The 132,711-nt window shown below is 35.5% G+C and overlaps 6 protein-coding genes across 8 annotated transcripts; 4 read left to right on the top strand and 2 right to left on the bottom strand.

The window, feature by feature from the left end:
• The first annotated feature begins 5,236 nt into the window (after positions 1 to 5,236).
• LOC136810058 (DNA ligase 3-like) lies at positions 5,237 to 18,182 on the top strand. The gene is made up of 22 exons (XM_067066630.1): positions 5,237 to 5,436; positions 5,676 to 5,782; positions 6,143 to 6,190; positions 6,327 to 6,413; positions 6,662 to 6,741; positions 7,176 to 7,253; positions 7,911 to 8,169; positions 8,591 to 8,656; positions 9,044 to 9,112; positions 9,436 to 9,578; positions 10,320 to 10,407; positions 10,627 to 10,704; positions 11,893 to 11,928; positions 12,203 to 12,290; positions 12,868 to 13,010; positions 14,208 to 14,282; positions 14,536 to 14,713; positions 15,165 to 15,400; positions 16,670 to 16,801; positions 17,236 to 17,321; positions 17,661 to 17,727; positions 17,981 to 18,182. Exons 1-22 carry the CDS (start codon positions 5,304 to 5,306, stop codon positions 18,092 to 18,094), a joined length of 2,391 nt encoding a protein of 796 aa, XP_066922731.1. The 5' UTR covers positions 5,237 to 5,303; the 3' UTR covers positions 18,095 to 18,182.
• Positions 18,183 to 21,029: 2,847 nt separating this feature from the next.
• Positions 21,030 to 23,281, bottom strand: LOC136810056 (uncharacterized). The gene is made up of 2 exons (XM_067066627.1): positions 22,791 to 23,281; positions 21,030 to 22,057 (listed from the first exon to the last, which is right to left on the bottom strand). The coding sequence occupies exons 1-2, from the start codon at positions 23,233 to 23,235 to the stop codon at positions 21,111 to 21,113; spliced, it is 1,392 nt and encodes a 463-aa protein (XP_066922728.1). The 5' UTR covers positions 23,236 to 23,281; the 3' UTR covers positions 21,030 to 21,110.
• A 6,037-nt stretch (positions 23,282 to 29,318) lies between these two features.
• LOC136810057 (uncharacterized) lies at positions 29,319 to 57,406 on the top strand. Its single transcript, XM_067066628.1, has 7 exons — positions 29,319 to 29,415; positions 53,902 to 54,005; positions 54,312 to 54,405; positions 55,196 to 55,476; positions 55,689 to 55,723; positions 55,980 to 56,160; positions 56,743 to 57,406. Exons 2-7 carry the CDS (start codon positions 53,948 to 53,950, stop codon positions 57,225 to 57,227), a joined length of 1,134 nt encoding a protein of 377 aa, XP_066922729.1. The 5' UTR covers positions 29,319 to 29,415; positions 53,902 to 53,947; the 3' UTR covers positions 57,228 to 57,406.
• LOC136810076 (craniofacial development protein 2-like) lies at positions 36,050 to 36,673 on the top strand. Its single transcript, XM_067066643.1, has one exon. The coding sequence runs from the start codon at positions 36,050 to 36,052 to the stop codon at positions 36,671 to 36,673; it is 624 nt and encodes a 207-aa protein (XP_066922744.1).
• A 20,798-nt stretch (positions 57,407 to 78,204) lies between the features above and the next one.
• LOC136810074 (uncharacterized) lies at positions 78,205 to 80,640 on the top strand. Its single transcript, XM_067066642.1, has 4 exons — positions 78,205 to 78,673; positions 79,446 to 79,574; positions 79,862 to 80,009; positions 80,289 to 80,640. Exons 1-4 carry the CDS (start codon positions 78,205 to 78,207, stop codon positions 80,638 to 80,640), a joined length of 1,098 nt encoding a protein of 365 aa, XP_066922743.1.
• Positions 80,641 to 80,854: 214 nt separating this feature from the next.
• LOC136810054 (1-phosphatidylinositol 3-phosphate 5-kinase-like) lies at positions 80,855 to 128,345 on the bottom strand. 3 transcript variants are annotated; one of them, XM_067066624.1, is made up of 52 exons: positions 128,248 to 128,345; positions 119,256 to 119,629; positions 118,325 to 118,507; positions 117,525 to 117,711; positions 116,874 to 117,070; positions 116,237 to 116,511; positions 115,923 to 116,034; positions 115,208 to 115,432; positions 114,382 to 114,468; positions 113,971 to 114,031; positions 113,323 to 113,426; positions 112,370 to 112,553; positions 111,954 to 112,071; positions 111,150 to 111,264; positions 108,180 to 108,374; positions 107,441 to 107,746; positions 106,538 to 107,075; positions 105,617 to 105,736; positions 105,114 to 105,230; positions 104,418 to 104,536; positions 103,800 to 103,972; positions 103,417 to 103,588; positions 102,795 to 102,973; positions 102,126 to 102,236; positions 101,322 to 101,439; positions 100,596 to 100,769; positions 99,901 to 100,136; positions 99,309 to 99,399; positions 98,408 to 98,568; positions 97,736 to 97,920; positions 96,987 to 97,118; positions 96,512 to 96,663; positions 94,687 to 94,854; positions 94,184 to 94,415; positions 93,417 to 93,676; positions 92,631 to 92,966; positions 91,387 to 91,540; positions 90,222 to 90,260; positions 88,468 to 88,515; positions 88,099 to 88,192; positions 87,806 to 87,901; positions 86,988 to 87,167; positions 86,681 to 86,766; positions 86,229 to 86,393; positions 85,516 to 85,575; positions 85,146 to 85,242; positions 84,617 to 84,696; positions 84,107 to 84,210; positions 83,566 to 83,694; positions 83,152 to 83,239; positions 82,621 to 82,782; positions 80,855 to 82,028 (listed from the first exon to the last, which is right to left on the bottom strand). In XM_067066624.1, exons 2-52 carry the CDS (start codon positions 119,481 to 119,483, stop codon positions 81,835 to 81,837), a joined length of 8,127 nt encoding a protein of 2,708 aa, XP_066922725.1. In that variant the 5' UTR covers positions 119,484 to 119,629; positions 128,248 to 128,345; the 3' UTR covers positions 80,855 to 81,834. The 3 variants fall into 3 exon arrangements, with proteins under 3 accessions (XP_066922725.1, XP_066922726.1, XP_066922727.1); XM_067066625.1 differs by lacking the exon at positions 90,222 to 90,260; XM_067066626.1 differs by lacking the exon at positions 114,382 to 114,468.
• Between the last annotated feature and the right edge of the window lie 4,366 nt (positions 128,346 to 132,711).

The following is a 132,711-nucleotide window of genomic DNA, read 5'->3' as shown; positions in this document are numbered from 1 at the left end:
ATAGTTTTGCATTCCGCCAGCCAAACTCGATGAAATTCAGTACACAATCTCATTTGCTTATTATTTACATCTTGGAAGTGGTAAGATGGCGCAGATGTCTCTGGTTGGTGAAAAGTACAGGTTTTTTGGTTTTTAGTATCCTAATTAGGATGTTGATTGCTATTTTGGATACTTTTTTGTATCCAATTTTTAAGATACTCTCCTAAGTAGGACTCTAGGAGAGATTGCCGAAGGTATCCTAGTTTGCACTTGTTCTTGACTGATTGAATGTTTGATTAATACCGTAAGTTGGTCTAATCTCGACATCCGTCTTCTAATTTCAACACCCTTCTTTAGAGATAGGAATAATATGAAAGTCGGAATCGGTGATTGAAAAAAGATTTATCCTCCCTTACCACTAAGCAAATAAAATAATTTCGACCTTTTTTTAATTTTTCAGCTCTAGAAAAGGGTGTTGAATTTAGAGGAGGGATGTTGACATTAGACCAAGTTACGGTACTCGTCTAGGTCATTGAATTAGGCAGTTTCTGTTATAGTCCAATTCCCCTGTACGGACAACATGGATTTTCTGTAACGATTTACTTTTGAAAAACCTTTCAAAAAAATTTCCGCAGCTAACACTCAAGAATTACATATGACCATAGACATATGATAGTGAGAAAGACACACAAGGAAGCTCGGGTTGCCATGGTTTCCTATTGTTTTTCGAGAATAATATGTCCCTAAGCGAAGCTCATTCTCTTTTGCGCATAAACAACATTTTATATGCATAAATTATGCCATTTGGGTTTTTCTTAGAGAGTGCGGGTTTTCCTAAGTAATCAAATAGCAAATAATATGTCCATCTGTCAAGGGTTTCCTCTGTTTTCACTGGGAGAAAGAATTAGGAGTTTTCACTGATTACAAGAGGAGATATTCATACTTGAATATAAAACTTCAGTTTTCGAGGTATTTCGTATTCTCCAGCACATATCTTCTTAACTACAAAGGGCTACAAAAAGGCTATAGGATATATTGTTAACAATGATAAAAGGTACCTTCCCTCCAAATTTTAATGTTTAGCCATTTGGCTATCCAAAGTTACAGTATTTTTCGTCAGTAATTTTTTTCTTTATTTTTTTTGCATAATTAGTGATATTTTGTGAATGCAACTTTTTTTATCAATCAATCTACTGTAGCAGGCTTGTAGCCTTTTTTGTTAACATGGAAATTAAGTAAGTAATTGGGAGGTTTTAATCCATAAAATTAAATGTTCTGAATACACTTTGTAATTAAACATAAAATTGCAAATCAATGAGTTACGGGTAAAACCAAGTAAAACCATCGAGAACAAACTTAAAACCTTTGCTTCATAAATTCAATTTTGCAAGAGTTTTTTGGAAGTTTTCTATATGTTATGCTTCCTGATTTTTACCATAAATCGACAAAAAGCCTTCTGTTTGACTGAAATATTTCTCTACAAACACAAAAATAACAAATTCATGGAAGAAAATTTATTAATACTTTCACGCATAATTATCTCCCCTTTCGCAAAACAATGGTATGGTTATGTCACATTTCTTATCAATCAAAATTTTAACAAAAGAGAAAGAATTTTTGTATGAATGTACCACCAGTTCAACATGGACGGCTAGAACAAAAGAAAATAGCCATTGTGAGTCTTTCTCACTATCATATGTCTATGATATGACCGCCTGTTTATAAATAATGAGGAAAATCCATATCCTGGATTTTCCGAAACCTTTTTCAAATTTCTCAGGATTTCCAAGTGAAAAAAAAATTCCAAAAACACCGTCATCCAGGAGGCCAGTAATGGTTTTTCTGGAACTGCCCATTTATATTCAATATTGCTGCCGCAATCCCAGTCCAGACACTAGGGACTAGTAAATCACGTCTCAATCAGCTTTTACTCATTTACTGTCTGACAGTTTTAAAAAGCTAAAGTTCTGCTATTTGTATGTGTTCAAGATTTCTATTTCTATTTCTATTCAATAATTCAGAGGGTACATACCGACATACGTACAATTTCCTGAATGTAAAATAAAATGGTAATAAAATAAAATCTATCTAAATATAATAAAATCTAGAATTTAATAAAAAGGCAACCACTTTGGATTAAGAGGTAAATTGAATATTGCAGAAAAAAGAACTTAGATTACTGAGGAATTTAATTTAATTGGTTACCAAAAAGAGCTACATGGCTGTATTGACAAGATCTTCCACACTTATAAATAAAATAGAAAAGAAGAAGAAAGTGAGTAAAACAATTACCAAGGCAGATAAATATGAGGTCCAAGTATCTTTTTCTGTCTGTCTGTTTGCTTGTTTTTGAAATTTTTGGTGAGCGAGGACCGAGCATTGAGTTTGTCTAAGAGGAGTCTGGGTGAGGGTACGCGAAAAAAATAATCACGTGATTTACAGAGTTCTCGGAAAAGCAAACATGATGACGTAATTTACAATATGGTAGCTTAAGAGATGGAGATGGGATGTCGAGCAGTCGGCTTCGAGTGTCCAAGAGAAGCTCTGATTTCTTTCAGCATACTGATAAGTGCTGAGCACGACTGAAAAAAAATAAAATCAGCTGATTGTACAAAAAAAATGGAAAAGAAAGAAAATAGGCATGCTGCTCTTTGCCTTGTCGATTCTTGTCAAATCAGCAGTATGAAATCTTATTTATATTCTATCAGAGCATGTAGAAGTTTGCAAAACACTCATTCCTGACTGGTCCATCAATCCAATCATCAATCATCAATCATATCCAATTATCTGCATCGGACCAAGGCAAGTTACAAGTAAGGCAGGTTACCAGGTAGCTAAGTTGATTTTTTTAGTAGTACCACTTTTTTTTTTTTGCAGACAGTCCAGAACACAGTAGCATTTAACACAAATAACCAGGGATACCGTGAAGTTGGGTAACTTGCATCAGTGGAGGGAAACACGACCCTGCTACTCCCGCCCTGCTGCGTACGTCGACGATGCGCGCCCCGCCGACGCACCGCCAGACAGTCCGTTGTGTTTGTCCAGTGCTAAAAAGTATCCCTCAGCCACACACCGAAAACCTTTTGTCCAGTGTTAGTTCCGGTGTTAATTTTTGGTACTTCTGGAGGATTAAAGTTTGTTTCAAAAATAATGTACACCGCCGCCGGACGCAAGTCCGGTGTTGAGATTGTCCAGTGTTAAAATCCTTTAGTATCCTCATCCAACACCAGACTTTGCGTGTCCTGCAGTTAGTCACACTAGGAAATCAAGCTTTTGCAAAAAAAACAACAAAAATAGAAATAGCCTATCCAGCGGTGCACAGATAGATCTACAGTTCATGGGTGTGTAAGATAAAAACAGCAATTATTGCTCTATTCGACAATTATTGCCGAAAAAGGCAATTTTTTCAACGATGAAATGCTGAATCAGCAAAATGTGTTGTCCTTATTAGGGCAAAGATGTCAGAGAACACCTCTAAAATTGAAAATTGCATCGAGAAAAAGGTTTTTCGGATTTTTAAAAGTGATTTTTTCAATTTTTCGTTGCTCAATAACATGAAAAGTCATAAAATAGTATGTAAAAAGATCCTGCATTGATGCGGAAACACGGCTATAGAACGAGATAACAAAACCCCCGTTGTAAGTTTGTTTACATATGACTCGATTTTGCTATCTGCATTTCCAACAAAAATCAGAACCACATTCATAAAAAATTACTTTTGCGTCTTTTTTTACCATTTTTGCCTAGACGATATGTGACTCCCCAAGCGATTTTAAGTACATGAAAAGCCGATCAGCCCAAAAAAGACCGTACTTTCTTTTACCGGTCTATGACCGGCTTTTTGCCCACTTAGGCCGTTCAGGCCATATTAAAGGCCGATGAAAGTCCGCTACAGAAAGCGGCTTATTAAAGCGGCCTTAGCGGCTTTATAAATCAGCGAAGTTACTAGTTTGCTGTTTTTGCTGGCCCCTTTTATTCTGTTTTCGTTTGCGGGCTTTATTGTCTGGTGTCTTTATTTTTTTGGACCTACCCCGGTGGGGTGGAGGTCCTATAAATTAACCCATGTTCGTTAGTTAGTTAGTTAGTTAGTTAGTTAGTTAGTTAGTTAGTTAGTTAGTTAGTTAGTTAGTTAGTTAGTTAGTTAGTTACCAGCTTTTCTCGAGATTGGCTCATTAGTTTTTTCAGATTTTTGGCACAAAGGTGCATGACCATAAACCCTCGAATGTGACGGAGCCCGATTTTCGAAAAAACAATCTTTCGGGCAAATTTGGGCCAAAAAACGGCTTAAAAACGGGTTTTTTGGACTTTGTGAAAAATTGGATCATTAATTAGTTAAAAGATGGCTCAAGCAGATTTTTTCAAAAAAAATTTTTTGGCTCAAAAATCGCATTTTTATCTATAAGAAACCACCTTTAATAAGAATACATCAATGTTCTTAGCCATATTATTATTATTATTATTTTATTATTAGTTTTTTTAAGATGAACATGTCACCTTAGAGCGCGATGGTTTGAGTTTTCTGTAAACACTTATTATTTTTTTGGCTGAAAAACAAATCTTTATCTATAAGAATCACTATTTATGAGCATAGATCAATGTTATTAGCCAAATTATTTTTTTATTATTACTTTTTCTAACAGAAGAAAATGTCACGGTAGAGCGCTTAAGCTGTGCATCTTTCTGATAGTGAATAGCTTTTTTATTTCTTTTTCAAAAATCTTTTTCAATAGTGTTGATAGTTTCTCTCAATAGATATGCTTTTATTTTCTTTATTTTTTTGTATTTTGACCAGTTATGTCTTATGTGTTTCATTGTTTCAATGTTCACTGATTAGTTTGATAACCAGGTAGGTCCATAAAAGTATCGCTTGTATTGACTGTTGAGAATGTCAAGAATATTATTGACGTTCGAATGCTGCCTTGTTAGGAGATTTTATAGTTGAATTTTTTTTGTTTTATTTTTATGCCTCCTGACCTACCCTCTTTTTTGGGTAGCTTGGACCATAAAAACAAATTAAATTGACCTCGCCTTAAAGGTTTTAAATATAAATATTGTGTTGTATAAACAGTGCTTCAACCTTTATTTTTTTCCTGTTCACAAAGAAAACAGAGATTGATGGAATTGTATGGATATAATGGGTCTCGCTTATTAAAATATAGATATACAGATATAAGATTATTGTGAACATTAGTCCAGCTTTTAAAGGATGGCCTAGGCTATGATCTCCTTTGGACAATACCATCAACTATGGTTTGATTAAGTTAATTGACTTTATTCTATTAAACAAACAAACAGTATTTATAGCAAAAAGAATTGTGTTTGTCATGGCACAAAAACTTACAACTGATGCATTCTCAAGTTTCTGGAAATTGTGCAAAAGATTATCAAATGAAAGCAGTTACAAGTTGAAGACATCTTTAATTAAAGAATATATCACAAAGAAATCTGATAACTCAGGTAACGCAATAATTATCCAAGTAAAGGAATTTCTTTTAAATTTATCCTTTATTTTTGGTATTCATTATGTACGTAACTTGAAAAAACACAGATCAAAATCACAGGATATATATGTAAACTTTGATGTATGAGACATCTGTAATTTTATATCATTTATTTTAGTATGACCTAAGACGTTACTAGTGTTATATAAAAGTAAATGATTTTAAAAATTGATATTTATTTTAAAACTACCTTAGGAAAGTATCAAGGCAACCTTTACTTGTTGGCCAAATTTCTGCTACCTGGAAAAGAAAAGAGAATCTATAATGTAAAAGACAAACAGTTGCTGAAATATTTCAGCCAGGTTTGTTAAAATATTTTTATCGCCGATCCAAAAAATATCTGCAATCTGATTGGTTAAAAAGAGTACAATATATCTTGTATTTTACATGTACAAAATATAAATTGATGAACAGATGTTGTTGCATTGTAGCGGTAGAAGCAATCTAACGTCACTTTGCTACAAAAGTGCCCTGTGCTTTTTTCCAACACAAAAGTGCAACGTTGTCGGATAACTATTATATATTTTTTAGATTTATCAGAATTAATTAAGAGCATTTTCTAAATAGATTTGGCAAATATTATATAAGATGGTGAATATTTTTCAATAACTTTTTAAAGACCCTCACAATTTTATGATTGTAATCCTGTTTTCTATACCTAGATTTTCAAAACAGATTTAAAGTCAATGACAGAACATCTTGAAAAACAGGTTTGTTTGTTATTCCAGCTTTAATTTTGTATTAATTTCTGTATTTTACCAACATTGTGGTATGGTCGTGCTGAGATTTTCTATTATTTATTTTTTATCTATTTATTTACTTTCTTTTTTTGTTTTTTTATTTCAGGGAGTTGTTTCAGATACTGTGATGGATTTCTTTAGTAAAAGCCATACAGTGAAGCCGCTAAGCAAATCCAATTTAACCTTGATTGAGGTTTGATTAGATTTCATATTTTCATTATTTCAACTTAACTCTAAAAGTGTTTGTTGTTTTGTTTCTTGACTTCACTTGTTTTATTCTGATTATCGGTTACTACCGTTCTATTTCATCTTTTTGCTTATCATCGTTATTGTCTTGTCTCAAAGAATATTTGAAATTTCAACAAAACAAGGCTCTTTGTAAAGCTGCTTGCTCATCAAGTATGAGATTCCATGCTCTTGCTCTTTCTTTGTTTTTTGTAGGTTGATGAGGATTTAGAAAGTCTATCAAAAGAAACCAAAGAAGATGCCCAAACGGCAATCCTGAAGAAAATCAGTAAAAAGTAAATACAGTAAACTCTTGCGTATACGAACTTTTATTATTCGAATCTTTCTTTCTTTCTTTAATTCGAACCTGTTTCCAGTTCCCGTCAAGAAGAAACCCTCTTAAAATACTTTCTATAGTTTGTATCTCTCTGTAATTCGAACAAATAAGTTGAGTTTGCATCAAATCCTGAGAAATCTTTACAAATATCATAGGCCATTTTCAGAGTCTTCCGCAAAACCTGTTATTGGTCCAAAATTTTGGAGAATTTTGCATCTGACTAACAGAAATTAGATTTGAAAGTTCATTCGGTACTCATTCCCTACAATTTACTAAGAGTAATGATTTTTACCGATTCTATCATTTTTATAACCTTATTCAAATAATATAAATAATAAAAAACACAATAATTAAGTTATTATATTTCTTCATTTCTTCTGCTTTAATTTCAAGGTGTACAACAGATGACTTATGCTACATTGTTCGATTGATCAAGCATGATTTGAGAACAAACTGTGGGGCTAAACACTTGTAAGGATTTTGACATAAATTTGAACTTCAAAAAACAACTTTAGTGTGTATTTCATTACAACATTGTATAATGAAATACTTTTAGGGCTTTTATATATATATTTGAAGTTCACCGTTTAACAGTACTAAGTTCTTGATAGTTTCTGGCCCGTGTTTGGTGCAATGTAATACTAGTGAGTTCTGTTTAGCACAAAAATACTTCAGATGGTGATAAAAGCATGTAATTTGAAGTCAAGTATAAAACATGCCTCGAAAATCTTCCTATCAAAAGTTATGAAGGTTGAAAGTTTTGTGATGGCGTCATCATAAGCCTTTCCAGGCAACCTAAAAACCCTGTAATAACAGAACTAGTTGACCAAATTTGGTGTTTTATACATGAATCCATATCATACCTCAATTTTCATCGGCATTACATGTTTTTTCGCTGGAACCATCAGATTTTAAATATTTTCAAAAAAAATAATTTTTGCCCAGCCACCTGATGACGTCATCTGGCAGGTGGCCAGGTGACAAAATTTGGTGTTACTGTTTAAAATCTGTGCCAAATTTCATGCTTTTATCACCATTTGAAGTATTCTTACGTTTTTATGTGCTAACAGACCTCACTATACGTCCTTGTATCATTTAGATTTAATTAAAATTTTGCGTTTCCCATAGCTTGGATGCTTTAGATGAAAATGCATATGAAGCTTGGCAAGCCTCTTCTGATTTAAAGCAAGTCATTGAAAAATGGCAAGCAAATAAAGATGAATCGTCCATGATCCCTGGTTTGAAGAAAACCATCAGTATCAAAGCTACACTGATGACACCAGTCAAACCAATGTTAGCTGAAGCATGCAAATCAATCGAACAAGCATTTAAGAAATGTCCCAATGGAATGTACTCTGAAATCAAGTATGATGGGGAAAGAGTACAAGTAAATTTGTTTTTCCTTTTCATTTTAACTTCACTGTCCTTGAAATAATGCAATAATTTCCAATAATGGACTTTTCCAGAAAAAAATTGAATATGGGGGGTGAAGGACTTTTTTTTTTAATTTACCCCCCGGACATTATGACTTTTGACTCCCCCCTCCGGACAGCAGGTTTTACCCCCTAGACAAGCATTAGTTGACCTCCTGGACATTCATGATTACCCCCAAACAGAGCAAGTTTACCCCCCGGACAAGGTAAATTTTGTATATTTTTCACTACCAGGGGGGGTAGTATATCCTCCACCCCTTATGTACGAACATTTTCTGAAAGAGCCAAATCAGTACTATGTAACAAATGAAGCAAGAAAATGATGTAAGCATCAGTGTGAGTGTTTTGAATTTTTGTTATCTTTCTTTACCGTAGATTCATAAAGATGGTGAGAAATTCCAATACTTCAGTCGAAGTTTGAAGCCTGTTCAACCTCACAAAGTTTGTGTTTTTCTTGTTTACAATATTTGTAATCTCACATTTTGGTCCAATCTGTTTTTTCACTTCAGTGAAGTTATTAAAGTATCCAGGGAAGGGAAACAAGAAAATGAAACAGTAAATTTCCAAACCTGTGTTCAGCTTTCTTTCAGTTTCTAAGAATGAAATCCCGCAGCTTGGTCTACCATCTTTCAATCCAAATAAAACGTTTTCACGGCACCGAAAGAAGTAAATATTCGAATGTTATGACGCGGGAAAATATACACATCAGCTGTGGCATGCCTGCAATTCAAACAGCATTCTGAATAACTCCTTATTCATCCTTGTTTATTCCAGGTTTATTTCCTTTGCATTTTAACATAATCTCTCTTGTTTTTATTTCTATGCCAGATTGCAGAGGTTAAAGATTTCATTCCCAAGGCATGCCCACAAGGAGACAGTTTGATTCTGGATGGAGAGGTTTTGGCTTTTTGACATTATTATTTCTATTTTTTGTTTTTATTTTCATTTATGCTCTTCTCCTGAAAAAGAGCCCAGATTTTTCATGCAGATATATAATATGCTTCACATAAGCTTCAGTCAGAAAATACTGGGAATGTGTCTTCTGAGTATTAATGGATTTCTTTGTCTGAGTGTAAACTTTTCATATCAAAATAGATCAAAGTTGCAGACATTTTCATACACTACAGGATGGATATATAAATCAAATTTGTTTAAAAATAAAAATAGAATAAATCAATAAAAATTCTTCCTGTAATAATTGTGATGGATTATTTTTTAAGGTACTTCTCATGGATTCAAACACCAACCAACCCTTACCGTTTGGTACACTTGGAATTCACAAGAAAGCCAAATTCAAAGATGCAACAGTGTGTTATGTCATTTTCGATATACTTCAATTTAATGATGAAAATCTAATGAAAAGGTTGGTCTACAATCATGGTCAAAATATATTGAGATTTTAGTGTATTTTAACGTTTTTCAGAATTTAAAGCTCGGGCGAGAATTGCTATTTTAGCACTTTTACTTTCTTTCATTGAATATTTTGATTTTGGAGGGGTTTGGAGCAAATTTGAGCTTTTAAATCCTGAGATCCTTAGATCCTAAGCCTTAATTCTCATGTTAAAACTCAACTTTACAACTGTAGTTTAACGGGATTAAAAATCATTTGTGGTGTTTAAAATTTTGCAGGGAAATCCCCTTTGTCTCAAATATTTTGTCTATGATTGTAGCATTCTATAATATCAGATAAAGAAATTGTTTAAACCCTAAAACTCGTTTTTTTTGTTGATGTTTTCAAGACTCTTTGAAAGACTGTATTTTTCCCAATTTTCAGCCAAAAATTTCAAATTACAAGAATTTATGACCATTTGAGGATGTCGAGTTGGTATTTCGTAATTTTAGGACCCCTTACGAGACTTTAATGCTAACTCATGGTTTATTGTACCCCTTTTAGAGATATTCGAATATGTAAAAAAGAAACCTAATTGCTCGGACATAGCCGACACCAAGTTTGCCTTATTTTTACCCTCTGGATTTAGTAATTCCATCTTATTATAAATTGAAGTGAGATATTAAGTTTCACTTTAAAATATATATATTCCTTTTTTTTCGGGCACATTGTATTTGCCAATGTGTTTATCTTAAATTTTCATTTCATTTCCAGATCAGTTCAAGAGCGAAGAAAAATTCTTCAGGATAATGTGACAGAAATTCCCGGGAGAATTGTACACTCAGAAATGAAAGTTGTAACAGTAAGTAATTTGAACGTTACACTTCTTAATGATATTTTATTGGCCTGACTGTATAGTTGTATACGTTTTCTTGATATTCAATCCATTCCAAATTTGTTTATTCCCGTGCTTTTAATTTTGTTTTTTTGTAAGAACACAAAATTTCTTTTCTTCACAACGTTGGATATTTTTCAGACGTTATTATATTCTTGATTAACTTTTGACATTCTTTATTTGTAGAAAAAGCAAGAGTTGCAATCAATGTTGAAGAAATGTTTTGCGCAAAACTTGGAAGGGTTGGTCTTGAAAGATATAAAAGTAATAATTGATACGCTTTTTGTTTGAACAGTTGAATAAAAAGGGGATTGGGTATTAGAAAGTTTCGATTTAGAATTAAAATGGTCGTCCTACGAACCTTTCCTTTCATTTGAAATCACGGTGTGATGGTAGTCTAAGAGCAAGATCAAGAAAACAAGCAACATGCTGAATGGTCCTACCTGATGATGAAAGCTAGATAATAAGGCAATAAGGAGAAAAATTAAAAGAATCAGTCAGACGATATAGCGTTTTGCGAAAATGCATAAAACATTTTTATCATTGATTGTTGATGGGGGAAGAGGGAAGGGGAGTAAAATCAATTTTATTGAAAATTGAAACATGCTTGATGGTGGGCGTTGCTATTAATAATGTTTTTGAATGAAAAAACAACCAATTGTAAGGAAAAAGTCCAATGAAAATCTAAAAAAACGGCGATTTCCGGCATATTTCAGGCCTTTTTCGCCGGAAAGATTTTTTTCTCAAAAATCGAACTCGGCCATGTTTTGAGCATTGTTAATACGCATCTTTGAGCAAAAAATCAGAAAAAACTAATGATGAAATCTCGAGAAAATGCCGAAAAACCAGTGTTTCCAGCATATTTCCGGCATTTTCGGCCGGTAATGAATTTTTTTCAAAAATCGGGCTCCGTCACAATTTAGGTATTGACATTTTGCATCAGTGTGCAAAATTTCATGAAAAAATATAAAGTACAGCTCAAGAAATTCAAGAAATACTGTTTTTCCGGCGAAAATCGGCTGTCCGTCCGCCGGCGATTTTTAGAAAAGTTCCGGCTTCAAAAATCAATTTTATTGAAAATTGAAACATGTTTGATGGTGGGCATTGCTATTGATAATGTTTTTGAATGAAAAAACAACCAATTATATGGAAAAAGTCCAATGAAAATCCAGAAAAACGGCGATTTCCGGCATATTTCCGGCATTTTCGGCCGGAAATTTTTTTTTTTTTTTCGAAAATCGGGCTCCGTCACATTTTGGGCATTGCCATTTCGCATCATTGTGCAAAAAAATAGAAAAAACTAATGAGCCGATCCCGAGAAAAGCTGGCAACAGACGAACGGACGGACGGACGGACGGACAAGGGTTAATTTAAAGGACTACCTTAAGGTAGGTCCAAAAATTACAAATGAACTAGAACCATATCGAAACATTTTCTTCCTTGTTTTTTTAGGGAAAGTATGAACCAGGAAAGAGACATTGGCTAAAGGTAAAATATTATTATAATAACAATGGAAGTTGTTTTTACCTAATTTTTGTATGGAAAAAAGTATTCAATATACTCATTATGTGTATCCTATTTTCTGATAGCATGAGGAGAAAAGTCCTTACAAATTTTCGAATGACACCGGGTACCCCTGGCTCAGTGCCCGCTGTAACTTTTTCCAACAGTGGAAAAGAAAATTCTGTGAATTCATTAAGTGAATGGAGAATCGGCTGTATTTGATTGGTCCGTCCAACATACCTTACATCTTCATTTGCAGGTTAAGAAGGACTATTTACAAAAAGGTGCGATGGCAGATACAGCAGATCTGGTGGTCCTTGGTGCCTATATTGGTACTGGAAACAAAGGTGTGTCTAATGATCTGAAGTTTGTAGTCTTATCACCCGTTCAGTTTAGACAAGAAAAGTCTTTCAGAAATTCTGTATTAAATTTGAAATTGAAGAAGGGGGAGTTTAGTTGTTTTAAAGAGAAAGAATCTAAAGGTCACGCTTGTGATTTCTTTTCTTTTTTAACTCCAACCTTTTGCTTTATCTTTATCAAGTAATGTGAGATGTTGAAAAATCAGTCCAGGAAATTGTCTAAGACCTTGTTCACGCGTTACTGTTCCGTTTCGCTCCGATATGATTTTCGTTACGGATCGTGTGTTGCGGAACGTTTCGGAGCAAGAAAACGGAGCAGTTCCGTTCCAATGAAAAAAGTGGAGCGAAACCGTTTTGATCTGTTTTGCTTTGTAGCGTCTTCTTTTTTGGCGCTTTGAATTTTGACGTTCACCACACTTGTTTCGGAACCGTTTCGTCTCGGAACGGAACGGAACCGTAACGTCTGAACATGGTCTAATAGAGAATGCAGTAATGATAGTCTTCTTGTAGATTCTTCAGTTTTGGCGACTATATATTTCTTATGACTGCGAATCATTTTTTACAGGTGGTTTGATGTCAGTGTTTTTGATGGGTTGCTATGACGAATCGCGTGGGATCTGGGTCACAGTTACGAAATGTGGAAACGGTCATGATGATGACACGTTGAAAAAATTACAGAAACAATTGAAGATGCAGAAAATTAGCAAGGTAATACTTCGAAATATTTTATTTTGGTTTATTCACAGTATATGAAACTAAAATAGCTAAGTTTATATTATAACTGCATTTGTAGAAGCCATTAAAACTCTGATTGTCTTCATAGCCTTTAGTGAGTGCTTTCCTTGGTAGTTAGTGATATAAACGCTTTTCTACGCTTATCAATTTGTAACATCCTCAAAATAAAAGTGAAGACAAAAAACAAAATTTTGTTCATCCTTGACGTTTCGATACTTCTTGTATCATGATCACAAGCAAATGTTAGCTTACAAGCAAAAACGTGTTAATAAATCAAAATTTCAAAATCACATCTAGCAATTATAGGTCATAAAATTTACATAATTGAACGCATACATATACTTATTCAAAAAAGCTCTAGAGGATAAGAAGATACCGTTTTATTTAAATCAGGTTTCAAATCCCTAATGATTAAAGATTCTTTTATATAAAGCTCTTCATCAGTTTTTCCTTTTTCGTAAACTTTCATGGTAAATTATCTGATGTTCTTCATAAGCAGCTAATTTCGTTATTAGCTGAGACCTACCCACAAGTTGACCTAAAGATCGTTTTCCGCACTACGTTTCGACTCTCAAATCTGTTTACTTTCAAAGATAAAATACCTCTAAGGTTACGTTCATTTGTTGTGTACGGAGTGCACTGTACAGATTGCGAGTCATACTATATTGGGAAAACAAAACGACATATTGCGACACGGTACAAGGAGCATCGAAATATTGAAAGACCAACTGCTGTAACGAGACATCTTTTTAGAACTGGGCACGACGTGTCCCTAGAGAACATGAAAGTTTACGAAAAAGGAAAAACTGATGAAGAGCTTTATATAAAAGAATCTTTAATCATTAGGGATTTGAAACCTGATTTAAATAAAACGGTATCTTCTTATCCTCTAGAGCTTTTTTGAATAAGTATATGTATGCGTTCAATTATGTAAATTTTATGACCTATAATTGCTAGATGTGATTTTGAAATTTTGATTTATTAACACGTTTTTGCTTGTAAGCTAACATTTGCTTGTGATCATGATACAAGAAGTATCGAAACGTCAAGGATGAACAAAATTTTGTTTTTTGTCTTCACTTTTATTTTGAGAATAATCTAGCCCAGAAGAAAATTTTTTCAAATTTGTAACATGCTACAATACGTGTGGAATATTTTTTTCCTATTTAGGATTTCTCGAAAGTTCCAATGTGGCTTGATGTTGATCGTGGATTGGTTCCTGATTACGTCATCGCTGATCCAAAGGTAACTTTTAGAAAATGAAAATCAAAGAATATTCTTTCCTTTATTTTTTGATGAGTAAAAGATCTTCGGAACTTACCCTAAGGTTTTAAATAGTAGGGGGGGGGGGTCCGAACAAAAGTGGGTCCGAAATTGAATTTTACCTCCAAAAATCCCAAAATAATCTTTCCTCGTAAGAATTTTTAGTTTAGAAAAACTTTACTAAAAGATACCTCTAATTTATTATAACTGTCTGAAAATTTTTTTTTCTTCTCAGAATTCTCAAATTTGGGAGATCACAGGTGCAGAGTTCAGTCAATCAAGCACACACACAGCTGATGGGATATCCATTCGCTTCCCAAGAGTGACTCGTATTCGAAACGATAAAGACTGGAAGACAGCTACTTCTTTGAAAAGGTTGAAAGTCCTTTACAAAGAGTCGAAAGAAACGACTGGTGAGTGAACAAGTTCAACTCTTTCGAAATGGAATGAATGAATGAATGAATGAATGAATGAATGAATGAATGAATGAATGAATGAACGAGTGAACGAATGAATGAATGAATGAATGAATGAATGAATGAATGAATGAATGAATGAATGAATGAATGGCTGTTCTTACGTACAATGTTTGAAACAACGCCATTTCCCCTCATGAAAGTAGATTTTGTGTAGATTTGTTCATCTTTTTCAAAGAAGAATTATTTTAAGTGTTAGGCAGCCAGTAAACTTCTTGTGCTAGTGTGTGCAACTCAAATATTTATTCAAAAAGGTTACCATTTTAAAAAGAAAATCAGTGTTGGTTATCCTTTTAAAAGAGAGCGTTTCCTAGTTTTTAAATGATAAATGTCAAAAATTCTTTTAGATCTTGAGATTGTAATAATTATCCGAAATTCCTTTACTCAGATGTAGAGATGCCATCAACTTCAACAAACACAACAAAAGCGAAAACTGAGAAAAAATCACCCAAGAAAATCAAAGAAGAAGATCAGACCTCCCCCGCAAAGAAAGAAAAGAAACTAAAAAGGAAAAGTGAAGAGTCAACTTCTACATTGAAAAACGAAGTAGAAGAAGATTCATCGAAAAAGAAGAAGAAGAAAGACGATGATGATGATAACGATGGAACGACAACAAAACAAAAGGTTTTCTTACTCAACTATAAACCAAACTGAATAAGGAGGACCAGGGGGGTACATGTTCAGTGTAGTGACCCATATAGTGACGCATATCAAGAATAGGTGATGGTAGCCACTACAGGGTATTAAAAAGGTGGTATGAGGATTGAAATGTGTGGTGATAGCTGCTACTACACGTTACTAAAAGGGTGGTATAGGGATTTATATATGGGCGGTGATATCTACTACAAGGTACTAAAGGGTGGTATAAGGACTCAAATTGGTGGTAATAGCTACTACATGGTAGTAAAAGGAGTGGTCCCCTAAAAAAAATCTCAGAAAAAACTAGTACCATATACTAAAACAGGGTGGTGGTCCCAGATTTTTTTTAAATTACCGAAAATCAGGTTATTCCCCCATGGGCTACTACACTGAACATGTAACACCCCCCCCCCCTGGGAGGACTGCATGCTTTTGTGAAACCAAATTTTAATACCATGTTTTGTCTTCTACAGAATGATTCATGATATCAATGTACTCTCGCCCTATACAATTCATTTAATATTAGGAGGTGCTCTCGCGAGGACAAGGGAAACTGTCTCTCTGATAACAATAAATTTGTATTTGGGATCGAAACTGGAACCCTACGTTGGAAGAAGGGGAGAGCCTTTTGTTTTGGGCATAGCATTCAGGGGACAAGCATAAACTGACACTAGATGTATTTAGCGACAAATCCGTTGTTGACTTCTTTAATAATAAAAGTATAACCATTAGAGATTGAAAAATGTATTCGAATACAATGTTTTTGTCTTCGAGATCATTGAACGAACAATCGACTTAGAATGTCCACAGCTTCCTTATACAAGAAACATCTCTCGTTCCTCGTTCCCGTACAAAACCAAAATGTCTACATTCTTCCTCGATACGATCGTTAAGCTTTGCAATCTCTTCAATCTTCAATCTTGCAATCTTCAATGCCAGCCCAAACATAGAAGTGTTTTAAATTCATTCGCTAAGCATCATATAATTAAATGCTGAATAAGATGGCTATAATGTTGGTTACTATAGCAATAGTTATAAAATGGCAGATCATAAATAAATCCACCATGACAGTGCACTTCTCTTCTTCTTCTTCTTCTTCAAGAAATGAGATTCAACCATTTTAAAGAAACAACAATCACTAATGGTTTAACTCACAAAGAATGTTCTTTTCTTTGGAATTTTGATCTGAAAACCCTTAAGACACCTTCGTGATATAGTATGCCATGAATATCACATTTTTTCTGTTATCTTCAGAAAGCATGTACTTTTGGTGAGAAATGTTATCGTACGAAAAACGGAGAACATATGAAAGAATATTCACATGAAAAGAACGAAGTCGAAAATGAAAAGGATCAGAAAATGAAGGAAACTACAGATAAAGACAAGGTATTACAATACTGAAGATCAATGCTTGATCGACCTCTTATCTTAAATAAATTCCAAAGATGATAAATTCGAAGATGGCTTTCCTACTCAAAAATGAGGCGAAAACGTTTAAAGTATGTCGATACATGCATAGAGTCGTGGCCTGTTGCGAGGTAGTAGAGCCGATCTTTTAAAGACAAGGTGTGCCAGAATTTTTTCCATTACAAAAACTTTGCCGGCTACGTTCTTTTCTTTCTCCACAAATACAGGTTTTTAACCAAAATTGGAAAATTTTACCCTAATATTTTTCATTAGTAAGGAGGTGCCTGAATCTCTACTTTTTCAATTTGCCTCCCCCGGTCTTGATCAAGCCACCAAGCGACTACTTGTGGTGCGCACGTACAGTTTATAGTTTGTAGTTCAAACCTTTCAGATGACTTCTGTTCCTTTCATAGGAGCTGTGCAATGTTTTCACCGACATGTGCTTTACAATACACAAAGATGTCCCGAAGAAGAAGAAAATCAAACGTTTTATCATCGCGTAAGTCGTTTATACACCAAACAAGATGACAAACTACCAGTTTTCCATGCCCGTCTCTTGCCAAAAGCCAGTATTTCCCGCTATCGGTGAAATCACTATGGAGAAAAAAAGCTTTGATGATTTTAACCATTGGAAAGAAAGTATCAAAGTTTTCAATCTTATAAAAAAGATGAATATTGAAGTTTAAAGTTAATCAAATTTCTGTAAAGTTCACTGTATCAGTATATAATTTCTTCGTTTCTCACCGTATCATTGATGTTCATCATACGTTTGTGTATTACTAGGTCTTGAATCATGCATGCTTTTATGTAATCATTTATTTTCTTCTCTTTTCTCCAGATATGATGGTGATGTGGTTGATGACGTAGAAGATAGTGACGTCACTCACATCATTACTGAAACTCATGTAAGTTATAATTTCACTCAAAAAAACTGATCGTGATCGTGTACATGAAAATAATATTCAAATTTTCACAAATGTTTTACAAGGTTTTTCTTAGGTCATAATCCTGTTACATAATGTTTGAAGAAAGTTTCATATACATTCTCTTGTAAATTTCAGATGCAAAACCATTTTTTAAGCCCGTGTTTGAGCTATATTACGTTAAGTTATATTACGCTTATTATATATTTCTAATTTTGTATGTTTTTTTTTCTAGATTACTGAAGCCAAGGCAACTACAATACAAGTTCAACCGGAATGGGTTTGGATATGTGTGAAAGCAAAGAAGTTATTCAAAATTGACCCCTTTCTTCTTGTCACTGCTTCATGAAAGATGTATTGAATTTTTATCATTTTCATTTTTTTAATCGGTACTGTTCAGTATTTTAGAAATATTTACCCTTCTCTACCATGACATATGTTAGCAGTTAAGTAAGTGTTTATACAGTATATGGCCCCCAAAACGGCGACGGCCCCCAAAACGGAGGTTTTGCCTTAATGAGCCATGTTTGTACTTTAGAACCTGAGAAAGCTTAAGGTTCAATCCTAACACATTTCTCTTAAGTCCGAAAAAAGAAAAATACCAAAATGTCATTTTTGACATGGCTATTTTTCTTCTTCCTTTTTTTTTAAATAGTTTCGAAAATCCCTTTTTTGGACTAAAACCGTCAAAAATCAAACAAGATTGGAAATTAACCCCTAAAAACTCGGTAACTCTGGAAAGTATAAACATATACCAACATAATGTATATCCACGTGAATTGAATTCCAGCCTCTAAATTAATTCAGAAATTATAAACCAACTTGCAGGTCATCCCAAAAATCGTAAGGGCTTATGAGATGATTTTGGATGTCCGAATTTCAGGAAAATCCTAAAAATCGTATCATTATGCGGTATAAATTTAGAAATATATTCAAAACATAATATGAGGAAGGAATTTGTGTTGTATGTATTTTGTCAGTGTTTCGTTTGTACAACAATTTTTTATAGCAGTGTATGAACGGTCACTTTCTTAACCTGTTTGGTTTAAATTTTTGTATGGAATTTTTTTATGATCTACTTTTTGTTTATTTATTGCGAAGATTATTATAATAAAATGTAATTTATACAAATTATCGAATATTCGATCATAGTATTTTCATCATTTTCAAATTTAAAAAATGTGACGACAACACTATTAATCAATCTATAGTGTATTGTAGTGTCTAGGATTGGGTTATTGCTCAGTATTGTAAATTATAAAAATGAAGAAATTACTGGATCGTATAGATTGAATTTAAATTTATTGTATTCTTTGTTTTATCCAAGGTAAATTTTTTAAGAAATATGCAACAAAACCATTAGCTTATTAACGTGAATATATTTGTAGGCAATGAATTACAATTACATCACAAAATATAGTTTACATGAAAATGAGAAATAGTTTACAAAAGCTATCAAACTTTTGAATAAATTCAAAGGAAGCCATCATTGCGGACATAAACCGACAAGGGAATTTTTCTTCCTGATTAAGTTCTGAAGGTGGGGAAGATTTTGTAACGCCCAAGGGTAAAGTTTGACCCAATTCTTACAACCTTTTAGTACAAGGTTTGCTTGTACCAGACGACCACGGCTTTTTCCTCGACACAGAGTGATCAAAAAATCGCGTGTTGGGATAGAGATAGGCAAGTACAAGAGCAGTTGATTTGGAAGGTCGACGCACTAAATGCTCCTTTTGAGCTTTAGCGAGGGCCAAGAAATAGAAATATTACATGATCATTTACTATCAGGACCCTTTTATCAGAGAAAGGCTTTGTGGCAGCGGACGGTGGTCTTTCCTATACGCTGATCCGAGTTTTCACGAAAGCTAGATTATGGGTGTACTTATTACAATCATGGTCGTAATATTTGAGAAAAAAGGAGAATTCCCACGAAATCTTATAGCCACAAACGATTTGGAAACGCTCTAACTTAGGTTGGAAGGGTAGAGTTAGGATCTGAGGACCCAAAAGTTCAAAAATGGTCCAATAAGGTTCATAATATAGCCTGGGAGATGGCCCAAAATCGACTTTCTCACCCGAACTCCAAATTTCGAAAAACGATTGTATCTCTTTATCGACCGTTTCAGCAAATTTTTGAGCTCACAAAACCCTGGACTAAGCTATCTGTCATATATTTTGAAAAAAGTGAAAAGGGTTCCCACCAATAAGTTGGTCGCAGTGCTTTTAACTTTGTCTGACAATAAACGGCGCTAAATCACAAATGTTGAAATTCAAGCAAATCTAGCGCTTTCGGTGCATTTATACCCATATCGAGCATTATTGTATCGAGATTGTCTCCAAGCTTTACAGTAAAGCTCAGTGGTTATGAGATACGACACTTCACATTTTCTCTTGCTATCCCAGGCCCTATCCGTAAAGAATCCCATTGAAGATTATTTTATGTTTTTGTTCTATTTTTACAGAAAATAAATGAAGAATTAATAAAAGAAAAATTACAAAAATGAAAAATAAAACTAAAGAAAGTCGGAATTGCGAAAGAAAATGGTCAACCATTACGGAAAGCTGGTAATTGCTGAAGATTGCCACAACGATTCAAAAGAGGTTCAATGAAGGTAACAATGACCTTGATTAGCAGTATACGTTTTTTATAAGAACATCCGAAAGAATTTTTAAGCCTTCGGATGTTCTTAATCCTTCTGAGTTTTAAGCCTAATAGTTCACTTAAAATGTCCCTATTTTTTACAAGTGAAGTATTTATAAATTTGGTGTTTAAGACTCTGCGAAAATGGTCTTGATATTTTAGCAATCAAAGTCTGATGTTCTTATATAATTCGTGCTTATAAAAAACACGCATGCGTTGTGTAAGTTTTGTAGCATAATCTTTTCGTTGGCACTCGTTTACCACTACATGTATAGAAATAAATTTTTATTTCAACTGGTGATTGATTGTCTAAATAAGGCATGAAACAGCTAGTACCGGGCTCTTCCAGAAAAAAATTAAATATGGGGTTGGAGGATATAACATTTTTTGGAAATTTACCCCCCCCCCTCCATTATAAAATAATCTTTACACCTATTTTATACTCTATACTATACAATAATCTGTAATAACCACGACAAGCGCCTCGAAGACTTTTTGGTTTGTTCTAAGGTACAGTTGGAGTCTACATAGCTTGAACACGCACGGGAAACGCAAATGTTTTGGTGTTACGGAAATCTCGAGTTATAGAGACTAGTTTGTAAGGCATCGTTAACTGAAGGGACCAGCAAACTTGTTTGAATTAAGGAGGTATTCTCTTAACAGAGGTACGAGTTATGGAGACACCACTGTATCAGCATCCAATATATTTGATTCTGTTCATCCATCACAAAGTTTCACTCGAACAGTATCTAACAAAAAAAGTTTTGCTTCTTATCAAAAACACAATCGCTAAAACCAAACACGAAACTGACATAATTGGGTATGCAATATAACTCACATCATAGATGAAAGTCGCCGTAAAATAACCTATACAGCACGCTATCTTTCCAGTAACTTGACGAACACCCATAATCGAGCATCTAGAATGTGGTGGAACAACGAGCGCTAAAGCGATTGAAGCGAACATCAAAACGCTGTATCCAGTAACTATATTAGAGGACAGTGCAGCCATGATTAGCACAGACCTCATAACTTGTTGCTGAATAGGATAACTTGACAACAAAGTCATGATTGTCATGGTGATACTGTTGCCAACGCTACAGAAAATTAGGAAACAATAAGTGTCCTTAGTTCCATTGAATTGCTGGACGTACTTCAAAATTGCCAAAGCGATGACGATAGTGCCTATGGTTAAGATACTGAAATATTCGATTGTCCAGACGAACTTCTCCACCACAACTACGGCTACTATCAGCTCTGTCTGTGTGTAAATAAACTGGATCAAAACGACAGTTACCAGTATCAAATTTATATCAAAGTTGGTAAAAATCTCTTTCAAGCTGATGAGCTCTTCTTTGCTTTCGGTGGATTCAGCTTCCTTTGAATTTTGATCTTCCTGATTTTCCATTTTGAGATAAAGTTGATATCCTTCATCTCTGGTTAAGTTGCTCAACATAAAATAAGCCATTGCTTGATAGACCAAAACACAAACAGCCATAAAGACACCCACAAAATTATATTGGTTGAATTCTAATCCAAATAATTTGAAATGGACCCATCTGAAGAGAATTGGCGATACAGGAGCAATGGCGTGACATATTATAGTATACATTTGCATTGATTTCATATGATATGACAATTCTTTGGAGCTGTATGTCCGAGATAATTCACCTATGATAACAAAATAATGAATATTGCTGTTTGAACATTATATTACAATACAGTGTGTCCTAAATAAGTGGAAAAATTCTCTGTTCGATCAATAGATATTCAATTCCCAAGATGATTAAACAGGTTTTTGAGAATGAATTGTCAAGTGTACAAATCATAAAATTTGGCATAAATAATGGGGATTTCACTCTATATCAAAATTTGTCCGCCTTTTTTGGACACACTGTGTATTTAGATACATTTTTGAAGTCTATATGTTTGAGATTGTATGTTCATCAATGACGAAATTCATAGGCGTAGCGAGATACCCTGCAAAATTTATGGATGAGAGCGGTTTTTACGACACATTATTGTTTTTGGTTTATCAAAAGATAGTGAATATGTCATAAACGTCTGCACTCCCTCGTAAGTTTTGCAGGGTATCTCGCTTTGCCTATGGAAATGACGAGTATTACTGGATGGAGCATATTCCAATTATTATAATGACATTAACATCCTTTTTTTGGAAGTAACTTCTTTGGAAATGTTAACAGATATAATGTTGGGATATCCACTTCTAAAGCTCACACTCCGAAAATCCAGATTTTCAAAGTCGTAGGATCTTTTTTATCTCTGAGAATGGGATTGTAGTGTAGTTTTTTCCAGCGGAGCCCCTTCCTCCCACCGGCTCTTTGATGCAGGATTGTAGAGTTCGTTATGGTTCCGACCTTGGAGTTAAACTGTATCATCTTACCTTGGTATGTGCCATCAATTCCCTCAGCAATTCCACAAATAAATCGACCAAGTATTGGTAGCCAGCTCACAAAGGGTAAAACGTAGATAACGTTCCCCGCGAAATTGAAACAAGCCACGCATAAGGCGGCTCCACGTAAATTACGCGAACGGTCGACGTATCTTACAAGCCACGAAGAGGAGATAACAGGGGAGACGAAGAGTGCTCCAATGGCTGCGGAGTAATACAATTTCGGATTACTTACACGAATGATGTATTGGAAATAGTACAAAGCGGATATTGAAATGGCAGAATATTCGAAACCATATAAACATTTACAAACAGTATAAACGTATAAGTTGTAGCGACGTTTTTGATACCATTTCTTTAGAATCTTATCCTCGCTGTCCGTTAATTGGGCATCGTATTTGTTTTTATCGTCCGGTTGTACATTGCTTTCTTCCATATTTTGATCGTATTTAAATAGTTCTATTTATACTGAGACGATTAGTTTGTCTGAGACGAGCAATTTAGAAAATGAGCATTATGGAGGAGAGTACTTTCCATTCATGTTTCAATATATAAATTAGGATCTCCTCCACAGATGACATTTTACAAACTTCTCGTCCCAGACAATTTTTCCGTCTCAGTGTAAATGGAACTAATGTCTGACATTTTAAATCCAATATTACATCTTTATACTTTATACTTATTAACCATGAAACTATGTTGGTTTTCCAAATCCTTACTATTATTGGCTCTAACGCAAACCACGAGAAATCATCTTATTCATTTCATATATTGCAAATCAAGCATCTGTCTGTTTTTACTTTCTATATAACTTTGTTTGATATATGTATTGCACTAACTGACTTGGTTGTTCGTTCGTGTAATTAATATAGCTAGAGTGATAAAAAGACGCCTGATAAGATTGTGTATGAAAGCAATTAACATTGCAAGGAAATTTAATTGTTTTAGGTAATTGGGAGGTAATAAGGTTAGTACTAAAGTTTGCTTTGTTTGACCTTCAGAAAACGCTGTCCGATTAGAATGTATTTAATCTAAAGAGTGCTATTAAAATCACTGATTTACTGTTATTCTCGGTCAGTAAAGGATATATACAAATTGGAAACTAACAACCGCCTCCACTACATTCCATTATAAATTATTTTTAATTTTTCAAAGAAACAGAAAAATTTACTTTGTGGTGAAAAGCCTACCTAGCCTCCTTTCGTGTCCAATATCTTTCGACTGAATTGTTTTTATTGAAGAAAAAAATTCACAACTGAAATGGGCAAAGATTGAAGTTTCTCTAGTCCAAAAATGGTGGTTATAGCATTGCTAGATAAAAAGCTGATTTTTTTTTTCGTTTTTCATCTTCGTGTTTGAAAATTTTAGAAAAATTCTATACGCATAATATTCCACTCCGGTTGCCTTTCCAAAAAGTATACTAGCAAGTAGCTGTCGCTATGAATGCCCCGCCAACGCATTCATAATCGAGAATGAACGAAAGTTTAAAGGCCGCATCCCACCAGATCGTTTTATTGAAACGCCATCCAAAAAACGCACAGCTAGATATTTCTATTCGCTGAGCGCTTGTCTCGTTCCTTTGAAACCATTATACGCAGCACAATATCGAAGATATTTTTACACACGAAAAAGCAAACACAAAATCCAAATATTTTTCTTCTCTCTGATTGGCTGATAAAAAAAGAAACGAGGTGTACAGCTTGGCGCATACAGTAAAATATCTTGATATCCCTTGTTTACTTTGTAGGAACTAATTACTGAAAGTTATATGGCTGTCTATCAAGAGTTATAATTTGATTCTTATAAAGTAGATGCTTACAGGAAAAATAAACATGCTCGTATTGTGCACTAAAAGTATATGGCTGTCTATCAAGAATTATTGATTTGATTCTAATAAAGTAGATGCTTACAAGAAAAATAAACATGCTCATATTGTGCGCTGTCCCTTGTTTACTTTGTAAGAACTAATTACCGAAAGGTATATTAGGCAGATATTCGACAAGAAAAATCGGATATCGAAAATTATTCAGTCGAGCTTGATGATATTCGACGAAGCGAAGCTGAGTCGAATATCATTAAAGCAAGACTGAATAATTTCGATATCCAATTTTTCACGTTGAATATATGGTTTATCGTACACAAATTAGAAGAAAAGCATTTAAATGTTCTATTTCATTCGGTCTTTCTCTCTTTTAATGACATTTTTCGAACGTTTTACTATCTTAGGCTATCTTATAAGGATGTCAATTTCATTTTTTGGACCTACCCCGGTGGGCTGTAGGTCCTATAAATTAACCTCTGTTCGTTCGTCCGTTCGTCCGTTCGTTCGTCCGTTCGTTACTAGCTTTTCTCGGGATTGGCTCATTAGTTTTTCCTAATTTTTGGCACAAAGATGCAAAATGGTAATGCCCAAAATGTGACGGAGCCCGATTTTCGAAAAAAATTCATTTCCGGCCGAAAATGCCGGAAATATGCCGGAAAAACCGGTTTTTTGGCATTTTCTCGAGATTTCATCATTAGTTTTTTCTGATTTTTTGCACAAAGATGCGTTTAGCAATGCCTAAAACATGGATTAGTCGATTTTTGAGAAAAATTCTATTCCGGCTGAAAATGCCGGAAATATCCCGGAAATCGCCGTTTTTTGCAGATTTTCATGGACTTTTTCCTTATTTTCGTTGTTTTTCACACAAAAAAATTATTGTAGCAATGCGCACCATCAAGCATGGTTTAATTGTCAATAAAAGTGATTTTTGAAGCCGGAACTTTCTAAAAATCGCCGGAACAGCCTATTTTCGCCGGAAAAACGGTATTTCTTGAATTTCTCGAGCTGTACTTTATATTTTTTCATGAAATTTTGCACACTGATGCAAAAATGGCAATACCTAAAATATGACAGAGCCTGATTTTCAATTAACGTACTTTTCCGGCCGAAAATGCCGGAAATATGCCGGAAAAAAAAACCGGTTTTTTGGCATTTCTCGAGATTTCATCATAGTTTTTTCTGATTTTTTGCACAAAGATGCGTATTAACAATGTCTAAAAACATGGCCTAGTCCGATTTTTGAGAAAAATTCTATTCCGGCTGAAAATGCCGGAAATATCCCGGAAATCGCCGTTTTTGCAGATTTTCATCGGACTTTTTTCCTTAATTTCGTTGTTTTTTCACACAAAAACATTATTGATAGCATGCCACCATCATCAGCATGGTTTAATTGTCAATAGAAGTGATTTTGGCCGGAACTTTCTAAAAATCGCCGGAACTTTATTTTCGCCGGAAAAAACGTTATTTCTTGAATTTCTCGAGCTTACTTTATATTTTTTCATGAAATTTTGCACACTGATGCAAAATGACAATACCTAAAATGTGATGGAGCCCGATTTTCGAAAAATATTTTTTCCCGGCCGAAAATGCCAGAAATATGCCGGAAAACCTTTTTTTTTTTACATTTTCTCGAATTTTCATCTTTAGCTTTTTCTGATTTTTGCAGAAAGATGCGTATTTGCAATACTCAAACATGCCGAGTTCATTTTTGAGAAAAATTTTTTCCGGTTGAAAATGCCGGAAATCGCCGTCTTTGCAGATTTTCATTATATGTTTTCCTTGTATTTCTATGTTCTTCACACAAAAACATTATTGATAACAATGCTCACCATCAAGCATGATTCAATTGTCAATAAAACTGATTTTTGCGACCAGAACTTTCTATTAATTTTTCCCTACAACCCTTCCCTCTCCCCCCATCAACAATCAATGATGAATTTATTGCGTTATGCATTTTCGCTAAACGATATATTTTCTGACTGATTTTTTTCTCCTCGCATTGCTATCTAACTTTCATCATCAGGTAGGTCCATTCAGCATCTAGCTTGTTTTCTCTTTAACTCTTTAATTACAAAACGTTCGAATTTCCTTTCTCTTTAAAAAGACCTTTCTGTTTATCTGTTTTTATATATGTGACATTTAAATAATTATTTGATCAATAAACTATATCTTTATGGTCGCTGCTACAAAGGAGATATTTTGCTTTCGGATATCTAAAAATATTCGACAGTACGTTTTGCCTAGAGGCGGACGATAACAAGAGTTATTGACGAATCTTATAAAGCAATAGTTGCGCGTGAACATTTTTTAACCGCGGCGGCCCGCTCAGAATCGGAAGAAACATCAACATCATGAAACCCGTATTACTTACTAATTTTTTCGATTTTAGTAGGGGCGGTTATTCGAGGGGGCGTTTAAAAGAAGGGGGCGTTTGTTGAATTATTTTAGTCTAAAGTCGAATATTTAGAGCAAATATACCCTTTAATTGTTTTAGTTCTTTGTCAGGATTTTAGTGCAAAATTTCTTTGGTTCAACGATTAAAATTACATCGAAAGCCCTGGTTACAAGAAATGACTAAAATCTTCCTTTTCAAACACAATCTACACTGGTATTGAAGTATTAAAGTCACAAGTTTCTAATAAACCCCATCCCCTAGAGGGGGCGTTTGTTAAATAATTTTCCTTTTAGGAGGGGCGTTTATTCGAAGGGAGTGTTTAAAAGAAGGGGGCGTTTATTCGAAGTAATACGGTATTTTTCTGGCGAACAAGCCCGCTACGTGAAGTAACAAAAGCCCCTGCGGGGCAAAAATCGCTATCTAATTCGAAATCTATCAAAAGTAATACGCAATTGAAAATTTACTGCCAGCTAATTTGAAATTTACTTTAGTGATTTAAATAAATAATAAATAATAATGCTATACAAGTTCGCAGGCAACCGTGCGAGCACATCGGCCTCTATGAACTGCTCTTTGTTCGGTTTACAATTTTCTTAAGATAGAGTTTTTTCCTAGGGCTCCCCCTGACTTTGAATTTAAAGTTTGCGTCCTTTAGTGAAGTATTCATTTCTTGGGCTTTCACACACCCCTCTTTGATTGATTTCCTTTCACTTTTCGTAAGATCTTCTGTCACCCGGAAGGGCAATCTTACTCCTTTAGTGATTGCTCTTAACACTGTATTTTTGTCTTCTTCGTTTGCAAATCGGACTTATATTAGTCGATAGCGTTTTTCATCTTCCTTTTCCTTCGAAAATTTTCCGATTCTTTGAGTTTCTTCAATCTTTATATTCCTTAAGCGTAGTTTCAAAGGTAAGACTTTTTCATTTAGATATTCTTCGTCGTAGATTTTGGTTGACTCCTCTGAATCTTCAGTGGATTCGTTAACACCATAAAGAATTAGATTGCATGCCGTGGATTGAATCTGTCGTTCCTCCTGTTTTTCCCTTCGAAGTACGTTTTCTATGTTCTTCTCGATTTGCCTCGACGCGACTGCTGCGTAGCTTTGTGATCTATTTTCTCCTTTCTTCTCAATGATGTCTTCCATCTTCTTTTCGATCGTTGCCATTCTGGTCTCAAAGCTATCCTTTATTTCGCTGATCATTGTATTAACGTCTTTGGACTTAAGTTGAGTGATTTCTACGTCCTGTGCTTTCATTATATTTTCGCAAGCTTTTATCTCCTTTCGGAATCCTGAAACTGAACATATTTACATCTTTTAACAACACTTTAGGGTACAGTATCTTGGCATTCGATTTTCAAAAAATTTCTAGTCGGTCCCAACCATGGTGGGGCCTGTTTTTCCCTTTTCCATTCATATCAAGGATATATCTAATTATATCCACTAAATATTTTCCTCATTATGCCTACCCTGAGTATCAGAGGTTGAGCTTTCAAAGAATATATCAACCTCTGAAGACCAATAATAGAAACTCTATCGCGCATGTGTCAATCTAATCACAGTAGAAAGAATCAAAGATAAAGAGCAAATATTACCATAATAATGTCTAGCAGACTGTATCAGTATGCAGTTTACTATTTACGAATTCCCTAGAAACCTCCAAGTGTAATTTGAATTAGTTTCTTTCAAAAGAAATCTTTTACATGATTCCCAAATGTATAACAGTAATTAATAAACTATTAATTATGGAAATGTTAATTTAATTGAACCGAACTAATAGACAGACTTTATGTTATGATTCTCTATCACTGACTCTTTTTAAAAAGTATTCATGACATTTTTGAGTTGTGTTTTCAACGATGGGAATAAAAATATCAACTTTGAACTTCATCCAAGATCTTGGATGGTCGTTATGGTTACTTTTCTCTGCGTTAATTGCGCGCTGAATAGAATTTGGATTGGTCGGCACAGCGTCAATACATGATATCGGCCTGTGTTTTTCACGGTACATTATGCCTACTAGGCAAATGAATTAGTAAAAGTTTTGAAACTGGTGGGTAAGGGCGCCACTTTGGAAAATTGGGGGCGCCATTTAAAAAAAATTGACTTTGGCCCCTCCAGAAAGATTTTCCCACAACGCCACTGGCAGCCAGCCCGTTTTTGTTAAAAATTGGAAATGTTCAGCTTGGGGTTCAGCTTTAAAACATGTATAGTCTAATGATGGCATGTTTTCAGCTAACAAATTGTGTTGTTTTTAACATATTCTAACTTTTTTTACAGAAAAAGAATAAAATGAAGCTATAAAATTTATGATTATACCCCGCGAAAGACGAAGAATGTATCGAGACGAATTATTTTCAAAGTTGAAAACTGAAAACTGACATCCATGCGATAAAAAAAGGTAAGGTTTTTTTCTTCTGACTGACTGACTGACTGTAGAATAGTTAGGCTCTAACGTAGCCCGGGGTTCAGTTAAAGGTTTTGTTTTTAAATAAGAGTGATATAGTTTGCTTACTCATCAATTTTAATATATAAGCTTTTTAACATGTGCTTGACACGGATGTGGAGCAAGATTGGTCAGAAAGAGGAAAATAAATTTTTTTTTTGCTTATATCAGCATAATATAACAATATCAAAACACTGTCCCGACATGAAATATATGTCCGATATGAAACGGAAACACTTATGTAAAAATAAAACCTTTAAAGCTTTTTTTATTGACTGGATGGCGCGATTAAGTGGCCCGGTAGTATATGGTACTATGATTTACAGTCTGCCAGATTTTAGTTGTTTTTGGAAGGTAAAAACAGTTTCCCGGGGGGGTACTAGGTTTACGAGGTGAATGTCCGAGCCGAAAATCGAAAATCAACCCTTTGAGAGACAAAATTTTGGTGATTTTGGGACCCTTTGAGAGACTTTTTCCTAAATTTTGGTCCATTTTTTCCAAATTTTGGTTTGATTTTCACCAAATTTTGGTCAAAATTTTTGGAAATCGTGACCCTTTGAGAGAGAAATTTTAGATTTTCGTGATTTTGGGACCCTTTCAGGGACTAACTTTTGAATTTGTACCCCTTTGAGAGACTTTTGAGGAATGAGAAAAGGTACCCTTATGGCTCGCACATACCCGGCACCCATTTTGCCTAAGTACCCCCCCCCCCCCGGAACAGTATGAAGCAATGTTTTTTAGAATAAGGGATGGTTGTTTCTCATTTTTGATTATATCTTTCGACTCCAAGTAGTTTTATTGTTATTTGGATTTTTAACATTTCTCTCAAAATGGCAACCTCGGCAAACGCTCCTAGTCTACTTCACTGGAGAGAAGACTTGGAACAGAGACTTAGCTTCTCATCAAGAAGGAGGAATTTTAAGATGAGATGAGTTTTGCTATATCACACAGTCATTTGCTGTTAATTGATTGAATAGAAATGAAACAATATTTCATCATTTTCCAAATTTCAATCCAGGAATCTAGGAAATATAGAAATATAGTACTCAAAATTAGGGGGAAAAGGTCACACACAAGTCTTCATATTAGTTCATACAGTTTCAGAAAATATAAAAGGCCAGGGCATGAAAACAGTTTAAAATATACCAGCGAGTTTTTACTTTTGGCGTGTAGGCCTTTAGATTTGAAAGCAAAAAGAGACTTTTACTTAGCCTGCTTTTATTTCAAATAAAGTTTTGGTGTTAATTAATTCCGTATGATTTAGGGAATTTTTCAGGGTTGCTTTCTTCTTCAAGAGGATTTCGGACAGCATTGAAGCTAAATGGAGATCAAATTGATTCTGATCGATTTTGGATTGAATAGATATGATGTGATATAATTGTTTTCAGCTGTGTTGTTCCGTACAAAATCTATTTTCAAACATATTTCGATAGATTCTGTTGTTTCTAAACATGTTCGCAAAATCAAAGCTGAGAAATAAATTTAATTGTAAATGTGATAAAAACTAGATATAAACTAAATTTACGATTCGGAAAAGATTTTTAATGTTTTCATTCAAAATGAAATTTTTCCCTTGGGAAGTAGCCCTGGTGTGAAAATTTCAAAGCTATGGAATGGAAAATAGGGAAAAATATCATTCCTCATAATTTCATTTACCATAAAGGTGTTTCTCTTTGATTTCTTATTTCTCATCGAATCTGTTTGAGTTGGGAATTCAACATTTCAGCCAATTGAAAGGGAAATCTGACTTCACCATATCAAGATTCTAAACCTACTTTCATGTCTCCGAAATAATGGAACGTTGAAGTCCAGGCAATACCGAGTTTATGTATGTGTGTTTTTCTGCGACGGAGACGGTAAGGTTTAGATCCTGACCAGCTGAGGACGGCGGTAAATCAGTATTTTTACCGTCCTCGATTTTGTTGGTCAAAACTGCGGGTTATTCCAAATCTCTTCAGTCACTTTACCGTCCTCAAACGTGCAAATACATAAACTCGCTAATGCGGGGGGGGGGCACTTACCCCCACCTTGCTGGCGAACAAGGTTTTCAACTGTTTTGGGTTCCAACCAATTTATATTTCGAGAATCACGATGGTTTTTAGGCTGACTATTGGGCAGGAATGTTCCAGGGGTGTCTCTGGGGCATCTAGAGACTCTTTTAGTTGGTTTCTATAAATAGTAATAATTTTTTTTCATTTTTGAGGTATGAGCGTAATTCGTAAGGTAGTATTTGCATTTGGATTTCACTGTTTAAACAGATAATAACTATTTGTCCATTGGTGCCATTATATTAACTACGAGACATTCTCAGATTGTTGTTTTTTTTCAATAAAATATTTCATAATATCAACCGAAATTAATTTTCACAGCATCAAAAAATTACTCTTCAGGTGGAATCAATACAAAAATTCGTCACAATGTTGGATGTCAAATATATGTTCCACTCGGGATTAACTTTCCTACTCTTGACATGTTCATTATTATTGATGCAATTAGAAACATGCTCTGGTCTGGAAAAATACAAATCAATGGTTGGTTTGCTATCAATGTCGCATTGCACACCGGAAAATCAATATCTTTGTGATGATGCTAGAGAAAACGGTTTAAGTCTTGCTCAAGATCCTTCTTTATTGGATAGAGCTTGCATCATTGATGTTGGTGATTCTAAAGAGCTGGTGAATGAATTGATACTATCGTTTATGGAGCGAAACGTTTCAGATTTGACGGGGTATTGTTGGAACCAAAGTCCTAAAACAGTATTTGAACCAGAAGAGAATAGTATAATCTTTACGTACGTATCTTACGAATTGACGCGTTTTATCAGCTATTTGTTGATCAGCGAACGAATACTACTTGTAGCTGTGACGTTCGAGCAAATGTTCCCTTCACAATTGACAGAAAAATACTCCAATATTTATAGCCATGAATCCAGTTTTCTTGTTGAAAATCAAGGAGAGATTAACCACCGTGTAACAACAGAGCTAGGTTTGACATATGCTGGTGTTATTTACGTTAAGGAGTATGCCGAAGATGAGAAGATAATCGAGCAAGATTGTAAGACCAAGGAAAGACGAAACTCGGCATTCTGTTATTTCGTTGGTTTGGATAAACACGATCATTTTAGATGCTATAAAGAAATTCTACTTGATTACCGGAACCAAACAAAAGCTAATCAAACTCTTGACAAAGTTTTAAAAGACCCGAGAATGAAATTCTTTTTTCTGTACGGTTTCTGGAAATCGTATGAAACTGTTGGTAACTTTTCAGTATTCAAAGGCTTTGAATGGCAAGAGAACAATTATTTTCTTTCCTCTTTCACCAGGAGGTATACCAATATGAGCTCTGGGTACAACACTTCGGAAGAGAAATATACCAGGTTTCAAAATATTCCCGGAGGTCATGCTCTACAAAATTTCTTTAAATACTTCTTACAGATGGAAGAACAAATTATAATTGGGAATGTCGCTATCTTAGATGTCATCAGAAATATCGAAGAACAATATCAACGACTGTTACGACTCTTAATACCGGGTTACAAATCGGGTGATTCTATTACGCAATCGGATTGGTTAAATATTCCATTATCTGTGCGACAGATGATCGCTAAAAAAGTATCAAGCGATGATATCATCATGGAGAATATGATAAAAGCCTGGAAACGGATGAATTATTTCAAAGATAAGTCTGGGGACGACTGGAAAAATTCATATAAACATAACCCGTCGCGTGTCATCCAGAATAACCAGCTATGGTGTAATTTAACTATACCAACGTGTGGAAAGGGCACAGAGTTAAGGCATGGTTTATATCATGAGAAAGATTGGCAGAACAGTTATGGATATCACTGCCGAGTGTGTTTAGACAAAATGTATAAAGACGTGGTAGGGAATTCGAATTGTAAACAATGTAGATATCCTAACATCACGGACGAGCTTCGGACTAAATGCTTTGATCCGTACACTAAAGAGTATTTGAAAATCGATAATGCGATTATGCTTTCTGTATCCTGTTTATCGTCTATTACAGCCTTTCTCATTGTTTTGACTTTCATTATTTTCATCAGACTTCGTGAAACACCAATGGTTAAGGCAGCCAACAGACCCATGACTCTAGTCCAACTCATGTCACATTTTTTGCTCGCAACAGTACCTCAAGTCCTCTTTTTGGGAGAGCCTACACGCTGGAAATGTATATCAAGACCGATAATCGTGGGCCTGTGTTTTACAGCCACTGTTTCTGTCAATTTAGCCAAGACACAGAAGCTGCATATTATTTTCAGTTCAAAACTAGTACATACTAATCGACAACGAATGGCTATGGGTCTGCTTGAATGGATTATAACCGGAATCGCTTTGCTTGTGAACACGGCTATAATGATACTGTTGTTCTACATCAGTCAAATATCAGTCAAAGATATTTACATCAAAGAACACTATATCCGTCAAATGACTTGCTCCAACAATAACCAGATTATCATACAAGTTTTTTACGTTTTAGTGTTAGTTTTAGCCAATGGGATTCAAGCAGTTCGTGCGCGTCATCTACCCTCACATTTCAAAGAAACAACACATGTTATCTATTCATCCTTCACAACAGTACTTCTACTGGGAGCTTTATCCGCCATCTACTTCACACAAAAAAGCGCGAAGACACGCGACGTCATAATGTGGGCTTCTCTACTCACAATGAATTTTTTACATTTTTCATTGATTTATGCGTACAAGGTTTACATCATGCTTTTCAAAAGCCACAAGAACACATTGGAAGCTTTCCAAGCCAAAAGGAAGTCACGAATTAACAGCAAGTTTAGTACAATGTCCGTCATAAGCACTCAAACACAATCGTCCGTTATCAAAGATAGATAGATATGAACCCTCCGAATGCATTCGGGATGGGCCCTATCCACGAAGGAGAAGGAATTACGGCGCTGACAGACACTGCGACTTGACAGATGCAAGCTGCCAAGCCATGGCGTATATCATGACACTCGAACGACACTGAGAAAGCGATGTTCACGCGAGGTCGAAGCTTATGAGTGTCACGGTAGGTCACAATTTCTGTTAAATCAAAGACACTCCAAGTTTTGATTATATGACATTATTTACATCAACATCCACGCATTTACATCCTAAGTATTGATTATACGATCATGAATGCTTTCTGGTAAAAAAGAATAGACGATTTTGGTGATTGGTGTACTGTTAAAGGACCCATTGCCAATTATCCTTACTTAGATAACTTAGCAATGCAGGAATCAGGAGGTTCAGTATTTTCAGATGTTTTCAGATTTTTGTAAGTAATCTGTAAATTACGTTTAAAAAGAGGAAAATGCCGTTAAAAATTGCAAAATTTACCTCTTTCAGTACTACCCGGCTAAATTTCCTTCATTTATGAACGATTCTTTTGGTTACCGGTGTTTTTACTTGAGGATCATGCTGAGGGCCTTATTCAAAAAACTGGCAGATCTTGAAAAGAGCTTTCCAGCAAACCGAAACATGATCTAATTTGCTTCAGCTAATGCCGAGAAAATTGCATTTGAAATTGACATGTTGTTACTTTTTTGAGTGGTTCCTTTCAAATAAAGATACTCCAAATGCGTAAAGTTTTACAACTGATTATTTTGGTCATTTTTGAATTTTTTCCCCTAATTTACTCATATGCACGCATTTGATGAAAATACTGATTTAGAACCCATCTTCAATATATAAGGGATTATTAATCGTCGGGAGGAGTAAGCAAGAGCATGAGTGGTTTATAAGTAAATTGGAACTATCATGAATCTCATATTTTACACCCTTAAAGAATTCCATTGATTGCTATGAAATTGCTTGTTTATAAATACACCTCAAATAAGGTTCAAATATCCAAAAACGTATTTGTGATATGTTTTCATCTAAGCCGTAAAAACTGGGGTACTCCTGGTTTTAAATTCAGGAGGAACTGATGCACAGAAATGTCTGGCTTAAAACAATTTTTGCGAAAGGTATGGTGAAATCCAAACAAACGTACCCATTTTTATTACGTCTTTACCTCAAAATTTGACTTCTTTGTGTCTTTATTATATCTTTGATCTTTGACCTGCTTTTATTGTCTTGTCAGCCTATTTTTATTCCCTGCGTTCTTTTTGTTGAAATCGACTTGAAATGAGACTGATGCTTAAAAAGACACGCCTATGTGTGTTTTATGTTCTTTAAGATGTGTACGTCAGACAGTGGGCAAAGATACAACCTCGCTACTTTGTTTTATCAAATACGTTGATCTAAACTGAACCATGCAAGGACAAGCCCGTGTCAAAATGTCATAAATTTCAATCAGTGAGCACTGTATGAATCCACCATTCGGCAAAAATTAAATTTTACAGACTTAGGGGTCATTTGTCAAAATCGAAAAATAAAATTTGATGTTAAAGGACATTGTCTAACGTATCTCCCTACCATTTGCTTACGCAGTATTTTTTATACAAAAGGTAAAAGAACTTTTTCTTCCTTCTGTGTTGCGTGAGATATTATTCTGTAAATTTTGCTTTATCCTTCTTGAGGAAGCTCTTATCGAGAATGTTATATCAGTCGAACGTATAAACAGTAGAATCATGTATATCCGCATCATGATAGAGAAATCCATCATTCGTTTCTTCAGTGTCTATGCACCTCAAACAGGTCTTCCTGAACCTGAGAAAGACAAATTCTATAACGATCTCCTGGCTCAAACGGCTATAATTCCAGCTGAGGAATTTTTGATAATATGTGGTGATCTCAATGGTCACGTTGGCAAAGACACAGCTGGCGTTGACAATGTTCATGGCAGAAATGGTTTTGGTGATAGAAATGCTGACGGTTTTAGGCTGCTAGACTTCTGTTTGGCTGCTGGTCTATCTGTCACAAACACTTTCTTCTCCAAACAAGAATTAATCACTTACCAATCTGGTCCATCTGTATCTCAAATCGATTTTATCCTTATCCCCCGTAACCATCTTAAACTAGTTCGTAATGTTACTGTTATAAATGGGGAAGAATGTACACCCCAGCACAAATTGATTATTGGTGACATCATGCTAAATGCAGGCAGGTTGATCCATAGAACCTTCCCAAGACGTAGACGTGTTTGGAAACTGAAAGATCCTGCTTTCTCTATGAAGCCTTTCGTGAATGTGTTGACCTTAAATTGCAAAATGTTGTCATTACAAATGATATTGATGAGTCTTGGAGAATATTGAAGTCCTCTATTCTTGAGTCATTTGATACCACCTGTGGTTGGTCTAAACCACAACAGAGGCGTAAAGAAACGTGGTGGTGGAATGAGACTGTAGATCGTGTTGTGAAAGAAAAGCGCCGACTCTGGAAATGTTGGAAAAAAGGTGGTCAGAAAGAGCCCTACTTGGCTGCCAAACGTAGAGCGAAGTCTGAGGTTTTTATTACTAAGAAAAATGCTTCTGATGAAAGATTTCGCAATCTTCATGACAAGGATAAACTGAATCATGTTTTCCAGCTTGCCAGAAAGTTAAAATCTGAAAATCAGGACATTGTTGGCGAGAAATGTATAAAAAATAAAGAAGGTAATATTATGTATGATGATATGTCGAAATTAGATGTTTGGAAGCAGCATTATGAGGGACTTTTGAATTCTGAGTTTGATTGGGACGAATTTGTCCTCTCACATGCAGAGCCCCTCATAGGTCCCCCGTTAGAAATTACACAGGAAATGGTACTGTCAGCTTGGGCTATGCGTAGCCTTGGTGTCCCTGAATGGATTGTACAAACTGTCCAAGCGATGTATATTGGTCCAAGATCGTGTGTCAGGATCAATGGTCAGTTTAGTGAAGAATTCAACGCAAATGTTGGTGTCCATCAAGGCTCAGTCCTAAGTCCTCTGTTGTTCATAATTGTCATGGAGGCTCTGTCCCGAGAATTTCGAACTGGCTGTCCATGGGAATTACTGTATGCTGATGATCTTGTTATTATCGCAGAAACAAAGGATGAACTCTTGTTAAAGCTTGCTCATTGGAAGCAAGGAATTGAAGCTAAAGGCCTTCGTGTTAACACTCAAGGTTATGCATTGTAAAAATGGCCAGAGTGAAAGACAAAAATTAAGTAAATGGCCTTGTGGTGTTTGTTATAAGGGTGTAGGAAGCAACTCTATTCTATGTAGCAGGTGTCAATGCTATATACACAAACGTTGCTTCGGGATAAAAGGTCGCCTGAAGGAAGACTTGAATTATGTTTGTCCAGCCTGTTTAAATCCTGTTGTTGTACCTCCACCTAGTATTTTTGCTATAGATGGTTCTAATCTTGAAGTTGTTCAGACTTTTTGTTATCTTGGTGATATGATTGGTAACAATGGTGGCTGTTTTGATGCCATTATTTCGCGTATCAAATCAGCATGGAAGAAATTCAGGGAGTTACTTCCCATTTTAACAAATAAAAGTATTCCCATCAAGTGTCGTGGTCGTGTATTCTCATCGGCTGTGAGAGGTGTCATGTTGCATGCGAGCTCAACTTGGGCTGTAACTGTGGATGATTGTAACAGGCTTATTCGCAATGATAATGCTATGGTCAGGTGGATCTGTTCGAAACGTTTCAGAAAGAATCTCTATGACTGCTCTTAGGGGTAGGCTTGGCGTTGATTCAATTGACATTTTGCTACGCCAAGGTAGGCTACGCGGGTTTGGCCAACGTATGGATGAAGATTGTTGGCAAAAGAAAATCCTTTCCCATGTCGTGGAAGGTAAATATTTGGGCAGACCAAAAAAACGATGGATGGACAATATAAAAGACGACCTCAAATCTGCTAATGCAACTGTCGACATGACTAATGATCGTGCAGCCTGGTGTTCAATCATTAGAGGAAGGCGTCCAACCCCAGATTCTGGGAACCACGGACTTTAAATCGTGCAGTAAGTAAGTAAATAGTAAGTCAGCATAATAGGATGTGAATGATGTGAGTTCTATTTTCATTTTACATAGACTGATCAATCAATTGAAATAATTTGTTTTTCTCAAATCAAATGACTTCCTTTGGATACAACTCACCTCATAAATCACACACACATAGACATATACACCTTCACACAGTGTAAAGTGAAGTTGGAAGTTATTATTTCTTATAGCACAGTGAGATATAGCCAGGGCTAGGGATGAATCTTCAACCTTTTCCGACAAGAACAAAGTTAACCTTAAAATTTAAGCTGCATTTAGGATAATGGATTGAATCTGGCGCTTTCTTTGTTTTTACGAGGCACGTTTTTATAAATCTGATGGCTAAATTATTTTCAATGTAAGATATTGTGTGAGAACAACGTGAACCGCGAAACTTATGAATAAAATACTGTAACTTCAAATCATTTATAGGAGATTCATTCATTTCTAGTCTTCGACTCTATCTCACTGGCATAACGTCATATCAGAACATTAAGTCTGGGTTAAGGTTCGCTTCGAACTGTTAATTGTTTTTTTGTTACCCGACAAAATACTTAAAAATTGTCGAAAGGGCCTTAAACTTCTTGCTCAGGCATTCCATTTTCTACATTCAAACCTCGACTTTTGATAGCTCTTTCTTGGAAAGTATCTTTCTAACTTGTAAATTGGTTTCATGTTTTTTCCCGCACGCTACGTGGCCTTTTCCTGGAATAAGGTGGTATTGACATCATTAAAGGGGGAGGTTTTTTGGGGGATTAATCACCTCCCAACAATTAAAAACTCTTTAGTAAACTGAATACGAGGAATACATATGAAACCAAATAGTTGTGGTGTTTCGTATGATGTCATTAACCATGAACACTGGTGGATTTAAGACAATAGAGTAAGTACGTCGGAAACATGCGAAGGAGAGCAACACTCGTTAATTGACAATAAAATTGCAATTACAAATCTCTTCTTCTGATAAGTTCGACATGGTCTAAAACCGCCTATGATGAAGTAAGTGTATTCTCAAATGATTCCAAAGCACTTAAGTTCTTACGTAGCCCTGGGGGAGGGATAATTCCATGAAAACCACCAATCCATATTCCCGCATCCAGGCTAGTAGATTTTGTTTTGCTCTATCTGCTCATTTACTCTCATATAAAAATTTGTAATTGTAGGTCGATAGCAAGAGTCTAAAAGGAAGAACATTTAAAACTTAAAATTTAGAGTAGGTTGAATTTCTTGGGGACGGCTTCTAAAGTTACAAAGTTAATAACGGCGTAACGATAGAATAAGGGGCTCTTCCAGAAAATGTTCGTACACCGGTGGAGGATATATTGTCCGGGGAGGTAGCGAAAATTTGCCTTGTCCGGGGTAAATTTGCTCTATCTGGGGGTAATTTTGGTTATCCGGGGGGTCAACTGATGTTTGTCTGGGGGTAAAACCCGTTGTCTGGGGGACCAAAAGTCACTTTGATCCGTGAATCACTGAATATTGTTATAGCCTCCACCCCCCCCATGTAAAATTTTTTTTCTGGAAGAGCCCAAGGCTTGATACCGGTAAATGGCCCACAGGCCTAAACCTTAAATCAACTCTGTAGACTTTGTTGAAATACATCAATATTTGCACAAATCCAAAAAACCTTTTAAAGTGAAATAGACTACTTTATAATTTACTTCCTTAAAGACTTCGTGAGTTTTGTTTGCATATGAAGTCTTCACAAGGTCCTCTTCCAAGTCTCAACAGAGTCTTTACCTGGCTTTGTCGTATAAAACACAAATTTTCAGAAGTTTTCCATTTTTGAATAACCTTATATAAAGTTTAAGGTATTATTTTGCTATGTTGAATTTCTACATCATTGATATTCAAAGACTAACAGATTTTAGCTTTCGGGGATCAATTTTAACCCCAGTTTCATGAAATTCCCCAAAAGATATTTAAAGATTTTGTAATGAACGATCAATCCCATGCCGGTGGAAGCATGCCGTTTTCATTTGTTTTCGCAATGTAAATTTCTGTTGAAGTACATCCATTGTGAAATGCTGTAGTAAGGACTGTCCCAACCTACTTTCTTCAAATCTATAATTCGGGTGAAGAGTTTTTCGTGTTACATTAGCAGCGAAAAATCAAAATTTTTAATTTTTCGAGAAGAAGAAATAACAGAGAGTGCTATATGGATTTTACGAGGAAAAAACCTGAAACTTTAAAGGTGTGGTAAAAGATTGAGCGAATTTCATACCTTCAAATCAAAATCGGAATCCAAGATTATCCCAATCTGACTACTCTCAGGTACCTAATAGCCTGGGGGGAGGTTTGAATAAGCGGGGGGTTTGGAAAAAATCTCAAAACTTAATAAGTGGGGGAGGGGCTGAAATTAAAATGTCCTGGGTGAAAAATTTTTGAAAAGGAGGCTAATACAGCAAAATTAGGACAAAAGAGAGAACTTTCAGAAACATTTTCCCAAAAATTTTCGAAAAATTAATTAGCGAGGGGGCCGGCTATTAGGTACCCAAGAGTAGCCGCCTGAATGTCGAAACCAAACGCTTTATGCGCAATTGTTGCCGGGGAAGAATGAATTAGAGTTAGTTAGGGTTCTAGGACTTTATAGTTGAAAGAGCGCACTCTCTGAAAAAGTTCTAAAATTATAAAAACACAAAAACAGTTTTGACACAGAGACCACCCAATTTTGTCTTCACGGGACCATTTTTCTCAAGAGTGCTGATATTTGCAACAGAACATTCATTTTCTAAAAATTGATACTTTTAAACAATGATGCTTTATGAACTGAGCAAACATTAAAGATATTTGACTGAATGCAAAAATAATTGAACTTCGGAAATTTTTTCTTTAAATGAGAAAATTTTAAATTTTTTTGAAAGATTACAAATTCTGAATAAATCACGAAAAATTCAGAAAAAAAATTATGAAAATTACTAATTTTAGAACCAATTTTCCAAAATTTTCTTAAATTTTAGTCGGGATACCACCTTTTTGGTATTTTAGTACCCCAGTTTTTTGGGTATACGTCACTGAACAACATGATGTCCTAGATTTTAGTATCGACCCCCCCCCCTGGGCTATACTGAAAAAAAACAAAACAGTGGGAACATCCCAGAAACTTAGTCCGGAAAGTGGAATTCTGCCCGAAATGATGGTAGATCAACTACTGTGAATTAGTATTTTTCTCTTTTTTTTAATAAAAAAGTCAAAGCAGGAAAAACAACACTGAATATAAACGTATTAATCCCGAATTTATGTATTCAGTGTGACGGTACTCGTAGCTTGTATACCTCGTATAGAAAGTCCCTGTTGCTCAATAAAGCATAATAAGATAAAGATCGGTCAGATATTTCTAGACAGACAAAAAGGAGTAAATAAGGAAAATCGAATTAGAGTTCAAATTGCATAAAATTAATGCTTATTGAGGGCTTTGTAAACAACTTACTTAATTAGTAGTCTGTAAAGACCAAAACAAAAATGATTTTTTATTGAAAAATGTTGGTTTGAGGACTTCCCCTTATAATGAGCTCCGAAACTGGCTTTTTAAAGCTAATTTTTTAACTAGCTGGAGTGTTGGTCTTTTTCCGTTTGAAAGTCCGAGAAGAAGAATCTTGAACCGAGTACATGGGGTTCAAATGAAAAATGTTCCCTTGATCGATGTAAACCCAACTGGGATGGCTGATCAAATGCAGAAATTTTCTTTCGAAACCCCAGCCAACGTTGTTTCGATGTTTATCTAACGTTCACAACATCCATATAACGTTAGATGAACGTTGAAGGAACGTTGTGTGCCAGCTGGACTGGAAAGTTAAGATTACGGAATTTTATAAGAAGGCGTCAAGGATTTTTCAGTGGGAGGCCTAGACCTCAGCCCTCGTTTTCGGGGATCGGCGGGTCGAACCGAAATATTCTCACGTTTAAGCGCAAGGGTAGTTGAACCCGAGCAGGGATGTGGTACATCAAAGGCCGACTATCATTCCTCTCGAAGGTATATTGGCCCGCCCCTTTAGAGCTTTACCGTGGGCGGCTGCAGATCCGCCATTGGGATAACAGTAACAGTAACACCCCTGTATCACAACCCCGGTGGAACTTTTCCCACAGCGGGGGTAAAAATTTCTATCAAAATTCCAATGGGAACCCAAATCCAGTTGGGATTGTTTTGGAGTGCAATTTTTTACATTGAATTTCGGATTTAGATGACATCAGGGTCATCCCCGTTGGAATTGAAGTTCTTGAACACAGGTATGTATAGCAAGTTCCCTAAATACAACCGGTGAACAGGTACAATCGTGATGGACGTGATACAATTGTGAGCGCTATTAGAATCATAAAAAAGTGAACTAAGGGATTGGGTTCGAGTTTGACAATATCTAATTTCAGCCCCCTACTAAAAGAAATTAAAATCCCGATTTTCGTCACTTAAAAGACAGGAGAGTCCTTGTATAGAACCCGATGTGCAATTTCGCAATTTGCTCCTGTATTTTAGGAGTCTGAAGCTTTAAATAACCGATCAATTAGATATTAATAAAGATATTATGGCCTTTAATTTCGAACTATTGCAAATCCTAACGTGTGTGGGATTTTGAAAGAAAATATCGCCAGGCAACAAGCAGCATGGTCTAAAGTAGGGCCTTCTTCATTTTTCTGAAAAAAAATGAATTATTTGCGAAAAAAAAATCATTTATTTATTTAATCTAATGATGCGCTAATTTTTCATTTTTCATGTTTAATTGTTTACATAGCGACTTGAAAAAAGATTTTGCAAACAATTTCACAAATACCCATTTGTCAATATTTTCTTAATGAGCTTTCATAATTGATTCAAGTGTTTGTTTTATGGCTACTTTTATTTAATTTTCTAAGAACAAAAAATAATCAAGAAATTAAGGCAAATTTAGAAATATTATATTTCTAGGGATCCTCCAAACATAACTTCACTATATTTGGAGACCTCCCTAAATTTCTTTTTTGCTAACTTTGCCTCAATTTCAGCCTTGCTCACTTGAAGGTCTATCGAATTAATAAGAACTTTAAAAAAAAATTCCTATAAAAAATGGTGTTTCTAGTCTAATTATTTTAGGGTCCAATATTTTATTTCTAATTATTAATTATGTAGTAGTAGTAGATTAAAAATTAATTCAGTTTTATATTTGCACGCCCTCGTGCAATATGGTCGGTAAATATTGTGCAAAAATTATTGATCAAGCCATCTTGCTGCTTGAGAGTTTCTCCATTTTATTTAGCCCTTAAATATTAAAAAATCTGGAATTTCAGTTCACGAACGTATTAGTTAAAGTTAAATAGAGAAAGAACGACTTTCATTCCCTCCCAAGCCGCGTGATTATAAAATTTGAAAAGCGTCCTTTCGTTTATATACCCCTGTGTCACAGACCCGTTGTCCACTGGAAAATTAAGCAAAGATTTCGTCCCCTGTGGGGAAATACCCTAAAATTTCACTGAGAAATTGACTTTGATTTCATCCCTATTCGAAATTCCATGTTTAAAAATTGTACTCCAAAACCATCCCCACTGGGAACAATAGAATTTCTATCCCCATTGGGATTTCAATAGGAATTTTTATCCCCACTGAGGAAAAAAGGTCCACCGGGGCTGTGAGACAGGGGTGTGCTTATTCTGCCTTGTCAGCATAGAAAGCGCCCCCCACTTGATTACATTCATTTTCATAAAAATAGAACTGATTGTGAATGAAACACGGTGGACATGTAAATATAGCTCTCAACCACGATTTAATTTTCTTTCCCAATTTGCAAGGCCATGAGTTCAATGGCAAATATTACCAAAAAAAGCTTTTAACATGTCCTGACAATTCAAGGTCCAAAGAAGCCGCATGGCAGGCCATTAATTTTTAAATAATTTTATCACACTGCAATTAATTCTGAGAAATTTGCACTATCGACTTACTTACCTCGAGATTTTTGTGAGTTTTTCTCGATTCGAAATTTCTCAAATTTTGTATTCTTTGGGACCTTCTGTAGACGGAAGTCGTTTATAATGCGTGTAATACAGTAGTATAGGTGTTATATGATAATACGATTGTTGTTACGGGATTTAGTTTGTATAAACTAAAATTGTTCCCTCCATTACTTTTTCCTTTATTTCTACTATGTCTGAATTAGTCGTCTAGCTTGCTAGACTAGACCTTCTGGTATCTTTTTATTTCAGCCCCCTAAATCCCCTACCAAATTGTTTTCAAAAAAAAAGAATTGAGTAAAAATGTCCCTCTCTCGGGAAAAGTATTGGGATTATAAGAAAGGTACCTTTAAAACCCCTAGGTGAGAAATGAAGTGGGGAAACTTAGATTTTCAGTTCTTTATTATACTGGTCGATTTATGATGTTTTTGACCACTGGACTACTTACTACTTAGTTTATTGATTTGCAACTTTCTGTAAAGCTTTTGCAGGTCTTTTCTTATGGTGACTAATCGAATTTGTTGATTAGGTAAATCAATTTTATTTGTTCTATGGAGGTTCCTTTCACCTGTACCATATTCCATGGCCATTATAGCTCTCTTAGATACAAAATGAATCGAGGCTTTTAGATTCTACTTTAGGCGTACAAATTTTCGCGAGCAGAGGTCGAAAACTGGCGAAATTTACGACATTTACGACATTTAATTTCGCGAATTCGAGGGGAATTTTTCGCGAACAGAAACTTTCGCGAATTCGATGATCAAAATGAAAATTTTCACCAAAAAATGGCCTAAAAGTGATGTAAATATACTCCTTGAATTTGATTAAATATGGTATTCTATGAATTCAATGACGATTTTAAGGCATAAAAATGAAACAATTACTAATTTTGATTTTGATTTGGAAGCTTTATAGATTTTCAACTTTTAAGAGAATAACCTACGAATTTTGAAATGCAGTTACTTTCGCAAAAAAGGCTATAATTCGCGAAAATCGTAAAAGTTTTTGTGTCTAAACCCTCCCCCTCCCCTTGGGGCTACAAATCCGAAAAAGATTAGTCCTTATAGGGTTACGGATATTTTACACCACGAGGAAAATTTTATTTAAATATTCTTTGCGTCACACCTAGTCTATGATACAGGATGATGTTATGAGATAAAAAACAGATTTTTATTAAGTTGTAATGTCTAAAATATTTAACGATAATGTCTTAACTTTTTATGTTTCAATTTTTTGGTTCACACAATTTTTGACTTTTTATGTTTGATTTAACGATCTATATGCATCTATTGCCTGACAGTCAGGGGGTTAGAATAAGAGAAATTGGTGGGTAGATCTCAAGACTTGATCGACGACTCCCCTGTCTCAATGACTAAAGTCTGTTCCAAAAATGGCAGTTCGCACATTTTGATACATTGCTCTTTCCAAGTTTCAGTAAAGTTTAAATTGAAAAATTTTAATTGATTTGAAAAAATCTTCATTTTCGAGATTTTGAAAGATTTTGAAGTCTTAAATTAACCCGCTTAAGATTATCTTTCAACGAGGTATTACTTGCAGTTACATTTTTTCTCCTTCAAGAGCAATGTATCAAAATGTGCGAACTGCCATTTTTGGAACAGACTTTAGTTATTGAGACAGGGGAGTCGTCGATCAAGTTTTGAGATCTACTCACCAGTTGAGTGAGAATGTTTTTGGCGATGAGAACGGTCGTTTTACATAAGATTGGAAAGGGTTTTTTTAAGGTATGGAAATTCCTATGTTTACTTAGGAAACTGCTTAACTCCCGAAGCTCATTTTCCAACTACTTGGAGTCCTGGTATTTTTCCGATAGAAAAGTGCGAGAAGTGAAATCCGTCGACCGTGTGAGATTAAAAAGCTGGAGTTTTTTTAGTGGTTTGGAATTTCAAACTTCTACAGCTCCTAAAATTTAGTCGCAGTATTGAAAGTTCAAGTGTAGTATAATGTTGATGGAATTTTTCTTACTTGGCCAAATTTTTGTTCAACTTTCCAATGCTTATGCAGTCCTATCGGGTGTGATGCTGTAATAAGAATGTCATGGGTGATGCAGTTCTAAATAAATTCTGATCCATCCAGAAGAATTACGACAAAAAAGACCTTTGAAAAATATTGTTCATTTTGCTCATAAACGTTTTGTTCTCCATAGAAGATATGGACATGATAAATTTATATTTAAATTAACATATTTCAGGCTTAATAGTGATTCATCTGTTCATCTGCAATATTAAACCCCTTTCTCACAGACCCTCCGGAGAATTTGGCGTCCCTGGTGGGAAAACCCTGGAATTTCAACCCCACCGGGAAATTGCACTCCAAAACCACCCCCTTTGGATTTTTTAACCTTGAAACAATAGAATTTCTATCCCCAACCTGATTTCAATAGGAATGTATATCCCCACTGGGGACAAAAGTTCCACCGGGGTCTACGAGACAGGGGTGTAGTATTGCAGATGAACAGATGAATCACTGCAATGCCTGAAATATGTTAATGAACTAACTTGTCACCTACTTTTAACAGCTTGAGTCACCACAATTATCCCTAATAAAACGTAAAAGGTATACTTATTTTGGCCTAAAAACCAATATAGCAGGGGGCGGTATGTATTTTACAACATTTCATCAAATCCCTCCTTTCAAACGTATATGATTGTATTTTTCTCATTCTTGAGTTTCATGTTTGTTTACTTTACGTCAAGTCTTGTCAAATTTGATGTTGATTTTTTCTATATGCCGCATGCTCTGGCATATTTGTGTCACAAAATAATTAAACTTGTACATCGTTTCCTTCTTCTCTATAACTCGAATCTCTATACAATGGAGACTTTTTGACTCAAACCTTTAATATAACTCGAATGTCTGCTTAACTCGAATAAATTTATGTCCCCCTTGCTTGTTCGAGTTACGAGACATCAAGAAATTGATTATAAAAGAGATACAGGTATGTATGGTTTAGATGTAGTTTTCGTAATTTTAATGTACTACAATAGAGTCACTTTAACTGGAACCTCTATAACTCAAATGTCTCCTTAACTCGAACAAGTTTTCCCGTTCCTTCAGTTAACAATGACTTACTCGATAACTCGAGATTTCCTTAAGTCGAACAAATTTATGTCCCCCTTGCGTGTTTGAGATATAGAGACTCCACTGTTTCATATGGTTTTTACCCTTTTTGCACAATATCTGTTATATCGTCATTTCTCATTAACAAAGAATGGTCTTACAAAAGTTGATTACATATATGATTCGGTATTTTTCTAAGAAAAAAGGACTGCTCCATCAAGGGTACCCTAGCAACAGGAAAACACTGGGACCAAGTTTATCGTAATCGAAATTAGATGTACGTGAGTAAACTGAGTGGAGAGAAAATGAGAAAAAAAAGCAAAATAAATTACAAGAAAGTGACATAAATTATCATCATTAAGTTAAGTCAGCCAATCCGATTACACTAACGTCATAGATTTGATTGTCTTTCACATAGCTCTGTGACTGACAATAAGACAGATATAGTTCTTTCTCTGTGTCTAAGATTCCATTTCGTTTATCGTTTACTGTGTGCAGATAGGATTTTGTGAGAAGAGTTCGATAGTGTGGTGCTGTGAAAGACAGTTATGTGATATGCGTTGGTGTATTTTTGTTGCTTTGATTGGATTTCTGGAGAGGGAAATTTAGGTCATATTGATGTAAGGTAACGCTTTTGTAAGCGAAAAGATATGTCTTGAATTTTGGTCAGGTATGATTTAAACCTGTTTATGTACCAGAAATGATAATAATATAATCGTTTGCCTTGATTGAGAATTGACCAACTAAATGACTGTGTACTATTGTTTACTCGATGTCTCTGTACTGTATCTTGCATCGCGAAATGTTGAGGTGTTAGCTGCATGCAAGACGCTGATCTGTTTTTTAGTGATACAACGCTCTCGCCTCAAATTAAACACCAGTATTTCACTTAGTCCTCATATTAACGCTCCAGAGACTCTCAGTGGAATTAGCTGGTCTGAAAGTTGAAGAATGATCCTTAATTTCGGCTTAAATGGTGATAGCAAGAAGAGATTGTCTAAGAACTAATTAAGAACAGCCGAACTTCAAAGAAAACTTTATTTGTTCTTATGAAGGAAGAGTATGAGAGTCACATGGAACCGACTGAGAATTTAAAGGACCCTTGTAATGCAATTTTGCGGCTATATTGTATGATTATTTGCAAAAATAGAAGCATCATTAAAAGTTGTATACAAATACCTGTTTATTTTTTTGTTGATTAAAAGTCAACAAAAATACGTCTGTTTTTCTTTCTAAAATGTATTGGTTTGTTTACATTGCAGCTCTGATTGAGAAATCTCTCTCTTTAACCACGCCTTTACTTTTGTGGTACGGCTTTGACTGCACATTTTAATTAAAGTTTTTGGACCCCCCCCCTCTATGTGGATTAAACCCTCTTGTTATGGAAAGCATGAATTTTCTCTTATTGGAGTTAGTCTAGACTATGTAATTTTTGCGAAGGTAGCTTCTACGACAGAAAGCTTTCACACACCCCTGTCTCATTCGATTCTCCAGGTTAGGAGAAGTCCCCGGAGGAGTTCCATCTGGTCTATGATAAGTTTACGTTTCCAACATTGTTCCAATTTTCTTCTCTGTTTTACGTAAATGTATTTTAAGAGCTCATTTGTTAAGCTTGGTATATTTTGGGAATTCATCTAAATTTTGACTACTCGACTCTTTTGGAGATTGATTTGATGGTAGACTTAAAAGTTTGTTTTGGTGATATTAGTACTAACTTTCTGATTCGCTTCGAAACATTCTATAAGAAAATAAATAAACATTGGACTCCTTAAACAGTGTTGTGAGGATTTTTATTCTTTGATGTTATTTAGGATCATAACCTCTAATGAAAAGATTAACAATAGCTTCAACAAATATTGACCGTCAAAACGGAACGCGAAAGTTCACTTTTTAGCGGTTTTCAAAACTTTGTGTAAGACTGACAAAAAGCGTCAAATTAAAAAACGTGTACTTGTCTCAAAGAATGGACGCTCCACTTTTTGTCAAAAAAACGGACGAATGACTTCTTTTGAACAAGACAATGCGTGCAGCAATAACAAGTCTTTTTTTCATCACCACAATTTTTTTAGTTTGAAGATTTAATGCGAAGATAAGGGGAATGTATTGGTAGTGAAATTTTAATGTACGAATGTTGTTTTTGTAGATCGAATTTCTGCTTCAAGGCTAGGTTTTACCAGTTCACTTTAGGTCAATAACAATGCGGCCAAATTGAGATATCGAGGATCCAGTGATAAGACCCTGTAAATTCAAAAGCCATGTTCTCAAAGTCAAAACTTGCTATTATTTCATGATTAACCATATTTTCTATCTCAAATACTGAACTACTTGTGGTTTAGCTGGAAAAGGTTTGAAAGAATGTATGCATCAAAACTTTTATTTTTTAATTATATTTATACACGAGAATGCTTCACCCCCAGTTAAGAAAACCACGAAATCTCACAAATAGATTAAAGGGTACCAAGGTCAAACGTCCTAAGTTAAATAAAACCAACGAAAAATGACCCAGTTGCTCATTTCATTTTATACATTTTTTGTCTTCAATGCATTTAATAAATACTTTCCCTTTTGATTTGGTAAGTTAGGACAGATTAAAAAAATTAATCGTGGTTTTACTTACATTCTTAAAAAGAAAATTCATCATATTTCATTCAGTATAGCATTGTGTCAAAAGGTATAAAAAAGATTATGTCTGATATGTTTGATGGTTTTTCCAAAATTGTCGTAGTTAACCAGGAATCTAGGAAGTTTTTAAAAATATTGCTTCACCGAAGTTGAATATTGAGAAAGATAGACAGACAAACGGATAGTTAAACAGGCTAAAGGAAACATTCAAACCACACCCGGTCTAACTGTACATTTGAGAATTGCTTTTTAAGAGGGATGATTTAAATTTCAACGATCTAGCTTTTGTTGTGGTATCACAACTTTTCACCAACAAGTGCAATCAAGTAGATGTTAGGAAAGTGACGAAAATGCCAGGAGACAGGGGTGCATGGAATTATACATTGTTTGAAATAGATATTGGGCAAATGTCGTTAATTATATAGCTACCAGTTCCGCGTTTAATATTGGTCGATTGGTTAATTGATTGGATGATTGAAAACGAATCTGATGATTGGGGCAATGAAAAAATGTGTAAGGCGAAAACAAAAGGAAACATTAGCGAGACAAAGCATTTCTTTTAATCGCGGTCTATTTTTAAGTTATTGTTCAACGATAAAAAGATGTAAGCTGATAATTGCGGAGAATAAAGCATTCTAGTATCCTCTCTACTTGTCATGCGCCTCCTCGATACTATTGATCTCACAAATCCTTTTGGCATATCCTGCTATTACAATTAAAGCAAAGAATAAACATGCAATTTATTTATAAGAAAATTTTGACAAAAACAAATTCAGCTTTTGACCAAACCTAAGAACTAATTAAGGATATGTTGGAAATGTCGCAAACTTGTCATAAGCGATTGAAATATAGAACGTTTGCATACTTGAAGAATCTTAAAACATTTTAGCTCAAAAATCATTGAAAATAAGAACAGTTATTTTTAAATTTGCTAATTCTTACACAAGAATAAGCTAGAATTCCTCTTTACATAAGAACTGTTATGTAGATACTAAATTCTCCTTCAAGGGAAAGAATACCAGACTTCCGAAATGTCAAATATGGATATTTTAATTCAATTAAAATTGTGCCTAGTTTTAAAAATCTATCATTGTACATTGAGCAATTATTGTCTCAGTAACTGCACAATAGTTTGGTCAGGAGTTTCGGATAGGAAAGAATATTTCCAATTTCCCGGTTTGGGTTAGAAATTCTGACTTTTTTTACAGTAAGTTTGGATACAGAGGTGTTTTAGATGATTTCGTTCGCAAAAAAACTTTTTGTTTATTGACAGTTAACGTTAACATAAAAATTTCAAGCAGAATTGGGTTTAACGCCTAAAATACCTCAATTACACCCTATAAATAAGAACAGATTAAGAACAATTTGAGGCTCAAAGTGCCAAAAAAATAAGAACAGCCGAGTCTTAGAAAAATTTTACTGGTTCTTATAAAAAGAAGTCTCGTAATCGACCTATATGGAAAAAAAAGAAAGAGTTTAATAGTATCGTTTCAATAGTATGACTTTGTTTACAGCAGTTTACAGTTAGGCTGTTTTGATGTGCTTTGGAATGAATGTTTACACAAATAGTAATATAACAGAATTGAATTTTGTTTTTGGAATCATAAAAGAAAGTTTTTTCTATTACACCCTATAAATAAGAACAGGATAAAAACAATTTGAGGCTCAAAAGATAAGAACAGCCAAGCCTCAGAAAAATTTTACTGGCTCTTATAAAAAAGGGGTAAATCATGGAAGCAACACAAAAGCCTCCGTGACTTGAAAAAAAATTGTTTATGATATGGAAAGAGGTCTTATTATATCGACTTCCGTTTGATCATTTCCTGTCCAATCTTAATCATCGACATGATTTAATCGCACTGGCATTATAAACATACTCGCCACCTTTGATGCCTGGTTATAATCAACAAATAAAAGGGTTGCTTTTGTTTTTGATAATTGTCCGAAATTATAATCGCTCTTTTTTTAATTACATAAAGAAGTAAGATTAAAGGCCCCCTATTGTTCAAAGAATCTAATTAATACCTTCTTTTTTTGACCCTGTTTTATCGTGTATTGGTAGCAAATGACTTTCTCATTTTATTAAGTTCTCACTGCAGATGACTGTTGTAATACCATTTTTTAAAGAAACCAGTAAATTTCTGTTCAGGCTTGGCTGCTTTTATTTTTTGACACTTTTTGGAGCCTCAATTTGCTTAAAATGTTCTCAGGTTTGATATTAAATTTGTCGTATTTTTGGTTTTTGTTATTTGGAGAGCATTTGATCTTGGAACCTTACGAATGCGGAAAAATAAAGCATACTGATGCAGCATATAATAATGGTGTGATAAAACCTTTTGTGCGTCACTAAGATATATTATTCCTTGTTTATTGCTTACCCAGTAGCCATTTCTAGCCAAATAAGGGTTCCCATAGACTCTTCGCGATTCTGTTGTGATTATCCTTTACCCTAAGTCGAATGGAACGGAAATCTATAGAAAAAGAGAGACTTCGCAAGCAACTGCATCATTGCCTTTAGATTGATATTAAGAAAGAAAGCTAACAATTATTGTTCGTTAAACACAATAAGCTTTTCTAATTTAAATAGATCCATTCGTTGATTAGAAAATAGGTTATTTACACAACAGCCGTAATTATATATTTGAACAATAGAAATGAATCTCTCTCTCATTATCATGGCAAAAACAATAGTATAGTCGTTTAGTTTTTCGATAACAAAGCAAAGTAAATATCTCTTTCATAAGCTAAAGCATTCAGTTGTATTGAGAACGAAGGGAATTGGCTTGTTTGCTAAGTTAGAGTTGTATATAATCGTTGGAAATGGCTGGACATTCGATATTTGTTAGTTGCAATTATATCGGTAGACAGTAAGGCTGCTAGAAATATGGTATTTATTACTCTGTTTTGTGTGTGTTACTGAGATGATACCTATATTATAATTTGACAATAATGTTTTCATAAACAATTTTATAAAAACAAAAACATTTTTTATGAGTGTGACTTTGTTTACAGCTTAGGCTGTTTTGATGTACTTTGGAATAAATGTTTACACAAATAGTAATATAACAGAATTGTATTTTGTTTTTGGAATCATAAAAAAACATTTTTTTTATTTCACAGGAATTACTGTGGATGGCCATCTGGGATTTAGATACCTCAATGTCTATACTATTTCTAAAAGGTTGAAATACATTAGATATCGATAGCAATGCATAGTTTTATAACACTTTCTAAATCCCTCTGTAGTATAATAACTTAGACACAGACATAAGTAAAGTTTGACGTCATTATCCCGATATATAATATGCCCTTGAATTTTGATCTGATCTGAAAGTAGTTGCGTGTGTATACTGACTAGAATTTTCTTCCTTTGGTTTTGTATGCCTTTTTTTATTGATGTTTATCTTGTAATTGGAAACTGCAGACTTTGATAATACTGCATTGGTAGGGTATATAAGAAACGCGTATAACAAAGCAAACTTTTAGTTGGTATGTGTATAAGTTGTTGATGTGAGAAGTAAGTGATATGAGAAGAGAAGGAAGGAGGCTTTTTTCTGTATGTCAAAGAGATTTTTTGTTTACAAGCGAATGAAGTTGTCTTCTTGTGGTTATCAGTTTTTTGATTGAAGTAACCCAACTGGAATAACACTGCGCAACGTCCACATAATATGAATGATGAAACATTGTGTGTGGGATTGTCATTAGTTTTTATTGCTCTCTAATTGTTGGAAGTTCTACGTCGTAATGTGATTATTCATCGATTTTGGTAAGCTAGCACAAGGTTACAGTCTTAAAAAGGGTAATATGAGCAGAGGGGCGTCTTGAGTGTTTTCTCACTCAGGGTAATGTAATTTATTTGTAAACTAAACTTTGGTTACACTCAATCTTACTATTCTCTTAATTTTTGTTTCAGACACAAAAAATGCTTTAGATAAAGAAAGACATCCAATTTAAGAAGGATGATTATGATACGAGAATTAAACGAATATTTCGAACGTTTTGAACGTGAGAAAGAAAGTAAGTCAAAGCCTATTATTCGGTTTGAAAAATTAGCTAAAAAACCCCTCTTAATTATTTGGGTCAGCTTGTTTTCCTTAAGTATATTACTAACTTTATACGTTAATTACAGAATTAGACGAGTTGATAATGTTATGAGATCTAGAGAACAAAAACAATTCTTATAGAATGTATCTTTGTTTATAAATAGGCTGTTTTGATGGACTTTGGAAAAGATGTTTGTACGAATTGTACAATATTCGAATTTCATTTTGTGTTTGAAATCGTGTTAAAATAAATTACTTTTTTATCATTTTTTGTTTATAGTTAAAAATCTTCAACCGGAAGATACGTATGTATGCAAAATCCCTGTCCGATTATTTGAGCTGATCAAAAGTTCTCTCCGTCCTGGACAACCTGAGTAAGTAAATAATGTTTTATCGTCAGAGGCCCTTTTTCGTGATAATTTATTACTTTAAATACAGAAACAACTCGATTTTTACCATTAGTTGGCAAATTTTAAACAATTGTTTTCTAGTATAAATTTGCCACTACTTACAAAAATCCTGGGTGTTTCCATAGAAAGCCTCAGTAATGAATATCTTGGGAGGGAGGAATCAAAGGAAATCATTTGACAACTATTTTCGAATATTTTGCCATTATGAAATCTTACATTAATTAATTACATTAAAGTACCCTAATATTATTTTGGATCAATTGTCAAGAAAAGTGTAATTAAAATAGGTAAAAAGACTAATGCGCCATTAACGTTTGAATTGCTTACGTGCTTTTGATTACCAGTTTCATAAGTGAGGCATTGATGAGTTTATGACGTCACTTTCTTCTAAGTGAGACGTTCATTATATTGCTTCTCGCTTAACAATATTGCCCCTATTATTATGATGGAAAATAAATGCCTGTTCATCAATTCTGATTTTTTGTCACTTTTCAAGAGCTCTTTCATTTGAGGGCTTAAAAATAATCGGTTTAAAGAAACGCATTTCCCGTCGCTTTCACACAAATAACGGATTGAAAATAAAATCTAACGCAAGAAATTTGAAAAAGAAGTTCGATTGAAAACAAAATAGTAAGGTCTTTTAGCACATAAGAACGTACATCAGATGGTGATAAAAGTATTTTTGTGCTAACAGACCTCACTAAAGGAATTAATTTTTAGATCAAACATTTCACATTGTATATTTTCTTTACAGACTTGATGTGATTGCATCTAAACTCGATGAAAAATATGACATTGCTCCTGAAATTCCCGGATTCTCACATAACGAGCAAAAGAATCGCGAGGAGTTGGACAAACTTGCCGACCAATTAAAAACCACATGCGCTGAGTTGAAATACATTCAAACTAAAGATGTCAAACGACACGTGGTGGAATACCTTGCAAAGAAAAAACGAAAGCGTAAAACGAACAGTCGAAAAGATAAGAGTAAGCTAGGCAGTGAACCGAAAAGACCTTGCTATAACTCCAGAGAAGGTAACATTCGATTCAATTCGATTTTACTCGATTCAATTCCAAGGGAACTCGATTTATCTTTATTACTTTTTTTTTATTGATTTTACACATATTTTCTACCGAGGTATCAAAGTAAAAAATCCCAGACTATTAGGATAGACTACTGTTAGATTTTAGTTGATTGTCGTTAAAAATGAATTAAATATTTCTCCTTATTTTTTGTTCTTGTTTAGTTCAGCCGAAATCAGAGAATCTCAAAAGCTGCCAAGTAAGTCAAAGACCTTTTCTTATCTAGTAATCATTAGAACGGATCTATAGAATGTGTTCATCACATCACTGGGAACCTTAGAATTAAGAACGGCATTATTTCAAATTATAGATTTTCTCAATCAACAACCTCCTTTTATGACTCGAATTTAATTTTGTTCTCCACAGAGCAAACAGGGGCCTCTTACACGATTAGGTATCCAGAGAGTTGCGCGCCTTATGGTTTAAATTTAATTTCTTCTCCTCTCTTTCTACAGAGCAAACAGGGGCGTCTTGGACGATTAGGTGCCCAGAGAGTTGCACAGTCCATGATCACGACCGAAGAGAGCCAAGCTCTCAACCACCAAAACTCATTGCTATTGATGAATCCGCCCGTTCGCCCGAGTACACATATACCTACAGACATTCACCAAAATTCTTATATGAGTCAAGTAGCAGGTACGTCAGTATTCATTCTTCTTAACCCTTTAAGTGCCAATGTCGTATATATCAGACATAGGCTATGTAGGAGGGCGAAGCCCTCCATGCCCAGTTTGATGTAGAAATTGTCATTTTTGGTCTAACTCGTAGGAATCGGATTGGGGATTATGGCCAAGCAAAACGAGCTTCTAACTCCTTCTAGATCCGGAGATATAAGCCTTTAAAGCGATTTTCTTTAAAAAACTTAGAAAAAAATGACCGTGGCACTTAAAGGGTTAATGTAGGTTAAAGTGTTTTTCTTTCATTCTTCAAAGCATTCTCTCTAGTTAGGTTCCTGGATCCTTTAACGAGAATGGAACGTATTTCATATGATTTTATATGCATTGAAGTGTTTTGCCATCTCTGTGTAGCTTGATTGAGAACGTTCTCTCTACTTCAGTTCCTGGATCCTTTAACATCAAAAGACCTTCTTTGACATGATTGATTTAATTGTAGAAAAAATATACTGTTTGTCTAGCCCAATGAGCTGCTGCTACCAGATAACTCACTCGCTGTTCGACGAAGGAAATTTTTTAACCATCTCTTTTCAATCTGTTTCAGGTACAAACACCGGCATGGATTTGGAGGTGGAAAACCTTAGCCGTTTTCCTTACTCATTTCGTGGATTGGAAGAAGCATTACAACAGCAAAATGAGAATGTCAACAATGTCGACAACAACGCTGGTGCTGGTGGTGGAATCCCACCTATGATGCCATCACTGATGAAACAAAGTCCATCAGCAGCTACCATGCAAGACTACCAACAGATGCAGATGTCAGCTGCCATGAGGGCATCACCTGCTACCGATGAAGGGCTTCAACCTTTGAATCAACAGTATGCATCAAACCAAGCAGAAGAAGCTTTCAATAATGGAATGGACTACATGAGTTTGATGTCTGCAGGAAGTAGCACCTTTAGAGGGATGTGTGCTGACAGCAAATATATGGATAATGAGATGCCACTGGTCACCACATCCATGCAACCTATGGGTGGATACCAGATGGTGACAAGCGGTGGCATGTGGCCTATGGAAGGCCCATGTTAGAATTTGAAGGCGGACAATACAGTGTAAATAGTTAGTAAAGAGGGAGGTCTCCCTTTCAAAACCCATAAAGGAGTTTCAACCATTCATATTACCAATAACATTTTCGGGGATAGGCAACGTTGCCATTGGTTGAATATGGGTTGAATACACGACAGAAGTTATTGCAAAGATTTTTTATATGTCGGTGTTTTTTACACTTTTGGCAAAAACGTGAAGTTTTTTTAAACAGGTTTTAAAATAAATACAAAGTGCACCTTTTCTTAATATAATATCAGGGGGATCGGCAAAGGATTGAAGATTCCATTCCATTTTTCCCGAGCCTTCTAGAGAAACTAAACCAGTACTTGTAACCTCTTAAAGTTAGGAGCACGTTAGGATTAAACGATTCCACAATGAAAATGGATTATGGATTCCATGAGCAATAACTTTTGATCTAATGGGGCTTTAGAACTGAAATTTGGCATGATGGAGCATTTATGTATTTTCTATTCCTAAATAAAAAATCTTCCAGCTGGGAGCAGTTTGGGACCACTTATTCCTAATTTTTCTTTGAGTTCAAGCCTTTTTAAACTGAGGATTGTAGTATGTTTATTTGATATTAAGTCGTTCAAATTAAACTATTTGGAGGGTTTGGGCTTTTAAGAACACGAAAATAAGATTTTCCACTAGAATAGAGCATCTAAGGATTATCAAATCCTTCATTGAAAGTAACATACTTTGCCTTATCCGAAATGAGCGTCTTAGTCTGGAATGAGATATCCTACAATGCTCTGAACTGATTCTTTACGTTATGCATGATATGTCGGTACGTTAATGACCTAAAATAAGCTCAGATAGAGCCCCGAAGGATTAATAATTCCATTTTAAGACAAGTTGGGGTTGGGGTGGGTTGGGGTACTTTCACCACTTTAAAATTAAATTTTTAATCCCAAAACGCTCGCGAAACCGCACCTTTTGGTATCTAAGAATGTTTTAAAGTTAAGTGGAAGTGACTTTTGATTAGTTTTAGATTGTGATCAGTCCATTTTAACGATGAAATGCATCTTTTATAATTGTTCAAGTTCAGAGATGTTTTTCGGATGGAATTTTGGATCCAAAAGTGCTCTTCATCATTATTTCATAAAATATAGAGATCATGTAACAAGTTCAGACCATCAGAATCAATTCAAGAGCCATCTAACTCTCATAATTCCAAAATTCTTAAAATCTAATATTTTGGAATATTGGATCCTTCTTCGCTCCTGGGACCAAAACTAAAAGTTCTAAGCTCGTGCGTTACACCTTTTTGGAAGATTTCATCCCAAAATGCTCGTTCAAATTCATTATATTCAAGAAAAACCGTTTTTTAGAAAATTTAATGTCACGTTTTTGCCAAAAGTGTAAAAAACACTCACATATACAATTTTTACGTTTTTTCCCAACTTGTTGTAAATAGAATAATTTCATTTTCAGTTCTCAGTTTTTTGTTTGGTGTGGTCGTATCGTTCCCCATCATTGATCGACAGGAGTGGCCTATCCTGTTTTGAAAAATACTTTGTATCGAACTATTCATTATAAATCCAAATTTCAAGTCCAAATTTCACTCATCTCACCAGAAACCGCATCGTATACAACTTTATTTTTTTGTAAAACCAAACATTTTCTTGTCAAATACTAGTAATCCATTTTCAGTTCTTTTATTTTGTACATAGCCGCTTAAATTTTTACCCTTTCCTCTACCCTTTACCTTGCTACTACAGTCTTAACAATACAAAAGCCATTGCAGTAATGGAATCACAGACTTTGTGGGCTTCACTCCTCCAAAAAGCTCAATCAATCTCCAGCTGGAACTTAACGTTGTTTCAACGTCTATATTAGGTCCATAACGTCCATAAAACGTTAGTTGAACATTGTAACAACGTTCTGTACCAGCTTGCGGGTTTTTGTTTTCAATATCCCAAATGCTTCATATTTTCTCAAACATTTCTCCTATAATGTTTTCTGTAAGAAATATCTTTTTTGATAGTTTTGTAGTTTTTTTCTAAAAAAAGAAATATTTTTCATACGTTGAGGGATAAGAATATTTTTGTCCAATTTTGATATGATGGTATTTTATTTTTGATGCAATATACAAAACCTTACATTAAGTAATATCTCAAAATGAAAATTTTTTACTTTTGTTATGAAATGTGTGCTGGGCTAGATCTTCGCCATCTGGTTTGAATCGTTGGAAAGAAAATAGTGAGAACTAAAATGGCCAAACAATAAGGTCCGAAAGCTTAGTGCCTTACGGGAAAAAATATTTCTTCAAGAATGCTTTTGCACAAAAATATGCAATCCAAAAACTCCATCTGGTATTTAAAGCCTAAAGAGAAGCATATGATAGAAGGTAGCGGTCTTGAGGGTACAACTTTCAAAAAACCCTGATCATAAGGGATAGATAAACTCTAGTAGCTCAGTAGGTTCGACTAAATGCCTCTAACCCGAAAACTTCTAACTTTGACTCAAATGCTTCTTTTATTTTTAATGCCTAGAGATGAATAGCGGCCAGGAAAAACCCTACATAATAATTGTCAAATCTTCATGTCTCAAGTTATATACTTCCTTTGTTTCAAAGATTTCTTTGTTAATGTTTGCAAGAAGGCTATACCGACGGCTGGTATTTGATTTATCATAGACTGGAGTCGTTTATAATGCGTGTAATACTAATAATACCAATACTAATAATAATAATACGGGATTTAGTTTGTATAAACGACTGGAAGAATCCGGTGTTCCAGCCTTATAGATACAGGGGCTAGCTACGCAGAAACTTGCGTAGCGAGAAAACAATTTATCAAGCAACAACAAACACTCAAAACGAAATCAACTCAAATGAAAAACTTTCAATACACAAATCCACACATATTCTTTTTTCTCAAGAATTATTTTGGTAGATTCGCTGGATTGTAGGATTGGGATTCAAGGATTCGGATTCGGATTCAGGATTCGTAAAAAGCTTTGTAAAAAAAAATTGAAAAAAGATATTGACTTCAAACCAAAAGATCTTAAAAGATTACATAACATAGAGCAGTTCTTGACAAAAATTGATGTAAAAATGGGCGTGGCCTTGACGCTAATTAGGGAAATTCCCCTTTTTAGGATTCAAATTTCCAGCCCATTGCATACTTTGGCTAGTTCTCAGTCCCTTCCTTGTATTTGGATCAATTTCTAAACACCTGATCTTATGACCAGAAATGTTAATGATTAATCGTGGACAAAATTTATTGACAACAAAGGCGTGGCCTCGATGCTAATTAGGGAAATTCCCCTATTTAGGATTCAAAACACGAAAATTGCAAAGTTTGGCTAGTTCTCAGTTCCCTCGTTGAATTTGGATCAATTTCTAAACACCTGATCTTATGACCAGACATGTCAATGATTAATTGTGGACAAAATTTATTGATAAAAAGGGCGTGGCCTCGATGCTAATTAGGGAAATTCCCTTATTTTGGACTCAAAACACGAAAATTGCAAAGTTTGGCAAAGTTTGGCTAGTTCTCAGTCCCTTCCTTGTATTTGGATCAATTTCTAAACACCTGATCTTATGACCGGAAATGTCAATGTTAATCGTGGACAAAAATTTGACAACAAAGGCGTGCCTCGATGCTAATTAGGGAAATTCCCCTATTTAGGATTCAAAACACGAAAAATTGCAAAGTTTGGCTAGTTCTAGTTCCCTCGTTGAATTTGGATCAATTCTAAACACCTGATCTTATGACCGGACATGTATATGATTAATTGTGGACAAAATTTATTGATAAAAAGGGCGTGGCCTCGATGCTAATTAGGGAAATTCCCTTATTTTGGACTCAAAACACGAAAATTGCAAAGTTTGGCAAAGTTTGGCTAGTTCTCAGTCCCTTCCTTGTATTTGGATCAAAACACCTGATCTTATGACCGGAAATGTCAATGATTAATCGTGGACAAAATTTATTGACAACAAGGGCGTGGCCTCGATGCTAATTAGGGAAATTCCCCTATTTAGGATTCAAAACACGAAAATTGCAAAGTTTGGCTAGTTCTCAGTTCCCTCGTTGAATTTGGATCAATTTCTAAACACCTGATCTTATGACCGGACATGTCAATGATTAATTGTGGACAAAATTTATTGATAAAAAGGGCGTGGCCTCGATGCTAATTAGGGAAATTCCCTTATTTTGGACTCAAAACACGAAAATTGCAAAGTTTGGCAAAGTTTGGCTAGTTCTCAGTCCCTTCGTTGTATTTGGATCAATTTCTAAACACCTGATCTTATGACCGGAAATGTCAATGATTAATCGTGGACAAAATTTATTAACAACAAGGGCGTGGCCTCGATGCTAATTAGGGAAATTCCCCTATTTAGGATTCAAAACACGAAAATTGCAAAGTTTGGCTAGTTCTCAGTTCCCTCGTTGAATTTGGATCAATTTCCAAACACCTGATCTTATGACCGGACATGTCAATGATTAATTGTGGACAAAATTTATTGATAAAAAGGGCGTGGCCTCGATGCTAATTAGGGAAATTCCCTTATTTTGGACTCAAAACACGAAAATTGCAAAGTTTGGCAAAGTTTGGCTAGTTCTCAGTCCCTTCCTTGTATTTGGATCAATTTCTAAACACCTGATCTTATGACCGGAAATGTCAATGATTAATCGTGGACAAAATTTATTGACAACAAGGGCGTGGCCTCGATGCTAATTAGGGAAATTCCCCTATTTAGGATTCAAAACACGAAAATTGCAAAGTTTGGCTAGTTCTCAGTTCCCTCGTTGAATTTGAATCAATTTCTAAACACCTGATCTTATGACCGGACATGTCAATGATTAATTGTGGACAAAATTTATTGATAAAAAGGGCGTGGCCTCGATGCTAATTCAGGGAAATTCCTTATTTTGGACTCAAAACACGAAAATTGCAAAGTTTGGCAAAGTTTGGCTAGTTCTCAGTCCCTTCGTTGTATTTGGATCAATTTCTAAACACCTGATCTTATGACTGGAAATGTCAATGATTAATCGTGGACAAAATTTATTGACAACAAGGGCGTGGCCTCGATGCTAATTAGGGAAATTCCCCTATTTAGGATTCAAAACACGAAAATTGCAAAGTTTGGCTAGTTCTCAGTTCCCTCGTTGAATTTGGATCAATTTCTAAACACCTGATCTTATGACCGGACATGTCAATGATTAATTGTGGACAAAATTTATTGATAAAAAGGGCGTGGCCTCGATGCTAATTAGGGAAATTCCCTTATTTTGGACTAAAAACACGAAAATTGCAAAGTTTGGCAAAGTTTGGCTAGTTCTCAGTCCCTTCCTTGTATTTGGATCAATTTCTAAACACCTGATCTTATGACCGGAAATGTCAATGATTAATCGTGGACAAAATTTATTGACAACAAGGGCGTGGCCTCGATGCTAATTAGGGAAATTCCCCTATTTAGGATTCAAAACACGAAAATTGCAAAGTTTGGCTAGTTCTCAGTTCCCTCGTTGAATTTGGATCAATTTCTAAAAACCTGATCTTATGACCGGACATGTCAATGATTAATTGTGGACAAAATTTATTGATAAAAAGGGCGTGGCATTCATTGAGATTCATGAAAAACCTCTTCAAGGATTGAATAACTAAACTTGAAAAAATAAACATGAAAAAAACAAGCCTCTTTTCCTTTCTATTTTTCTTTACATTGTTAAATTCCAACCCATTTTATCAATAAATTTTGTCCACAAATTATCATTGACATGTCCGGTCATAAGATCAGGTGTTTAGAAATTGATCCAAATTCAACGAGGGAACTGAGAACTAGCCAAACTTTGCAATTTTCGTGTTTTGAATCCTAAATAGGGGAATTTCCCTAATTAGCATCGAGGCCACGCCCTTGTTGTCAATAAATTTTGTCCACGATTAATCATTGACATTTCCGGTCATAAGATCAGGTTTTTTAGAAATTGATCCAAATACAAGGAAGGGATGAATAGCCAAACTTTGCCAAAACTTTGCAATTTTCGTGTTTTTAGTCCAAAATAAGGGAATTTCCCTAAAGCATCGAGGCCACGCCCTTTTTATCAATAAATTTTGTCCACAATTAATCATTGACATGTCCGTCTTAAGATCAGTGTTTAAAATTGATCCACATTCAACGAGGGAACTGAGAACTAGCCAAACTTTGCAATTTTCGTGTTTTGAATCCTAAATAGGGGAATTCCCTAATTAGCATCGAGGCCACGCCCTTGTTGTCAATAAATTTTGTCCACGATTAATCATTGACATTTCCGGTCATAAGATCAGGTGTTTAGAAATTGATCCAAATACAAGGAAGGGACTGAGAACTAGCCAAACTTTGCCAAACTTTGCAATTTTCGTGTTTTGAGTCCAAAATAAGGGAATTTCCCTAATTAGCATCGAGGCCACGCCCTTTTTATCAATAAATTTTGTCCACAATTAATCATTGACATGTCTGGTCATAAGATCAGGTGTTTAGAAATTGATCCAAATTCAACGAGGGAATGAGAACTAGCCAAAAACTTTGCAATTTTCGTGTTTGATCCTAATAGGGGAATTCCCTAATTAGCATCGAGGCCACGCCTTTGTTGTCAATAAATTTTGTCCACGTTACATTCTGGTCATAAGACAGGTGTTTAGAAATTGATCCAAATACAAGGAAGGGGACTGAGAACTAGCCAAAGTATGCAATGGGCTGGAAATTGAATCTAAAAAGGGGAATTTCCCTAATTAGCGTCAAGCCACGCCCATTTTTACATCAATTTTTGTCAAGAACTGCTCTATGTTATGTAATCTTTTAAGATCTTTTGGTTTGAAGTCAATATCTTTTTTCAATTTTTTTTTACAAAGCTTTTTACGAATCCTGAATCCGAATCCGAATCCTTGAATCCCAATCCTACAATCCAGCGAATCTACCAATTATTTTGAGAAGGAAAAAATTATAATTGCAATATTGACACTAGTAAAATTTCTTATTCATTACTTTTTTGCTTTATTTCTACTATGTATAAATTAGTCGTCTAGCTTGCTAGACTAGATTTATCATTTCTCTGTGTTTGTTATCAACTTTATCTTTACTTTGTATTAAATTCCATCACGTACAAAAAGAAAAGAATTGTAATCATAATTGAAATCCAAACCAAAAAGAGAGGCATATTTAAAACTGCTTACTTTTTTTTTCTACTCATAATTTTCTTAGATCGGACTTTAAATCAATTTCTGAACATTTTTCTTTTTCCAAAGTTTTTTTTCTATCCTTTTTTTCTAATAGATTTTTCGTGTCGTAAAAAAAGCGTGAGATATCGAATGACTTTCAATATTGACAAATAATGAAGTGTATCGAATAGTAGAATGTCGAAATAGAGAGCGTCGACTCCAGATAAAAATGACCAATTTTCTCATTCTCCGACCCCTTCTTAGTGATACAGGGATGGTTGTGAACATATTCGAGCTACCTTTGAAAATGATAGTTTAGGTTCTCCATAAAAGAGGGTAAAACCGATTATATCTCTTTGCTAAAAACAACAATTTTCTTAAACTCTAATTAGAGTGACATCAATTGTCTACCGTTGCTATGGAGACTTTTGACCACAACTTAAAAAATATTCAAAATGTCGAACGTCAAGAGTTTCTCAAATTACTTTCCTTACTTCTCTCGCGTCAAGACGTACTTAATGACGTTAAGCTTCATTTAGATCACTGCGGGAGAGCGTTTTACCTCTATATCAATCTCAAATAAAGGCTCGTGTGCACTCCATCGTCGAGTCTTTCATCTGTAATTTACATTTTTCAAAGTGTGGTTAATGTGCCCTTCTCTTTTTTTGATTTTATATAAGTTGAGAGAGTGATCATGATCCCATTAGCGGATGATGAGTAAGATTGCCAAAGCGGTAATTTCCTTGATCTTACCACCGGTTTCGATGCTAAATACGTACTCTATACTATGATGACGTATAGGGGTATTCTAAATACTGTACAGGGCTATGAATAGGTAAAATAATATGTTTATATAAAAACGTACCAAGGAATTCCCCTAGTTTAGTTATCAATTTCCCATAGTTACAAAAATCGAATTACGCTCTAGTCCATCTAGAAAAGGATTTAAAATTGTAACATTTCCTAATAATAAATTCAAATTCTTCCGAAATTGTAAGCTTTCTCATGGGTCCCGTACGAAGGTACAAAAAGTGCCCCTCGTTTCAAACGCCCATGATAGCCATGCTCTATTTCCATGTATATATTTCCATAGACTTCGTAATCATAATCAGAATGTACTAAGCCCTGTCGGTCAGTTAGCTCGAGTAAAGAAGACCAGGTCTGTGGTTATTTTTTAGCAAGATGCTGTAGAAACATAAGTTCCAACACACCCCTGTGTCACAAACCCAGTGGGACCCCGCCCCACTAGAAAATTTAGCTAAAATTTTGTCCACGGTGGGGAAATATCCTACAATTTCAGCTCAACTGGTATAATGAATTTGATTTCATGCCCCTCTTCGAAATTTAATGCTAAAAAATGCACTTCAAAACCATCCCTAAAAAGTTTTAATCCTCGCTTTGGGAAAATGCTCCATTGGGGTTGTGAGACAGTATATATGTTTCGTTTTACTGGAGGTATGGTTTCTTACTGCAACAAGTTATCGCCAATTAATTTGTGTTAACTTGATGCCAGCCAGAAATAGTTTGGAGCAATATATCGAATGTAATTCGATAAATCTTTGGTCTCGGCAGAATATGTTACTAAACTTCATAACGACAATTATTTCCCTTTCATAATTGACTTTCATTTGTGACTTGGATTCTCACAATATCACATTCGATACAGTGTAGGACGTCCTGAGGTAAGTTTCAGTAAACATTATTGATTATGAAAACCTCTATGATTTATGCTCAATAATTGGCTACATCCATTTCGAAATTGGAAGTTAATTACATCAACTATACTATTTTCAAAAATGCTTGATTCTAACATCTATTGTTAATTCTTTCCTGCATGGCTCGATACAAGGAATAGCGTTTCGGAAGTGATTTCAATAGCAGTTAGAATCCTACACTTCTTCTCTGATACGAACACGATAAGAACAATTTTATAAGAACAGGAGGCTCAATTTAAGAGAAAACCTAAAAATAAATTAAGAATAATAATCATAGCCTCAGATTCTAGGAAAGGCTAAAAAATCCAAATAAGTAAATTAAATAAGCCTATTAAAACTTAAACATGAAAAATAGGAACAGTCAAACGTGAGCCACAATAACACTAGTTCTTATAAAAAAAGCGTGTGTGTTTTTGCTTGAAATTTTTTCTCAAGAATTATTGATGAAGAAGAATTGATGACAGCATGAAAACAATTAAAGATTTTTCATCGATGAAACACTTTAGATGAAATGCTGAGAGAATCAGAAATCAGATTCGTTGAAAATATGAAAAATGTTTCTTTAGATTCATCATTAGGGAACTTATAATTAAAACATTATTTTGCTAGAGGTTTGGATTGAGATTCATAGTGTGACCACGTACCTTTGAATATAAAATGAAGGATCAGAGGATATTCTTGGTAGTTTTCTTGGCGTGTTCAAACTTGATTTTTTCAATAAATGGTTTATGGATACCTCAGTCAATTGCTGAACAATCAGAAAAGATGCTTGTTGATAAAAAATTGAATCGAGTAATCAAGTTCAACAACAATTTTACCGTTGAGGTTAGTATGGAATCAATTCTGATATCTTCAGAAAATCATCTACAGTCAAATTCACTTCTATACACTCCCTTTGCCACCACATGGACACCACGTCAGCGTCATTTAGACTATTATAGAAATGACCTCGAAAGTTTACACTTAAAGGGAATGGAATTTAGGCTCCTAATAGGCTGTTCAATTAAATTTCCATACATGGGGGTAGACGAACCTTTTTAAGGCAAAACAAAAAGATTTTTAGAAATGTGGTGATACCCCCCTGGAAAATGGCAAAATTTGTAAAATAAGTCTTGGAGAAATTATTTTCATGCCTTAAAAGTAAGGGTGGACGAACAAAAATGAGTCTATTACCCCCTGGAAATGTTCCACCCCCTGTATGGATATAAAATGGAATGGCCCAATCCCCAACTCAGGCAAACGTAGATAAAATAATTAGCATGATAAGTTCCAACAAGCATATTGTATAATTGATTCAATGGAGTAGCATGGCATTAATTAGGTAGTACAGGGTAAAGAAAAATGTAGGTTTGAGGCTCAACAAGGCTTCCTATTGAGAGATAGATTAAACTTCGAACAAAATGGGGGATGGAATTGAATTGATAAAATTTCTGTACGAACTCTGCTTACGTGAAACCAGATGTATAAACTTTATCAATTTTATTAAATCATTTTTCGTGACTTCATCTTTTAAGCCTCAGTTCTTGAGCCAGCTGAAATAACCAAGTCTTTCAGGTTATTAGGGAGTCCCTCAAATTAAAAGCTCCTTTTTTCTTGGTATCAAAATATTTGCTTAATTTATGACGTTCAACTTGGATGGGCTAGTTTTTAAAAAAATAATTCAATTTTCATCAAACTCGTGGAGTGTTTTATAAGTGTGGAAGCTCGGCTAACTCTTTTGGGGAGAGCTTGCACTTCATCGCAGTTATAAGCGTTTCAGTGAGAAAATCAACAATCCTTGTCCAAATTTTATTTTCCATAATGTTTGAACAACACTATGTGTTTGTTTTACTGGGATTATGGGTGGGGTGGAGATTAAGACTTTTTTGTAAGTGCTTCTTTTCCTGATTTATAACTTCCGATTGAATTAAATGAATGAATTTGTCCCAGTGAATTTTTAGTCAGTGGGTAAAAATTTGAAATAAAGCACTTAAAAATCATTTGTGGCTTTTTAAAATTTTGTTCTCTATGGCATTGATTGAAAACAAATAGGGACTGTCAAAATTCTACCGATCCTATCTTCATGGTATGAAAAATATATTGAGCAATCACCTTGTTCGATTGAAACACCCCCTTCTCGCAGACCCACTAAGATCCCTTCCCACTAAAAAAACTGACCAAAATGATCGTCCCCGGTGGAAAATTAACTCCAATTTTTTTCCCCACTGAAAATAATCAAATAAACCAATGATAACTTGAAAACAAAAGAATTTAAATCCCGAGGCATAAAAAATATGGAAATATCAATCCCCATCGTGTTTCAGTCCATTATTTTCATCCCCACTGTTGGAAAAATCCTACAGGGTCTGTGAGAAGGAGGTGTATTAAAACTGCGATTACAGAGTCTGTTTGCAAGGTTACCTTCTAAGCTAACAACAACTAAAGTTGCATAGCCACCTATTTAGGACTATCGCCTCTAGCTTTATTTTACGATCATCTCTTATTAAGAACAATCAGAGGAATGTAAAGAGATGGAAAAACAGCTTCTTCAGAACAATAGACAAACGGCTCGTCATTGGGGAGACCTCTTTTATACCAAAAGATACCTATATTTTCTTGCTCAGAATTTTCTAGCGATTCTAATGATATAACGGCATCATGACCGCATAATTAGATTAAAAGCTAAAGTGCACGAAAATAAGAAATCAAATCTATCTTTGATGAATTTCTATCAATTTTTTTAGAAATAATTTGGTATCATTGTGATGAGAATTTTTAAGACTACAGGTTAGTGTAAAATTTGTTACTGGATACTGAAAGTTTAAAAAGTAATGGATCAAAAACGAAAAACATAAAACCACATTTATGAACACAGCATATAGAAACCAGCCTTCTTCGCATGGCGAGCCGTTTTTTTTTGAACTTTTTGTAACAACCAAATTAAAGCTAAAACACAGTGGCGGCCTGGCAGGGGGTGCAGGGTGTGCAGTGCACCATCCAGAAAGATCTGAAAGGGGCGCCAAAAGAGCTTTTCAAGGGGGCGCCAAAATTTTGTTGCTGTTTAACTGGGCGATTTGGCGCCCTTCGACAAGTTTATAGCGCCTTCAATAAGTGCAATGTTAATTTTTTTCGCCTGCGGCGCTTTCTTTTATTTTTCTCTTGCATTCTTTCTCTCAAATTTTTTCAAAACTACTATCAACATTGTGTCCACCAGGGGTTAAAGAGGGTGATCACCCCCAAAATAAGAAATTGCCAAAAAGATCGAAACTTGTTGATGCCCAATGTGGTTTTTGTGGTCTTATGCTGTCTAACTTTTTTCTTTTTAGAAGATCTTTTAAGCTGTTTGACGTTTCTTACACCAAAATTTTTTTTCCCTGCGGCGCCTAAATTAAAAAATAAAATACCCTTATTCTTGCAAACTTTCGAGCTTTTGGTTCCTCTTTCGGCCATTGATCTTTAAAGTACAGTAAGACCAGCGGCGCAAAGAAGCTTAAAGATTATCAGGATCAGGTCGCAATTTGCTGATAAAGTTTTAGAAAACAAAAAATCGACTTGCTAGGTATAAAATTTCCATTTCAAGTATCAACAGCTCATGTTTTCTATTTCAAGAGCTTTATTTTTGGTGCTAAATCGGGATAAATTAGGGCATTTTTGGAAATTTTAAAAGTTGAAAATTGAACAAAGTTTAAATAATAACTAGGAAGGAGGAGGAGCAGGTGAACCTTCCTTAGCACAGGGAATAGGCCCTAACTTAACTTGGGTTCACAGCGCTATGACAAATAAAAAAAGTATAGTAAAAACGAAAACATTATTACCACCACCTTCGTATAAATAAAAGTTTTTTAACTCAAAGATTCCGGGCGTTACTTTCAATCAGTCACTGATTTTACAGTTTAATATTTTCACTTAATATGGAGGGCGCAAGTAAGGACAAAAATATCAGGGGCGCCAATTTCATAGTTTGCACCACCAAGAAAATTAAGCCAGGCCGCTACTGCGTAAAACAAAGGAGTTTTCAATAGACACGATCAGAACACTTCGGGTAATCAGAGAAGCACTTTTTCTATTCCATCCCATTTCTCTGGCACAATCTTACACTATTACAACATGCACTCTAGAATGAAAACCCTGTCTGCCAGTTAATAATCGACCGCCGGAGGCGGTTTCTTTCATATTGGTACGCTAATCTCGTTTTGCCTTGGCTCACTACTTTGTCTACCATTTACTTTCGGTTTTTTTAACTAGATTACCCAGGTGCTTCTCTTTTTTTTTCCCTGAATGTCTTTTATTCGGAATTGAATAATCGAGACATGAAAAATGACTATATTGTAATGTGTTTTCAATGAATAATCTAAAATGTACTGGAGATGACATGTAGGCGTTAATAGTGTACGTGCGCTCTTTCGCGAGCGTGATGCGTGATGGAAGGCAGTCGTTTCAGTGTGGTTTACATCCACACTGTGATCTAGTTAGTTAGAACGTAGAGGACAAGGAAATGTGGTTTCAGATGATTGGCTTACATAACAAAGTAGACTTTTGTTTAGGTAAATGTCGTCAGAAAGGTATGCAGATGATAATTGCTGTTTTTAAATCACGTTCCATTTCTGTATTATAATTACAGGAAACTCACTTAACACTATGGCCTGATCACGTCTCAAATTTTATACTTTTATATGTGAAATTGATGGATGTATTTATTCCGATAAGAATTCCATCTTTCTCATAACCATTGCATCCCTCTGCTGTAATAAACCTTTCATTATCTCAGGACGAGATGGCGTTTTTACAAGCTCTTATTTGATTTGGTTGGTCGTTAACCAGTCATAAAACAATTTTGTACTTTTTCTAAAGAAAGTGTCATTTTTATTACTTCGAAGTATCTTACATATCTTATTATCTCAATATAATGAGAATGGTAAAATCAATCGTAAAAGGGGTTACGCACGGAGAACGAGTCTCGTGTTCGCAAAGCGAAAGGGATTCTATAGACGCCGGGTAGACGCCCCAAGCCCACTAGTTATGTAAGAAGAGGTGGTAGAGGCTATCAATCCGCTGCTTAAAAGAAAATCGTGCTTTTTTTCCGAAAATCCCAAATCCCAAAGAAATTCCGAAAATCTAAACTTCCCTAAATCTAAAAATTACAACTTAAAACGGATCAGAACTCAAAGTACTGCGAATCTGATGACGTAAATCTATTTACAGAAAGTTAAAGGAAGTAACAATTCCCGAGTTAAAAAAGGAAAAATAACTCGCATAGTTAAAGAAGGCACAATTTCCCGAGTTAGAAAATCAAAAATAACTCGGAAAGCTAAAGGAAGTAAAATAAAAAATTCACGAGTTACAAAATGAAAAATTACTCGGACAGTAAAAGAAACCAAAAATTCCAAAGTGGAAAAATGAAAATAAAGTTAAAGGAAGCAAAATAAACCGAGTTATGAAATGTGAAATGACGTTATAACTCGGGATTACTCGGTTTTTTAACTTGGAAAGAATAACTCGAGAATTCCGGGTCTCTATAATTTCGAATGTTTTTGTTCGAAAATCTTGTTAGATTCGAACGTTAGATTGGACATTCGACAATTAAGTTCCCGCCGAAAATATGCACATCAAAATAAATAAACATTTTTTTTGCAGAAGTTTCAAAATAAATGCAGCAGCTTTTTCAGAGATGTGAAATTACCATTATACGTAGAAAAAGAAGATGTATTGTATTTTTTCGATTGAGAAGAAATTCTTCATCATTGCGTTTCTCTATAAGATTAATAACACTTTTCGATGTTTTTGTTTCAATGCATGGATGAGAGAAATTTGCATAGTGGTTTAAATAGCTATAAATGGTCTGAAACAACATTTTTGCAACAAAAACTAAATGGGAAACTTCTCGACTTTTAACTTTATTGTCAAGCTGTAAACGTGTCGTTGTTGTCGTAAAATTTGTTGCAGAATTGATGCTGAAAAGTCAAAAAGACACAGTTTTGTGGAGATTTGGCTGGGAGAGACACGAGAGACCTTTTACAAAAATCCCTCGTTACCATGGTTTAATCAAAAACATTGAATTTCCCTTGTTTTGTTATGGAAAATATTCTTGACAAGTATTAAAGAATTTCAAGTTTTTATGCATGCATTGTATTGATAAAAAAAAACTGTTTGGTTTTCACGAACGAAAGTGCCAAAAGCTGAATTTATCTGCTTTGGCTTTGGGTTGTGTCACATGTGTGTCGAGTATTTTTGTAATAATTTCTTTATATTTCATCAGATTTAATTTCACTGACTTTTTGGAAAGAATAGAATAAGAGCTCATCAAAAAATAGTTTGTTTTTTTTACGTTTTCCCATTAGCATTATTTATTCCGAGAGTTCAGTTCTTTTCGGCTGTTTTGTTCTGATTTTCTCACACCGCTTACCCAAATGTTAGCCAATTTATATTTATAGTCGTCCTAAAGCCTCATAACACCTCTCTCATTGCATTTTCGATAAATTTTCCGATCCAAAGAGGGGTTAGCCATTTCCAAACTCCTTTCCAATCTCGAGTTATCGCATTTTTTTTGTTTTGATGACGTCATCCAGCTGAAAATGGCTAAAAATCCAGCCAAATTTGAAAATCCTACTCATGCCTTATAAACCCTCCCATCTCATTCCCCATAAAATTCCCGATGGAATGAGGGGTCAACGACCTCCCAACTCCTCTTCAAACTCGAGATATCGCATGTTTTCTAATTTTATGACGTCATCAACTGAAAATGCCCAAATATTTAGCCAAATTTGAAAGTCGTTTTCAAGCCTTATAAATCCTCCCATCTTATTCCCCATAAAACCTCTCAACTCTTCTTCAAACTCGAGATATCGCATTTTGAAGTTTTTTCCCAAACCCGTGACGTCATTGGGTCCCTTTACCCCTAATGTTATCAACGGTCAATTCGCAAATTTAGGAATTTTTGCGGTTATGCCCCAAGGGTCCCAAAAAAACAAAAAATGTAAATTTTTTCCAAGGGAAAGTGGGTTTTTAAATTTGCGAAAGATTGACACTGCAACGACTTCTTCTTAAAAAACGCTAATTTTCACGAAATTTTCAAAATTGAAACATTCCAGAGGCTAAACACAGCGGAATAGCGGCTAGACGAAAAAAATCGTGAGAAAAAACTGAATTTCATTTTTTGGGCCCGCATATCATTGAAATTTTGTAAATTTTGCTTACGCGCATGCGTTTGCCAAAAGAGTCGCACTCCGCTCGCTAACGCTCGCTCCGTGCATAATGAAGTTGCTAAATATATTGAAATTCCTCACCTTAGGTCTTCAGCATTCTGGGACCAGGGTTGCCTTGATTGAAACAACTCAAAAATCTATTTTATTTATTTTTTTATTTATTCTTTATTCAACGTTGGTACAAAACAAAATAGTACAAAAGACTAATTCAAACCAACATGACAATCCAATATTTACTTAATAGTAAATAATATAGGATAAAAATTCTAAACATTAAAAGATTGAGCACAGTTTGCAAGAACAATATATTTTTGCTTTCAAAATTTTTGTTTTAAAGCACTCTAATGATTCAGATGTTTTGGTCTCATTGGGCAATCTATTCCAAGCCTGTCCTGCCCGATAGTTAAAGGAGTTCAAGCAAACTGCATTTTTTGGCAGTGGAAGTTTAATTTGAGCGCCTCTTCTAAGTTTTGGAGGACGTGGGGAATCGTTATCCTCATCATCACTCCCTGTTTCACGCTGGATAATTTCAAACTGGTCCCAGCCTAGTTTATTTCCGATATTATTGACGCTCTTATAAACTTCCACTAACATGAGTTGGAGGTTTTGAGTATGGATAGACGCACAATTTGCTTTAACCATAGTATAAGAAAGCCGCGGCTGGAATGAGTACAGCTGAATTACTGTTGTTCTATCTATGTCGTAGGAACGAATTTTTTTATGGTTCAGTGACAATTTCCATTGTTAACTTGATTTGACTTTTAAAAAACTCCCTCGTTAGACGTAATTTTGCTCATAAACGCAAATCTCTTGATCATTCACGCATTCATAACATCAAAGTGAAATAAAAGACTCTTGATTTAAAAGTACTAGAACGTCAGAATGACAGTGCTTTAAGAACTTGAAGAAAATTGAGTGCCTCGAAATGCCTTCCTGATTATTCTGAAAAATTATTACTGGTATTAGTAAATAAATATTCAAGCTGCATTCTGTGAAAATTCCATTCGAAAAACAACAGTATTGAGGTGACAGCAAGTATTCAAAGTTTAACATTTGAAAATTAGTTCTTTTAAATAAAATGTGTGTTATTTGGTCCTAAATTTATTAAAATTTATTTGGAATTTATAAAAATATACTTCAAATAAGGTAAAGAGAGAGGATAGTGAGAAAAATTTGAGACTTGAAAAGTAATTGTTCTTCAATTGAATGATTATGAACACTTTTAAGGTTGAAGATTTTGTTACCTTCGACTTAGTTCTTATAAACCACGGAGACACAGATAGAACATCCATTTACGACAAAAAACAATAGCGTCATCATTCCAGCCGCGGCTTTCTTATACTATGCTTTAACCAAAAGCTCGTCATAATCAAGATTTAGAAGATTTTCTTTAGCTCTAAGAGCTCTGTAGTTAGCTTCAGTCAAAAGATTATGTGCCGCCATCTTACTGCAAAACATCCAAATGAGAGGGCAATCTACACAACTACACAACTACAGGTTGCAGCCTCGAGGGTTCAGATTAGCCATTTTTTCACTATCTCGTAAAGTAAAAGCTTTCCAAATTATCTAACCATGGCCAACGATAACCATTGACCCTAAAGTGTGTATCAGGGGTGGTCAAAGCAAATTGTTCAGGAAATGAGCTACTGTAGAATGTTAAGCAACCCCAGACCTGACCCGAAAATTGGAGTTGCTTATATAAAGTGTGTATTCAAATTACATAAACACAACAGCAAATTTCTATTTATTTGTAGGTCACACCGTCGGTTGGTATTCAATTCACTTTCACATCAAAACAATACACTATCTACCCCTTTGGCAAGACTGATGACATTCCCACAGATCCTCTATCATTCAAAGCATACTGGTCAAGCTCATATCATGAACTTCTTAATCAACTAACTAACGATCAAACCACATTCAAAAACTGTTTTCAAAGCCAATTTCTGAACCAAAACGAAGATAGACAATTCTACTACCTTGGGGTTCATCTTACATCGAGTACAACAGACAATATTGAAACACAAGTTGCATTGTTCGGAAACCAAGATGAAGTTGCCATATTCTTCGAATATCATCGATTCATAACAAACACCCAGATTCAAAAATACTCGTATGAGATCCCATTATCAGATCAACATTACCAGCATACTTCATCAAATATAGATGAAGAGAGTACTTGCAGACAACCAGGGTTCTTTGTTTACACACATAACTTCAAAAACCAGCAGATAATCTCGAAATCAAACCCTCAGACGCCGACAAGGACAGAAATTCCAACGCCATGGGCACCACCGCCTAGTGCTGGTAAATATTTGAGATATGATATTCCTCTTGGACAATCAACACCAAATCTACCAGAAACAATCACATTGGGTGGAAACTCAATGACGGTAAGTCATTTCTTTGTTTTAGTTATATACCAGAAAATCATGACGTTATGAGGTATAAATTATGATTTCTGGATTCATTCCGTAATATACCCAAAGTAGTAGGGCTATACAAACTTTAGTTCATTTAATATTACTAATAAAAATCAAACTTTACATTTTAATTTATAGGTTTATCCTTATGACGGTCGAGTTACTGCACAATTAGAATCCACGTTTATCGATACCTCTGTTTATTTCCCCATCACTGTTGGAGGGTCGGTCACAGTAACTAAGCTCTACACGAACAGCACTGGGATCGACGTCATACGACAGACAAAGAACAATGGAAAACATGCTTTCCCTTGTAACATTATAAGCGACGAAAAAGAAAACACTACTGGGTATTTCCTTGCGCTTGCTCAACTTCATTTTTTTTCCGATGGGAAATTTTCTTTTGTCGAAGTGATGACGGTTGGGAATGAAAATATTGTTTACATCATCTTCAAATATATCATCTTGGATTATCCTGAAAGCGGTCATCGATTTCCTACCATGAAATATCGAGTGCGCATGTCAAATGGACAAGAAGAATTTTATCAACATCCTCTTTCAAACCAAAGAAACTTCAAAGATGTTCTTCGACAAACCAATTGTGACACTCAAGGGACTTACAGCTTCAAAATAGTTAAAAAAGAACCAACAACAACCACGACAACAACGACCACTCCTACTACAACAACCACCCCTACAACGACTACGACAACGACCACCCCTACAACAACAACCACTCCAACGACTACGACAACATCTACAACAACGACCACTCCTACAACGACAACTACCACTCCTACAACGACAACCACCACCCCTACAACAACAACCACTCCTACTACAACAACGACCACCCCTACAACGACAACCACAACCCCTACAACAACAACCACTCCTACTACAACAATGACCCACACAACGACCCTACAACGACAACCACTCCTACAACAACACGACAACCAACCACCCCCCTACAACAACAACCACAACAACCACCCCTACTACAACAACGACCACCCCTACCACCACCACAACCATTCCTACAACAACAACGACCACCACTACCCCGACAACGACTACTCCTACAACAACAACAACCACTCCTACTACGACAACAACATTGCCGACCACAACCACAACTTCAACGACAACAACGACTACTACGACAACCACTCCAACCACGACAATTTGAGTGGGGCGACGATTTGCACACTTACTTCGGCGCTGCGCGTGGCTTACGCAGTTAGCGCACATATTTTACGTGTGATGGGGCTATTCTAAGTCTGAAATGACCTTCGCGACTTCGGTGTAGCGGCGAAGGATGTTGCACTGCGCAAGCCTTTCGCGTGTGATATGAGTTATTCTAAGTCTGAAATGGCCTTCGCGACTTCGGCGCAGCGACGAAACATATTGCGCAGCGCGAGTCTTTCGCATATGGTATAAGTTATTTTATGTCTGGATAGCCTTCGCGGCTTCGGCGCAGCGACGAAACATATCGCACAGCACGAGTCTTTCGCATATGGTATGAGTTATTTTATGTATGGAACAGCCTTCGCGGCTTCGGCGCAGCGACGAAACATATTGCGCAGCGCGAGTCTTTCGCATATGGTATAAGTTATTCTATGTCTGGATAGCCTTCGCGGCCTCGGTGCAGCGACGAAACATATCGCGCAGCACGAGTCTTTCGCATATGGTATGAGTTATTTTATGTATGGAACAGCCTTCGCGGCTTCGGCGCAGCGACGAAACATATTGCGCAGCACGAGTCTTTCGCATATGGTATGATTTATTTTATATCCAGTTCAAATGTTGTCACGGGAAGAAGTGTAATCATTCTAAAACTTGCGCTGCACAATATATTTCGCCGCTGCGCCGAAGTCGCGAAGCAGTATTATCCATGCTAAAATATCATTTTATATGATTAGTTTCACATCAGAAATGGCCTTCGCAGCTTCGGCGCTGCGGCGAAAGATATTGCGCAGCGCAAGTCTTTCGCGTTTATAAAGAGTTACTTTGTGTCCTGAAATGACCTTCGCGGATTCGGCGCAGCGGCGAAACATATTGCGCAGCGCAAATCTTTGTTAACAGCAACTGAAGCTCATGCAGAGTTTCTGAGAATGAAAGTGACGTCAGATCAAATGTCGTCAGAAAAGAAAGTGTAATCAAGCGAAAGGTTGCGCTGCGCAATATGTTTCGCCGTTGCGCCGAAGCCGCGAAGGTAGACATTTTAAAGAATAAATAGGTTTATGTCTTGCGAAAGGGTGCGCTGCGCGTTGGGTTTTGCCGCTGCGCCGAAGTCGCGAATGTAAAAATTTTGAATAAGAAAACACTATATCTTGCTAAAGGCTGCGCAGCGGCGAAGTAATTGTGCAAATCGCCGGCCCTTTGGACAATTTCCACAACTTTAAAACCAGAAAAGATATTAAAACCAGCAAAATGGTCAAAGTGGAACCCTTCATCGGAATGTTTCTTAAAGGATGGTGAATACAAAAAAATGTTCAAACGTTCTTGCATCAAAGAAAGTGAACAATCCAAATGTTTGGGAAATTTCGAGAAATATGAAGGCTGTGAAAAAGAAAAAGCTAAACCAGTCACCTATCAAAAGGAAACAAATGTTAATGGTAAAGTTCGCGTTGTAGATATGAAATTCGAAGGTAAAACTCTGAAAAATGACAAACTCCAAGAAAAGTTGGATTCCAAAAAAGACAGACAAAAATTAATCATAATCGCAAGGATAACGTTAAAGAAACTTTTCTTGAACAAAGGAATCGATTTTATTGAGATTGAGATTTTGGATTTGAAGATAGGTAGTTTGATTATTGAGTACGTGGTTTCCTTGGAGAGTCTTGGAGTAAAGAATAAGACAATCAAAGACTTGAATCCGGTGAAGGAAGAAACGACAGTGTTTGAAGATATCAGTCAATACAGAGGCGTCATTGAACCTGTCTACAGCCATATTTCAGGTAGAGTATTATATACTGTTTTATTCAGACTTCTTACAACTTTTTAATCATAAGCAATGATGCAAGCCTTAAGGTTTACAAGCCGTAACCATAACAGCAATAATAACCGTAATAATAACAGCACTTCTTCGTTTTGATGAGTAAAAAACAAGGTTCATCGTTTTGGAGCTAAGAAAAGCTAGCAACCATTGCGTTACTGTAAACTTTCCGTAAAAACACATTTTACATAATTATTTTCAAGACCAAAAGTCATCAGGACCAAAAGTCATATCTTTGTCGAAATACACATTTGTGGGCAATAAGGGAGCGTTAAATGAATATACTTATCCAAGCTGCACGGTAGGGTTTTAAGGGACTGGTAATGCATTTACAAGGAAATAACGTCTATATTCTTTGTTTTTGACAATGTTAATGGACGACGTCAATCATTTTTACGCCATTTCTTCATGGTAAACTCGAGTTGAGCCCAGTCTCTCAAAGTTTTAAAGAGCGATAGGTGTATTAAAGAATAGGAATGAATTACTTACTTGTACTTGCAGCTTTAGCCGAATCATCATTGCGACGACAGTCGGCGATCAACGTTTGGATGATCATGTCCTCCTTTCTTCTTCAAAGCATCTTTGTAAAATCGATCTTTGGTGACATTAAGCTTCTTTATAACTTTGTCTTCGAGTGACTCCAATTGGCGAGTGAATAAAAGAATGATAAAAAGATAAATATAAGAACGAACGAATGAATAAATGAATGAATATGGATTTTCTTCTTTCTCTAGACGTGGATGTGTGTAAGGAAAAAGATCCTTGTGATAAAAATGCACATTGTTTGAAATTCCCTGGTCAAATTCCGATCGCTTGTCAATGTATGGATGGATACGAAGGAGATGGATTCTCGTGTGAACAAGGTAGGGAAGTTTTGTTTTTGTCGAGATCAAGAGAGTTAGAGCACTGAAATCGGGGAAATAATCTTACAGTTTGTAAGAATTAGATGTATTGCAATGAATCAAAAACAGTCAAGAAGGCTGACATAGCTCGCACCAAGGAACTTGCACGACAAATTTGCATTTTTTTTAGGGCACTAACAGAGTCATAAAAATTGAACTATAGGGACTGAGTACGACTTTGGTATGAAATATAAAGCTGCTGCCTTTAGGAGTTTAATTTAACAAAATATTTTTCTTTTTTTTTACAGAAAGTTCTTTCCCTGTACATATGGCTATCATTATTGTGCTATGTTTAATGGGTGTGTTTTTGTTGATATTGATCTTGTTGCTATGCAGATGGTTGCGAAGGAGAGACAAAGAGTTCAGAGAACGTGGCAAAGATAACTATTATGGAAGGTATGGATGAATTTCCCAATGTTTGGGCAAAGAGGGTGTTTTGGGAAAATACTGGGCAAAATGTTGTCACCCAGTGACGTTAAAGTTACATTGAAATTCGATACACTCTTGGGAAGGGAAGTCATCCTTGCCTTAAATTTAGTCTTATCATGAAATGATGTGAAATTCGGTAAAATATAGAAATACAAATGGCTGAACAGGATCTTTTACCAACAACCAGAAACTGATATGCACTTCATTAAAATATAACTATTTTTATTTCGTGTTCAAAATTTTCAGGTGTCATTCAGATAGTTTCCAATTCGAAATCGTCCGAAAAACAACATTGGATTACAACCGAGGTATCGAAAATCGGACAGCAATTTTGACCAGTATTTCGGAAGAAGAAAACATGAAACACGATCACGAATATGACGCAACTTCAATCTGTAAAACCGATTCCGAAACTTTAGGATCCGACATTTTGGATTCCGACAATAAATATGACGCCGTCAGTATAGCGTCGTCGCATGATTATGACGCTTTAGAGAAATTGGATTACATGTTGGATAATCAAGAATATCACGAAGTGGAATTTGACCAAGATTATATTGATGGTTGTGGTGAAGGTGTTGATGAAAATTCTTGTTAAAAGTAGACATTTGTACACACCGGGTGTTACTGGAATATAACCGAAAAACTTGTTAAAAGGACACACTTTCAAAATTACGTTTGCTGAACGAGGGTGTTTCATATTATCATGCTCCTTTCTCTCTTGGATCAAGGAATATGAAAGTTCACATAGCTCTACTTAAGACGACCGACTCAAAAATGAAAACGAACAACAACAACAACAACAAAAAACATAATATTGTACACACCAACCCTATACTGGTGGATGTTTTTAACTACTGAAAATTTCAAAATTGAGTTGCTTGGTCAATTTGTTTTTTATTGTTTCTTTGTAGTAAAAAAGTACAAAGTTTTTTTATGAAAATTTTCATTTTACATAATTATTTATATAATAAATCTGAATAAATTATTCTTAAATTGTATTGAAAAAATACCAAAGTAAGCTTTTGTTCGGGCTAATCGAGAAAATTTCTAATTCTGGAAATTTACGCAGAAACTATATTCGGAAATCTCATTGTTGAAAAATGATAAAAAAAATTTGATGTTTTGAAATTTGTGCCTTATATGTAATTTGTGATTTATTGCAAATTTTATACAATTTTAAAAACTATCTACCCATACAGTATTGTTCTCGAGTACAAAAATAATTTATAAAAAAAATTAAAATGCAAGAATTTATGTAACTTTACTAATTTTAGTTGACCAGAATTTTTCAGTGGAAAAATACATATTGTATGAGGACATGAATTTCTTTTCAATATCTCATACCAGCCACCTATACCCAAGCAGTGAAAGGCACAGTGTTAGACCTTTATTCAAATTCAATCTCGAGACTAACTTTTATAGAGGATATGTTTTCAGCTGACATCAGTATTCTTGAAAAGTGGAAAGAAGTTTCAATTTTTAAGATATGGTGCAAATTTTGATATCTTGTTTACAGTGTTATACTGGGAAAAGTGCAACAGAACTTACATAGACCAAAATCCTCATAATTCACGTCAATCTTTATTTTCTTCAAAAAGCCATTTTAGTTACCTGGGATTTCAACATCTAGTGATTGAATAAAGAAATTCCATCTTATTCCACGTCGGAAGATGAGTTTGCCGGGTTCTTATTTTACTGAGCGCACCAAGATGAAAACCTTGATTTAATGCAAAATTCTGGAAATATAAAAACAGTAACGAAAGGTATAATCATAAAACAAACCCCATAATTATGTCAAATCGTTTCCGAATCCAGTCCACTTATCAGGTACCATAAGAAAATAACGTTGCATTGCTTCAGTGAATCTGGTTCGATAGAGATCAGGTGATACCACTGTCGGCATTTTACCAGCACCTCCCAGGATTCCAGTTGATTTGACGTAACTTTCCAACTTCTTATCCCAAGTATACGTTCGGATGTAATCTATAAAGTAATAAAAATATTCAAATAGACCTTTTCATAAATTACGTAACGAACATCACTTGTCTCGTTTTGAAATTATTGCCATAGTGATTAACTCCCAGCGGATTTTATTAAAACTACTTCAGACTATGTATTCATAAAAAAATCGTTTATTGTCTCATAAGACATAATCACCATGGAAATTGTTTGAATACGAGGCAAGTGATGTTCGTGACGTAATTTATGTAAAGGTCTATCTAAATCATTTTTCAGGTATTCCAAAGTATTTTCGGTGCAATATTTACAGACAAGGTGAGAGATGGACCTTTCAATAAGCGAATGAAACGGGCTCTCGGGCATTTCGTAAGTAATTAACAATTGCTTGTTAAAGGCTGATCAAAGTTTTTCAGGATGTGTCACCATTTTTTTATACCGGAAAACATTAAATTTTTATTGTTTTTTAATTCAGCTTTTGAATTATTATCTTTTGTCTGCGAATAATGGAACAAGCAATAGTCCTATCCTAAAGAAATGCATAGTATAAGTATTATATTTATAAGCTTCATTGTTTTGATAAGTGTCTCCAGGGTTTGTGGAGTTTGGTGTTACTTACCGATGATACCAACGACCAGTTTCATTCTTGCTTCATCGATACCCACCAACAACGAATAATCCATAACCATATTGGTGGAAAGAAATTCAGTGTCATTGTGAATGGCTTTCGAAAGAATGGCTTTACTGTGTCCTCGAATGAATAGTGGTGAGTCACATATCACTGGAACAAAAAAAGAAGCTATCAAACTCTGTCCCAATCAAAGGGATAAATTGAAGAGTAACGTTGGGAGACCTTTGTTGATCACTAAAACTCAGCAACGATATTTCTAATTTTACAGGCATTGGTAATAGAATTAATTTGCCAACGTAGATACAATATTATCCTCTAATGAACAGCGGTGAGTCGCACATCACTGGAAATAAAACAAAATGCTCTATTGTCTCTATAATACGAGCACCTATCCAAATATCGAACTTGTTTAAAATCACTTGACTGTCACTATCTGAGAGAAATATTTCATCACAAAAAGGCACACTGCAGCACTGGCAGTCCTAAAAAAATTATACTTTATAATCATTTAACTCTTACTTTCCAAAAGGTTTTCGTCTAACAGTACATCTTCTTTAGTTGCTTGTTGCGCTTTACGTCCACGTAGTGATCCTTTCAAATCGAAGATCTAAACGCAGGTATGAATGGGTCAAAAGTGAAATGGAAGAGGAATCGGATCGCATGAATTTAAATCTCTGAAGTCATAGTATCAACATGGTTAAACGTATTTAACAGAATTCGATCCAAATCTCTTTGTAGTAATGAGTTTAATAGCCTGTATTCCAAGGAAATCCGTCAAAACCAAGCTCTTGCAAGTAAATAATAAAATCAGCCAATCACGCTTAAGCAAGGAACCTAACTGCATTATTTGGAGGTACTTTGCTCTTTCACAAAACCCTTCAAAGTAAAGTCTGCCATTTGTTCGTAAGGTTAACTCCGCTGATTTATAATTACCTTATTGACTTTCTTCTCGTAGAAAAGGTTTTCCATGACCAGGACATCTTGTCTCATGGTTGCATTCGTCACTGAGTTCTTGAAACCGATTCGATACACACCCAATAGTTTCGCCAGGGCAGTTGGCCGCTGAAAAAGAAAGGAAATACTAGGTAAGGTCTACTGTTAAAAGTTACATTTATAAGTTCTACATACTCTTAAAAATCTTACAAATAAAATAGTGGAGTGTCGAATTTTGGGTGGGAAAATGAAGTTTAAATGATGATATGGGAATCAATTTTGTACATGACGCTCTCTAATTCGACGTTCTGCAATTCGTTACGCTCCATTATTCAATAATGCTGAAAGTCATTATCAACAAGAAACTCTAATAAACGATGCTCTACTATTTAATTTAAATAGTAGAGCATCGTTTATTAGAGATAAGCTACCTAATACGGTGAAAATCCAATTTCCCTTGAAAATCGAATTAGAGAGCATAAACTGTACTCAGAAATGTATATCCAACGAATATTGCAACATAAAGGAACCAAAGTCTTACATCTTCTTTTATGGCTTTATTGATGTAAGCGAAATATCTTGGACCAAAATCAACAAAAGATTGAACTTCCAAACGTGACATTTGTTTCATCACAAAACGATCATCTGAAGAAGAAGAAGAATATATTTCAGAGTTCAAAGAAGAACTTTGATTTTACACATCAAACTCACTCACTCTTCAAAACCTACCGAACTTCTTTAAGTCATCGGGTTCAGATTGACATCTGCTAGCCTGTACCAGATGACCAACGTATTTGGATTGCACAGTTAGAAATGAAAAATCAGCGCTTTCTGCCCTGCCTATTATAATTGCTAATTAAAGTGAGTAGAAAGTTAATTGTCTAAAGTTTTTTGAATTGCCTTCTCCTAAAAAAAGATTATAACCACTTAATTTTTGCCTTCACTAATAATTAGAGGTAGAAAGGGTAGAAAGTCAACCGTCTAAAATAGAGCGTAGATCTCAAACCAAAAAAAAACACCAGGCACTTGATTTTCATATTTTCGTTTTTACCGTAAGACTTGGAAAAAGAGGAACCGGATTTTCCTCCAGTTGCTTTCCAAAATTTACATCGAGATAGTGACTGGATAAATCTAAAAAGACAAAAGCCATTAGTAAGCCAATTTCATTACAATCAGAAAACCAGGCCGAAGGCTGAAGGGGAATCTTCAAACTCTCTTAACCATAAACAAGAAGCCTTAAGATTTGCGTTGCTTTTGGTATGGCGGATCGAATATGGCGCTTATTTGTTTTGATACGGTACGATAAATTTGATCTTCAATCCGACGTTTGTGTGAAAACCAGGCGGGCCATGCGTTTTGGATGGGAAATAAGTGGCTTCATTTCCCAAATTCCCCTCCAGCCCATTCGGGGCTTTAAGCTCAATGGTATGAACATTCGAACAAATCTAAGATTAAAAATTGTCGAAGACGACCCCAAAACTAATTTGAAATATCGAAAGGTTCAAATCAGATTTGAATCAGTTGGACAATCTTCACGGGACTTAATTTTAGTTCGCTCGAATCTTTCAACATTCGCTCACCTTTCTTCGCCTTCAGGGAAAATCTTTTCTCGCAATTGTCGAAATTGTTCCGCGAAATAAACACTGCAGTAAAATTTCGCGACGTCGTTTTGAAATTCTGAAAATGAAACAATTACCAAAATAGATTAACAAGAAGAGACTGATAGCAATAAAAATTATCAGAGAAATTATACTTGGCATGAAACTCTGGCTTTGTTAGCCAGCCTACTGACTATAGCGGTAATATGTTTGGAGATTTAAGAATTAAAGTTTTTAGTCTGTGTGACAACAAGATCGGGCTAGGAAATATAGTGAAGCGAGACGAGTTTTGGCATGACTCAAATCAACACCACAAAATTTTGAAATGAACTAAAGCTACTGATATACATACGTAATTTAACATGATGATCCAGTGAACCTTTCTCTTCTTTCTTCTTTGGTTCTTCCGAAACTAAAGTCACAAGAAAGAACAGCTACAGTAAGCAAATGGAAGCGTCACCTGGTCTAGTCTGGAGTTGTTTATAATCTGTGTAATACAGTAGTATGGGTGTTATATGATAATACGATAATTGTAAAGGGGTAATATCAGTTTGTAAAAACTACAATTTGTCCCTTCCATTCTTGTTTTCGACTTTGTCACCATTAGTCGTCTAGAACGCTAACTTGGTCCATCTCAAAGTTCACAGACGACCTAAGATTTACACGTGTTTGGATAGTAATTCAAAGTAATATATTTCCCCAGGAAATCAGCATTCCTCTTCAATTACTCTTTAAATTTCTATGGTTTAGTAAACTATTGCTCTTTGAAATAATAAACAACCATATAGTCCATTCACTATCATATGGATAATGGTTTTTTACATAGTTTTTGATAATAGACCTTATCGGAGTTTTTTATTTTTCTAAAAAAGCGATGCATTGTGGGATTGTTTCGGGAGTATTACAATAGAAATCTCTTAGGAATTCCTCGAGGGAATTCTATTGTAATACTCCCGAAACAATCCCACAATGCATCACTTTTTTAGAAAAAATCAAAAACTCCGATAAGGTCAATTGAAAGAAAAGGTTTTCATTTGAGAGTAGTTCATGATTATGAGCCATTACCTGTCTTCAGACTCTCCTCTAACAACACGTCATCATTTCCCGCCATCTCCTCCAAATCTAACTCTGCACTTTCGTTTTCGTACCCAACGGAGGAGAGTGGGTGTTTACGACCCACAACACTCTTTAACGTAGAGGGCTCCGGTGTTGGAGCTGGTGAATTGCTCTCTGAAAGAAATAGAGGGAGAAATTATTTTTACCTGCCCTCTAATGCTTAAGGTTTGTCGAACTGGAGAGGGAGAAAAGGTAACAAAAAATCTGTTCAATCAAAAATCTTTTCAAAAATCGGTTCAAACTGGAGTGGGGGAACTAATGAGAAAAATCTACAACCAAGAAGACCTCTTGATTCTATTGATTCTATTGGTTTTAGAAGTACTATCTTCAATTGCATAATTATTGATCAGGGAATTTAATCAGGGAAAGTCGTATATGATGATAAAAAAGCGAATACATACTATCCATGAAGCTTTCTCCTCCGTCACTGCTTAGCAATCCTTCGGTGGAGTCTGTCCAAGAGCGCTTGTCGTTTTCCGCTGATAATCTGTATGAAGAGAAGTTATACTGGTTTAACAAAGAAATCCGATGGGATATGAAATATACCAAACATCTTTGGTTGTTTTGTAGCAGACGAGAATTGATCAAACAAAGAGAGCCGCTAACGTTAGTAAAAGATTTCGCAATTTTTTCTCGTGAGGTGTACATAAAAGATTCGTTTAAATTGAAAATTGAGAACTTTTTTCAAGAAGTCTTTCAAAAACTCACGGTAGAGGCAATTGATTCAGCCCTTTTGAAGTTGACGACATTTCTGGTTTCTTTCGGAGGGGATTTGGTGAATTCGGTTGACTTGCCAAAGAATTCGGTGTTTGAAGATTTGATCGGTTACCTTTGGTCCCTGATAGAACGTCCTGGATGTTCTGCAATTGTACAGCGTAATCACGAGAGCTGGATGAGATCAAGAGAAGTATGTGTATGGGAGGGAAACATAACAATAATTTGATTTACAAATAAAGTAACACTTGGTTATAATTATAACCTTAATTCATTTATTTTTATATTTTTAAGCGAAAAGTATTATTTCATTGTTATTTTACCGGGATACCGGAATAAAATTTTTCGCGAAAATCAATCAAAACGAGCTCCGAGCAACGGAATATACACGCTTTTTTTTAAATAAGAATATACTTTATAAGAATATTCATGATGAAATTGAGCAAAAAATTAAGAATACGCTAAGAATATCACCATCATGGAATTTTGAAACTGAACCTTAGAATGCCCCTTTTAGAGAATTTTTAACTGTAAATTGCCAACTATCCCCCAGGAAGGCTCGAACCTTTTTTAAAAAATGCAATTTTTGCTTCAGTTATGTATTACATGTTAATTCTAGGTTGTCTTTGGATCCTAACCTAATACCGTAAGAATATCTTAGGATAATTTTCCCCAAAAAGTTAAGAATATCCATGATGAAATGAAAAAACACCATTCTTATTAAAAAAAGTGGGTAGTTTTTCTACCTATCAAAAGCCACGGATGCCAGTCATATATACATGAACACAGACTATAAGAAAGTTAAAAGTTACCTGAGGGTGAAGGCGATAAGAGAAGTAGGTTCCATTTCATTGATGACAATCGAAGCTGTTCCACCGACTTGAGGTAAATACTGTTCTTGTGATGGACTAAAGAAAGACAAAATGTCATCCAATGATTAAACTACAAAGAGAGACTGGATACTGGATGTTTTCACTATACCAGTCGCACTCAAGAAAAGGGCCGGGTCTTAGCACAAACCACCAAAAAAATGTTGAGTTAATTTTGAAAAAACCTGCTGGGTGATTATAAAATTTGAACAGCACGCGTATACAACTTTACTTACAAAGGTCTTGGAATCGGGTTGAAGGTCGTGTTGGTGAGCAAATTGGAGATGATTTTCTTCATCTTTTCGCTACCCCCTCGCCCTTTTTGCGGACCTGAAAAAGAAAAAGTTAACTTAATCAATATTTTATTCAGAATATCTCCGTTGATGTAAATGGCAAGTATAAGTAGGAACATCGATAAAAAGGAGCGCAAACATTGAGAAAACTACCACCAACTCAATCTCATATTCGAACCTTTTTCATTCGAATCTTTCTTCTGTCTGCACTAACCTGACCGTAGTGGGATCACCATCTACTTAGAAGTCTCGTATACAGATATATACTTATTTGAAGAAAATATTAGATCAAAGAGAAACTGCAATACTTACCTTCACCAGAGACAGCGATCGTCTTAATTCCGTCCGTCGCATCCATGTCTAAAAGAAAAAAGAATGACAGAATGTGTCAGAAAATTTTCGATAAAGCAGAACATACGTTTCACAATTTCTAAACTGTAGGATTTCATCTCAATAGGTTTTGTGCCCCAAAAGCTTCTAGATGAATGCGCTTTTTTCAAACTCAGATTTAGAAAAAATTGCCCGGAGAAACATACTCGTCACTTATTATAATTGACGTCACGTTAATCGAACAAAATATTCATTTTTTGACGTCAAATACTTTTTTTGAAAATGCTACAAGTGGAAATTTTTCAATTTTCAACTTTGACTTAGCGTTCAGCTTTCTAACAGTAAACAAGCGAATATTGTTGTGTTAGAAAGTAGTAATTGTTATTAAATATAAAAAGATGAAGCCTTTATCAAATCGTTTGATATTTGGAACAAACGTTCCGTATTACGGTGCAGGGTATTCCGGTTTCGAACCTGTGATTGGACCGAACCGATACACCCTACTGAAATTGACAGATCGTGAAGCAGCTCACTTGCGCTATTTCCAACGTGAGGCTGCTTCGCGTCAAAACAACCGAGCTTTTGGAGAAGAACAATCTCAACATCTTCAACAGCAAAATAATGGATACGAGGGAATATTAATTCAACAACCACAACACCAAAACCACCAACACTACGAGAACCACAATCACGAAAACAACCTTCTTGGACTACCAGCGGACCAACCAACCCACAGTTACCAACTCTTTCCCAACCCCCCGTTTCCACAACAACAAATCGTACAACAACTTAATGTGCTACAAGAAGCACAACATCAACCAGAACAACAACCAGAGCCACTCGTTTCACAAGAACCATCAAATCGACCACTCAACTGCTCAGCAAAAACCTCAAAAAAACGACGAAAAGCCTTCCGAGGAAAACCCAAAATACTGCTTTATGCATAATTTCTTTTAATGATTTCTTTTTATTGATTTTTTTTGTTTTTTTCTACACTGTTAAATTTTTTTTCTCGGTTTTTTCGTTTTTTAAGTAATTTTTTTCTCATACCGGGTTTCTTTCTTTGTACCGCTAAAAAGTGCGTATATAAAATCTGCATTCAAAATTCAACCGACCTTTCAAAGGGCCCCCCCTTCAAAAGCAAGAAGTTTCTAACAATGGCACTAGCTTTTTGTTTATTAAGCCAAATCTAATGATTTTTCATTTCGTTGGAAATATATTTGAGAGTGGAGAGATTCCAATTTTTCATTTTAAAACGAGAGAAAAATCGAGGTTTTCGGTTCTGATTTTGTTCGAATGGTTCTGTCTGTCTTGCTTAATCGGAAAACAAAGATTTCCCTTCAACTTAAAGCAGACATTTCGGTCCCCGCTGACGTTATTACGTAATGTTTTTGCGCTCGTCTATTCTGTATACTGAATAAAATATTCAAAAAAAAAGATTATCTTTCTCTCTGTTATTGACTCATCTCAGTTGCAATTTTCTCCGCTCTAGCACTCTGTAAAAATTTTCAAAAAAGTTTTTAATAAAAAAATACTGTCCATCAAACTAACTCAACATTTTCGATCAAAGGGTCCTTCGAGATGCGTAAGTGTTAAGATAGTTAGTATTTAAATAGTTATGTTAATAGTTTAGTTCTCTTTAAGGTCAGCTAATACTCTGTTAGGTAAATAGTACTCTGTAGGGTCAGTGGTAATATGTAAGGCCAGTGGTATATGGTAGTGTCACAGCTGCTTACCGATAGATCGTGAAGTCAAAGATTTATGTCGAATGTGTCCTGTCAGTCAGAAAAGAAAAAGAAAGAGTGTAAAAGGTATAGCATGCATGTGTTCACGCGTAAAAAAATGAACTGTCAGTGTACTGCAACCCTTCAAATACTAAATACACTTTATAAACATTAAGGGGCTGTTCACATTGAAACCGGGATGACCCGGCTAGGTGAGGTGGGAGTGATCTATTCTTAGTAATTAGATAAAAAACTGTGATGTAATGTTCGAAAATCCATCCAAAATAGATCCCGACCGGGTCAGCCCGCCTCCATATAAACAGGGGCTGTTTAGGGTTATTCTAGATTTTATAAAGAAATGAACATTTTTCGTACATGGGCTTGGTATGACTCGCCTGCCAGTAATATGCGTGCCTTAGCGCAAGTGAAAGTCGTAGGAAGCTGTTCGTCGTCATTAACAGTCAAAAAAGAATAAAAAATCAAAGGGGGGGGGGGCGGGGGCGGAATTAGGGAAGACTTCAAATTGCTAAGTTTCGAAATCCGTTCCAGTTAGGGTTTAATCCTCAGCGTTCTCACACTCTCTGTGGTATAATGGTCAATAAAACGCGAATGAAATAACCTTGCTTTTGTTTGACCTAAGTCATGTGAAAGTAACTGGTTAGTCAGTCCATAGACTGGAGTCGTTTATAATGCATGTAATACTAATAATAAACACAAATAATGATACGGGATTTACTTTGTATAAACGACTGGAAGAATCTGGTGTTCCAGCCTTATAGATACCGGGCCTAGCTACGCAGAAACTTGCGTAGCGAGAAAACAATTTATCAAGCAACAACAAACTCTCAAAATAAAATCAACTCAAATGAAAAACTTTTAACACACAAATCCACACACATTTTATTTTCAAGAATTTTTTTTTGAGCGGGAAAAAATTTTAATTGCGATATTGACTCTTTTTTTTTGTTTGGAGTTAGTGCACAAAGGTTTCTAGACGACTAAAATTGTTCCCTTTATTACTTTTTGCTTTATTTCTAATATATCTGAATTAGTCGTCTAGCTTGCTAGACTAGTCAGTCCAAGATGCTGACGGGTAGCTCATTGAAAGCGTCAATAGTTGCGAAAATGGGCCTCTTATAACTCAAACAAATAGAAAAAGTAAATAACAATTTCGTACCAAGTTTTCCTTTCTTTGCATCCGCAGCATTTTTCTTGTCCTCTTCAGTGGTGCTTTCACGTTTAGAATTCCCTTCACTTTTAATGGAACTTTCCAATGAAGGTCTGGAATGAATTTCGCCTGTTGATGCCGACTTGATGGTCATTTGCTCAACCTTGAAATCAAGAGCATTTTCACGTTTAAATAGAATATAAATCTAACTTTTGATGCAGTTGACGCTCTCTAATTCAATTTTCAATTCAGACTTTCATCGAATAAGGGAGCGTACCGAAAAGTAGAACTACACGTTTATTTTTTTAAGAAACTAGTTTTACCAAGCAGCCTCAATGTTTCTTAAGAAATCGGCCTTTTGAGCCTTAAATGTTTCTTACATGTTTCTAAACTTTGTCAAGCTTAAAGAACGCATGTCGATAATACAATAGTCTAATAGACTAATGTACGGTACTTTCCTATCTATATTGATTTTCTTACTTTCTCAAGTGTTTCTAACTGTTATGTAATTTTTTTTCTGGAACTTTTCCTTGATTGAGTTCTTAAAAAAAAGAATCAAAAAATGTTATTTTCTCATTCTCAGCATCAGCATGTTTCTTAGATGTTTCTTAGTTTTTAGGCATTCTGAGCCTCATGTTTCTTAAAATTGTGTTTCTTAAAAAAAAGACGTGTATGGAGCTTAAACTGTTCTTCTTCTTCAAAGATTGTGGATTTTACTCAGGCTGCTTTTTATAGGTCATATCAAACCTCCTCGAAAAGGACGTTGTTTTGACCAATCCACAGGACACGTAAATTTCTATGAAATGATGTTAGCTGACAGGCAACACAGATTTTGAAGGAACTTCGAATCGAACGAAATATTGTTCATCATAAAAGAGTAGTAGTTAGCTTCAAAAAAACTAAATAATTGAAGCAAATATCAAAGCTTCTACGCAAGATGCACTTTTCATCTGACAGCCAGCGAAGGTTCATTAAGATTAAAGGTTTTAATTTTTAAAAATTGGTGTTCCCGTTTCATATCAGACACATATTTCATATCAGGGCAGTATCTGCCTATTGTTATATTATGCTGATATAAGCAAAAAATGTTTTTTCTTTTCCTCTTTCTGACCAATCTTGCTCAACATCCGTGTCAATCCAATGTGAAAAAGCTTGTTAATTTAAATTGATGAGTAAGCAAACGTTATCACTCTTATTTAAAAACAAGAAAAGTGATTCTTATAGATCAATTCAAAGGGCTAAAATATATGAACCTGCAAGACTTCAGGGACGTCTCTTTCCACATCACGACGATCCTCTTGAACAACCAGTTCCGCAAGGCGACTCAACTCACTCTGGTCTTTTCTTTGTTTCTTGTTACCAAGAGATTGACTCCTGATTCTAATGGAGGAGTCTTCCGTTTGGTTCTGATTCTTCGATACTGGTGTGATGTAGACGAAAGGCCCTTCATTTACCAAGCCGGATTCTACATCCTTTTCATTTGTACCTTCTCGTTGAGCTTTGATTCTGAGCGGCGCTGATTTCATCCGCCGGTGACCCATACGTTTTACGCTTTTATTGAAGTCAGGTCCTGGACTGGATTGGTTCAACTAAAAGCATTCGTTTTGAAACATTTGAAGATTTTGTTTCCCCAGTGGTATTTCTCTCGATATACCCTATCGGTACAAACTTTCTAGGCAAAAAGTAACGAAAAATCACTTGGTTGGTAACGAAATTTTTAGAGACGAAATTTCAAAGCCGAAGAATAATTTTTACCAAATGAAATTTTGGTGCTACTACGAAAAATGATTCCCACAAAAAGCTGTATTATTTCCTCTAAAAAACCGACGTTACTTTTGTAAAAGAATCGTCTTCAAAAACTATTCGACAAGTGACAAAAAGTGATATCACAGTCATTCAATTATAGAAAAGAATTTCAAGAAGAAGTGTTCTTTAAAATGAAAGCTTTTTTTGTTCGTAGTCATTCAAGAAGCCTATATGATTAAGCCAAAAATAAGACTCGTGTACGCATAAACTTGGAAATGTAAATAAAAACACACCTTCTTTGTAGCCGATTTAATGGGCGTGTAAGGGGAAAGCGAGCCAGCCGTATCTTGACACAACGGATGTTCTGAAGCAGGAATATCCTGATCAATTTTGACCGGCTTAAAACTGGATGACGGCGTCGGACTTTTTCGTGCACCGATCGTCTTGACGGGCACTTTCTTGAGCCGGTTTTTATGGTCGCTTTCTTCCTCAGATGAATCAACGTTGCTTGATATAAGACGGTTCAGGATTTGATTACGTAAGTACTTCCTCCCTGCGTAGAAAATGTTTAAGATAACAGTTGGTTATCAATCAGTTCAGTGTGACTAAAGGAGTTAAAGGGAAGTAGATAAAGATTAGCCTTTTTTGTCGGAGGAGAACCTCTGATTGACTAATATCAAACACCTACAATGATGGTCAGAATATGTTGGCATTTTCCGGGTATTTTAGCGTACTTTGAAGAATTTAAAGTACGGCCGAGAATCCCATGTTCAGGTTTTCTACTTCAATCAATCGAATATATCGATTTTGGGGGAGGATAATGGTTTCCAGGCTATATTCTCAGCTTAGTCAGCAGGTCCTAAGCTTTGGTGAGATCGTATGTTGTCTCAAAGTATAGCTTTAAGGAGAACATTCTCCCTTAAGCTAAGGAATTTAAAAACTACTTGCGGTTTTAAACTTTTGCTGGGGGACTCCCTTTTTGCCAATACAATGGCCGTAATTGTGGTCACTTTGTCCATATGCAGGTTGACACTAAGAAAGAATTTTCTTTGCCGTTCACCTTTGTTTACTTTCGATTTCACCATCTTCTGTTTACCACTGGAACTGGCACTGGTACTAACGCCGCTAGTCGACGGAGGCGACGTTTCATTAGGTCCCGGACCGTCAAAATGATCTTCTGTAATGCTCATAGCTCTTTCCGTTCTTTCTGGAGGTCGATTGAATGGCTGTTCCTTTTCAGCTTTGGCTGCTTTGATTCTTGATTCCCACTCATTTCGTCGTCTACGTGCCACCTGTAATGAACGAATGAACGAACGAAGGAAGGAACGAAGGAAGGAACGAAGGAACGAAGGAACGAACGAATTGAAGGAACGAACGAACGAACGAACGAACGAACGAACGAACGAACGAACGAACGAACGAACGAACGAACGAACGAACGAACGAACGAACGAACGAACGAACGAACGAACGAACGAACGAACGAACGAAGCAGCCTAACAGCAGGCCAAGGAGTCACAGAGCAGTATGTTTAATGATTTTAATTCTAGAGCATCTACCTACCTGCATTGCTTTGACTTCTTTGGGAGTCAGATACTCAATTTTCTCGATATTTTCTTCCCGGATCTTTGGGAACTCACTGAAACCTCCGCTTGTTTTCGATTTGTGTTTGAAGGTCGTGGAATTCTTGACTTTTCGCAAGGCCGAATCTGTCGGTTGGTGACTGTCGACCTTTTCAAAAAAATAATTTAATCAATGCCACCAGCTTTTGGTTTGTCAAATAGTACAACCTCGTGTATATTCAATGGCATGACATTCTCAGTGGCGGAGAAAACTTTGTTAATGATTTTAGATATAGGTCAGTGGTATCCGTCTTAAAAAAGCGGTTACCAAATCCGCAACTTTGACCGAAAAAAAACTGATTATACCGGGTGCGCCACAAAAAAGTTTCTCTCTTTAAAACTAATTTTCTCGAAATATAACATTTTTAAAAGAACCATTCTTATTTCATCGGAAAGAAGAAAGATAAACTTAAATTTTGAGGGGTCATTTATTAAATTTGATCCAGTAGATCAAAAGTTATACTCAATTAAATCAAAAAGTTAGTTTCTGAAAGTGGTCAAAAACGTTAAAAATGGACCTATCAAATTAAACAGAAGCATAATTACATGATGCATCAGTATTTTCGTTTCAGTAATCAAAAATGATTATTAGCTGTCTAAATGACCTTTTGTTATATAAAGGAAGGTTGAATTATAACAGAAGGCGTAGTGGTATAGTGGTTATCATCCTTGACTCCCGCCTGGGAGGCCCGAGTTCGATACCCACCGTGTCACTACGATTCACTTGGCAAGTGAATGTACCTTCGCCCGGGTCAACCCATGCCATGTGAGGGGAATTGGGTACCACTACTCTGATACAAGAGTGTGGGGAGATATATCAGGCAATGTGGTGTGGTGACGAAATTCATAGGGTCAGACTTGCGAGAACGCATGGTTCTCCCGTCCTGATCGAGTATCGTTGCTATACACCATCGGTTCTGTGTGTCGCGAACATAGGATCGGCAGAGTCTGATAAGCGCGATGATTTCCCTATCCTAAGATAGTGAATGCTGTCCTGGGGTTGGGCCAATTCCCCATGTGGGATGGTACATCTCTCTCTCTCTCTGAATTATAACAAATGGAAGAAAATTCGTCGAAAAAGGCAAAGAAATCTGGCAAAAATTCATAAAATACATCAGATATGGGTTTTGAGGTACACCCAGCCCTACATCGACTTTATCCAGTCTAGAACCAAAGATCTGAGGAAAATTTCGGTAAAAGTAAATTAAAATGATTCTGATGAAGATTTTAAACCCTTTCGACCCATCAGTTTCAAAATTTAAGTGTTTAGTTACGGAAAAATGCTCTTAATCATGTAAAGGCTATGGCGATTGCCAATTTTAAAATAAAAATTTGATAGCTCGATTTTCAACGTTTTCGAGCACTTTCTGAAAATAACTTTTTCATTCAATTGAGCATAACTTTTGATCTGATGAATCGAATTTAATAAATGACCCATCAAAATTTAAGTTTATCTTTCTTCTTTCTGATGAAATAGGAATGGTTCATTTAAAACTTGTAGATTTCGAGAAAATTAGTTTTAAAGAGAGAAACTTTTTTGTGGCGCACCCGGTAGTTTTCCGAAAGATTGAAACATAAATCATATGCTGTGGAAGAGAAGCGGAAACCCGCGGAGCAATGTTCAGTAATCGACTACAAATAATTTATTATAAAAGTTGAAAGATATCATGAAAGTTATTCAAGAGAGAGAGAGCCAATCTGCATCAGAGAGCACATGAAGAACAGGAACACAAATTCGTTAGAGGAAGTCAGCAGTCTGATCTTACCTTAGCCTGTCGAACGAGTGATCGATTTGAGTTGTTGACGTTGGAATTATCCTCTTCTTCTTCAGCTGTGTCGACCTCTGAAGTGACTTCTGATGCAAACATGGAATCGCTGTCTTCACTATCTTCAGTATGGAACAATGATCGATTGTTTTCTACACAAAAACAACAAAAACAGTTGCTTGGTACAACGATCTCAGAGAAAGGACTCTTTATAACTACTTTCTGATAATTTAACAGCAGCCTGGTGTACGATCATCCGAGGAAGGCGTCCTGGCGCCCCGGCTGGTGGGAATAACGGGCGTTAAATCATGCAGCAAGTAAGTAACTGAACTACAATTGTGGTCAAAACTGGTGTCCGATGACCCTTTTCCACCGGTAAGTCCCCCCTCTCCCCCTAAAATCAATGTTAGAGTTGAATTTTTGCACGTTCGCAAGACTCACCATCAATATTATTATAGATTGGCTTTAAACTTACCCAACCGTGGAGAGGGTCGATTCTGCGAGAAAAGTTCACTTTCTTCCTCGGTCGACGCTCCGTCACTCAAATTCATTGGTGAAACTGGTTGCGGTGGATTTGCAGAAGGCTGTGTGTTCGATGATGACAAACCTTGAGAAAGGAAAAATGAAAGACGTGAGAACATTTGGTCGTTAGAAAATGTGTTAAATTGAAAAGAACATTGCATTTACGAATCGAAGAATTTTAAAAAAATTCACTCTTTTTTATATAGGAATCGGTAAACTTTTGCTGAGTCTCGGTTGTTTTTAATTTGCACTTTGAGCCCCATCCTGTTCTTATATTTAGGGAAAAATTAGGATATCATGGGCTTCATACACGATTTTTCATACATTAACCCTTCAAATTATTCTTGAAATTCAAAAATTCTATAGGTTCAGCATTATTCTTAAATCTTTCACATTTTCTTGGCAACTTTTAGGCTCACTGTTCTTATGAGATTATTCTATGACAAAAGAGTGAATACACATTTTTTTATAAGAACATTCTTGAGTTTAAAGCCTAAAGATGTTCTTATTAACATGTTCTTATTTCCACCATTTTGTGAGTATTTTTGTCCATTTTCCTAAGAAATTGGGTGTTTTTAAGACTGCTAAGCCTTGAAATGTTCTTGAAATGTTCTTAACTTGTTCTTAACATTTTGGCCATCGAAGCCTTATGTTCTTATATAGTTTGTTCTTATAAAAAAACGTGTAGAAAGGGATACCCACCTTGTTTCGCATCATCATAGCTTGGTGATTTGATCAACATGTAAGGACTCTTCGTATGATGATTACCACTGCCACCTGGAAGTCCGTTACTCGATGAACGTTCCAATTTCAAATTCAATTCCCTTCTTTCACCAACTGTAGATGTCGAACTACTCTTACGTAATTTGGCTGGTGAAGATTCAGCGCTTCATATGAAAAAAAACAAACAATGGTTTTACAGAATATGTAGTCACTAGTTCTGGGGTCGATTTATAGATATACGTGCTGACACAATATTATGAGTTATTGATAATGATATTGTTGAGCTTACGGAAAAAATATTCACAGAGTATCTCACGCTGAAAATTTGATTCTGAAAATTCTGCGAGGTTTAATTTTGCAAAAGCCTAAAAAGAATCTGTACGTGGATTTAATTACAGTAGAATCGCCAAAAGCCGAGCTTCTATAAGTCGAATGACTCATCCCCTTACTGTTCGAGTTATAGAGACTCTACTATATATATGACAGAAATACAATGAACTTTTCCCAAGCAAAATTGTATGTATATTCCATATCATGGCATTCTAAATTTAGAACGCCATGTTCCATATTTATCATTTATCTCATGAGAACATCATGAGAACCGCCAAATCAACAAAAAGACAACACGTTTTGTTTAAGAAGATTATCTACCTCGATTCCACCAGTGGGGAAGAAGAATCTCTTGGAGTTGTTCCATAATGTGTTTGTCTCAAGATGGTACCATTTGTAAGGAACACTTCCGACACAGGTTCAGGGTGCATGTGTGTCACCGTTTTCGGTTGTGGTGGACCCATCTCCGTTTCGGGGTAGTACTGAAAACAAAAATTATAAAATAATGAATGAGTCTTATTAATACAATTACTTCTTTTGCCAAGCCCTTTTTAGTTAAAGGTTTGATTTTTACATAAGTGTTCCCGTTTCATATCAGACCCATATTTCATATCAGGACAGTGTCTTGCTATTGTTATATTACGCTGATATAAGCGAAAAATCTTTTTCTTTTCCTCTTTCTGACCAATCTTGCTCCACATCTGTGTCAATTCAATATCAAAAAGCTTGTGAATTAAAATTGATGAGTAAGCAAACGATATCACTCTTATTTAAAAACAAAACCTTTAAATTTGGGAAAGCAGGCTTTCACTTGTGCAAAGCAGTAAGGAAGACTTGCAATTAAAGATCTAAGCGAGAATTGACTTAATTTGAAATAGGGAGATACAAAAGAGAATTGCTGCAATAAGGTTAAAGAGACTAACGCATTAACTAAGCCAAGCTAGTAATGATTCTGATTGCTTTTTTCCTCTTCTATAGAATCAGCCCTGAGTTTAGGCGTCCCTCTCTATTGAAAACCTTTGTCCGTGAAGTCAACTCTCTATGATTCGAACTTCTCAATTTTGAACTAAGACACTCGTTCCTTTAGATGGAAAATGGCTTAAGATATTCCCTGTAATTTCAATTCTTTCTTTATTCGAAGATGATTCTTTGTCCCTTGAAAATCGAATTAAAAAGAGTCAACTATAGAAAAAAAGATCATAGCTGACAAATGGAGATATACCTCGGTGATGTCAGTCGGTGTTTTCATGTTGACTGTGGTATTGTATGCCGTCTTCTCTCGCTTTCGATCTTGAACCACAAAATCTTGTATTCTAAGTGCATGAAAGTTAAATTAGTATTTTGTATAATGAAACTAGATATTTGGCATCGGATATTAAAAAGGTTCAAAACATCAGCTTCGTGATTTAGAAAGGGTCGGGTGTCTAAATCTCAAGGAGATAATTTAGAATAATTTTGAAAGATTGAGTTTATTATAACTTTCATTCGTCTTCCAACAGGATTCAAAACTGAACGCGATCAAAAACGTCCATCCAGATAATACAGGGAAAATAAAACAATAGAAAAATCTTTAATCGGATTAATTTAATAGCGAGCTAAAAGATTTCTAGATTTAATTTCGCTGATCAGCCAAAAAAATTAAAAGTAGACATGTAAACGATAGCAATAGCAAATCTACATTATTTCACGCCAAGAATATGTTGAAAATTTCCCGTCGATTTAATTTCGCGAATAGGCAATCTCAAGCGATTTGCGGGTTTTTTTCTCGCAAAAATTAAATCTCGCGAAAATTTGCCCCGTAAAAATATTCTTACTTGTGGTTCCAATGCTCAACTGATTCACAGATATTCTTTTTCAAGTGGAACACTTTCCGCGCGATGTCTACCCACAATAAATGAATCTCATCGTTAGTAAGAGGGCGTTCTTGATGGTCCGCCACTGGCGGGGGCGTTGGTGATGGTTCTGTGGTGAAGACATCAGATGGACCATCAACATTGGTTTGACTGTGAAGACTGGAGCGACTTGAACGTGCATTGCCAGAAGTTGAAGACTGTAATGAGAAAAACAGAGATATTTTATTTGTTTCCTATCGTTAAAACACAACACCTAGTACAATTTCTTGACGCCTTCTATCGAATGAACAGCCCAATTTTCCTCTATCTTCAAATGTGACATCTTTAAATTCGAAAAAAATTAATATAACACATTCGGCTGGATCAATGGATTATATGAGTTTGACAAGAGATCGTTTCACGCAAAGGAACAAGGTTTGTTTACGAAGTTCACACATCGCTTTTTAGAGCTTATACGTATTACGTAAGTTACTTACCGTCATTAAGGAGGCAAACGTTCGAATCTGTAGAGGAAGCTACGTAACTTATTAATTATATGGTCAAAAAAAAGATTGAAGAACAATTAATTAAATAAAACATGAGAAACCTTTTTACTTTACTATGAAAAAAGTCAATGGAGAACATTGAGAATTCTTAGCTCCTAATAAAACACTTACCAGAGAATCAGTTGGTTCTTGTGAGAGCTTAGGTTGGAGAGTTGTTGGTGAAATTTCCACAGGAGATTCAGTTGAAGTAGAAGAAGTAGTGGTATCTTTGGAAACAGAGCGTGTGAAATTCTCCGTCTTCTTCTTGATGACGTGTACGACGTCCTTTGTGTTAAGTTCTTCTTTCTAGTTGAGGAGAGTTTTTTTATAAAGCAAATCTCAAAATCCAAATCACAATACTTATGTTTAAAAGTCTCTAGAGACGGTAGTTGATTTTCGATTTTTCTAGATTTTTTTCTAACATTTATAGTATAATACTGTCACCCTGAAAACACAATTCTTGTTGAGCGAAATATTACTATTTTCAAGAACTTTGAAATTTGTTGCCTGTCATCAGACCCTATAAATCCATGGCAAAATCAATTGTCGGATGAAGTTAGATCTCGTTTAAAAAAAAACATAGATAGGCAAATGACAAGGCGTGCCAAAAGACGTAAAATGTGGGAAAAGCAAACGTCACTAATTGGGGACTGGGCTGAGCTTTGAACTCACGACAGTGCATTGCTTCAGCATTATCTGAGCTATCTAGTCCATAATGGAAGCTCGTTCGAGAGAAAAGTCACGTTTTCGACCAAATTACAAGGCGAGATGCCTATATTATAATTTTTTATACAACATGGTTTACCTCATGCCCCTAAGACCCCATAGACTCGACTGTATAGGAAATGTTGATCTTACTTCGAGCTCAGTAAGGAATTCTTTGATTTTGGCTTCACGAACAGCTGAGTTAAATTGATCTTCTGTTTTCGTCAAAGTATTGATCCGTTCTCGAATTGCTGCCATTGCTGAGTCAACTCTGGTAAAGAATTAATTTGTTTGAAGAAATACTCTGGTCAAGGTCGCAGTTTGAATTATATCTCTTTCCAATGTTCCGCAAACTCCGCGAAAGCAATACACTCTTCTCGAGATGCATAAATTGATTGTTGTCCTCGTTTTCAAGCCGATTTCATTGCTATGAAATTATACATTTAAACAAATTTAAATTCCCAAAAGGCAAACATTAACTCTAAAACAAAAGTACTTGAAATTCAAAATGTCTCATGAGGTGAAAACAACACAATTATCATTGTGAATATGTAATTTTATAGCAATGAAATCTGTTTGAAAACGAGGACAACAATGAATTTATGCATCTCGAGAAGAGTGTATTGAAAAAATGTTAAAGATTATTCACGTAAGGCTATTCATAAAAAGTGCAGACTCCATCCGCTAAAGTTACTTAAAAATTAGCAAAATATATTTTGTATTTTATATTTGTAGCCGATTCTTGGTAGGATTCTTTTACAAGGAAGTCAAGTAGGATCAGTTTGAGAGCTTCACTTTTAGCTCAGGAAAGATTAATCTAGGCCGGGCTACTGTAGCATAAAATGGTGATTTTGTCAAACGATAGCCTAGTAAAATGAACCAGCTGAAATGTTAGAAAGACCAAAAAAGAAAGCTTGTACTTAATTAGCAGTGAAATGGCTTTTAACATTTACTAACTTTTTACAAAGTTCTTCGACATCATTGAGGATGAATTTTGGATTTCGTTGTTTTCCGATCACAACCTTCTTGGATGGAATGATGACCTCATATAAGTCGATGGCACGATATCTGAAAATCGAGAAAATATTCAACCATCATTCAATTTCACCATTTTACGACCTTTCAAAACCAAACTCCAAAACGGACACCATGGTTAGTTCTCTTTGAATTAGAGCACATCCACAATAAAACGTTTGTCACTCGATAGGAGATGACATCCCATAGTATCTGAAATTCACTTTTTGTCCTCCCAAGACTAACAGACATTTCTCAAATCAATCTATGATATTCCTAATTAGATTTTGATTAAATAGCAGCATAAATCATACGACACCTCTCAAAGTTTCAGGTTCCCCTGAGAAACAGAGCTGTAGGTACACCTGAATGAAAAATATTCGAATGAAAATTTGTATGGTCTGAAACGGGCCTAAAAGATTAAGAAAGAAAACATTCAAATGGGTCAAAAAAAGGTGAGAGAATCCTTAGTTAAAAAAGTTAAAAATCAATCTTAAAGTTAAAAATTTTCGGTAAGTAACTGTTCATAATTATATAAAATCGTTTATTCTGATTGTGGGGAATTCTGCTAACAGATTTTGCCCCGTCTACAGTTAAGAAGAAGCAACTTACTTGAAAGAAGCGACCATATTGGTGTAACTGAAATATTGATAGTGATCGTGATGAAGAGAATGGTTACACGGTTCCACGCTTGCACGCCGTTTATATTCCACGCCGTAAAAACGTAACTCCAAATATTTTGCGAAAGACATCGCCCATGATTCGAAGGAGAGGGGTACGACTGGTGTAACCTAGAAAGAGAAAATAATCACATTTCAAAAGGAATGAATTTAAAGCTTTAGAGCTAAAAAAGCATTGTGTTGCTGCAACACTTATTTCCGACCTAGCTTGTATCAATCTTTTGCGGAAAAGATATGTTGAGGGCGTTAGGGTGGAACACATATTTTCTATCTGGACTCTTCCACTCGCTTTTCAACTCTCCCTTGTTCATCAATAGAGAAACCCCCCAATCCTGGGTTCGTCAATGGAAAATAACCCTTGTTAATTAAATATCGAATTTTATTCTCTAAAAAAAAGAGAAATCTGTATAAAGAAACGCAGTTTGCAAGTTTCAAATTTGAAATTCGAAATGAAACTCGCGTCATCTTCAAGGATTTATCTGAGTCAAATGTACTCTGTTCTAGAGTGCATGCCACGTTCAAGGTAGGCTAATCCTCTACGGGTATGAATTTACCTGTTTACATATTTTGCACCAACTCCAGGTTAATATAGTTCGATCATAACCAGGGATAGGCGATTCTAAATTCCTCATATGAATATATAGAGATCCACTACCGTGTGCGAAATATCGGACGTGGTTAACCATGGGGACGTCACAATTGTGGCTTGGACAAATGTATGATGGTCTGTTAATTAAAAGATACATTTTCTTGAATTCTTGAATTATCTCACTAAGTTTTCACAAGGTAAGGTAGGCATTGAATGGTTATAAATTACTAATTTGACAAAAAGTTTTATTTCAGTTTTTCGAACATAGAATAGTTGCCAATTACGAGAAATTTCTACTTTGAAACAAAATTTTCCACTTACAGAAATATATTACAGAATAATGATTACCTGAAGCAATATCGTTCCAAGAAGCCACCCAAAGTGATATCATTCCGCCCGTAGAATTCCATGAAGACCGCCCAAGGTGAGATGCATGGTTTAGGGGCGTTTTTAGATTCAGATGAATAACTACTGAAGAGGACAGCTATCTTCTGGTGATTAAACGCATCGAAACAATCCATCTAAAGAAGGTGGCAAAGAATGGTATTTGAAGTCTAGGTTAGAGATCTGCCCCTACCATACGGACGCGACTTTCTTATCGATACCCTTCCAACAAAGTGGTAAATAATCGCGTAGTGGGATAGGGTTAGATGCCTCCAAAAGAAAAAAGTCAACACATTTTTTGGCATCTTTCGTCTAGCCAAGAGATATGTATATCAGCTGTTAGTATTTCGATTTGGTGTAAGATTTCTCCTTGGAAAAGGGGGGGGGTAAGAATAAGAATAAAAGGATTATACTCGTCAAGGGAAAAAGTACAAGACTTTCGGCTAAGTATAAAGCCTACTACTATAGCCTAGATTTTTACAGTAGAGAAATTAACATTCGAATAAGTACCTCAACTAAGATTTCAGTATACGTAAAATAAAATTATATGTAAGACAAGGTTTAAAAACTATTTAGAATAACCTTGGTATCCACATGTTGTTCAATAGGTTGTTTCTTAGCCAAGAAATCATCATCCTCTTCTCTCTCTGTTCTCTCTTTATTTTTCGACCACCCGTCTACTTGGTCCATGCCGTCATCGCCTTTAATAAGAGAAAGAGGATATCTACATGATAAAAACAAGCTTCTTAACACTACCAGTCGCACGTGCCTAGTTTTAAACGCACGCGACCGACACGTGAGTACCAAGCTTTATATCATACATCAAGCACAACGGGATTTAGTTCCGCGTCGAATTGGGTGTTAGCTTTATATATGGTGCAGATCATAGATCTGACCTCAAGATAGCCTAGAAATCTAAGCTAGATTGATTCAGTCACTTGGTTTAATCTGATGGTTGGTTGTGACGGTCAGTATTCCGAGGCAAACATCATTTCCGTAAATATAAAAAATCTTTAAAGTGCTGAAAACGCTATATTGACATTAGCAGTGTGTCCTGCCTTGCAAATAAGGGCTTAGCAAACTAGGTTAACCTCAAGGAAAGGAAGTGTTGAAAGTACGAAACAAAATAAAAATCGTCAATTCTTACCTCCTAACATTGTTGCGTGTACCCTCAGATCCCCCTGACGAGTGGGCACCTGTTGGACCCCCAGGACCCCCAGGGGCCATCCCAAACAGAGGAATTAAAGAAAAGTTAAACTGAATGGGAAAGGTACGTACTTGTATCGTCCATCAGATATCCACCGTAAATTTTCTGTTGTTCGATGCGATCGTAATCATGAAACATTTTCAAATCGATACATCCTCCACGTGCGCGGAAATCGTTCAAAATGGTTTCTGAAGAAGAAAGACATTTCGAAAATGAAGATGAAAAAAATTAAGACTTTATCTACTTTATCGAAATTTTCTGAAACTTTGAATTTCGCTGATTTCAAATATTTTCTCAGATTTTTTATGACTTTCTTGGATCAAAGGTTACAGCCCTATCAAGTAGAAAAAATCATCATTTTGTTCATCTTCTTTTTCGAAATTTTTTGAAAGATTTCGAATTATTAAAATCGTCAGCTTAAGATGATCTTTTCAACAAGGTATTACTTTTAATTATATCATTTCTCCTTAAAGAGCAATGTATCAAAATGTGCAGACTGCTAAATATTTTTTTGGAATAGACTTTAATATAGGCTAATGAAAATAAAGCATAGGTCATCAAAAAGGTTTTATACCCATAGATGTTCCTGCTTGTATACAGTCCAGTAGAAGGGAGGGGTTAGTGAACGGATGAGGGTCGTTCGCGATCACTTTCTCGTTCACTGTACTGTTCTCGACCCACTCACAATCATCCTCTGAAAAAAGAAGAAGAATAGTTGAAAATATCACCATCCTATAGACCTTTTCATAAATTACGTCACGAGCACCGCTTACCTCGTTTTCAAAATATTACTATGGTAATTGATTCCCAAAGGAGTCCATAAGAAGCAAACGTCATTTATGAAAGCAACACTTGAACACTGAAGGCATTCAAAATGAGGCACTCGTTGCACTCAAAATAATTTACGAAAATGCCTATCGATCTCTTACAAAAGTCTTTTAGCCATGAATAAGAAGTTCACCTCATCCCCGTGAATCAAAGGCTTTTTCTCATGTCAATAAACATTTGAAAGCTGATAGATGCTGTGAGAAAAAGGAATCACGAATCGGTCCGATACCATTTAATGCTTTTCTAGAGTGTTGATATCGACTACAATTTAATAAAGATGAGTTTTAGCGGGACTAATGAAACATTTAAATAGCGGTAAATATTATTATTCCGAGTGATAATAGTAAATAATGAACCTGTAAGGTTTAAATTAAAATACTATTGAAAAGTTTACACTGTAACCACATAACAGCGATTCGACTTAGGTTCGGGTATTATTGTAGAATAGTAAATGACTCTAATTCGAACTCAAGTGGAAATCTAATTTGTTTGAATTACAGAGGCATTCGAATTATAGAAATTATTTCATGAAGGTTCCACATTGACGGGGACTGAGATTTAGTTCGATCAAGAGAAAGTTTGGAATAAGAGAAGTTCGAATTAGCGATAGTTCACTTTATTTTGAGGAAATAGGCCACTGGCGAAAACAAAGTAACGAAGCTGATACCTGGCAATTGCAAGGGATTATTGACAGTGCCATCCAAGTAGCGTGACCAGTAGATCTTCTCGGCGATGAAATGCCTGCTTGCACACAATTTACCTTCCTTGGTCAATAAGTAAGGCAATGGGTACTCACAAAATGGTGAACTTGACAAAACAATCTCTTTCAAGACTTTTTGAAATTTCGTGGCTTCGATATTATCAGACACCGGTGGTGATTCTTTGGTGGGTTCTAATGTGACCTTCCAATCTTGGTTGGTTTGAGTAGGATCTTCATTGCCAGGGATATCAGAGGACTCTAGTGGTGTTCGATTGAATTCTTCCTTTTCACCAGGATTTGGTATCGAATCAATAGAAGGAGGCAAAGCGAACTCATCAGCTAAAAATTTCGCTTCCAATTTCAGTTGATAAGCAACGTAGATGAGATACTTGACAATTTTCTTGACTTTAACCAACGTTTTTTCGTTCCCACCACGGAGCACCAGAGAACAGCCGAGGTCTGGCGCACAACCATCAATAAACATCAGAACTTTTGATTTTCCATTCTATTTCAAAAGATGGATACAATAAAACTCGTTTACTTCCATCAATTAGAAATAAAGTTACGATATGCAAGATTTATTAACATATGTAAAATTCAAATAGCTTTTTTCTTAGGGCAGGTTAACAGGAGACATTAAAAACTCATAATAAGCCATCCATTCTGCTGGGATGTGGCGAATGACTCTCGAAGCTGAGGTCTTTAGAGTGAATACGTGCCACGCGTGGAGTGTCAGAATCTACTAGGAAATTAGCAAGACATTGTCCTATAAAAAGTTCGTAAAGCTATTTTGGTTTACGCTCAACTATTTTTATGCGGACTGCGAAAATAAAAAAATGATAATTTAAAACTATAATACTTCGAACCTACCGGCAGTGTGTATTTTTGTAGCCTGAATTGTTGACATTTTCCTAGCCGTGGTCTGTTCACTTGTTGCATAGTCTGTAAAATATCCGCACCCGTACACCTGGCGACGTTCTCCATCATTGACGGTTTGATATTATGGACTAATGTAACACCGCCAGCCAATAACATGTCTTGCGCAACTCGCGCTACGTTCCGTTCCACCAGAATCAAGTTAGGTTTCAAGGCTAGGACACGTTTGACAAAATTCTGTAAGAAGGCGTACTCCTGAAGGACCAGTGGATCTAGACTAGACATCTTGTTTTCTACTCTCTATAAAAACAAAGAAAGATCATAGAATTATCAATAAAATCTACCATAAAGTATACTTACTTCAATCCTTGGCTTAGTTAGGCTGCTTTTGAGGCAAATTTTTCTCAGTGCTGTTAATCCTATATGCTGGGTCACGGAAAGGAAGGCTTAAGTAGAACATTACCGGCGAAAAGCCCTTCTTACTTCTTTACATTTTTTTCAGCTTGATACACTGACCCCTAATTATCGCTCCTTAGAACGGCAAATATGGGCTTTCAGGCCCTCAAAAAATATATTAAAGCTTCAAAATTGGTATCCAGATCTTTTTTCTTAATTATGTTATTGGTTACTTTGGAAATCTAGCTACCCCAAGGGAAAGGAAGGTTTGCATGCAATTATTTTAAGATTTTCCATGGTCAGCCATTTTAAAAATTGAACCATAATGTTTCTTTACCTGATATTCGATAGCGCAACTCAGCATCAAAATGGAAGGCGAAGTGAACGATCCACTCATTCGCTTGTGTGCCACATTCTTACGAAAAACAACACCACTTATGAAATGACAATCTTTCTTTTGACCTCCTGCTACTTTAGTGATCCAAACATAACGTCGAATATCCATGTCGTCACGTCGAACGTCCGGTACTACCTAAGTGTAACAGAACAATAGCGAATTTAATCAATTACCAATTTGCCGAGCTAGAGGAAAATTGTCATGTTTTCTTACTAAGATCACTTGAATTTTTAGTCAGGTATTTATTAAAATTTTGGAAAACACTTCAAGTGGTTTCTGGATTATACATTTTGTTGTGACTCTATGGTAACAAATTTGCAGATGTGGTATTAAAATGCAGTGGTAAAGCAAAGTTTTTTGTCTCAGACGAAAATGGACTGTAAACAACAAATTAAGGCAAAATTCTTCAGAATTTTGTTGAAATCAGAAACAGAGATAGAGACAGAAAAGGCTCTTTTTGTACTTCACTGAGACCGAAATCCGTTTAAGACGGAAAAAATTTTGTACATTGTAAAAGAGCATAGTATAGCATTATACCAGCTCTCCTCGTATCATCTCAAACTAAACTTTAGTTTAGTCTTGCTATAGGTATCAAAAGCGTCAAGAACATTCTACCTCTCATCTTGTTAACATTAACGTACTGTACGCCTTAGGCCATGTTCAGACGCTACGGTTTCATATCATTCCGGTATGGTTCCTGTTACGGATCCAGAGTGTTCATATTGGTTTCGGAACGTTTCGGAACAAGAAAATGGAGCAGTTCCGTTCCGATGAAAATAGTGGAGCGAAGCCGTTTCGATCTGTTTTGCTTTGTAACGCCTTCTTTTTTGACGTTTCGAATTTTGAAGTTCACACTAGTTTCGAAACCATTTCGTTTGAACATAATCTTAATAAACACTAATATACTAGCAATTAGCTGTCGCTATGAATGCCCCGCCGATAGCAGATATTAGCCCAGAGGAACTTAGTCATGAAGAGAGCAAGGGAATCATAATCAGACTATAAATTGGTGAAATGAGTCTTCATAAAAAGTGCTCAATGTTACTAGAGCTGTTTAAAGTTAAGAAGCACGAGCCGATGCGGTTAAAATTTTCTCAGTAAGATCCATACATAACGAAAGTGTCAATCCAAAATAAACATGTTTAATCTACCCTTTCTGATGCAAAGTGACTTAAATTAAAACCATTAAAGGTTTCGCAACATATTAAGAACTAGAATGATATCAAAGTTGATTTTCTTCAATCACAAGATAAAAATCTAATAAAAATCCCTTTTGAAAACCCAAACATAAGAATGTGTACTGTGAAACTGAAAGTGCTTCCCTTTCATAAAGAATATACATAATGCAGATTAAAAGGTGAATTTGAAAATGAAATTGAATATAATTTCAGTCATTTGATTTGAAATTTAAAAAGTAAGTAACTTTGGACTGGTGGCATACTGTAGATATAATTTATTTGTATCAAAGGTTACTGAAAATTATCTGAAAAACTTTAACAATCTTTATACGTGTTTCTGCAAAAAGTTTTCAGTTTGAATAAAATTTCTTCATGGTTACTAAAGATATGAATTTGATAGTTGCTCTCAAAATTGCCAGGGGAATTTTCAGATACTGTGTCCTGTTGCAACCACCGTCAACATGGTTAAAAACTTTTCACTTCACATGTAGGTACAACATTTGTGTTTGTATTTTATTGGACGTCTGGTTCTAAAAAGTCAAAAAGTTTGTTCAGATTTGATTTGAGCAAAGTATACTCCTGCGTTCAACATCAATACGGTACAATGTGCCGTGGGGGTATTAGTAGAGAGAGTGTTCGAGTCTGTTCATAATATGAGGCTGAAAATCTTTGGCGTACATTACATATCGAAGTACCGTTCTGACACAGTGACATAAACAGCATTTTCAAAGTTTGCTTTATAAGCTTCAATATTGGCGTAAAGAATTATTCACAAAATAGCATCAAATACTTCATAATCCATTGTTTTCAGCTTTTTTTCCGCTTCTGTTTACATTTTTCTGCTCGCTGCTTCCCATGCACAACCATTTTTTTTGCTGTAACACTGTGCTTCAAATGTCCACGAGAATGAATCAGTTCATGTTAGTCATAGTATATTTTCATTGGCATGTCTCACTCACTAAACCTTTTGTAAGAAACTCGATGTTGGTACCAGTTTTTGGCACGTTTTGGCGCAATGCTTACTCTTTGAAAAATTACTTTCGGGGCATGCAATATCCATATAATTATAGGGTACTCTGGGTTTTGTCTTTCCACGCCACCAAAAATTTCAATTTAATTTCCTTCAAAATGAAATCACTATATAGGTAAACAATATGAATTAACGGTCAATTTCCCTTTTGTCTATGCCTTTATAATATCAGCAGGGTTTCGTTAGAGCAGCGCATAACACTCTGTCTGTGTGTGTGTGTAACAAACTGTCATTGAAGATGTCCATCGTCCATTCTGACAATTGTATAAGGTTTGATCTAATATCAGTAGTTTGATAGTTATTCATTCAGTAGCAAACAATGTCCCTCAAGTAAATCCAGCAACTACGTTAAAAAGATATTAACCAAGCAAAAATAAAATCTTGTGTGCTGTTTGTTGTTTGTGAAAGCTTTTAGCTGTGTGGACTGGCAGTGTAGACGGGAAGCTACCTTCTCTGTCCGTGCATAGCTAGGAAATCAATACAAGTAGCAGCAAAAGAGATATCGCGCGCGAACATTTTTTAACCGCGCGCGGCCCGCTCAGAATCGGAAGAAACAACATGAACATGAATCATGAATATTTTTCTGGCGAGCAGGTCCGCTACGTGAAGCAACAAAAGCCCCTGCGGGGCAATAAACCTTGGGGTATGTAGTGTTTTAGTATAAAAAGAATTCTGTGGTGTATTATTTTATTTAAAACATACTTTTTCACTGATCTTGAAGATGAATGGAAGAAGAATATCTTTCCAACTGTTCGATAAATTCTCCTGCTTCAATAACTGTTCGAATAACCGATCGATATGCTGCCGACTTGCCAAACTGGTGAAGAAAGAAAGTAGTAATCAATTGAAGCTTAGCAACACAATACACCTATCATTCTCGTCAGCTTTTGACAAGGCTAGTAATAAACTTAGAGAAATCCTTTTTTCAACGACGCAGTATCAACAGAAAATCTTTTAATATCTTTACCACCCAATAAAAGTTCTGACAAGATTGATTCTGATTCCGCAGTATCGTAATCTCCACTATAAGGAGCGTTTACAAAGACTCAAGCTTCTATCTCTTGAGTCTAGAAGACTTTTCTGCGATATGGTTCAAATGTATAAGCATATCCATTTTTATGATCCAAAAACAACTCGGGACAAGCTAATTAAAAGAACTTGTCCAGCCAGATTTCACGATCACGATGAATTCGTTCCAGACTTTGCTGCTGATGGTCTTCGAGGAGCGCAAACAAAGTCATTCTACTATAGAACAATCCCTACATGAAATGCATTGCCACGATTTGTCGTCGAGTCAACCTCCATTCACTTGTTTAAAGAAAACCTTAATGAAGCGTGGAAAAGACACAAACTTAGATATTTAACAAATTAAAATTGTAATCAAACCAGTTCGTAGAGGCCCACCTCGGACCTGTGAGCTTGTATACTGTATAATAACGATAAAAAAAAGAATTTGACTTGATTTCTAACGATTTTATATTAACAATGATGAAAGTTTCTTGTCACCTTGTTCTTTCATGAGACAATTTTTCTCCAGTTTCTGATCTACCACTATCTTCACTTGCATCCTCCACTTGGAGCTCATTGGAATTGATTGATGTTGAGCTCCGTGGGAAAACAACGCCTAAAACAAAGTAAAAAAGCTTAACGTCTGATCTCCTTTAGAGCTTTGGCGTGGGAGGCCGCTATCCGCTATCCGCCATCCGCCATCCGCCCCCGTCATCCGTCATCCGTCATCCGTCATCCGTCATCCGTCATCCGTCATCCGTCATCCGCCATCGGAAAATCAGATAATCCTCTTACAGAGGAGAAATAACCAAGAGTATCAACGCTGAAAGGGACTCTCGGTTGAAAATTAGGCATTTTTTTCATTTCTTTCTTCACATACAATTCTCCAATATAAATAATCCTGTACAATATACCTTTCAAGATATCTTCAGTAATGATATTCTGTGAGCTGTGTTGTTTAGCCATCTTCTTTTTACTGGTATTCTGATAGCCTTCCACATTGACGTAAGTGTCCAGAGGTAGTGGAGGTGCCTTGGTGATGAAGGATACTTTGTTGTTTTGGTCATGGATCTCCTTCTTCTCGCTACTCAAATTGTCCTTAGATGACGAAAAAGTATTGAAACATGGTTTAAACTATTTTTCTAATCTGGTCTGTAAAATACACTCACATATTATAAGAAAGTTTTGGTCAGTCAAAAATAAAAGTAAATTCGGAAAATTCAGACATTATATAGATGTCTTAGTATAAGATGATACGTTTACAAGTGCCTCTCCGACTTTCATACTTGATCTCCTCCAGAAAGTCATCGCATCAATGATTTTGTCTTTTTAGCTCTGTCATGCTAGACTTTGGACAATAAATCTCTTGGCGATCCTTAGCAGAGGAGCACCCCCCTTATCACGAAAGTGATTCCTAATACATAAACTAGAAAAAATTCCAAATTGTGCCCCCTCCCCTACCTAAACATATAAATGGAAAGGGAATCAAAAAACAGTTTCAACAATTATTCAAAGTGTTCAGAAAAGAGGATTTATGCTTATTGTGTTCAAATGCTCTCTTAAATCTCAGTAACAAGTGACAAATTACAGTTCAATTTTGAACCTGAAAAATTCTCATAACGATGATAGCAACTTACATCAAGAAAATTGTAAGACATTCATAAAAATGTCGAGTGTCGTTCATCTGGGCAAAGGCAGTGCTGATAGGATGCCCAAAAACTAACTTCATACATGCAATAGAGAATTCTCGTTGACGGTGACTTTCAATATTATCTAATAACGGAGCGTATCGAGTAGAGCGTCGTTCATGAAAATGAATAGTATCGAATGATAGAACGTCTAATCAGAGAGCGTCAACTGTAAATACCTGTTGAGAATCTAGATTCATTTGGAGGGTCATCTGGTCATCACGTTTAGCTGAAGGTTCGTTCACGTTTTCTGGCGCCACTAAATCCAAATCTAATCGTTGGCCTGTTGTTGACATGGAAAAGAAAGAGAAGATTTTTTAATTTTGACGGCTACGAATGCTGCTGATGCGAATCCACTATGAAAGGAAGAGATTCGGTATCATTGAAAAGCTGTTAGAGCTACCTTAAGGTCGGCGCAAATGCATCCAACATTTGATCAAACATTTCAAATTCTTTGTTAGACAAAATGTTGGATGAAAGTCACGTGGAAAAATTCGAAAATTTGCACGAAAAGTCATTTGCGCAACCATTTTCATCCAACATGATTACACAAATGCATCCAACATCGAAGCCAACATGAAAGTGACGTCAATCTCATAAAAATGTTGGATGAAATGTTTGGTGGCGATCTACATGATTTCCAACATTTTTATTAAAAAGTTGCAATTTTATGACTTGCGCAAAATAACTCACAATTCATGCAAAAATAATGTTGGATCAAATGTTGGATGTATTTGCACCACAATACTGAAATTGAGGAGATTGGAGCCTGTTGAGAAGCTAGGAACAAAGAGATATAACTGAATGGAGTGAAACAGTAGTCATACCTGCAGAGAAGTTTCGATACTGAGAAGCTGAGAGGGAGGTTCCAAGATTTCCATCTTCTTCCTACAAACGTAAACAAAAGAGAATTTGAGAATTTGAGCAATGACCATTTCCAAAGCATAGAGAAATACAAACGGGGTTTCTACCTGGACACTTTATTACTGAAACTCGTCATTATAACTCATTGCAGATATTGCAACCCCATATAAAGAAATTTCTAACATTTTTCGGAAAGGACTCTTTTCTCTCTCTTAAGCTGGGTATCCACTTGCGAAAATCAATTCGTCGCGAATTTGATAGAGCGAAAATAAATTAGCTTTCATAGTTAAGTCTTACAAGTTAGATAAGCTAAGTTTGCTCGCAGGTATTCGCAACAAACTTTTTTTCTCCAGTGGAAACCGAGCTTTACTCACCTTTCTAGGGATTAGCTGAGTAGAGTGAGTCATGAGAATCCAAGGCGGAATCTTTTGGTTGTAATAATTTTGTACATGATGGTCACTCTACATAATTCGAAAGACAGACACAAACTAAATCAACATCACCAGTGGCTTGTTATATAGGGATAATCAGATGGTTTGAGATATTTAGCCTGCAGAAATCTTCTATGGTCATGAATTATTTTTCTAACTGTCCAGAAATCACAATTTGAAATTTCTGAAAATAGTTCTTACACGGTTCTTACGTTGAAATTCTATCGTTTTAATTTCAAGTAAAAAACTCGTAACTTATTGTTTTCTCTAACTCTTAACTTAAAAATATTTTGAGGTTTTTCTCAAGACAATAGAAGGAATCCTACATACGAAATATCTCTAACCAACTTATTACCACTTTTAAGTAGTTTTTGAATAGTAAAATGTTTTGGTATTTATTAACTGCCGACTTAAGGGGTAAACCTTCCGTATCAAAATCACCGACTGAAAGGTTTTTGGCTTTTGACCAAGGCTGAATGGACCATATAAAGAGGTTCAGAAAAATAAACTAACGTCATTAGAGTGTGGCCTTTTGGCGATTGGACACCTGTAAAGGCTTATAAATATCGGTCGGGTGTGGTTCCGCCAAATTAATTATATCATATGACACAAAAGTGTATTAGTTAGAAAGTAAAAAAAGAATAACCTCAGAGTTAGTTTTTGTTGTTTATATCTGGAGTATTTCAATACCTACTCTCCTTTTACTCGAACAATCCATGAAGGTCGGGAAAAACAAAGATTGGCCTTGAATCGGTAATAAAAAACCTACGTTAGTCTTGGTTCCACTAGAGATTTGTTTCAACCAGTTAGGTTCTTGGTCATCTTCATGTATGGATGTTTGCATTGCATTATTTTGACCAGATCCTCCTTCACTACCACCGTTTTGCTGATTAATCTTCATATTGAGATTGTGGTCATCTAATGAATCTTCTTCATCATCACTGGATAAATATTGCGCTTCTGCCATTGCTTTGTCCGTCTCAACCATCGCTTTCTATGGAACAACAACAAGGGATTTATTTTTCGTCACTGTGGACACTGTAAGTTTGTGAAAGCAGTCAAGAGCGACCCGAAACCTCCTTCATCCTTAGCTGTCTAACCGAAGTTAGAGAAGCTGTATATCTCCACATACCATTGATCTTTTTCCTTGAAGTTATACTAAAGCCAATTTCTGCCACACAGATCAGGCTGCATACCAGAGCAAAAAGTGATCAAACATGGTGGGGAGTATATTGTAACAACTAGGTGAAAAAACTGGGTAAGAGTTTACCAAGTGTTTGCCAGTTGTGGTATTGATTTTCTCATGGACAAAGAATTCTGACACCATTCCTGGTAAACTCAACTCAAACCTTTTGAAGCGTTTACGGTTGGTAGGTGTATTCCAGGAAAATTTAATTGTTGCTATGCAAAATTAATGAATAGCAAAGGTTACTAGTGCCAGTCTCCTTCGCCCAGAACAATTAACATGAAGAGAATCATCATACCTTAGACGGTTGGTATAGCATGTATTCATCAAGAAAAATTGGTTCCGATGGATAAACACATTCGATCCAACCATTATCAAGTAAGTCTTGACCGATGTATACTGCATCTGGCCTGAAATGTTAATAATAATTTGGGTTGAGTTTATTGTGGCTAAAATAATCAAATTACTACAATTAAAACGTAAGTAAATTATTCTGACAACGTTCATCTTCTTCTGAATCAACAGGATCGCAAATTGTTTAGTCAATCATGTATTAGCTATTAGATTTCTTATAATGGACTAGCCAATCACACAAAAGTTTTAACATGTTACCTTGTATTAGCTTTGTTGTAATGGACTAACCAATCACTTAATTCATTACCAACCAAGCAATTATTATAAAGCTTCATACGAAAGCGATGCGTTTGAAGTTCTAAACCAGTTCTTGGATCAATGATCTGTCTCCACAAATCACGGAGATAATCCTGTTTGATGGAGTTGGCTTCAGAAGGATCTACACCAAACATATCGAAAGGACTTCTTTGCACAGTGGGTGTACCAGCACGTTCTGATACAGCACTGGCTATGCTGTTCGCACTTGGAGAACGCTAAAAATAAAGAGTAATTGGCCAATGAAGTTAATCCTCTTTCTTAGGTTAAAATAAAATGAAGTTTTTATGGATCAATACATAGTCTTAAGAACAACATCCGATCTTCGCTTCTGTGTTTTTTTTTTAAATGGTACGAAACACAATCGCACCATTACCATTTAAATGAAGAGACCTATCCAACCTAAAAGGTTTACACTTTGGACTCCTTTTAAGTTTAAATCTATCTTCGTAGGGAAAGAAAATTTTTCAAGAAAAATTCAGTTGCAATGGATTTTTTAAACAAGTCAATCGTTTTCCAAACTGCGCTTTCAAGTCTTCAAATTTCTGTGAAATTTTCATTAATAATAATATTCAAATACCTTCATCCGATAACCAGAATCATCCATATGTTTTCCAGATTTCGAATTCAACGATCCAGAGCTTGAATTGAAATCATAACGATATCCTTGCTCTACCGCTTTTATATCTTCATTCAGTGCTTCGATACTGTTCTCTAAGTCATCATTCAGATATGCTTGCACAATTTTTTGGCAATAGTTGCAAACCCTGATATCACCTGGACATTGAAAGTAAACAATTTTTAGAATCACAGTTTATTTAAATTTACGTCTACCATGTAAAGAAGTACGCTCGTTTTACATAAGGGATCACGTCTTTGAAATTTTCCTCTAAGCTACATATAACCTTGCCAAATCTGAAAGATTTCTATTAAAGAGGTTTAAGCTCTGATTTGAATATCAAAAAGCTTGAAATAACTAAGAGACTTTCAATCTAAATTCTTTGTCAAAAAAAAACAGACGAAAGCAAATGATTGATCATAATCTTCGAATGACCAAAAGCCTGCGTTGTGTAAAAATAACCAAAGTTAAAAATAGTTGTATCATAAAAACATTTTTTTTGAAGATCTAAAATAATAAATATTATATTTTTACAAAAAGACTGAATTGATTAAAACCAAAATCTATTAAAAAGATTTTTTATCGTGATTTTAGAATGAAACTTCTACGTACCTGAAAAACCAATAATTTTCCCATGCACTTCTTGACTGCAGCATTTATAACAAAAGATTTGTCCACACACTCTACAATGATGACGTCTTCGAAACGTATTGAACTTATCACCGCACTCATAACATTCTTTACAATGTTCATCAGGCATCCAATATTGTTTAAAATCATCCTTAAAATCCCCTGTTGTCTGAAAGAATTCATAAAAATATAAAAGTAATGATCTGCAGGTCAAAAAGTATAGAATCAGAAAAGTAACATGGATAAACATGGATATAGCTACAATCCGTGCCATAATATATTTGCACTTTTGGCTAATTTACCATTTTTCGAAAATTGAAGTTCGAGCAAGAATGTCAATTTCAGGCCCTCAACTTGATTTCATCGATTATTTCGATCTGGGAGGGATTTATTGGTTTCTAGGCTATATTTCAAGCCCTACTGGACCATTTTTGAACTTTTGGATCCTTAAGTCTAGCGTTAAAACTCAGAGTTAAAACTCTACCCTTCGAACCTACTTTAGAGCACTTACAAATCGATTGTGGTTTCAAAACACCCCGGTAAATTTCCCTTTTGTGCCAAGTATTTTGTCCCTGATTGTAGCTTTTATACAAGCAAGACGACAATACTTTAATAATCTGAGTCTTTGACTAAACCAAGGTCTGCTATACCCAACTCAAACCTACCTATAGAATGGACAGCAAAATTATAGAGGAGAAGACAACATTTTTCTTCGAATGATTTTGGAAGCAACACAAATTTTTAAGGGTTGTGCTATGAGAAAAGGTAAAAACTTTGTCTACCTGATGCCACCTCCTATCAATAGTTAATGCACTCAATCTTCGTAAGATGGTTCGAACATTTCTATAACGCCATTTCTCTTTCCTTGGTTCAGGTGTTAGATCAGTTTCTGGAATCTTCTCTTTGGCACCAAACAATTTTGATTGACTTGAAATACTCTTTGTTAACCATGAGTTGAAATCTTCCTGCAAATTCATAAAACAGAAAGATTTGCTGTTAAAAAATGGCAATTTGAGACTCATCTTAGGGTTGAACTAGCATTGAAAGGGCAGAAAGTAATAAGGTCAACTAAACATGCGTATTACAAATTTTGACCAACCATAACGCTTGGATTTTTTGTCTAAAGGATTCAAACTAAGGTTTGGTCATTGGACGATTAACAAACTCAATCCACTAGATTTTGTGAATAAGGTATGTATCGGCTATGCGACCAACTCAAACTTTCACTCCACTCGTTTTCTCATTCCTAATTTTGTTTGTAAGGATTGGAAAACGCTACAAAATCAATTAAAATTTTTGAGAGTATTAGTCAGGAAGTTGGAGCTCAACTACTTTTTGCCTTTTTAATGATTCTAATAGAGGAAAAAATACAGCAAAATGTTTTAGATCAGAAAGCGAAGATGGTATATGGCAGATTTTCTGATTTACCAATTTAATGAAATAAGACTTTCTACCAAAAAAAATAAAAGAAATTCTGCTGATTTTGTAACAAAAATAATTAGAAAACGAAATTAAAAAATGCTCCTAAAGTTTTTCAAAGGGCTTCATAAACAACTCTTGCTTTATTGTAAGTAGCAAAAACAATGACAGTCAATGAAAAGAGAGGTTTTTGCAAGCTCCTTGACAAAAGTTATTCATGTATAAAGCCTCTACTAGAATTCCATGTATTGTAATACATTAAAGAATTGAAAAAAGATCATGAATTGTTCATACCCTATCATGTGCCAAATCCTCTTTCTTATCTTCTGTATTATTCACAGAAATCTTTCTTTCTTTTCTTGACGAGCCAGTAGCCTGTTCTGATGTTGGAGGAAGATTTGGTATTTGACTTGTTCGTCTCTTTGTAAAGCCATCAATCCATTTTGAGAAAGAAAATCGATTGGATGAGGAAACTGGTGTCAGTGGTTTGAACGACGTCAGTTTGGTTGGATCGCTTTCCATTTTGTTGGTAGTATATTATCAATCGACCATTCATAATCCAATATATTACAATACACTTATCTCTATTAAGTCAGTTCATCAATTTTTGTTAGAAAGAATGTGTTCTTATTTGTAAATTCAAGACATGATACTTCTGTATATATACCCTGTAGAGAATAATGAAAAATTCATGTCTGAGAAAATGAAATTTTTAATTGACCTGGGGTCAAACTCTTCTAATCTATACTTTATAAATTATAATATATAGCAGGTTAGAATCAACTTCAATCTGAGACTTTTTTACTCCACTTTTATGAAGTTATAAAAAAGGTCTACTACCGGGTGACCCACGAAAAAGTATAAGAGTTTGGATGGTTACTGTGTCCGAAAAAAATTGAATTTTAACTAAATTCTTTTTCGATGGTAAAGAGGAAAGGCAAACTTAAATTTTGATGTATCATATTTTTTTTAATTTTGGAAAAGTAGTTATCGAGATATGGAAGTATAAAGTCAAAAGTCACTATAAAAAAACAGTCAAAAAACGTCAAAAAAGACAGTATCAAATTTGTATCAGAACAAACATCTTTCTTTTGATCATTTGCTATTTCTTTGTCTTAAAAGTTTCGTTAAGAAAAAAATAAGAAATATCGAATTTTGGACAATTCCCAAATCGTCTTTTTGGGAATAGATAAAAAGTACCAAAAGTAGCAAAAAGAATTTTCGAAATGTCTTGCTTGATGTTAATTTGTAAGAGCATTGAGAGAAAACTTTCAGAGATGGCTCAGCTAAGTAAAAATCAACGTGTATGGATTTGTCTGGAATACGCCAGAACAAATAACGCTTCCGAGGTTCTTAGGCGATGGCGTCGTCATTGGCCTAATATTCCACCTCCAACAGTTCGAACTATCATGAAAACTTACAATAAACTTTTAACAGAGGGCACCTGTTTGAACCTAAATAAAGGAAGAAGTGGTCCCAGACATACAGTAACTACACGAGCAAACATTCAACTTGTTAGAAACTCGCTAATTGCAAATGGTCGTAGATCCTCAAAGAGGAATGGTCTTCGTTTGATCCGTTCTACATTTTTACGAATCGCAAAAACCGTAAGATTTCATCCATATGTAATGGTTAAGAGACAGAAACTTCGTGCAACAGATTATCAAAAACGTTTAACATTTTGCAACAGACTTATCAACACCATTGCTGCAAATCCTGGCTTCCTTGACAATGTCATTTTTTCAGACGAAGCCATCTTTAGTCTAAATTCACAGGTCAACACCAAGAACGTCATTAAATACAGTCAACATGGAAATGGGCATCCCGAAGACCATTACGTTGAGTTCACTCAAGGACCAGGTCAAGTGATGGTTTGGTTGGGTTTGACTCGTAATGGCACTATTTTTGGACCACATTTTGTTTGCGGTAAGCTGAATACACAGGAGTATATGCGGATCATAAGGTACAACGTCATTCAGCGAGAATTCAGAAGAAATGGCATTAATCGTCAACAGATGTGGTGGCAGCAGGATGGAGCCTCCACTCATACTAGCAACGCATCTTTAAGATATCTCCGTGGGCAGTTCCCAGGAAAGCTCATGAGCAAAAATGGAGACTGGGATTGGCCACCAAGATCACCAGATTTGACGATCTGTGATTTTTTTCTATGGGGCTATTTAAAACACACCATTTGGAATGTTCCTGTCAACCAGCAACCCCAAACCATCAATCAGTTGAAAGCAGCAATCATCAGAGCTTGTAACAACTTAGATCAGCAAATGATCAGAGACGCTTTCGATGGAGTTATTTCTAGGGCTCGTCGCTGTATTAATGCTAGGGGTCGTACTTTTCCAAATGAATAAATATGATTAAAAAAGAAGTGTCAACCTTTGTTATTCTTTTCTGAATCCTTCCGGTAAAAGAAATCAAAATATGCTTCTTACTCGAGGTCTCTTTTTATTTGTTAATTAATTAATTTAATACTGTCTTTTTTGACGTTTTTTAACTGTTTTTTGTAATGACTTTTGACTTTATACCTCCATATCTCGATAACTACTTTTCCAAAATTAAAAAATGATATATCAAAATTTAAGTTTGCCTTTCCTTACCATGAACAAAGAATTTAGTTAAAATTCAATTTTTTTCGGACACAGTTACCCTCCAAACTCTTATACTTTTTCGTGGGTCACCCGGTAAACGTCACTTTTCTAAAGTCACCTACCAATTCATCAACATTGATCACATTTTCTACTTTAATCAGCTTGACATTTATGGCCTTTGTGAAGAGTGCATAGAGCTTAAAATCTCACTTTTTTGCACTAAACTCCAAGTCTTTGATGGGAAAATTTTAAAAGTCTCCAGGCTTTTCACTTTTTAAGGTTGAAAAGTCTGAAGAAGGGGCATTATGACAAAATTCATGAATAACCTATCCTGAAAATTGATAAGGCTTCGAATTATAGCTTCGCACTTCACATTTTGCATTTTCTGAATTTTAGATTTAGCAACCAAAAAAGATTTCGTAACTCAAAAATGCGAAGTTAAAAATTATAAGACGACACCTATTATTCTGCCCACATTTTGTTTATCTTTTGCTACTTTACAACTTTATTCACTTGTTTATTAATTGCTTTATCTACTCGCTACCTCACAACTTTCTTCAATAGTTTATCTATTACTTTATCTACTCGCTACTTCGCAACTTTATTCACTCGTTATCTATTGCTTTATCTACTCACTACACTTACTTAGCAACTTTCTTCAATAGTTTATCTATTGCTTTATCAACTCGCTACTTTCTTCATTTGTTTATCTATTGCTTTATCAACTCGCTACTTTCTTCATTTGTTTATCTATTGCTTTATCAACTCGCTACTTTCTTCATTTGTTTATCTATTGCTTTATCAACTTGCTACTTTGCTTCGTTTATCTATTGCTTTATCTACTCACTACTTCAAAACTTCACTATACTTTGCTTTGTCTCTACAACCACTTATTTCAAGTCTTACTTCGCTTTTCTCGAGAGATGCATTGAAGATACTTTCGCATTTTCTTCCAAACAACATTGCAAAATAAAAAAAATGCTTCGCAAACAGTGAAAAAAAGCTCCTTAAATTTATAATTCAAACCCTGCTGATATTTATTAAAAGGATTTGCTTCAAATGCTGGACCACTCCTTTTGATTACAAACTTGAGTATATGATGGATATGTTTAATTATATTTTAATAGTCTCTACTGTACGATTAATTTTTATCTAGCGCTATGATTTCCTAGGTTATAAAATTATCTTATTCAGGCTAGCTCTAAAGCTCTCAAACAGCAACTTATAACATGAAAACCAGAATATGATTCTTCAATGGGAATCAAAACTATAAAGTGCGCTTACAAACATCAATATGTCAGATCTAACAAAATTAATAACGGCACTGTCATCATTGACAATAAAACAAAGGATTTTCTGTCAAGAGTCTTGTAAACATTCCAACAACTTCCATCAAAATGATCTGTCACAGCTAAGTCTACCATTTTTAGCACTGTCCGAGGATTGAGCCGAGAACACTCACAGAATGCCTGCGAGCTCCTGCACGGGTGAAAAATTTTAATCTGTCAATCATCTTCTCAAGCGAAGAAACGCAAAGCAATTCTAGCTTTACGATAGTGCTGCGGATCATCAGTGGATAGTATTCAATTATCATTATCCCTTTATTTTCATTCCTAGAGCTTTTGCAAAAGCTCTATTCACATACTGAATTTGAAAAATATTCTATATGTGGCATTTTTTTGCAAACTTAACAAACTGATTTTTGTCCCGCTTTTGCAGGACTTTAGCTTAAGTGCTTCAGTGCTGCAAATAAGGAAATTTCAGTTGGCCGGTAATTTTTTGAGTGCCACGAAAATAATTTGAGCATTAGACAAGTGATACTTTTATTGACCTACCTGGTTATGCATTTAACACATATATAATTGATATCTACGTGAGTATGAACGTTAAACAATCATTCAGAATACAAATAGTGACAATTTATTAAAATCAGTCGTTTGTTTCTTATAAAAAAAACGTTTAGAAACCAAAACTTCATACTCTTGAAATATTCTTTCATATTCAAGACTTTGTGAGCATAAAAAGACATCTATCTCATCCAAAAATTGAGTAATTTGGCTAAGAAAATTGATGTATGCTCATTAATAGTGATTCTTATAGATAAAGATGCGTTTTTTGAGCTGAAAAGTTTTTTTACAAAAATCTGCTTGACCCATCTTTTACCTACTTTCATGCAAAAAATCAGATAAAAACAACGATCCAATATTTCACAAAGTTCAAAAAAACCCTTTTTTAGCCGTTTTTTGGCCCAAATTTGCCAAAAAACATTCTTTTTTTTCATAATTGGGCTCCGTCACTTTCGAGGGTTTAAAGTTATGCATCTTTGTGGAAAAAATCATAAAGAATGAAAGAGCCAAGAGAAAAGCTAATACCTAAGTAATTGATAATGTGCTTATAAAAAGATATTGAATTTGGCCAGTTTTTCTATAAAAACACGCCAAGCAACCAAAATTTCATGTCTAAACACACATATGTTTCAAAAGTAAGCCCTCGTGAGCAAAAAAAAATCTATCTCGTAAAAAAATTGAGTAATTTGACTAAGAACATTGATGTATGCTTATTAATAGTGATTCTTATAGATAAACATGCGTTTTTTAAGCCAAATAAATTTTTTTGCAAAAATCTGCTTGAGCCATCTTTTACCTATGATGGTACCCTACTTTCATGCGAAAAATCAGAAAAAATTAATGATCCAATTTCTCACAAAGTCCAAAAAACCCGTTTTTTAGCCGTTTTTTGGCCCAAATTTGCCCCAAAATTTTTTTTTTCGAAAATCGGGCTCCGTCACATTTTGGCCATCACCATTTTGCACCTTTGTACCAAAAATCAAATGATTCCTATGATTCAATCTCGAGAAAAGCTGGTAACGAACGGACGGACGGACAGAGGTGAATTTATAGGACCTCCACCCCACCGGGGTAGGTCCAAAAAGTCTGAAATGACCTTTAGATTGGCTAAACACATGTATTAATTCAAAAGCTATTCCTCTTTTAAGAAACGTTATTAAGTATTTATCTAAGCCTCTATAGTCTTTAAATTTTAACCGGACAAAATGAAAGATTGAACTTCAGATTGGCCGGTAGAAACTACAAAATGACCGGTAATTACCAGTCACCGGCCGTTATTTGCAGCACTGTGCTTGCGTGCAGTATAGGGTACAAAGCATGGCGTTCTAAAGTTACAGGCCTAGCAAGCGTGCATTGACGTCAATTCAATGGGGGCTGAAAAATTTTTACAAAAAAGAAGACATTGCATTGACGTCAATTAATCTTTTCACTATTGCATTGCATCATTTACGTTTTGACGTCAAAAATAGTCAAACGCCCACACTTTAAGTTTTAAAGACATGGGTAAGAAGTGTTTTGTGAAGGGCTGTCGGTCAAATTATGACCAAAGCAAAGCAAAAAACGATGTATTGCGCCAAAAGAATGCTAAAATAAACACTGGAGAGAAGGTCCGATCTGATGAACGGAATAGATAGATCAAAGCTATCCCATATGTCTCGGAGCAATCAATTTCAAATCTGAAGACCAACCCATATATATGCATAAAGCATTGGCCAAAAGGTTTTACCATCACCAAAAACGAGCGAGGCAAAGAAAGACCGTTGAATCCACCGTCCGTATTTGATGGCATTCCAACAAGTTCGATACCGTCGCCACCTCCTCCTCAAAGAAAAACTTCTAAATGTCGCTATGAAGAAAGAACATACCAAGAAGATGAGATGTCTGCTTTCCTGGAGAAAGACAAAATTTCGTTCGAGAATCTCACAAAAAGTTTGCAGTCCGGAGAACATGAATTGCAGGTAGAGATTTTTTTTTTTTACTTTATTTATTCTTTATTTTTAGGCTCTAAAGTCGAATGTGTTTACAACAAATGCACTGTTGTATTTTTTATAAGAAGGAAGCAATAGGGTGTGTAAAGATAAAGATTAAGATTGTACCAATCGCTTGTAATGAAAGTATTTTTTCTCACTCAAAAATCAAAACAGTTCATCCCGGACAGCATGAAACCGTCTAAAGTTGGAAAGAAGAAGTATAGTGCAAGTGTGTTAACGAGAGCCTTTGGTTACTTCGCCATGTCCCGTTCGCTCTATGAAAGACTTCGTAAGGACTTTCAACTTCCGAGTATCAAGACATTGACAAACATCACGTCAAAAGTAAGCATTTCTTCATTTTCAAAAGAAAATTAGTAAATGTATTTGAAGGGCTTTGTGAAAACACTATCTTCTTTTACTCCATTTTTTCATTATCAGGTCAACAACACATCCGACAGAACGTTCGTACAAGAAGTCTTCAAAAACCTTAGCCCGCATCAACGACAAGGCGTTTTGCTGGTCAATGAAATATATGTGAAAGCCTCTCTTCTCTATCATGGTGGAACTGTGTTCGGCAGCGCTATTAACGACCCTTCATCTCTCGCTTCCTCTATGCTTAAAATCATGATAAATTGTGTCATGGGCGGCCCATCATTTTTGTTTAAAATGCTGCCATTCAAAGGTATGGATTCACAGTTCCTGTACGACCAAGTTACTAGTACCATAGACATTATCAAATCCACAGATTCGAAAGTCATTTCCGTGATATGCGATGGCAATCGAATTAACCAGAGCTTTTTCAAAAAATTTGATACCAAGCCAGAAAAACCTTGGATGACAGTCGACAACACATTCCTGTTGTTCGATTTCGTTCATCTGATTAAGAGTATTAGAAACAACTGGTTGACGGAAAAACAGGCAAGCTCAACTTCAAGGATGATACGACCGAATTCACCGCAAAATGGAAGGATGTGCAGCGGCTTTATGATTTGGAAAAAGAATCATCAGGAGACCGGTGTTCGTGGATCTTCCCGCCTAACAGAGGTTGCAGTAAGACCGAAGCCCATAGAACGTCAAAAAGTAGCTACTTGTCTGCGTGTGTTTTGTGACGAGACATGCTCAGCACTCCGCACTCACCCAGAAATGAAAAATGCTGAAGGTACCCATCGATTCATCCAAAAGATTGTCGACATTTGGAAAATCCTCAACGTCAGAACCAAAGGCAAAGATATTCGCCATCGAGATCCCCGCGAGGCAGTTATCGAGTCGCGAAACGATCCTTGTCTGTCTGATTTGAAAGAATATGCATCTTTCTTTAAAGAAATTGGAAAAAACCTGGTGGCAGGCGTATTAAGACATTGACAAAGGATACTGCTACGGCCCTTCATCACACGTCGAATGGTTTATCTGATCTTGCAGACCACCTTCTCTTAGCAACGCATCGTTATGTCTTACTCGGCCAACAGTCTACTGATCCCTTGGAAAAGGAATTTGGAAAGTTACGCCAAGGCTCAGGTGGTACGTATTTCATAACCGTGCAGCAGGTACTGTAGTGCAAAGGGATTTGAGACTGACAGTGTTCGGAACGTTGATATTGTTCAAACTAAAAAGGTAAATTACAATTGGTCAAATAAGTTTCAAAATAAAAAAGTCCAAAATATTTGAAAGATTTTCTAAGTCCAAAATGTCTATAAAAGTATAAGTCTAGATGTGTAAATATGAATTGAAAAAGTATAAGTTTATATGAGTGAATAAGTTTCAATGTACTGAAAATATACAAAGTCTTAAACCTAAGGCACAGAAAAACAAAATGGTTGACACATGAAAGAAAAACAAAATGGCCACACTGAAAAAAGCAAAGAAACAAGAATGCAAAAGCAAAAACCTACCAGGTAGCCAGTGAATAAATACTGTGAGTACCCAGTGCACAAGTGAAAATCAAAATGAATTATTATTAAAATTTGTGAAAATCTGATTTCCTTGACATCTTGACTCTATGACTGTCAAGTCAGATCTGAAGTGAACTGAAATGTGTGCCTGTATTTATATAAAAAATAAGTCCCTATCCATATTATGTCATTAAATTAACTAAGTGAAAAAAGCAATTAAATGAATAAATAATTAAAAGTAATTATCCTAGAGTGACACATTGCTGACAAAAATGAACTTTAAAACAAAAGACACTCCACATGGGAATTGAGAAACTGATGTGTCACAAGGGACTGAATGAAACAAAAGAACAAAGGAAAACAAGTGAGACTCAATGAAAACTGTGAAATAAAATTTTTGGTTTTTCTAATTTTATAATTTTTGTGGAAATATATTCAACAATACCAAGGTTGCATTACAGGTACTGGAAAAGCTAGACATAAAGAAATCCCGCCTTCTCCTGAAGCTCAATGTCAATCCATCTGATTTCCGAGTCGATCCAGGCCACTCTTGTGATAGGTGTTCGTATCAAATGGATGCTAAAACTGATGAAACACTTGATTCACTACCACTTTCACTGACAAAAATCCGACGTCGTTTTTGTAAATTTTTGATTTTTCAGCCCCCATTGAATTGACGTCAATGCACGCTTGCTAGGCCTGTAATTTTAGAACGCCATGGTACAAAGTCTAAACAAATATGCGTTTCCCGTAATAATTTTGCATTAGGTCTATACTGTTATTCATTTCAATTCATTCTAAGCCTATTTCCAATGTACCGGGAAGGACCACACTCTCTCACACCGCGAACACTGCGATATCAATTGTTTTATTTTGTGCAATCAAAAAACTGTCGTGTGAACTGTTAAAATTAAAAAAAGAAGTAGAGGGGGGTCCCCAATGCACGAACGTCAAACTTATTTTTCACTTTTTTCACTTACTTTTAGTTTTTACATAAATCCTTTTTGAACATCTTGTAGACACAGTTGAAGTCCTTCATTCAGTTTGTTATCACTTTATTTGAAAGCATCTTCTTGGAATAATAACTTGTTAAAGCGAGCGCTATTCGGACCCAGTCCGCAAACGAGGAACCAGTGCGCGAACAATCTTTTGAAAGAAAAAATTAGAGCTCCGCTCACAGGTAATACTTTAACTCTCTTCCGAGATGATACAGGGGTATTTGAACTTTTCAAAACCACGCGCATTTTCACCAAAAAAGCGTCTTTTTTATAAGAACTTTTATCGAAAAGCGCGGCAATGTAGTGTCTTCTTTTTTAATTGAGATCGCCAGCGCTTTCGAATGTTTTGACGTTGCAATGTCTTCATTTTCAATATGGTGAACGTTTTTTATATCAACTACTGGTGATATGTTTCTATTGATTTTGAACTAATGAGCTAACATGTTTCAATACAATTTTGTGTGATGGAAGATAACAGGTTTTTAAAAGAGGAAAGTCATTTTCAGAACTCTTCTTGCGCAAATTTTCTTATAAAAAACATTTCCTCTCGCAATCAGCCATGTTTACAAAAATCCCGAATTTCGTGATTTTTTTACTTAGCCTCGTTCAAAATCGGTTTGGTGTTGTTCTAGTGTTCCGTTTATTTTGATTTTTGGAGAGATTGCAAGGGTTAGTTTGAGGATTCTGCTGCACAAAGGAAGTTCCATAGAAGTTACCATAACTTGGTCTAATGTCGACATCCCTCCTCTAAATTCGACACCCTTTTCTAGAGCTGAAAATTTTAAAAAAGGTAGAAATTATTTTATTTGCTTAGTGGTACAGGGAGTATAAATCTTTTTTTAATCACCGATTCCAACTTTCATATTATTATTCCTATCTCTAAAGAATTAGGGTGTCGAAATCAGAAGACGGATGTCGACATTAGACCAACTTACGGTAGTTTTTGGTTGTTTTTTTCAAGTTCAAAGACGCTCGAGTTCGTGCACTGGGGCCGTTCGTGCACTGGGGACTGGGGACCCCCCTCTATCAAATGAAGGTAAGGCGCTTTTATCTAATCAGAAAGGATTCTTTGAGAAAGTAACGCTCACTTAAAATTTCTTATTTCATTTGAAAGCTAATGACTAAAGATAAGAAAAAATTAAAACCTTATGATAGAATTGCATTGGTTGCATTGGGCCATTCCAGAATATGTCTGTACAGTCTGGGAAATCCTCTCAATTGCACGCTTATGTTCCGAGGGCGTAAGCGCGTAATTGCATGGTTATAATTTACGCCCGCTCCCGCCCCGGTTAAAATTGCTTAGGGATTTCAAGGGGTTCAGAATTCTCTAATTCGGGCGAAGGCATGGTTTAACGGGCAATCCATTTTTACGGAATCTTCTTCTACGATAAATTTTGAGTAAAACTGCCCTAGGCTTTTGAAATTCAACAGAGCTTTCGGAAGGAATTACGTGTCAAAAATATAGGAAATTTCAAAGCAGCGCGCAATTACACGCTTACCGCAAAAGCCGTCACCCGTCAATCTTGCTTAACGCTTACCGCCCGTTTCAGAACAATTTCGATAAGCGTGTATAAAAATTCTGCCATTTTGATAACCGTCGTTTGCGCGCTTACGGCCTCGGAGCATAAGCGTGCAATTGAGAGGATTTCCCAGACTGCTGTAACCAGTAACAGGGGGGCGGACGACACAGGATTTCCGAGGGCAAAAGTTTTCACCAAAATTCAAAATTTCCGAGGCGAGAGAAGAAAATATATGAATTTCCAAGGCAATTGAATTAAAAAAGGCAAAAAAGAGTGGAATTTCCGATGCATTTTGCAAAAGTACATGGATTTTTATCGGAATTTCCGACCATCACTGGAAAAGAAATATTATTTCTGAGGCTAGAAAAAAATAAAAAATGCACGTCGTCCGACGGGGGGTAACAAAAATTTTCTGGAATGGCCCATTGAAGATTGAAGATTGACTGATTGAAACATAACAATGAATGCATGCAGCAATGGAACAAAAGAAATACAACACACACAAGGACCCTGCCGACGCACCGGACTTAACGAACACCAGACACGCGAAAGTCCGGTGTAAAATAAGAATTTTTTTTACCACCGGACAATCTCTACACCGGACTTAAGGAATTTGGTTGTCCGGTGTCGGAAAAGGATATTTTTTCCACCGGACAATCAAAACACCGGACATGACCAGTCCGGTGCGTCCGGTGTTTCTTAATTTTTTGTTTCATAAATGTCCGGCGTCCAAAATTCCCTGTATGCAACACCGGACTGACACCGGACTTATTGCGTCCGGTGTAGCGAAAGGATACTTTTTGCCACCGGACAAATACACCGGACAGTCCGGTGCGTCGGCAGGGTCCTCACACACACAGCACAGATTTTGCTAAGCTGCTGACAGATTGCAGATAGAGCAATAATGGATATGTGAACATTGGCAAATGGAATATCAAAATATTGGATCTGTAGGGTAAATACTTACTACCAATGCTTTTGAATGTTTAATGAAAATAAAGCAGATTGACAATTGAGATTGCGATTGGTATTGCTACCTTTATATAAAGATTACCTTAGTTTTTCCCTAGTTTTTTTAACCCTTTTGTTAAATTTTTATCACAAGGTTTTATACTGACGAATGGCTTAGAAAGCTCTCTATTATGAGCTCTTTTCATTCTCAGGTTTTTATTCATTGTATATAGTGTTCTAAAAAGTGAAAGAAAGTGAAAAGAAAAAAAAAAAAAAAAAATGAAAAGCTGTAGACCTTCACTGCCACTGCCACGGATACCATTTTGGATTCCAAAATCAAAACAAAATCTTTCAATGAAAACAAAGCCAGGTCCATGAACTACATCGGCCGCTGAAGTCAGTAGTGGGGGCCAGTTTGAGGGACTGCGTTTTAAAGAATCACAAACACAAAATGAAAATGACAATCAGACAATGTGCAGTCTCTGTGTGTTTGGTTTGTATTATACAATTTTCATTGGATTAATGCAGGTAAATTGTTAAAGCAGAGTAGGTATATGCAATAAATTATTGACAATATTTTAAACATAACATATATGTTTTGTATGTCAAAGACTGTCAAAGTTGTACTGAATTTTTGCACAATCCTTTCTGGTTTTGTGAAAAAGTTGCCAGCGTGCATCTCTGCATCATCTGCATGATGACAGCATAATTTCATAGCAGTCTAGATCTGTGAAGTATCTTTTATGAGAAAAACGTAAAGCTGGGATCTCAAAATAACTAAGTCTGTAAGTAAGTGTTCACGTTGCGTCATCTGACTGGATAATGTTTCTTAATACTTATTTCCAAATCTTTTGATTTTCTGAAAAAGTGGGGCTAAGTACTTCCACTCAATTTTCTGTCAATATTTCAACTAATTTTATTCTAAACACTAGAATCAGCTTGATTATTTGACTAGGGAGGTTTTGCCAAAAGGCTGAAGTTGCTTTGCCAAAAGTACTGGCTGAAAGTTGCTCCATATTGTTAATACCTAGTGGGGTCTGTTATATAATTCTTGACTACCGTGAAGTGGGGTAACTTGCATAGGTAGCCATCAAATGACTGACCAATCAAAGCAGCAAAATTTAAAACAAATGAACTACCTTAACTAATTTTCACGGGAACTAATTTTCGTGGTCGGAAAAAAATATTCGAAAAATTGCATTTCGGGGTTTTCTTCATTCTGGAATTTTCTTCATTCTGGAATTTTTGCGGGTTTTAATTTTCGCGGTTTTGCCCTTTTTTGAACAAATTTTTCAAATTTTTCAATAAAATTTGAAAAAATTGTATTTTGCGGGAATTAATTTTCACAGTTTTTAACTCTCAAAATTTTTAGCGAGCTCAAATTTTCGCGAACTTGACGAAAAACCGCGAAAAACGCTAAAATTTATTCCTGCAAAAATTAGTTCCAATAGGGTACGCAGTAGCTCTGCTCGCAGCTCTACTCTATCATTTTTGTTTGGATTTTACTTTGTATTTTAATGACCAGACAGGTCATTCATGTTATGCATGTTTGCCTCCACTGATGCAAGTTACCATCGGGTATGTTACCCTAAATATTTTCAATAAAATCAATAAAAGTTGTGACCAAGACTAAACATAATTACCAATTATTAGACATTTAATATGGGGGTGAATTATGGATTAGTACAAAGGAGATAGATGTCCAGTCGTTTATATGTTCATGGTTAAATCAAAGCCGAGCTGCGTAGTTCATTTTTTTTGAAATTTTGCTGCTTTGATTGGTCAGTCATTTGACGGCTATGCAAGTTTTCCTCCACTGATGCAAGTTACCCGACTTCATGGTATGATTTAAAAATTGCAAGCTTTTTTCTTGAACCAAATTTGAGTTATAAATGAAAATTTGTGACGGATGCATTTTCAAAAAGGTTTACAAATCCAATGATTGTATTTTTAATTCAAATTTAATGAATTTTAA

This window comes from Clytia hemisphaerica, unplaced genomic scaffold, assembly GCF_902728285.1.
Source record: "Clytia hemisphaerica strain Z4C2 unplaced genomic scaffold, Clytia hemisphaerica genome assembly, whole genome shotgun sequence".
In the NCBI taxonomy this organism is placed as follows: domain Eukaryota; kingdom Metazoa; phylum Cnidaria; class Hydrozoa; order Leptothecata; family Clytiidae; genus Clytia; species Clytia hemisphaerica.
The sequence above is the reverse complement of the archived record's forward strand: the minus strand, read 5'-3'. Positions and strand labels throughout refer to the sequence as shown.

Bases quoted from the DNA above. Each gene is read 5' to 3' on its own strand.
- LOC136810058 (XM_067066630.1), top strand. From the start codon at position 5,304: ATGGCACAAAAACTTACAACTGATGCATTCTCAAGTTTCTGGAAATTG. The intron at 8,657-9,043 runs GTTTGTGTTTTT...TTTCTATGCCAG, and splicing joins AGCCTGTTCAACCTCACAAA to ATTGCAGAGGTTAAAGATTT. The intron at 9,579-10,319 runs GTTGGTCTACAA...TTTCATTTCCAG, and splicing joins GATGAAAATCTAATGAAAAG to ATCAGTTCAAGAGCGAAGAA.
- LOC136810076 (XM_067066643.1), top strand. From the start codon at position 36,050: ATGTATATCCGCATCATGATAGAGAAATCCATCATTCGTTTCTTCAGT.
- LOC136810057 (XM_067066628.1), top strand. From the start codon at position 53,948: ATGATTATGATACGAGAATTAAACGAATATTTCGAACGTTTTGAACGT. The intron at 54,006-54,311 runs GTAAGTCAAAGC...TTTTGTTTATAG, and splicing joins TTTTGAACGTGAGAAAGAAA to TTAAAAATCTTCAACCGGAA. The intron at 56,161-56,742 runs GTACGTCAGTAT...AATCTGTTTCAG, and splicing joins TTATATGAGTCAAGTAGCAG to GTACAAACACCGGCATGGAT.
- LOC136810074 (XM_067066642.1), top strand. From the start codon at position 78,205: ATGTTCAAACGTTCTTGCATCAAAGAAAGTGAACAATCCAAATGTTTG. The intron at 79,575-79,861 runs GTAGGGAAGTTT...TTTTTTTTACAG, and splicing joins TGGATTCTCGTGTGAACAAG to AAAGTTCTTTCCCTGTACAT. The intron at 80,010-80,288 runs GTATGGATGAAT...CAAAATTTTCAG, and splicing joins AAAGATAACTATTATGGAAG to GTGTCATTCAGATAGTTTCC.
- LOC136810056 (XM_067066627.1), bottom strand. From the start codon at position 23,235: ATGGAAGAAAGCAATGTACAACCGGACGATAAAAACAAATACGATGCC. The intron at 22,058-22,790 runs GTAAGATGATAC...TTGTTATCATAG, and splicing joins AATTGATGGCACATACCAAG to GTGAATTATCTCGGACATAC.
- LOC136810054 (XM_067066624.1), bottom strand. From the start codon at position 119,483: ATGGAAAGCGATCCAACCAAACTGACGTCGTTCAAACCACTGACACCA. The intron at 116,035-116,236 runs GTAACATGTTAA...TTAACATTTCAG, and splicing joins TACAACAAAGCTAATACAAG to GCCAGATGCAGTATACATCG. The intron at 88,193-88,467 runs GTAAGTATTGCA...TTTCTTTTTCAG, and splicing joins GATCGCTGTCTCTGGTGAAG to GTCCGCAAAAAGGGCGAGGG.